The 110025-nt window shown below is 42.7% G+C and overlaps 5 protein-coding genes across 8 annotated transcripts in view; 3 read left to right on the top strand and 2 right to left on the bottom strand.

Moving 5' to 3' along the window:
• The first annotated feature begins 6485 nt into the window (after positions 1 to 6485).
• On the top strand, positions 6486 to 42999 carry prx (periaxin). 4 transcript variants are annotated; one of them, XM_079166148.1, is made up of 11 exons: positions 6486 to 6715; positions 16876 to 16931; positions 18435 to 18542; positions 21022 to 21147; positions 22097 to 22256; positions 24535 to 24728; positions 25101 to 25348; positions 25626 to 34963; positions 35066 to 35136; positions 35440 to 39487; positions 40733 to 42999. In XM_079166148.1, the coding sequence occupies exons 4-11, from the start codon at positions 21118 to 21120 to the stop codon at positions 41017 to 41019; spliced, it is 14376 nt and encodes a 4791-aa protein (XP_079022274.1). In that variant the 5' UTR covers positions 6486 to 6715; positions 16876 to 16931; positions 18435 to 18542; positions 21022 to 21117; the 3' UTR covers positions 41020 to 42999. The 4 variants fall into 4 exon arrangements, with proteins under 4 accessions (XP_079022274.1, XP_079022272.1, XP_079022273.1 ...); XM_079166146.1 differs by having other exon boundaries at positions 25626 to 32536; positions 32639 to 39487; XM_079166147.1 differs by having other exon boundaries at positions 25626 to 34231; positions 34334 to 39487.
• A 23121-nt stretch (positions 43000 to 66120) lies between these two features.
• On the top strand, positions 66121 to 75977 carry kcnk6 (potassium channel, subfamily K, member 6). The gene is made up of 3 exons (XM_079165677.1): positions 66121 to 66530; positions 69857 to 70249; positions 74858 to 75977. Exons 1-3 carry the CDS (start codon positions 66215 to 66217, stop codon positions 75106 to 75108), a joined length of 960 nt encoding a protein of 319 aa, XP_079021803.1. The 5' UTR covers positions 66121 to 66214; the 3' UTR covers positions 75109 to 75977.
• A 58-nt stretch (positions 75978 to 76035) lies between these two features.
• sertad3 (SERTA domain containing 3) lies at positions 76036 to 80687 on the bottom strand. Its single transcript, XM_079166198.1, is given in 3 exon segments — positions 76036 to 78144; positions 78147 to 78910; positions 80604 to 80687. Coding segments are annotated over 2 exon segments (891 nt in total). The 5' UTR covers positions 78904 to 78910; positions 80604 to 80687; the 3' UTR covers positions 76036 to 78010.
• A 2078-nt stretch (positions 80688 to 82765) lies between these two features.
• blvrb (biliverdin reductase B) lies at positions 82766 to 86180 on the bottom strand. The gene is made up of 5 exons (XM_079166759.1): positions 86022 to 86180; positions 84798 to 84959; positions 83793 to 83882; positions 83553 to 83684; positions 82766 to 83202 (listed from the first exon to the last, which is right to left on the bottom strand). The coding sequence occupies exons 1-5, from the start codon at positions 86113 to 86115 to the stop codon at positions 83048 to 83050; spliced, it is 633 nt and encodes a 210-aa protein (XP_079022885.1). The 5' UTR covers positions 86116 to 86180; the 3' UTR covers positions 82766 to 83047.
• Positions 86181 to 97475: 11295 nt separating this feature from the next.
• Positions 97476 to 110025, top strand: part of sptbn4b (spectrin, beta, non-erythrocytic 4b) — a gene marked incomplete at both ends in the record, with an annotated part of 61670 nt that continues 49120 nt past the window's right edge. Inside the window, 13 exons of the mRNA XM_079165666.1 lie at positions 97476 to 97620; positions 97731 to 97882; positions 98177 to 98350; positions 103867 to 103958; positions 104104 to 104184; positions 104280 to 104395; positions 104565 to 104677; positions 105263 to 105450; positions 105927 to 106044; positions 106302 to 106460; positions 107186 to 107488; positions 107746 to 107896; positions 108879 to 109015. Coding sequence (XP_079021792.1) covers positions 97476 to 97620; positions 97731 to 97882; positions 98177 to 98350; positions 103867 to 103958; positions 104104 to 104184; positions 104280 to 104395; positions 104565 to 104677; positions 105263 to 105450; positions 105927 to 106044; positions 106302 to 106460; positions 107186 to 107488; positions 107746 to 107896; positions 108879 to 109015 — 1929 coding nt within the window. The remainder of the gene's footprint in view (positions 97621 to 97730; positions 97883 to 98176; positions 98351 to 103866; positions 103959 to 104103; positions 104185 to 104279; positions 104396 to 104564; positions 104678 to 105262; positions 105451 to 105926; positions 106045 to 106301; positions 106461 to 107185; positions 107489 to 107745; positions 107897 to 108878; positions 109016 to 110025) is intronic.

Below are 110025 nucleotides of genomic sequence, written 5' to 3'. Positions count from 1 at the left end.
AATAGTACATAAGAGTGTATATTTTTGCCCCGGATTATTGAGGGGCAAGGGCTGTGTCACTTGGACATTGACTTTGCAACTCCCACCTTTAGATCCACTATCCAATAGATTTGATCAATTATCCAATGAGAATTGCACACCTGTTGCAGGTTGACTATATGTGTTTGCTTTTTGTCTTTGTCCTGCTGGACTCTGATGGAGACACAGCAATATTGAAATGTTTTATTTGAAGGCTGAAAATCAATCAGAGTGCTCCAGTCCCTTTTTTCCATTGTGGTCGGAGCTTGCTGTTCATGAGATTTGTTTAAAATGAGATTTGTTTAAAATGAATTGAAAAAAAAGCTCGCCTTAACCATCAAATTACATTTCTGATCATTCAGTGATGAAATGCCGTAAGCGGAGGTCGCGTTTCCCTCCATCCGAGGCGTGTTGGCTGTGGTTGTGTCTGACTGGTATCCAGTGTCCAGCCCCTCTAAGCCCAGTAACAAGGCCCTGCTGGGCCACAGCTAAAGCCTCCAGCACCGCAGACAATGGAGCGGGGCTTTACAGAGGGCTGGAGCAAACTGCTGACTGCCCACTAGTGCTAATACACCCCTATTCTGTCTTGCCTCGCTGCTGTCGCCTCTACCTCACACACACTCACACATACATACCCAATGTCTATCGCTAACTCTATGGTGGTGTGCAAAGAAAGTTCAGTGGTCCATATGTTGATGTGTACACACACTGATGAGATAGTCCCTCTCATCTTCTGTCTCTCTTTCTGTTGACCATCAGCCCCCTCTGTTGCTGTCCATCCCTCTTTCTCCCTCCATCCATCCCTCTCTTCCCCCAATCCTGGGACCCCTCCACCCTCTCTCTCTCTCTCTCCCTCTCTCTCTCCCTCTCTCTCTCCCTCTCTCTCTCTCTCTCGCTTTCTTTCTGTTTGTGATCCACCCTGACAGTGTAGCTCGGCCTCCCGCGGGTCAAACCGATCCCCAGATCGCCTCCGACGCCCACCTGCCTCCCCCAGCTCCGCCGCCCAGCTCTCCAAGCCCGTGTGCGGGCTGCTCCATCGGTGTGTTACCTCCGTTGGCTTCCTGCTGTGGACCATGTGTGAGTGTCTGCGTGGAATATTCAGAGTCACCTGGACGCCTTCCTCCAATGCAGGTCAGGATAAATAACTGTGGACACAAAAATTGGACGGGTATTGTCATAACTATGACAAAAAAACCTATTTCCTAACTGTCACATAGAAATATGATCGACTGTGATGACTGAGCTCTGAGAGATACTTTATTTAAGGTTAGGGAGTTCAAACAGTTTTGGGTTAGTTTTTAAAAAAGTGTCCATTTCTATCATGAGTTGAGAATCTTTTCTTTTCACACTTCCAGCTTAAAACTACTACCTTTGGGGTTTTTTTCTACTCTTGTCATCTTCATGTAATATGTTTGTGATGGGGAAGATGCAGTTCTCCTATTTTTATTTATTTTTGAATATGCTTACTTCACCACTCTGTACTCATCCTACGTGCATGTGTTGGGATGCTACACTGAATGCAATGTTTTTGCGATTGGTATAAGTGGACCAGGTCATTTTGTTGTCCTGGTCCATGTTCAGTATTTGCTGATACTGTGGCGAATATTTGTTCACATCTGTAACTCCTCGTGATGATAGATCATATGACGTCACGTGAGATCTAAATATGACGAGGTTTGTAATAGCTAACTGAGAGGTGTGGTGTCTTGTTAGCTATTAGCAGCTATGCTAGGTAGCCAGAGTCACTCGCAAACATCTTGTAATGTATATAAATCTAATATTCAGTGCTTTTTTTGTTAGTTTTTTTTTTGCTCTGGTGTCTATCTGAGAAATATTGGTCTAGAAGTTTTTGGATTTTGTTCGTCAGCTAGTTGCTGTGTCTGCTGTCTGTTGAGGGTACACTCAGTTCGTCAAAGGAGGTTTGGTGTTGATGGTTTTATGTGCTGCCAGGAAACCAAAATACTGAACTAAAAGGCTAAAAGTACCATTAAACAGCCATTTGAATCAATTTCAATATCCCTATAACTTTCCTGATCCCATTTTTTACTGTTAGTCAAAAGGAGATGAAGACTCTTGGCAGCACATTCAATCAGTTGATGATCCCATTTTTCTTCGGACAGCGTTTTCAGCTGTTTAATGGGAAATATCCATACTTTTTTCTCAATCAGCCTCCTCTTCTTATAGAAACCACAGCTTGGACACTTGAAGCTTGAGAGAAGACATGATCTCAATCAGCGCAGATAAGACAGTCCCACTGCATTTATATTTTGTAGAAATCGTACAATAAACCACAAATGCTGTAGCGTTTGGAGAAATGAATTCCTCGCGTTCATCTCTATTAATACCCAGAGGTCAGGTCAGCACACAGAAAGGTCGTTCAGTCGCATGTCAGGGCGAAGCCCAGGGAGGAAGTGAGCATTGTGTCACTGAAAACTGTTTAGTTTATCTTGTCGAGCTGAGGATTTTGAGCGATCTACTTCCTCTGTGTGTGTTGGTGTGTGTGTGTGTGTGTGTGTGTGTGTGTGTGTGTGTGTGTGTGTGTATGTGTGGGGGGGGGGGGCACCAGTTTGCTTGTTGGATGGTCGAACAGCTTTGGGAAAAAACCCTACTCAGCATGTTTCTATGGCCATATGTCCGACCATTTCTGAACCATTCTGAAACCAATGAGCTGACACTTACACCCACGTTACACTGTGACTGGTCCGCTGTGCGTATACGTGAGAAAGAAGCCAGGGTTTGGACCTCTTTTGAGCTTTCTTTGTTCGTTCTTTACTCAACCGTTTGTGGCACTTTTGGTGTAAACAACCACGTTTAAAATGTCACCTTTCTTCCAGGAGAAGCATAAATGTATACATACAAACATAATTATGGCTGCTTAAAGGCAAAAGCACAGGTTGTGTGTAGACTCTCAGACCCGGCATGTTTTTCAGTGTAACGCGCAACCTGCTCCAGTTTCTTGGCCCATTTAAGCGTCGACGAGGGCATAGCTGCGGTCTGGTGGGACCTCATGCCAACCGAGCTACCCATCCTCATCCCTCCATCACCACTCTACTCTTCCACAGTCCTCCTTTAGCTCCCCAAGTTTGTTTCTTCCCTGACTATCCTCGCTCCCGCCAATCACACACATTCAAAGACTCCTGTGAGTGTCTGCCGAGCTCCCATCCGATGTCATATGAGCACGTTGCTGCGGTTTTAACTTGACAGTGATACTTTTGGTTTTAATAAAAGAGCATGTAATCCATCAGTTCAGTTCCTTCACTGAGAGAGAAAAACAGATACCTCTCCCTCTCTCCATCTCTCTCACCCTCCAACCCTCCCCTGTCCGGCCCAGCCCTTGTTTCATGGTCCCAGGCCTCCCCCGTATCTAAATCCTGGCTTTGTGCGGGAGCTGGAGTGCAACAATGACCATGTTAGCTGACACAGTGCTAGCTGCCTGATCTGCGCTGACAGCATCCCCCCCCCCCATCACCCACACCATCACCCCCACCTGCCCCTGCACGGCTCTCTGGCAAGGGACACATCCATCGCTCTAATGTAGGGCTGTGGGCTGGGTACGTGTTGTACTAAGTCCATGGGGGGGGGGGGGGCCGTGACAGGAGCATTGGTCTGCAGTTGAATGTGCTTTCTAAAGCCCCGGTCTGAATAGAGGCTTAAAGGATCTGCACACCCATGCAGCTGTTTTCCTGTATTTTGGCTAATCAGAACTCTGCTCAGGTTGTAGTTCGGCAGAGTCGGCAGGAACATTTTTTGGCATTGTACATATCTGCAAACCCCGAATATGTTGGATTTTGCTGATTTTTGCTTTCGGTCAGAGCAAGTGACGTAGTAGGAGTGACCATTATTGAAGGTTATATGGTATAATGAATATAATGAAGAGTATAGCCATTGAGAGGGGTGGTGGATGGGTTAAACAATAACGGGACTTTCACCCAGGTGACCGCTGTTTGGGTCCCATGTGAAACCAAAACTCAGCATTGACTTTAGGCTTGTTACGTTAAGTTGTTACGTAGCGTTGCGTAAGAGTCTCTGCTCAGGGTGGTAGGTTAAATTACTCTAGCTTCTCATTATTAGTTAAGTGTTAGTTATTCTGACACAAACCATGATGTTTTGTTTAACCTTAACGAGCTTTGATGCCGAAACCCAAGGAATCGTTTCACAGCATTAACCACGTAGCATTGTGTGCTTCTGCAAACGTGATACAAAGCTGATGTGAAATGTTGACATTCAACGTATTCTGTGGTTTCAAAAAACGCAGTCTGGCAACTAAGTTGTGTAGTTTGGTGGAGCTATGATGGTGGGAATAATGCAAGTACGCCGGATTTATTAAACCAATAAAGAAGGACAAAGTTGGAGGCTGTCCAGCTCTATGATGTCAATCAAGTTGAGTTTGGGTTTGTACCAACGCACAGTCCAGAGAAGAGGTAGAGCGAAAGTAAAAACCCTTGTGACGGTGTATTATGGGTGTGTTCAAGTTCATTGTGAATCCATGAACTTGATTGAAAAGCTGACATTAGTGGTTCATATTGGTGACATCAGATTGCTTATTTTGTCTGACAACTCGTAGAAATTGAATGAGGAGCAAATCCAGCGTCAGCGCTCCTTTTAGAAGAGATTCAGTGGAACCAGCACGGGTGTGCAGACGCTTTAATGTTTTGGATTGACTTTTCTTTTAGTCCACTGACTTCAGTGATCAGTTGTCTTCCTTTCAGCACTTCAGACTTTACATCAGAATATGTTTTATTGTTTCATGCTGTATATTAATCATTTTATTCCGAGGTTTTGGCTGCCAGCCCCACTAACGTCTTCTTTAGAGTTTAATCTCAGTCGGTAGTCTAAATCAATAAATAATAAGACATTTTCACAGCTGTTAACAATCACTTATAGAATCTGCAGGCATCTATGCGTCATACAGTTTGGGATTACTTTACAGTGTCTTCCACTGGAGTGAACACCTCCTCGCTTCATTTCCCCTCAGTGAGTGTGAAATTGTGTCTTGCTTTGTGCGCGTTAGTGCCACCTTGATTTTTTTTCCACTGGGTGGCAGGTGCTGAGTATGAGCCTATAGACAGCATATGTGAGGTTAACGCCTGTGGGTCAAGCCCTCAGTGTCACCAGCATAAGTCCTGCTGAAGTGTCCTTGAAAGAGACACAGAACGACCACAAAGATGCAAAACAACTACAAAGAGACGCAAAATCATCACATTGTGCAGTCATTTTGAGTCTCTTCCATCCTGGGTGTCTAGCTCCTCAGTGGGAGGGGTGGGGGGGGGCTTTTACATGCCTCTGCTCAGAGAGGACTATGGCTTGCCAGCAGTTGGTTTACTACAAATCATCTGTAAGTACAGGGAGGGGAAGCAGACATAGACACACACACATATATACAGACAGATATGCACTGACATGTTGAAATGCAGACATGGAATATACAAAGACAAGCCGACAAACACGCACAAACACACAACAGCAGCCGCCGTTCCCCTGAAAGAAAGAGTCACACGTTTTCTCTAAAATGAGAAAATGAGATGCCTGCTGTTCCTATTTTAGGCCATTTGAGATCCCGACAACATCGCTTGTTGGAACGCTCATCCAGGCATCTGAAGAGCGTTGGGATTTTATTAGTCTTCTGGTTTATTTTGGCTTCCAGGTTTGAAGTTAGATCGCTCATCTGGGACGTTCAGATCCAAATCACCAACAGACAGCTTACTGGTGAGAAAGCCCCTGTGTCTACGTGTAGAGTAACAGAGTACAGCACATTTTTGGAAGCTGCCCTATTGGTCAACTTCGAGATTAAGTCACTTTGGCACTCATTCATGCAAACTCAGCATTATACAGTTGGATGGTAGATGAGGAGGAGCATTATCCTAAGTAGAAAGGCTGACCTTTGAGCTTTTTTAGCCTTATGTCTGCATTTGAAAGTGATTTATCATTATGTAAATATTGCTGCTGTAGCCAGGTCTATTTGTAAAACGTTCACTGCTATATCACTTTTAAATTCCTCCTGGAAACAGGGAGAGGAGTCCGTGTAGTTGATCTCTGATCTCTTGCAAAAGGAAAAAAAACACTTGGCCTCAGATCATTTAAAATCAATGTACCAATTTTGTTTTAGAGCTGCAAAGATATGCCATGAGACAGTTCAAGTCACCTACAAGCACAGCTCTATTATTAGTGCCAAAATTGTCAGATACGGAAAGTGATGGATTTCATAAAACCGTGTTTTTTGTTGAGGCATGCTGGGAGAGAAACAGTCTGTGGTCTCACCCCTCAGACAGAGAGTCTATGTCACAAACTTTGTTATCTTCTTCCCCCTCCCTCCTTTATCACAGGCGTGCAGCCCCGCCTCTCGCTGCCCTAATATGGGGGCATCTCTATTCACTTTTGGGCCAATCAGGCAGCTGGATGCGTCCCTCCTGGAGATGCCATGGGCTCGGGCCAGGCCTGAGGCTTCAGTGAGGGGAGCAACAGGGTGACTGGTGACAAGGGGCAAAGGCTTTAGATAGATCGAGGGGGGACAGATTAAAAAAATACCAAGAACAAGTGAAGCAGAGCAGCCGAGGAGAGACAGGAAGTGAACGTTAGGGAGAGGGAGTCTCAGGGAAGAGAAGAACAGAGAGAGAGAGTGGCTGAGATTTAAGCTCCGCAGGTGGAGGTCTGTCACCTTTGAACCGCTGGAGGAGGCACGCTGAGGCTGAGACTTAAGGTAGGCTGGATGGATGTGGTTTAACGAAGTCTAGGGCTCTGCGGTGTTGCTCTGTGCAGAGAGGGATGTCAAGTGATTGAAGTCACAGTCGAAAAGGGGTTCTGATGGCTCACTTTCTGGAGTAGCAGCAGTATTCATGCATCTTCAGCAGGCCATACCTTTGTTGCTCTTGGTCCTGTGCATTTACTTTTAAATCAGCCTGAGGAACCACCTTTTTTTTTTCAATAGTTGCTTCGACGTTGGGCAGCTCGGGGAGCTTTGCAGAATAGTTTATGTAGCAGCCTGCAGACTCCACATTGCTGACATTGGGAGAGCAAAACAATAGCGCGCTGTTTAAAACGCAAAGACACTTTTAGTGAGACAGCTGTCGCTTGTGTTTATTCCAACATGCCAGTTGCTGGTTACAAACACTTGAGTATTCACTGAGCTTCACGGGAACTATTTTCAGTGTGGCATGCCACTATGACTCAAAGTTTATATGAGTGTTTTGTAACGTGACCCGGGTCAAATAACACTTGAAAATTATTCGTAGCATTTACTTAAAACTTTAGGTATGCCAGGTGGGTGAGGCCCCCCCGACACTGGACAACACCACAAGTACCACGACGTTTAGAGAAAAGCACAAATTTCTCATGATAATAGCGTCCAAAAATAAGTTGAAGTGGCGGAGCTGACGGAGCCGCTTGTAGCAGTACGCGCTCATTTCAAATAACCCCTGTCTGAATGTTACACACCGGCGACAGCTGCAGTGTGATGGTCATAGGATCTGTTTGCCCCCCCACACTGCAGCTCCACCAGCCTGGTATGTATGTTGGCCCAAAGTGGGTGAGGTTCAAGCCAAAGCACATCCACTCTGTGAAGGAATACCACCATCAACATGAGTGGATCCGGGGTTACAGAATGCATGCACTGGGTCACATTTGGGCCACCGATACTGGTGCTTACATTATATCAAATGTATACCAAAGAGCTTCTACTTTCACAACACATTCTCACTCCCAGCTCGTCAAATACTGACGCTTGGCCGGCGTCCCTTGGCATCGGGGAGCGGCGCAGTAGGCACCCCTCTAGTACCCCTTCATTTTCAACATGTTAAAACAGCGTGTCAGTATACACTCGTGTCCTTTCAAAATAATCTTCCATCTCCACAGGAAGTTAGATTTAGGCAACAAAATCACTAAGTTAGATTCAGGACAAAAATAGCGTGGTTGAAGTTGACTTTAATTTAGCGGCTCACGTGAGTTACGACACTAACGACTCACGCGGCTAGTGACTCGGGTGACAAAATATCAACATTTTGCTTTTAGTTTCACACGGGACACGAACACTGCATTCCTAGGCGAAATTCCTACCCGCCCTGAGCAGACGCTCACACACTGTATACAACGTCACATGCTCTTACCATCCACTAATGCTGCGGGAGGGTTTACATTGGAGTTAGTTGATGGCGAGGGGCACCGACCAAAACGCCGGTATATGACGAGTTGGGAGTGAGAACCAAATATTCCCATTTAGCTCCTTAAAACAGATATCTCCATTAGTTTAGGAGAACAGGTTTGGATTGATACTGTTTTATGCTGAAGATGATTTATTGCTCTCAACTAATTGATTAGAGTCCAACTGTATCAGTATCATACTGAGCTTAAAACCCAATATTAATCATTATTTTTGCAATGTCAGCTACTGAAATTCCACTGAACGTGCCAGCTTTAGCACAGACAGTCAACAGGCAGCAGTGAGCTACGTGGTAAACAATTCATACGGTGACAAAATTACATAAATACTGTGAAGCTACTATACGGTTCTGAGGGCCGTCAGATTCCTCACTGTATTGCGATTCTTTTTATGATCTTTTGACACTTGATTGCTGTAATATTCTATTCAACGTAATAATTATTCCAGTTACCTGAATGTACATTTTACACAACGCAATTATAAGTACAGAAGTTTGGCTGCAGAATCTAGCTGTTGTTTTTATGTAATTCATTTTCTGTGGTTGTATGCTCTCAGCATATTAGACGCTTTAATAAGTTGTTGATGTCTCTCCATCATAGTAATGGTAGCTGCCAAACCGCTCTTTACTCCAGCTTGTCTAAATGGAGGCCAGTAACTGAACTCTCCTCTAATTCTGTCCATGCAGACTGTCACAAGGACCACAGGTCTGATGCTGCAAATAAAGTCATAGGTGTCAAACTCTTGTGGCATTTTGTTGTTGTGGACACTCTGATATAAGTATAAGTAGTATTTTGGGGTAACTTCTTGCAGGAAGATGTGTGGGAAACGCAAAAGCAGCAGGTATGATATGTGCGATGGGCTGAGAGTAGCTGGCGTCACAGCTGAAATGATGGACGATGATAGCAGTTTCCTGGCGACAGACTTTGGGTGGTGGTGGTTGCCGTTGTGGGTGTGGTTAATTTTAGACCAGGAAGTAGGGTGAAGAGTCGATTGGGCAGTTCAGGAGGGAGCTCTCGAGAGGAAACGGTGCTTGACGTCTGTACGAGGGTGAACTTCCCTCAGAGTACACAGAGAGAAGACGGGACGACTTTTCAGGAAGGAAGACTCGTGTAAACAAGTGGCTCGGGCGCAATAACAGTTAATATCTGAGATTTAATGAATTTGAATTTAATTTAATCCCAAACTGAGAAAAACAGTTCATAGTTGTGGCACATTTTTTTTATCCTCAAATGAACTTGTGATGTCTCTCACCATGTGCCGAGATATCTGTTGAGAAAATCTCTGTTTCCTGTTTGTGTGGAGACATTTCCTGTCCAGAGCCCCACGCCAGAGGGTGTGTCTGGTTTTGTCTGATGTCTCAAATTGCCAGGAGACATGCTGGGATCTATCACACTAATCTTGAACATTATGCTGTTTGGTGCTTTTATCTAAAGAGGCTCACAGAGCGCAGCCTAAATGTTGGTGTGTCAGTGTCCTGTTGTAGCCACTGAAGTCCACAGGCTTTCTCACTCCTCTCCTGCTGTAGTGGGGCAGCACACTTTGTCCATCGATAATATTGTATAATGTATAAATGGACTGTACTTGTATAGCGCTTTTCTAGTCTTCCGACCACTCAAAGCGCTTTAACACGACATGTCATCATTCACCCATTCACACCCATTCACTGATGGCAGGGGCTACCATGCAAGGTGCCACCTGCCCATCAGGACTAACTAACATTCACACACCAAAGGCACAGCTTGCGGGAGCAATTTGGGGTGAAGTGTGTTGCCCAAGGACACATTGACATGGACTAGCGAAGCCGGGGATCGAACCGCCCATCCTCTGATTGAAGGACGAACCTGCTCTACCACTGAGCCACAGTCATGTATACATTCATACGTATACATATATATGTATGATGATTTAACAAATAAAACCATAAAAATGCCACATCAATATATCATGTTTTACTAACATCTGATTGGTTGACAGTCTAGAACCTCGTTACAGATGAACATAAACATTTTGTTTTCGGTGGTCCTCCATTATGATACCACAGTTTTGTTACCACACCCGATCTCACTTGGTTAGATACAGCGTAACGCAAGTCTCCCTTTGTATAAAAGTGTTCATTTTCATTGGCAGACTTATTATTATTCGTTCCATCATGTAAACCCATCCATTAAAAATTCCAAGACATGATGTAACTGTTTTTACAGGCTGAGTAGCACTCCTCATGGCAAGTAAACTGACCTTCTCTGTATCTGTCTAAAGTTAAGCGAGTGGAGTGTCTCTCCAGAACAGATATGCCGTCCATGTTAGTTTGAATTATACACAGACCTCACTGTAAACACTCCAATACTGCAGTTACTAATAAATAAGTGAAATTCTTTTCACCTTCATTGTGTGTCGGGGGAGGTAGAAACCTCCCCAAATAACACCACAACTATCCCAATGTCTAATAGACAATAGTTGGTTAAATGGGAAAATTACTTTTTTGTAATTTGGGTGAACTGAACCTTTAACTGTGATCTATCTTTGATACTGCCAACATGTGCTTGATATTGAACATATTCATATGTTGGAGACGTGTTGACGTCATGGTGATGATTGGATGGTGCTTCATTTGTGTTGGCGAATAATTATAGAAAATCTATGAGAGAGAGGAAGTTATCCCGCTTGTACACATTCATTTCCAGCTAAAACATTTTTACAACCAAATAATTAGGCAATCTCCTTTCACTTTTCCGGCTTTTTTTTGTGTCACATGTTGCCTTTTTTCCTCTGCTGTCCCCACAATGTCCCATGACTCCCTTCCATTGACCTCATCCCATGTGTCCAATCATCTCTGTGCCCATGTTCCTAAAGCCTATTGCTTATTGGATGCTGCTCTTCAAATATCATTGTGATGACATCATTCTGCTCTTCATACAGGCAATACAAATTGTCACACATTTTCAATTGATCTTACCTTGTGGCTCCGTGCATGTGAATGCAGATACATATTGCATGTTGCCTTCTGGCAAACTCCATCCAATGCACAAGCCGATAAATCAATCTGTATACAGTTCTTTGAAAGTGTGGAACAGAAGAAACAATTCATTAATTTAAAAAGAAAATAAATCAATATACTGCCTCTGCTAAATTATCAGTGTTCCTGCTCTCAGAATAAACTAGCGATACTGATTTCTGAATAGCAGTGTGTTTTTGAAGAACAGATGTATTTTGTTGATGTATTTTCAGCCCGTCTGGTCTCTGGAATAGAAACAGTTTCCCTCCTCCGCTCTTGTGACTCTCCCAAAATTAGATCCAATACGGCTTGTGTTTTGTACTCAGGCTGCCACCAATTGTGAAAAAGTGTTGTGGTATTTCCTCTGTGTGTGTGTACTCTCGTGCGAGCACATGAGGAGAAAACCATTTTTTTTCCTATATCTGGCGTCTGCTGATAATTCAATCCACAAATAAATCACAAACTCACATCCCCAGCTGTCCTTCACTGTGTTACGTCAAAGAAATGTCCACTTTTTAAAGGGTAGATGTGTGGTTGTTTTCTTTGGGTGGACACCTGACGCTGGAGTCCTGCTATTTCCGATCCAACTATAACATCATTAACTTAATAGGATTAGAGCGAGAGGGTCAGTTTCACAGGGTTGCTGCTGTAAATAAGAGCAGGACAACAAAAAATATTCAGCTCACATCACACCGTCACTTTCCCGGACAGACGCTGTCAGCCGGGCTTTGCACTGTCCTCACCAGATAAACATTTGTTTTGGCTCTTTGATTGAACTACGCGTACGATTTCCTGACGGATGACTTCTTGCAGTTGTGCAAGTGATGTGGGAGTAGCTTACCGTCGTTGCCACCATAGAAACAGGGCACGGTCGTGTGGACCTTAAGCACACAAAGCTTTGGTGTCCGAAGGAATTATTTTCATGCTGGAACTTTGGAGAATGATCCAGTATTGACGCTCTTGTCTGATAGGGAGGGATGGACTCTCAAGTCCGGGATCTTGTTCCAGTTTCTGTTTCTTATACCAGCAACATTGCTTTCTTTCACAGTGAAATTGATCCTTCCTGAACCTTAACAAAAAGGTTGTCTAAGGAAGATAAGACAGTTTGTACATTTTTCTTTATATGGCCACATCACAAGATCTCTCCTCATCTCTGTTCTCTACTGACTCCTGAAACTCATCAGTAGCTGCAACCATCGGTCATGCAGAAAGAAATGTTTACATCACTGATTGCATTTAAGTCTAACATAAACAGTAAAAAGGATTTTTTTTTTTGTGAAAGTTTAAAGTTGTGTGAGAGTTAGTTAACGGATGTTTTGATATAGTTTCAGTGTTGTTAAAATTCATCGAGACTTTTCTCCTTTTCTTGACGCTTCATGCAAGAAAAACAACAGTTTCTTCACGAATTCAAGGTAAAACGGGGTGAGCAATTGATATGCAAATGCTCATTTTGGGGTGAGGTACTCCTTTAAGCTGTCTTTTCCGCTCTGTGACCTCACTAACAAGCCCGCCTGCATTATCAAATCTACTCACGACGACTTAATCCAGCTCCTGTTAGACAGACTGCAGAGGGTCTGACGGCACCGACAAGCTCTGCTCTCTGGTTTCTTCTCCGATCTTCAAATTCATTGTGAGAGCAGTCAGGCAGCAAGAACTGAGACTCTGGAGCTGAATGGTAGCTGCTTTGGATCATACAGTATAAGCGGGTTGCTCTGCATCTTATACAGTATTAAGAAACGTTTCATACCAATTGGACAGATGATTATTATTTAATTTATACAGAGAGGGTCGTGGTCAACTACAGGAATTACTGGGACTGGGATACATACGTATTTGCTATTTCAAATAAAGTTATAGGACCAGTTGAAGTTAGATAAAACCTGCAGTTCATTCCCACTCAGTATTACATTAGGACAGGACGGCTGTTGCGACCTCAACTGGCTGTGATGGAGAGTGATACAGAATCCCACTGTTACATATTCTGCTACATGTGGATCTGGGCAGTCATCAGGCGTGTGGAGGCCTGCAGGTGTGTGAGTCTGATCTATAATAAGACTGGGCTGCGAGGCATTTCAAATCTTCATCTCCTCCTCCCCTACCATTCCTCCATTCCTCCTCTCCGTTGAGGGAGTGCCACCTCAACCACCTGCTGCCGTCTGTCCGCCCGTCCCACAGAGCTGCAGTTTAAAGCTGCTGTGAGGTGCTCAAGTCTAACTCTAGCTGATAATCCTATTTTGACTTTAACTGAAATATTCCGTTTTTTTCAAGAGGACCTTTAGCATCGAGAACATTTCCATTTTGATAAAAAACTACTACTACTGATAACTAAAGATATTGCTTTTTGTGGATACAAAATGTACAGACAACGTTGTCGTCCATTACTGTCACTGTTGAGTTTACTGTAGGTTAATGAAACACAGCAGTGCTCATTTGCTCTGACCGCCACTTTGAGGACATTAGTGCGGCAGCGGTCACACCTGTTGTTGCAGCACTGATTCAATGCCAGTCACTCAGCACAAAAATAATGGCTGAAAGCCTGGATCTCAACAACACTGAACAACTCTGTCAGTATGTGACCCAAACTTTGCTTGTCAAACTAAATGTGTCCGAATATCTAAACTATGTATGATTTACTGTTGAATGATCTGCACAAAAATCTGAATTCTTTTTTTTTTTCCAATTTATCATATCATATAGCACACAGAACATTAAGTTGTACCATTTCTTATTTGTAGATTTTTATTTTGGGTGGGTAAAACATCTGGATATGCTCAGTGTCCAGAAGTAGATATTTAGATATTTAGATATTTTGCGACTTGGGCAGAAGACTGCGGCCTTTTGTGCTGTAACACGTGGCTAACGTTGTAAAACGTCGTTACACGTGCTTAACATGAAATGGTCGTGGTTAACATGAAACAGTTGTGATTAACACGTGATTTTCGTGACCCGTAACGTCGCGGTTAACGTTGAAGCATGTAAATAACGAGAAACAGTCGTGGTTCACGTTGTAAAACGTTGAATGGTTTCAGTGAAAGGGGCATGGCTGATGTAATGCACGGTTAATGTTGTGAAATGGTGGCAGTTAGGTCTAGGCAACAAAACCACTTGAGCATATTATAATGACACAGATTTGTTTGCATTGGAGTTAGTTGCAAGCTCAGCGTGTTTCATACAGACGTCTAAATGTACTTATATTGCGGTGTTCGGATGTTTCTGGGCGTCAACCTCTTTTAAAACGTAGCAACCAGGTGCCAGATAAGCACGCATCCAAGAGGAAGCTACAAAATGGCGGACACAGCACTGAAAAAACGCTAACACAGCGAGGCGAAACTCCAAGTGAACAGAGCCCTTTCCAAATCCACAGTGAATTTGTAGTATTGGCGAGCGCCGTAAACACTCGTTGAGTCGAGGAGGAGGGGCCGACTTTGAATGTTGTGTTTAGAAACCGCAACCGCCAAATCTTGCTCAGAGTTGGTGATCTACCAGGAGCTCAGAGAGGCTTTTGGTGTCTCCGTTCTCATCACTTAAGAGCGTATCACTCCATGTGCAAAGGGTCCATCTCTCCGAAACATTTTCTATTCCATGAACGCCCGTCTCCGCTCCTCTGTGACTGATACACTGACGGCGGGGCAGAAGGAATGTGTGTTATGTGTTCTTGTGACCTGTTGGACACCAGATACCTCCGACCCACCCGCACAGGCACGACATCCACGCTGACAATCCAGACGTCCGAACACACGGATGGGCTTTCTCCCAAATACACACACACAGCTCAGCTGAGGCATTTAAAAACAAAAGTGATCACATGAAGACATTCAGAAAACCCATCAGTTAAATCAATGGCTTCTTACATAACAAAGTCTTAAATGTACTCTCTACCAGCTGATGTGATTTAAACGCTTTTGTCATTGGAGCTGCGGACTCTGCTTAATCGGTTGCTGCTGGCATCTTGGCTGCTCTTATAGCTCGCATCGTCTCTCGGTGGTGACTGGTGGATAGATAGCCAGTCTGGCAACCTTGAATGTCTGAGTGGACATCAAAGCATCAGGAAGCTAGCCATGGAATCTGGTCATCGGTCTTGTCCTGGTCTGGACCGCTTTACTGTATTTGGCCGCAGCAATTAGCGAGCATCTTTTACACGGTGGTGCGCTGTATCTGTTGCGATTGACTTCCGTCAGTTTTAAGACATTATGGCAGCAGCCTTCTGGGTATCTGTCTTGGGTGGCTCTCTTTTAGTGAGACAGTGTACTATTTGTCTCCTGGCATCACTTTAATTAACATATTTAGTTCAGGACATGGTAAACTGGTTGCCGCCGCTGCTGCTGCTGCTGTTGTTGTTTTCAGTGGTTTCACTGGAATTTTCTTCTGGTTTCTGCTCTAAAGACCTAGCTCCTGCATATAAAACCAATCCTACTCTTACTGCTTCTTTTTCTTTTCTTCACTGTTTCATATAACGTTCTGTTTCCTGGGGGAGACAGTCAACTGGACTTTCAAATAGTAGTACTGCTAATAATGTTTATCTAAATTGAAATTCGTATAGTTACTTTTTTGGTTGTTTCAACAATGTACTGTCATGGATGTTTTGGGGCATTTTGAGTAGTCATGTCCTTTTTATTCATACAGCCTGCAATCACAACAGGGGGCTTTCCAATCTGTACACGACACTCTGTCATTTTCAACTCTTCGATAAGGACAAAATACCTCAACAAAAAACATTACCAGGGAAAACAATGGAAGAAACCTCAGGAAAAACAACTGAAGGGGGATTCCTCTCCAAGGACGGACAGACGTGCAGTAGATGCCGTGTGAACCATGAGTATCCCTGGTTTCCTAAAAGGGTTTGAGTGGAGTTTTTTGGAGACTTTGGATGGTTTGGGCTCGGGTAGCCGGTGCAGAGGCATGACCAAGACTGTGGAAAGAATCTAAAGACCGCCGTCCCGGGAGCTTCAGACTGACGACCCATGTCACGATAGCAGACGCTAAAAGTCCACATGCACCCGCCCGTCATGAACACACCTTTTTAGGAATGCTACTGGAGCTAATTTATTGTTAGATGATCCAGTCCTGTTTAGATGATGTCGTCCTGCGTTTACCGTCGACTCTATGTAGCAAATGTCCGTTGAAACAAAATGTATTGAAAGTGTGACCATTTCAGACTGACCCCAGAGTAAAATGTCCGCAGCAGTGGAGCACATCCACAATGTTATATTGATTTTATTTTTAATATTTTATTTAATTTGTTTTAAAAGTATAACAATCACTCTAAATGCTGAGATCCTCAGAGACATTTTTTCAAAGTTTCAGAAATAAGTGATTGAGATGAAGAATCATAGGCAACACAAGGGCAGACTAAAGAAAAGATGTAGAAGATATGAAAATCAACACACTGTAAGAAAACCATCATAGTATACAGTTAGAGCAACATGATCAACTATTCCTTTTTCTATACGCCTCATTTCTGTCTTTTTTTATTGAGCAGTTTGAGGTTATTGAACAAGTGTTTAATCGAATTGAATGAATTAATTGAATTGAGTCAAGTTAAATTCATTGAGCCAGTTCAGGAAATGGCTTTCATTACTATTTTTTATGACTCTCATACGCAATATGATGAGGGCCCTAATCATGTCCACTGACTCAAACTAGATAAGCACTAAGCTATTACCCAAAAGCAAAAACAGAACAAACAGAATTATTTTTGTTTTTTCTGTTTCAGACTCTGACAGAGACCAAGAGGACAGCCATGTTTTCAGCCAGACCAGAGATCAAGCCGTAAGTACACACAGACGTCCCTCTGCTCATGAAATACACAAACCAACCGCGCTACTGACAATGTTCTTTAGTGAGAGCCGTAACACTGTGTCAGTATTCACTGAGAAGGACATGATACATGTTTTATTTGTGTTCTCAATCCCTTTTTAAAAGCGCCATCTGTCCTTCACACAGTAGCAACACGCTACACTTCAGCTCTGAATGTGCGGACGACACTTTTAGCTCAGTGGAGCGATGCTTTCATGGGATTGCTGTTTGATGACTGAAATGAGCGTTGACAGACGTCGCCGTTTGTTTTTCTGCACAATAATTTACTTTACCGTGTTTGCTAATGTTTCAAATGTAGTGCATTATTACACTCGTTATACTTCATGAAGAGAGTTGTGGATTATTTCAATGTGAGCTTAACTCCATATACAGGGTGCTAAATCAGTCTAGCTTTAGGTTTAGTGTGTATGTGTGTGTTGGTATACAGGGAGTGTGTTTTTATTGATTTTCACACAGTAACTGTTACAGCCACTGTGCGTCAAAAAGGTTTAAGAATTAGATATTTGGTTGTCGATAATGAATCTTCATAAGTCTTTTTGAAAAGCATGAAAGGAATAATAATATCAGTTGTTCTTTTAAGGAGTTTAGCTCACAATCTGCTCCGGTAAACGTGTTGTTGGTGAGAGTCGGAGGTCATGGCGGCCAGACAACAGGTGAAGCACTAAGACAGGATGTTTTTACAAGATTAACCATGCGAGGGTTTAAGAAGCGTTAGAGGAAGGAGATGTGGGAGGCTGGGACATGACGTGTTTCCTCCAGAGAGGAGGTAAGAGGTAAAGAAAGAAGAAAACAAATACACACACACACAGTACAAATAAAAACTCACGATAATAATGATATTAACACTTCTGGAGGATCTATATTATTATATAGATTCAATGAAATAAAGGAGAGACATAATTACCCAAATGTCCCAAATCGTGAAGTAACTCAGAAAGATAAAAGGAATTCAGTCGTAAAGGAAGACCATCGATCATCTGCAGAGGATGACGATAAGTTGAACTTCCTCAGAGATAGAAAAAAAAAGGCGTATTGTTGCTGCCTCTGTGCTCTGACTGAAGTTTCATGACTACATCCTCAAGTTTTATTGGGTTGGTAGCGAAGCGTGTTCAGCATACAGAGTACCTCAGAGTACAACAGCTTGTATTTCCTTTTTTCAAGCTGCCTTAACCTCACATGCACACCGTGACTTATATTCAAACCTGGGGAGCCTGGAGCTCCACTTCTCTCCGGTTGCTCCACTGGAGCCGAGAATGTCAGCGGTTGCTGTAAAATAAATTCACGTTTGCAGGCCCCTGTGTGCTTTAGAGTCTCCCAGAAGCTGCGGTGCAAAGCTGGAGGCCCAGATGATCTTGTTAGTTAAAGTTAAAGGCCAAAACCTCACCGAAAAAAAACGTTGCTTCTTGAATGTTTCAAAGTGACTTAACGCCATCTTCTGCTGTGTGGGGTGTGCAGGTGAAAGACAAGAGGCGGTCGCCCCCCTCTAACAGATCCCCCTCCGCCCAACAACGCAACCCTCACCACAGCGGCTCCGCAGACGAACAGGAGAGCCCCGAGAGAGTGGTGAGACACACACACACACAATACATGAATTAAAAGACTGCTACACACACACACATACCAGGGAACCCATTCACACATGCATGCATCTGCAGGGATGTTAGTGTGCCCATAAGTGTGTGTAGAAATACGTCTCAGGAAGAAAAAGCAATGAAATGAAATTCCAGGTCACGTGGTGTTGAAGGATTTTCAAGTCTTGCAGTAGCTGGAAGGATTACTTGGTTGTGTAGGTTGAACATGCAGTACTATGGGGGCACGCCTGAAAGAACAATGTAGTTAAGTCGTAAAAAAAACTGTTGTCCCTTAAAAGGAATATTTGTCATTTGAGGAAATATGCTTATTTGAGGAAAGGCAATTGCACACCAAGTTTTTTTGTATGCGTTTTAAATGACAAAAATTGTTACACACAGAGTTCGATGTGTTTTATTGTTCTCTTTGTTGCGCAAATTCGCAAAATGATGGATAGCACTACTCCAGGGCTAACGAATGATTGACATTAGCGAGAAGCTATCATTTAGCTGACTATAGTGTAATCACTGCTGTCTAATATTTTGCACCTCCTGTGTTTTGTGACCAATTCCAAGTTGTTCTCCAATCCCCTGCCACTATCTTTCTTTAAATTCCACATCTATGCATTCTTTTATTTCTTCATTTCTTTATTTCTTTATTTCTTTATTTCTTTATTTCTTTATTGCTTCGTGCTTTGGTGTTTGCACGGACGGTGGCTCTGACTGGTCAAACAACCTTCTTTTGGCCGGTTAGCTTAGCTTAGCCTCTTCGCCAGCCTGACAACCTCACAACCAACACTCCAGGAAGCCACTGCTCCCGAACAAGAAATTCCCTGTAACATGTCAACATGCCTGTTTTCACATTTGTGTGCATATTAAACAAACATATGTCATGTTAACAGGTGAGCTTTAGACATGCTCGTAAGTGGAAATTGTTACCTTTTTCGACGGAGCTACGCTAGCTGTTCCCCCCCCCCCGGTTTCTAGTCTGAATGTGAAGCTAAGCTTACCGGCTTCTGGCTGTAGCTACATTTTTTAACAATACTACGAGGAACTTCCATGTTGCTTTGATTTTGATGGTCCCTGTGGATTGAAGCGGCCATTTTTTCAAATGCCAGATACCCTTTAGAAAACCTCTCATTCTGCTGCAGCAGGGGTCTGACAGTCTGCCCCACGCAGACCTGGTTCTGGATCTCCCCTGCCCCTGCCTTCCCTCCAGCGAGCCCAGTAATATGGGCGGAGCATCGAAACAGAGCTCTGCTCCTGACCGGAGGGGTAGCCACTGCTGCTGGGCGTGGAGCTCTCCATCTCCCACCAGAGCTCCGACTGCAGGTCGAAGGCAGCGGCAAAGTTGGATCTGGGTCTGTCTGCGGCGGGCTGGTCTCTGCCGGAGGCCCCGCTATAGTCTGAGCTGAAGGAGTTTCTACATGAACCTGCATTGGGACTGACATTGTGACCCCAGCCGCCACCAGGCAGACCCATACAAACCGGATCACAATAGTCCAGGCCCGATCTGCTGAGGTCATTGTCCAGCACATAAACAACCTTTCATTTCTCCGAGCTCAGCGACCCTTTCATGGTGCAGCAGGTGACCGCCAGCTGCTGGGACCAAAGTCAACAACAAAAAGCTTGTAAATGTGGCAGATCTGAAACCAGCTGCAGGTGTCGGTGTAAACACTCCGACCCACATTCATGGACTGAAAAGTAAAACGTTAGCACTTGTGAAGCAAAGCTGGTGTCCAACAGAAACATCAGTGTAGCTGACAGGCATGTTGAAACAACACACGCTGAGGGATGGAGGGAACATGAGCATTGTAAAACATCTACTAAACATTAATATAATTCCTGTTGAGATAATACACCACCCTTATTTTGTGACACTATTCATTATAGAGATGCATGAATGTATGAATGCCTGAACTTTCTGTAAAACAAATTTTACAGAAATACTACAAATTGTATTACATAACATTTGTTTAGTTGAAAGTTAATGGCTTTCAAATGTAACACCTCGCTGTAAACTCGATATTTTATGAAATTAAGGATGATAACAAACTTGCTAATTGGAGCTCAAAGTGCATTACAAAATAAAAACAACAGTTCAAATATTAAAATATATTGTAATATTACCGAAAAGGAAAGAACTTGAATAATAAACTGTAAAATTAAAAATTTAAGTTTGAACTTGAATAAAAAAAAAAAAGATCATTGTCAAAACCACTTTCACCATCTTCATTTTAATAATTGTAATCCTATAAGATTGACCAGCAGTGGATATATTAAAGAAATGAGGGTAGAGTTTTCAAGAGATTCAAGGTAAAAGCAATAAACCCAAATAATTATTGCTGATGACATTTAAACCTCACTTCTTCGACCATAGTTTGATTGTTTCCGTGTTGTTCTCTTGGCCTCTTGACATCCAGCCACACTGCACATCATCTCACCCCCGTCTGCGTTGTCTGCGTTGTGTGCAGGTGCAGAAGGAGAAGCTCCATGCAGAGCTGAAGCAGGTGCTGAGTCAGAAGAGAAGTCATCTGAGAGAGTCCACCTGCCAACTGGCCCAAGCAGAGATGGACTCAGAGCCCACAAACGAACAGACAGTAAGCAGCAGTCTGATAAACACTGTTCATATAAAGAATGAAATATTGATTACTTTAGTTTGTATGCGTGGTTGATCAGCAACTGGAGATCATGGCTTTAACTACCATAACTATTGTTAAAGGCGATGGAACGGCGATGCACACAAAGTCACTCCACTGCTTGATAAGGTTCACTGTTTCCTTTTATGGTTCGAGTTTATTCCTTCGCTCAGTCACTGGAAAAAGTGGATGTAATCCAAGAATAGAGTGACCTTTCCTCCGTGACAGCTTAATGGATCAAATGGATTCAGATGTAAAGTGTGAAGTGACAAATAACTCTACGGTATATTCAGCACTCACTCAAGTGAAACCAGATATAAAACACAGTTGAAGCCCTCGTGCATTTAAAACATTTTTTGTATTTACCCAGAACAGACAAAAGTGAAATGCAAGACAGAAGAGCATTCAATTTCTTATTTGTTGATGTTTTTATTTATTTATTTATTATTTTTATGCATCCACAGAATCACATGTTTTAAATTCTTCACTTATAATTCAGACAAATGGTGTAAATCTTCAGTGTTCCTGGTGATTTGGATCAGACACTTACTTTATGCTGCACAGGAATAAGAACAGTGAATTTATACTTAAAAAAAGAAACATCTGCTGCTAAGAAATGCTGACCGAGTTATCTAGTCACTCTAGAGTTTAGTTGATAAAGCCATTAAATTGAATACATAATACATTTTGGTCAGGTTATCCTGGTGAGTTGATGACATGACACTCTGCAAAATGTGGGAAATCAGGGCTTCATCTTCAAATATGAATCTAAAGTATTACTGCAACAACTACGGTAGTCTGAGATCTGTCTAACCACAGACAGACCAAAACAAAACGGAACTAAAAAGTTTGTCTTGGGCCTGATTTTGTTAAAAGTCGTGCCATTAAAAGTTGTATGCGTGTCTGTTAGTGTGTGGAGGAAGCCTCTCAATCCGTGGAAATCGTGGTGGAGACGGAGGCGGAGGCCGGAGCCAGCGGCTACAGTGTGACTGGTGGAGGACAGCGAGGGATCTTTGTGAAAGATGTCCTCCGAGACTCACCAGCCGCCAAGCATCTCAGTCTTCAGGAAGGTACCTGCTGTATTACTTATAGGAAACATACTCGGTGCTTCAATATGAAAACATGTACACTGCCAAGCGCTTTGGTGAGTGTGTGTCCATTTGCAAACCAAAACTGATCATCAATATAGTATTCTTGGATATTAAGAATGAAATATTTGGGAATAATAGTCATTAAGGGTGTGACAGACAGTCGCAAATCTTTGTGTTTAAACCGTCAACTCTGTGAATAACCTTGTTGATAAATCTAAAGAATTATAAGAAAAAGGAGAATTAATGTTTGTATGTGTGATTGTAGTCTCAAGCTGTGACGACTAGCAATATTTAGAAATGCATTTAATTTTGCGATTTTATCCGTTACATTTTATTCAGATTGCTTAAGTTTAGTGGCCATTTTTGTGTCATGTCAATTTCTGCTTTAGTTACTACCAATAAAGTGTCAGACTTTTTCATTAAATTCGGTCACATTTACTTTTGAAAGTAATACCGGAAGTATTGTCATATTATCACGTCTAATTTGACGCTTTTCTATGATGTAGTTCCCCAATCTGACCACTGGGGGGCAGCAAAGTTCAATACATGTGCATCGAATCATTTCAACCGACCGCTAGCATGATCTCCAGAGCAAAAAGCTTTCATTAAAACAACCTTTAAGTATTTTATTTTTCTAATAATGATGTTACTGTTGTTATTTGCTATAATCGCACAGTAAGCACTTTTGTGCTAGCAACGATTGAACGCAGTGTTGAAGTTCTTCATTGTGACCACCGGGGGGCAGTGAACATTAGCGGCACTGAACAGACAGACAGTAGCAAGTCAGTGTGTTTGGTGTTTACGCTTTTTTTAGACTATAATAAAGACTTCGAAGAGGGTGAAATAGAAAGGAAAATATGGGTGAGGAAAAAACACATACTACTTCTATTGTGTGGACAGCATTTCAACCATAGATGGTCCCCCTCAAGTACAAGTCAACACACCTGTATTTAATTGACAATGATTTAATATCACATTATCTTGTAATTAGTCATGGAGCCTGAATGAGTATTTCATATTAGACCTTTTATTTAAAAATGTCAGCTTTTCCTCATATTTCCTCATATTCTTATTTGAGATGTGCCATTGCCATACTTTTATAATATTTCTTAATGATTATATGAAATGTGCCCCATTGTTGTTAGATGATTTTTGTTTGCTGTTTTATGATTTTCTTTTTATGCTTTATTTGGGTGAATCTTTGTGGGTGTTACAAAGGCTTACCGTGTTCACATGATTTTAGTAAGATTATAGACTTATAGAAAGTATTCCTTTAACTGCAGAGACCCAGATGTGGTGCTATCACCTGATCCGGTCTTTCAGCCAAGAGGCCATTGTTCGTGACCGGTGTGAAACGAGAGGTCAACTTTGTAACTAGAACATTTTAACGTGAACGACGATCGTTTCCTAAAACAAAGTAGTTTTGTTACCTGAGGCTAACTAACTATTTCATGATCTTTATCTGAACCTAAGTGGTTTTGTTGCCTAAATCTAATTAAGTTGTTTCCTGTGAAGATGGGAGTTCATTTTGAAAAGATTGCTTGTAATGAGCGGATGATGCATGTTGCTGGACTTTTGTAGGAAATTGCACGAAAAATGAGGAGTGACATTTTCGTAAGATATGAGGATATGTTGCTAAGAATGACATATCGAATAATTACAAATACTGGTGTATGTTCACTTCCTTTCCTTGAACCTAAACCAGACCGTCTGGTAAATGTCAATCATGTGAATATGATATGAAAGAAGTCAAGATTGTTCAGCAGATATTCTTACTAAAGTAGTTATTTTAAAGATTTCTTGCATTCATTCTCCCTAAAGAGTAACAGCAGGCTCAAAAGCAGTGATCTGCTGTCCTCTCTGGTTTAAATTGTCAAGCCTGTTTTACCTCTGACAACACCCAGCATGTTAATCCACAAAATAACTAAAGCTATCAAAAACATGTAGTGGTGTAGAAAGTACAATATTTGCCTCTTAACTGTAGAAGTACAGTACTTGAATACAAGTAGTTACTTTCCACCACTGGTACTTGTTATTATAAATGTACTTCATTAGTGCAGTTTTTGGCTATTCTACTCACCGCTGGATGCAGGACACTACCGCACTACCATTCCTATATAATGCTAGTGTGTGTAGGATACCAAATATACATCAGATTGTTTAGAATTTCAATTTTTACCCCAACCCCCAGTTTCATAAATGACTTTGACAGGATTTAACACTGGACATAGTCATTGATAATGCTCTCTGTGTGAAGGTGACCAGCTGCTGAGTGCCAAGGTCTACTTCGACAACGTAAAGTATGAAGACGCTCTGAAAATCCTTCAGTGTGCGGAGCCGTATAAGGTCAGCTTCCAGCTGAGGAGGACCATCCCTGAAGCCGAGGTCTACGTGCGGCCACGAGTTCCCAGTGTGGAGATCAAAGGTCCCAAAGCCAAGCTGGCCAAAATGGTAATCAAATATATTCTGTATTTCTATGTGCTATGCAGTCTCTCAACTGAATTGTTTTGTTTTAGATCAAATTTAATTTTTATGTTTGTCATAATCAGACTTTGGTCATTACCTTACTAAAAGCCAAAATACTTTTACGGGGTTTTGTTGCACATTGCAAACAAAAATACTGAATTCCATTGCTTAGAAATAATATAAACATTTAGTCCAACAGGTCACAGCCTCAAATTGAATTTAAAACGTATTCGTAGTTTCCAAATACTTTCAGTTGTTCATTTGATCAAACTTCATAAAGACAGCATCTCAACAGATAGTACCATACTAAATGTTCAGGCCTTTGACTAACCCTCTTGTTATTCTTGTGTGTGTCAGAGTGTGAAGGGCAGCAAGCCGTTCAAGGTGAAGAAGAAGAGAGGTGGTCGTTTTGGTCTGAAGAGGCTGAAAGAGAAGCGCAGAGAGGAGCTGGTGATAGAGGGAACGCCCCCCAGGCTGGAGATGAGTGACGTAGACGTTGAGTTTTCTCTCCCCAAATTCAAACAGAGGAAGAGTGCGAAGGTTGAAGCAGAAGGAGTAGCAGCAGAAGATGCAGCCGCCTTGGGGAAGGCAAAGAGTAGGATCAGGTTGGCCTTGTTTGTGTCCTTTCTGTTTACTTTTCACGTTGAAATGTTCGCAATTACCTGCTGTGCTGACTGAGCAACATGTGAAGAGGTATGTTGAGGAACATTATAATGGTAAAGAATACAATACTTGTACTACCTGTATTTCAAAGGAATTATCTAAAAAGGTTTTTTTTTAAATATATATATAAAGAATTCTTTGCCAGGAATAATTGCTGTATCTATCTTATAATGTTTTTTTTCTTCATCTCTCCCTCCTTTTTTTACATGGTCCTCTCAGGTTTCCCCACATGAAAACAAAGGGTTACACTGGAGAAGACACAGGAGGAAAAGTGGACACAGGACGACTCGAGGGACAGGTGAATATCTCTCCACCTGAGATAACTGGAGCTAAAGTGAAAACAAAAGGAAAAGGACACAAGTTTGGAATCACGTTTCCTAAGACCAAACACACAAAGTCAGGCTCAGCGTTGGAAACTGGATCTGTAGAGCTGAGCCCTCCGGGTGTGAACACCCAGCTACCATCAATGGAGTTCAGTTTGTCTGGTGATAAAAACATGGACATGGAGAAGGGAGGGGTTAAGATTAATGCGCCTGATGTGGAGTTTGCACTCCCATCAGGAAAAGCTGAGGCATCTTTGCCCACTGTGAAAGGAAAGGCAGAAATCAAAGCTCCTAAAATCAACATCAAAGGAGGAACTGATGCAGTGGCAGCTGTGGGAAAAGTGGATGTAGAAATAGGCAAAGGAGATGCAAAGTTAAGAATGCCAAAGTTGAAACTGCCCAAAGTTAGACTCTCACGTCATTCGGATGAGATAGATGGTGACATCAAGGTAAAATCCAAAGGAATTAAACTGCCTCACGCTGACATAACGCCTCCAAAAGTAGCAATCAAAGGAGGTGGTGAGATTAATCTCCCTGAGGCAACTATCACCAAACCAAAGAAGGAAGTCGATCTCTCAGTAAAAGCTGCATCTATTCAAATGCCTTCTGTTGATATTTCTGTACCAAAAGTGACGGGAAAGTCTGACGTGGAACTCTCACTCCCAGAATTTAAAGGAGCTGGGAAGACAGCAATCAAAATGCCTGCCGTGGACATCTCTGTGCCTGATGTTGATTTGGAATTGGACACCAGACGCAGAATTCCTGATGAGGTGGAGGGCACTTTCAAAGGGCCCAAAATCTCCATGCCGAAGATTGATATCTCATTGCCAAATATTGGATCATCCAAAGTGGATATTGAAGGTCCAGAAGGTGGAGGGAAATTCAATCTACCTTCTGTAGACATCTCTCTCCCAAAGGTGAAACCAGAGGGTGGAGATGTGGATATGGATTACTATGTTGGTGGAGATGGGAAGTTCAAATTGCCTGAGTTTGACATATCTCTTCCAAAGATTAAGTCACCGGAAGGAAAAGTTAATATGAAAGGAGAAGGCTTCAAGTTACCCAAAGTAGACCTGACGCTTCCCAAAGGCAAAGCAGGAACACCTGATTTTGAAGGAGGACAATTTAAATTACCATCTTTTGACTATTCTCTCCCTAAAATGAAGATGAGTGAAATGGAGGTCGACATTGAAGGCCCTGGGGTGAAAGGTGGTAAATGTGAAATACCCACACTCAACATTTCTCTGCCCAAAGGCAAAATGCAAGGAGACTTTGAGGGACAAGGTGGCAAGTTTAAAATGCCTTCATATGATGTAACTCTTCCAAAAATGAAGTTGCCTGAGGGAGAGGTTGTTTTGGAGGGACCTGAACTCAAAGGTGGGAAGATCAAGATGCCTAATGCTGATATCTCTGTTCCCAGAGGAAACGTAGAGGGAGATTTGAACATTGATGGCAGTGAATTAAAAAGAAGCAAATTTAACATGCCCTCTTTAGACATTTCTCTCCCAAAAATGAAGCTACCTGAAGGAGATGTGAAGCTTTCAAATGTTGACTTTTCACTCCCCAAGGCGAACATAGAGGGCAACATGGAGCTGGAGGGCAGTGGTGGTAGCGGTGCCAGGTTCAAGATGCCAACTTTTGATGTATCACTACCAAAATTGAAGACGCCTGAGGGAAATATTGGCCTTGAGGGACCCTCAATTGATATCTCTCTTCCAAAGGGAAAAGTAGACGGTGACCTAGACACTAAAGGTAAAGGAGGGCATTTTCATATGCCCTCAATTGATGTTTCTCTGCCTAAAATGAAATCAAAACGAGGTGACATCAACATCGAGAGACCAGAAATCAAAGGTGGGGAAATTAAAATGCCGACTATTGACATCTCAACCCCTCAAGGAACATTAGAGGGTATCAGTTTCGAAGGTGAAGGGAAAGGAGGCAAATTCAACCTGCCATCTGTAGACATCGCCCTCCCTGCAGTAAAATTCCCTGAAGGAGATGTGAATTTTCAAGGGCCGAAAGTTAAAGGTTTGAAATTTGAAATGCCAAAAATCGACCTCTCACTTCCTAAAGGAAAAGCACAGGGAGACATTGATATTGACATTCACTCTGGAAAAGATGGGAATATTGAAATACCCTCGTATAATATTGAACTTCCTAAAGGAAAAGTCAAAGGTCCTGAATTTAAGGGAGGAAAAATCAACATGCCAGACATTGACCTGTCACTCCCCAAAGGAAAGGCTAACCTCAGTGTTGAGGGTCCGGAGGTAAAAGGAGTCAAATTCAAAATAGCGGGAGATGCTGACATTGACAGGTGTGGGGGTAAGGGGGGCAAGTTTCACATGCCCTCAGTTGATATCTCTCTTCCTAAAATCAAAGGAAAGGGATTTGATGTTGATATCCAAGCACCTGAAGTCAAAGGTGACATTTCACTCCCTAAAGGAAAAGTTGAGGGTGACCTTAATGTTGAGTGTCTTGAATTGAAGGGGAGCAAATTTAAAATGCCAAAATTTGATGTGTCTTTACCAAAAGTAAGTCTTCCAGAGGGTGATGTAAAAGTAAAAGGCCCTGATAACAAGGGAGGAAAAATCAACCTACCAGACATTGACCTGTCACTTCCCAAAGGAAAGGCTGACATTGACCTTAGTATTGAGGGTCCTGAAATAAAAGGAGGAAAATTCAACATGCCCAAATTTGATGTTTCACTTCCAAAGATGAACCTGCCAGAGGGCAATGTGGAAGTACCAACAGTTGATATTTCACTCCCAAAAGGAAAAGTAAAGGGAGACGTTGACATTGAGGGACATGTGGGTAAAGGAGGCAAGTTTCATATGCCCTCGGTTGATATCTCTCTACCTAAAATAAAAGCAAAAGGAGTTGATCTTGATATCGAAGGACCTGAACTTAAAGGTGGCATTTCACCCCCCAAAGGAAAAGTTGAAAGTGACCTCAATATTGAGGGTCTTGGGGTAAAGGCGGGTCAATTTAAAATGCCCAAATTCGATGTGTCTTTACCAAAAGTGAGTCTCCCAGAGGGTGATGTCAAAATAAAAGGCCCTGATAACAAGGGAGGAAAATTCAACATGCCAGACATTGATATTTCACTCCCCAAAGGAAAAACAGGAGTAGAAATTGACATTGAAGGGCATGCTGAAAAAGGAGGAAAATTCAACATGCCAAAATGTAACATTTCACTTCCAAAGATGAACCTGCCAGAAGGCAATGTCAAAGTGGAAGGACCACAGATGAAGGGAGGAGAGATTGCATTGCCAGCTATTGACATTTCCGTTCCAGTGGGAAAGGTGGAGGGAGATATCGATATTGAAGGACCTTCTGGAAAGGGAAAATTTGAAGTACCAAAAGTTGACATATCTGGTAAAAAAGGTAGTGGGCTCCAAATGCCAAGTCTTGACATTAATCTCCCCAGATTCGATCTTGACCTCAGCCTTCCCTCTGGGCTGAAAGACAAAAGTCTTAAAGTGGCCACCAGTGGTCCTGAAGCATCAGGAGATTTGAAGATTTCTGGTCTCAAAAGAGATATTAATCCAGCCAAGTTGAAAGTTAAAGATGCAGACATCTGGACAGGTGGTGTAGATGGTCCAGATGCATCCCTCAAACTTCCCTCTGTCAAACTACCGACAGTTGACATCTCAGCTCCAAAAGTGGATCTAGACTTTGGCCTCACCAAACCTAAAGCTGACGATGTGGAAGTGGAGCTTCTTAAAGCAGAGGGGGGCAGGCCTTCTTCAGGGGGCAGCTTTGATATACCTGATGTCTCTCTCAAAGTCCCCAGTTTCTCTCTTCCCAGGTTTGGTGGGAAGTCTAAGAGTGGTGGTTTGGCAATATCTGGCACCAAGGGAGATATTTCCCTCAGCCTGCCACATGTGGAAGGAGAGATTAGGGCACCATCAGTAGAGTTCGATGGGGATGGAAAAGTCAAAGTAAAAAAGACTAAAATCAAAATGCCCTCATTTGGTGTATCCAAAAAGCATGCAGATGTATCTGTGTCTTGTCCTGATGTGGATGTCAAAGCGAAAAAGGGGGAAATTGACATTTCTAAACCGGAAATCAGTGTTGAGAGCCCAGACAAAAAATCTAAATACAAAGTGAAATTCCCCAAGTTTAAAATATCATCACCAAAAGGTCAACTCTCAGAGGGTGAGGTTGATGCTAAACTGGGGGCAGAAGTGGAAGGGAAGGGTGGCTTTCATGCACCAGATGTCTCTATCAAACTACCGAAGTTCTCCATGTCAGGATTTGGCTCTAAAGAAAAAGATTTAGGTAAGCCAAGTGGTTGCCTTGAGTCTAAGACCAAGGTTAAGATGCCCTCTATTGAGCTGTCACTACCAGCAGCTAAAACATCAGAGACTGAGGTTCTTCTCCCCAAAGCAGAGGTTGATGTCTCAGAGGCCGATATCAGAAGTTATGAGGGAAACCTCAAAATTCCCAAGATGCCAACAATTGACGTTTCCATTCCCAAAATAGACCTGGATGTGTCCCTGCCAAGAGAAAAGCATGAGGCAAAGGTTGATGGACTAGGAGGCAAATTCATGATGCCAGACATAAAGATGCCTGATATTGACTTGTCCCTTCCTAGAGGAAAAACAGGTAACATTGAAGGTCACATATCTCTACCCAAAGGAGGTTTTGAAGGTCCAGATGTTGAAATAAAGGGCGGAACAGGAAAACAAATTGAAATGCCGCAAATGAAAATGCCCAACATCGGTATCTCTCTGCCTAAAGCAAACATCGAAGGTCCAGATGTTGAAATGGGGGAAGTCACTGGAGGGAAATTCAAAATGCCTCACATGAAAATGCCCAACATCGAAATCGCTCTGCCCAAAGGAAAGATCGAAGGTCAATATGTTGAAATGGAGGGAGGTACTGGAGGGAAATTCAAGATGCCGCATCTCAACATGCCCTCTGTTGATATTTCACTTCCAAAAGGAAAGATCGAAGGTCCAGATGTTAAAATGGAGGGAGGTACTGGAGGGAAATTCAAAATGCCTCACATGAAAATGCCCGACATCGACATCTCTCTTCCCAAAGGAAAGATCGAAGGTCCAGATGTTGAAATGGAGGGAGGTACTGGAGGGAAATTCAAAATGCCTCACATGAAAATGCCCAATATCGACATCTCTCTTCCCAAAGGAAAGATCGAAGGTCCAGATGTTGAAATGGAGGGAGGTACTGGAGGGAAATTCAAAATGCCTCACATGAAAATGCCCGACATCGACATCTCTCTGCCCAAAGGAAAGATCGAAGGTCCAGATGTTGAAATGGAGGGAGGTACTGGAGGGAAATTCAAAATGCCTCACATGAAAATGCCCAACATCGACATCTCTCTGCCCAAAGGAAAGATTGAAGGTCCTGAAATGGAGATCAAAGGAGAAGGTGGAAAATTCAGTATGCCAAATTTCAATATGCCCTCTGTTGATATTTCACTTCCAAAAGGAAAGATCAAAGGTCCAGATGTTGAAATGGAGGGAGGTACTGGAGGGAAATTCAAAATGCCTCATATGAAAATGCCCAACATCGACATCTCTCTACCCAAAGGAAAGATCGAAGGTCCAGATGTTGAAATGGAGGGAGGTACTGGAGGGAAAATCAAAATGCCTCATATGAAAATGCCGAACATCGATATCTCTCTACCCAAAGGAAAAATGGAAGTTCCAGATGTTGAAATGGAGGGAGGTACCGGAGGGAAATTCAAAATGCCTCACATGAAAATGCCCAACCTCGACATCTCTCTTCCAAAGGGAAAGGTTGAAGGTCCAGAAATGGAGATCAGAGGAGAAGGTGGAAAATTCAGTATGCCACATTTCAACATGCCTTCTGTTGATATTTCACTTCCCAAAGGAAAGATCGAAGGTCCAGATGTTGAAATGGAGGGAGGTACCGGAGGGAAATTCAAAATGCCTCATATGAAAATGCCCAACATCGACATCTCTCTTCCCAAAGGAAAGATCGAAGGTCCAGATGTTGAAATGGAGGGAGGTACTGGAGGGAAATTCAAAATGCCTCATATGAAAATGCCCAACATCGATATCTCTCTACCCAAAGGAAAAATGGAAGTTCCAGATGTTGAAATGGAGGGAGGTACCGGAGGGAAATTCAAAATGCCTCACATGAAAATGCCCAACCTCGACATCTCTCTTCCCAAGGGAAAGGTTGAAGGTCCAGAAATGGAGATCAGAGGAGAAGGTGGAAAATTCAGTATGCCACATTTCAACATGCCTTCTGTTGATATTTCACTTCCCAAAGGAAAGATCGAAGGTCCAGATGTTGAAATGGAGGGAGGTACCGGAGGGAAATTCAAAATGCCTCATATGAAAATGCCCAACCTCGACATCTCTCTACCCAAAGGAAAGATCGAAGGTCCAGATGTTGAAGTGGAGGGAGGTACTGGAGGGAAATTCAAAATGCCTCACATGAAAATGCCCAACATCGACATCTCTCTTCCCAAAGGAAAGATTGAAGGTCCAGATGTTGAAATGGAGGGAGGTACTGGAGGGAAATTCAAAATGCCTCACATGAAAATGCCCAACATCGACATCTCTCTGCCCAAAGGAAAGGTTGAAGGTCCAGAAATGGAGATCAAAGGAGAAGGTGGAAAATTCAATATGCCACATTTCAACATGCCTTCTGTTGATATTTCACTTCCCAAAGGAAAGATCGAAGGTCCAGATGTTGAAATGGAGGGAGGTACCGGAGGGAAATTCAAAATGCCTCATATGAAGATGCCCAACCTTGACATCTCTCTACCCAAAGGAAAGATTGAAGGTCCAGCTGTTGAAATGGAGGGAGGTTCTGGAGGGAAATTCAAAATGCCTCACATGAAAATGCCCAACGTCGACATCTCTCTGCCCAAAGGAAAGATCGAAGGTCCAGATGTTGAAATGGAGGGAGGTACTGGAGGGAAATTCAAAATGCCTCACATGAAAATGCCCAACATCGACATCTCTCTGCCCAAAGGAAAGGTTGAAGGTCCAGAAATGGAGATCAAAGGAGAAGGTGGAAAATTCAGTATGCCACATTTCAACATGCCTTCTGTTGATATTTCACTTCCCAAAGGAAAGATCGAAGGTCCAGACATTGAAATGGAGGGAGGTACCGCAGGAAAATTCAAAATGCCTCATATGAAAATGCCCAACCTCGACATCTCTCTTCCCAAAGGAAAGATTGAAGGTCGAGATGTTGAAATGGAGGGAGGTACCGGAGGGAAATTCAAAATGCCTCACATGAAAATGCCCAACATCGACATATCTCTTCCCAAGGGAAAGGTTGGAGGTCCAGAAATGGAGATCAAAGGAGAAGGTGGAAAATTCAGTATGCCACATTTCAACATGCCTTCTGTTGATATTTCACTTCCCAAAGGAAAGATCGAAGGTCCAGATGTTGAAATGGAGGGAGGTACTGGAGGGAAATTCAAAATGCCTCATGTGAAAATGCCCAACATCGACATCTCTCTTCCCAAAGGAAAGATCGAAGGTCCAGATGTTGAAATGGAGGGAGGTACTGGAGGGAAATTCAAAATGCCTCATATGAAAATGCCCAACATCGATATCTCTCTACCCAAAGGAAAAATGGAAGTTCCAGATGTTGAATTGGAGGGAGGTACCGGAGGGAAATTCAAAATGCCTCATCTGAAAATGCCCAACCTTGACATCTCTCTACCCAAAGGAAAGATTGAAGGTCCAGCTGTTGAAATGGAGGGAGGTACTGGAGGGAAATTCAAAATGCCTCACATGAAAATGCCCAAGGTCGACATCTCTCTGCCCAAAGGAAAGATCGAAGGTCCAGATGTTGAAATGGAGGGAGGTACTGGAGGGAAATTCAAAATGCCTCACATGAAAATGCCCAACCTCGACATCTCTCTGCCCAAAGGAAAGGTTGAAGGTCCAGAAATGGAGATCAAAGGAGAAGGTGGAAAATTCAGTATGCCACATTTCAACATGCCTTCTGTTGATATTTCACTTCCCAAAGGAAAGATCGAAGGTCCAGACATTGAAATGGAGGGAGGTACCGGAGGGAAATTCAAAATGCCTCACATGAAAATGCCCAACCTCGACATCTCTCTTCCCAAGGGAAAGGTTGAAGGTCCAGAAATGGAGATCAGAGGAGAAGGTGGAAAATTCAGTATGCCACATTTCAACATGCCTTCTGTTGATATTTCACTTCCCAAAGGAAAGATCGAAGGTCCAGATGTTGAAATGGAGGGAGGTACCGGAGGGAAATTCAAAATGCCTCATATGAAAATGCCCAACCTCGACATCTCTCTACCCAAAGGAAAGATCGAAGGTCCAGATGTTGAAGTGGAGGGAGGTACTGGAGGGAAATTCAAAATGCCTCACATGAAAGTGCCCAACATCGACATCTCTCTGCCCAAAGGAAAGGTTGAAGGTCCAGAAATGGAGATCAAAGGAGAAGGTGGAAAATTCAGTATGCCACATTTCAACATGCCTTCTGTTGATATTTCACTTCCCAAAGGAAAGATCGAAGGTCCAGACATTGAAATGGAGGGAGGTACTGGAGGAAAATTCAAAATGCCTCATATGAAAATGCCCAACCTCGACATCTCTCTTCCCAAAGGAAAGATTGAAGGTCCAGATGTTGAAATGGAGGGAGGTACCGGAGGGAAATTCAAAATGCCTCACATGAAAATGCCCAACCTCGACATCTCTCTTCCCAAGGGAAAGGTTGAAGGTCCAGAAATGGAGATCAGAGGAGAAGGTGGAAAATTCAGTATGCCACATTTCAACATGCCTTCTGTTGATATTTCACTTCCCAAAGGAAAGATCGAAGGTCCAGATGTTGAAATGGAGGGAGGTACCGGAGGGAAATTCAAAATGCCTCATATGAAAATGCCCAACCTCGACATCTCTCTACCCAAAGGAAAGATCGAAGGTCCAGATGTTGAAATGGAGGGAGGTACTGGAGGGAAATTCAAAATGCCTCACATGAAAATGCCCAACATCGACATCTCTCTTCCCAAAGGAAAGGTTGAAGGTCCAGAAATGGAGATCAAAGGAGAAGGTGGAAAATACAGTATGCCACATTTCAACATGCCTTCTGTTGATATTTCACTTCCCAAAGGAAAGATCGAAGGTCCAGATGTTAAAATGGAGGGAGGTACCGGAGGGAAATTCAAAATGCCTCATATGAAAATGCCCAACCTTGACATCTCTCTACCCAAAGGAAAGATTGAAGGTCCAGCTGTTGAAATGGAGGGAGGTACTGGAGGGAAATTCAAAATGCCTCACATGAAAATGCCCAACGTCGACATCTCTCTGCCCAAAGGAAAGATCGAAGGTCCAGATGTTGAAATGGAGGGAGGTACTGGAGGGAAATTCAAAATGCCTCACATGAAAATGCCCAACATCGACATCTCTCTGCCCAAAGGAAAGGTTGGAGGTCCAGAAATGGAGATCAGAGGAGAAGGTGGAAAATTCAGTATGCCACATTTCAACATGCCTTCTGTTGATATTTCACTTCCCAAAGGAAAGATCGAAGGTCCAGATGTTGAAATGGAGGGAGGTACCGGAGGGAAATTCAAAATGCCTCATATGAAAATGCCCAACCTCGACATCTCTCTACCCAAAGGAAAGATCGAAGGTCCAGATGTTGAAGTGGAGGGAGGTACTGGAGGGAAATTCAAAATGCCTCACATGAAAATGCCCAACATCGACATCTCTCTTCCCAAAGGAAAGGTTGAAGGTCCAGAAATGGAGATCAAAGGAGAAGGTGGAAAATACAGTATGCCACATTTCAACATGCCTTCTGTTGATATTTCACTTCCCAAAGGAAAGATCGAAGGTCCAGATGTTGAAATGGAGGGAGGTACCGGAGGGAAATTCAAAATGCCTCATATGAAAATGCCCAACCTCGACATCTCTCTACCCAAAGGAAAGATTGAAGGTCCAGCTGTTGAAATGGAGGGAGGTACTGGAGGGAAATTCAAAATGCCTCACATGAAAATGCCCAACGTCGACATCTCTCTGCCCAAAGGAAAGATCGAAGGTCCAGATGTTGAAATGGAGGGAGGTACTGGAGGGAAATTCAAAATGCCTCACATGAAAATGCCCAACATCGACATCTCTCTGCCCAAAGGAAAGGTTGGAGGTCCAGAAATGGAGATCAAAGGAGAAGGTGGAAAATTTAGTATGCCACATTTCAACATGCCTTCTCTTGATATTTCACTTCCCAAAGGAAAGATTGAAGGTCCAGACGTTGAAATGGAGGGAGGTACCGGAGGGAAATTCAAAATGCCTCATATGAAAATGCCCAACATCGACATCTCTCTTCCCAAAGGAAAGATTGAAGGTCCAGACGTTGAAATGGAGGGAGGTACCGGAGGGAAATTCAAAATTCCTCATATGAAAATGCCCAACCTCGACATCTCTCTTCCCAAGGGAAAGGTTGAAGGTCCAGAAATGGAGATCAAAGGAGAAGGTGGAAAATTCAGTATGCCACATATTAACATGCCTTCTGTTGATATTTCACTTCCCAAAGGAAAGATCGAAGGTCCAGATGTTGAAATGGAGGGAGGTACCGGAGGGAAATTCAAAATGCCTCATATAAAAATGCCCAACCTCGACATCTCTCTACCCAAAGGAAAGATCAAAGGTCCAGATGTTGAAGTGGAGGGAGGTACCGGAGGGAAATTAAAAATGCCTCATCTGAAAATGCCCAACCTTGACATCTCTCTACCCAAAGGAAAGATCGAAGGTCCAGATGTTGAAATGGAGGGAAGTACTGGAGGGAAATTCAAAATGCCTCACATGAAAATGCCCAACGTTGACATCTCTCTGCCCAAAGGAAAGATCGAAGGTCCAGATGTTGAAATGGAGGGAGGTACCGGAGGGAAATTCAAAATGCCTCACATGAAAATGCCCAACATCGACATATCTCTTCCCAAGGGAAAGGTTGAAGGTCCAGAAATGGAGATCAAAGGAGAAGGTGGAAAATTCAGTATGCCACATTTCAATTTGCCTTCTGTTGATATTTCACTTCCCAAAGGAAAGATCGAAGGTCCAGATGTTGAAATGGAGGGAGGTACCGGAGGGAAATTCAAAATGCCTCATATGAAAATGCCCAACCTCGACATCTCTCTACCCAAAGGAAAGATCGAAGGTCCAGATGTTGAAATGGAGGGAGGTACTGGAGGGAAATTCAAAATGCCTCACATGAAAATGCCCAACATCGACATATCTCTTCCCAAGGGAAAGGTTGAAGGTCCAGAAATGGAGATCAAAGGAGAAGGTGGAAAATTCAGTATGCCACATTTCAATTTGCCTTCTGTTGATATTTCACTTCCCAAAGGAAAGATCGAAGGTCCAGATGTTGAAATGGAGGGAGGTACTGGAGGGAAATTCAAAATGCCTCATATGAAAATGCCCAACATCGATATCTCTCTACCCAAAGGAAAGATTGAAGGTCCAGATGTCAAAATAGAGGGAGGTACCCGTGGAAAATTTGAAATGCCTCATATGAAAATGCCAGATGTGGACATCTCTTTGCCCAAAGGAAAGATTGAAGGTCCAGATTTTGAAATGGAGGGAGTTACTGGTGGAAAGGTCAAAATGCCTCATTGGAAAATGCCAGATTTTGACATCTCTCTGCCTACAGGAAAACTTAAGGGTCCAGATCTTGAAATAGAGGGAGGTGCAGGAGGAAACTTAAAAATGCCTCACATAAAAATGCCAGATGATGACATCTGTCTACCCAAAGGAAAATGTAGCAAAACTGAAGGAGCAAAGTTTGAAATTGAGGGATGCATATCTAAAATGCCACAGATTACAATGCCCTCACTAGACATTTCACTGCCAAAAGGAAAACCTGAAGGTACCAAAGTTGAACTGAAGGATGAAGGAGGAAAGTTCAAGATGCCAAAAGTGGACATATCTTTTCCGAAAGGAAAACCTTCAATTAAAGTTCCAGAGATAGACATTAAGGGAGATGGTGGACAGTTCAAGATGCCTAATGTTGACATATCTATCCCTAAAGGAAAAGCAAATATTGATATACTAGAAGAGAAAATGGAGGCAGAGGGAGGAACAATCAAATTGCCATATATCAAGATGCCAAAAGTTGATATTTCACTACCTAAAGGTAAAAGTAAAGATATTGAAGCACCTGCTATAGAAATGGAAGTCACAAGTGGAAAGTTCAAAGGTCCACATGTTAAACTTCCAAAGGGTGGTATATCACTGCAGAAGAGTAAATCAGGTGAAGCAGAGATCAACTTACCAACCATTGAGGCAGGAGGGAAAATAAAAGTGCCACAAGTCACATCACCAGATCTGGACATTGATTTGACACAAAGTATACCTAAACAAGACACAGGGGCACGTGGGGAAGCTGATCTGCATGTAGATGGAGAGCACAAAGGTCTGAAACTCAAGATGCCAACAATAGATATCAAAGGTCCAAAAGGAGACCTGGAGCTTGATATAGGACTTCATAGAGGAGAGGGCAAAAAGGACAGGAACAAATTTGAACTACCTGACTTGGATCTCAACACAGCGGGAACCAGCAGCAAAGTAAAGGGGCCAAAAGTCAAAGGAACAAAATTCAGGATTGGAATGCCAAAAAAGAAAACTGGCAGAGATGTAACAGCAGAAGCAAAAATGTGCAAAAAGTGTGGTGAGGAGGAGTTAGGTGGTCAGGTCAAACACAGATGCAAGGGTAAAGAAAGATTTGAGTATGAAGTTGAAGTTGAAACCCACAACGGACATAAGGAGAACAAAGATCGTATTAACATACCAGTGCCAGAGGTTACATTACCAAGTGTTAGCCTGAAAACCAAACAAGGTTCCGCTGACTTAGGAACAGAAGGAGAGAGTGGCCCCTTGTCATCCAAAGCAGAAATCAAAGTTCCCAGGATTCCAGACATAGAGTTTGATATAGGTACATTACAAGATGAAGATGAGGACAAAACAGAAAAGGGCAAGAAAATCAAAATCCCTAAATTTGGTGTTCCATTACCCTCCATCTCCTCTCCTGAGGGAAGAATGAATATATATGGGCAAGAAATCCAGTATGAGGGCCCTAAAATGCCCAAAGTAAAGAAAGCTGTCTTTGTCTTAGTAAATCCTTCACAGGCAGATGGTCCCGCTGCATGCACAGGCCGTCTAGAAGAGAAGACAACAGTTGAGGCTGAAAAAGAGGACGTCAAAGTGAAGATGCCCAAAATCAAAATGGAGCCGAGTTTTGACAAGTCCAAAGATAAATCAGCCGTATCATTTTCTCCTGGCAAATCAGCGTCGTTTGATGTCAGTCTAAAGGGCGAAGGTTCAAGTTCAAGTTTCAATGCTGAAAAAGATGCAAGTCCTCACAAGGGCTCTAATGACAATAAAGGGACATTCAGTGGCAAAATCAAACTTCCAAAGGTGGAGTTAACTTCTCCATATGGTAAGATGGCTACAGTGGGGGAGGACACAGAAATGAGGGTGAAACTGGAAAAGGATTCGTCGCCAGGAGAAATGGAAGACACTAAAGGACTTAAAGTAACATCAGGCAAGATGGCCTTTGCTGGTTGTAGTGAGGAGCTCTCGAAGGAAGTGGTATCATCTCATGCCAGAACAGATATGCTGGACAGGGACAGCTCAGAGTCCCCGGCTAGTTTTACCATGGAGTTCAGCTCAGCAAAGGTTAAGGCTTGGAGTGAGGTCGAGAGCCAAAGCAGGGAGTCTGAAGAAAGAGAGTCTTCCCCCTGGTTCAAGGTCCCTAAGTTCACCCTGAAGCCACACTCAACAGGTAAGAATAACGGAAACTACAAACTGACAAAACATTAAAAAAATTAGACATGGACTTTTACAAAAGGTTGATGCTGTCAAAGTCAAACATGTTTTATCACGTAGTGGTTAAAAAGGAGTCTTGAGACTTGATTACTTGCTTACAAAGAATATTTTGAAAAGTTATGTATTGAGGAGTATACAGTATAGACTACCCTTTTTGTATGATTCATTCAGTTTGTCTTTCAACACTTGAAGATTAACTGCACATTTAAGCCATAAACTAAATGATAGGACTGTAGATGTGATGAAACACATACATGATGATGTTAATATGGACATTTCTTACCAAATTTTTTAAAAAGTCATAGTGGAAAATGATTTAAAATGCCATCTACTGCTTTTAAATCAGCCCTATTATTATTATATAGATTAGAGTCGACTGTTTGGGAATAATCTATTTCATAAAATAAAAGAATGTGAAGGCCCTTTAATCAGACCCCCCTCTTCGCCTCTCCCCACAGCGTCTATCTTTGTTACTTTTTCCGTAGCCACTGTGGAGCAATACAATCACAGCACATCACAAACCTGTGTTCTCCTTTCTGTGTACTGGAAATTAAGCTATCAGCACATTACAAAATCTGGTGAATCAGTGTCTCATGACGGAATGACTCATTATCTGCGATACTAATGGGCTTTACTATGCTGTAACAAGAGTATGTATATTAAGTTGTTTAATTGTTCTCATTTTGTGACGAGCTAAATTCGGCTAAATAGGCTTAGACCTGGGGGTGAAGTTGCGCTTTAATCACCTGCTGACCAGTTGCATTATTGGAAGTCTAGGACTCACATTAAAGACTGTATATCTTAGCCTTTGTTGCATTGATTTGGGCCACTTTGTTTGTTTTCCTTGTCTTTTTCCCTGAACTTTAAAGTGCAGTATTGAACCAGAGACTGAATAATTGCAGATATCTATTATACTCGATACTGGCATCATTATGTTATTATATTATCATAGAGGTTAATACATTATGCACTGCATTATGCATCATACATATGTATAATGTAGTGCATATTTGTCCTCTTGCCTGTAATTTGTTTTGCTTGTGTTTATTCTATAAATGATTAATATATCATCTTCTGCTTTGTCTCTGCTACATAAGACTAAGTTTCTTTTCCCTCTTGATTTCTTCACCTATCCCCCTCTCTTCTCCTTGCTTCCTTTCTTCTACTTGCCTCTGCTTGTTTCCCTTTCATCCGCCTCAAGGCTTCCTCCAAATAACCCCAGAGGGTTCTCCTCAGGCCCAGCGGAAGGGTGAGGTGGGAGGTGAGGCCGACGTCTCGGGGTCTTTCTGCCTCCACACCTCAGGGCTCGACTCAACCACCCAGAAAATGTCAGAAGAGCACCAGGTCTCCTCCACCGAGGAGGGAACTCTTACCATGGTAACCAAGACCACCAGAATCACCCGGCACACGGTTACCACTGAAACGCAAGCAGGTGAATCTTCTGCAACCACGACAACAACTCACCAGGTGTCGGACTTCAAGTTCTGAGGATGCTGTAATGATATCTTAAATGTCTTGTGATTTTTTTTGTTTTTCCTTGGTAAGGTTGCAGTGTTCTTGTATGCTAAGCCTGCAACGTGGCAAACCTCGATGAAGTAAAAGTCTTTATTTTATATTTTAATAGGTGAGCTATGAATGTGATGAAAAACTATGAAATTTCATCAATCAGCAATATTGTCATTATTAGCAACAGAGTAATATATGCTTACTTTTTGCATTTTAAATGTGACATTTTTTTGTTCCTGTTCTTTGAGTTTAGTCCTAATTATTTATCAGACTTTGTTTGGTTTGAAAGTTTTCACTCTGAATGTAAACATGTCACATTGCTTTATTATTTATTGTTGTTTGTGTGTTCAAAATGCGCTGGAATGAGTCTTTTACTCACATCAGCATCATAGATTTCACAACAATTATTTCAAAATAATTCAATTGTAACCATTACAGAACAGGCCAGAGTAATATTAATGTAAATACAACTATGTCATTGCTTTTCTGAAGCAGTATCCCTTTGATCGGAAATGTAACTATTTTCATATTCACCAGTTGGGAGTAGAAATCATATTTTTTCTGATCCTATTTTATTTGTCTTGGAGGAAAGGTGTGAGCTTTTTGAGATTATAGGCTGTTCTCCTTTGCTGCCATAGTTTTGTATTTTAAGCATTTAGCTGGTGCTGTTACCCAGAGATAGTCACAGTGAGTGGGCAGGACACTCAGGACTCTTTTTCTGCTGTGGGGATCAAATCTGTGACCTTCTGGTTACAGGTTGCTCTTGGTCATTTACTGTAGGCCACCCTGCTGCTAGTTTCTTTTTTTTATATCGATGTTTTTACTGTACACTGCCAAAAAAGAAGCCACTATACTGTATATTTTATGATAGAGGCTTTTAGCTCCAAGATACACCTCCTGACTGATGCTGATTTCTTGAAACTCTGTGAACTGTTTTGAGTTTCAAAACATCGACAGCGGGCTGGGAGGGAATTTGGGGATTTAGAAGTGCTGTTGGGCACTTTAACACAATCGGTGAGAAGAGTTTTAAAAACTGTAAACCTTTTTCTCTTGACATTAAAAAAAAAGAACCCTCTAAAAAGGATGTTACTGTCAGGCTGCTACAATGACAGACTGGCTAAGGAATGGCGAGCCTTGATGTTTTACAAAAGCTAGCACGTAACAAAATATGTCCTCTAAAGACTGAAGCAAGGTGGTCATAGCAAGAGGACCAAGGCACTTGTCCCTTTTGATTAAAATGTCTTTAATAATCTGACATTCTTCTGTTTATTTTTTTATGCATATTATTGAATATATATTACACACTAACGTTGAATGTTAGAATGTCAGATTAATGAAAGCGTTTTATTATGGCCCTCTACCCATTCTTTTAGATCTTTATTTTATTGTCTCTACATTAAGAAATTTAAGTTTCTTTCTCAAATTCAATAACTACCACAACAAACAGCTATTGTTATGTTTCCAGCATTTGATAAAAACTCATTGTTTTAAAATTACTGATTGCATACACTGCTCATAGCCATTTACAGTTTCACAGGATGCAACCATCTGATTATTCAAAATAAGGATCTACTTTTCAAGTGCATGTAAAGCATTTAAGAATGAACACTTTGCTTACTTTACTTGGTTGGTAGATGGAATGAAATTGTGTGACAAAATGCACGAATCCGGACAAATTGCCTCCCACACTTTTTTTCATAAACAGCTTTCAACACCATGCCTGTATTTCCTGGTGACAAACAGATAATCGATTTTTAAAAAGCTGGGACGAGAGTAGTGACATGTCAAGGTAACACGCACTGAGTAGTATCTATGTGTATTGAGATTTTTACCTTTCTGGTTTAATCAAGTCTTCGAATTTCTTTTAGATTTTTAGGGTTTCAGTGCCAAGTGTTTTTGTCAAAGCTGCATTGGAGAGAATGTTGTTGAAGATGTTACATCAATAAAATGATATTCACACAAAAAATCATTTAAATGATTGTCTCCTGATGTTTTGACCTTCAGAGCTGCTGAATTTTTAGTTAGTTATGAAAGTGGACTCATTGGTGTTTTGTGAGGCTCTCATTCAGCCCGAATCATTCCTTCATCCATCTGATATCTACAGACCCACTGATCCTTTGCAGGGCGACAAGGGGCTGGAGGAAGTAGCTGCTCACATTGGGCGATAGGCAATGTATTAAAATCCCTTATGAGACGGTAAATACAAACTTTGCCTTAAACAGTATAAAATGGAACTTAGTATCTCATAGTTTTGATCATCTCATAATAACTAACTTGTATGACACCATTTTGATTTAGTAATTTAAGCTTTTGGTTAAGTAGGTCTACATTTTTAACATTCTCACTGTAATTGTGATTTATAATCTCATAAATTTGATTTAGTTATTCAAACTTTTGACTTGGCGAGCGAACATTAAAAGTGCAAATGTTCACTTACTATTTCATAATTTTGGCTTTGTAACTTCAATTTTCATAATCAACATAATACCATGTTACAATGAGTATTGTTTTGTTATTTTATTCATGATGCATAATGTTTCATCTTTGATTTTCTTTGCCTTCCATACCGTGGCCCCACTGGATGGAAACCCATTTTAAAGGCCGGTTTCTATACGACTCATCTTCTTTGAGCAGAGTAAACAACATCCTCATGTCCACCATGCAAATCAAACAATAATCTCATCATTAGATGAAACTTGGGCAGAAAGAGACACAACTTCAGAGTGAAAATGTAGCTAAATTAAAGAAAATACATTTCAGGCAACTATATTACACAAATCGTAATAACTGCTCGTTGTAATTATTATTTTGAAAAGTAACAGCTTCAACACACATCTAAATCCACCATTATTATACTTACTACTGTCATTATATGAACAATTTCTGTCACATGCATTGAATGTGTCATGTTGTTCATTCTGTACACATTACATCTATTGCACTTCTCTCCATCCCGATAGAGGGATCTCTCCTCTGTTGCACAGAGGGAGTTCTTCCTGTACCGATGTGAGGGTCCTGGGACAGAGGATGTCGCATACAGATTGTAAAGCCCTCTCAGGCAAATCTGTGATTTTGGGCTATACAAAATTAATTGAATTTAATTGAATATTACCTCAATTACTTGCCACATGGTGGCAATAGCATTTATTTTAAGGTCAGTGGGTTTAGCATTTCTAAAATGTGTTGATGTTGGTGCCCTCCAATGGTGGAATAAAAAAAGAAAAAGCGCTGCACGTCACCCAATAATAAAATGTGAAAACACACACATAAGCATTCTCATTCTCACCTGTAAAAATCATATAGAAAATACTGGAGTACCGTTCAATGTACTGTTAACTGCATGAGAACAGCCACAGCACAGCAAAACGATTTTATTCTCACCTTTAAATTCAATCCGTCACTTAGAAAAAAGAAGGCTAAATCAGTTTTCTGCAGCGGATTAGAGACACAAAAGCACATGTACGAGTCTTTTTGGAAAAAAAATCGGAGATGAGGGACTTTGGAAGACAAAGTGATAAACTATGTACCCCGGTGCATGACGTCTTCCCATTGTGTGTGCGTGCGTGTTTGTCTGTGGATGTGTGTTCTCAATCTACTTATCTTCTGCTGTGATGATGCTGTGCGACGTAGGCTGCAAGGGTGAGTGTATGCGAGGGGATAGTATGAGAAGTGAACAATGCCACAGAGAGGAGGGACGCATGCGACTGCAGCGTCACCAGCTATGTGTCTTACTGTTTTATATCTCACTACTGATGGAGCAGACTTTAAGGAGCATAAGGTGAGACGTTATCCTACAACTGAGGCTTGTCTTGTTTCATCTTTTCAGTAGGCCTGTCTCATCATCTCGTATCCCTTAAAGGCAGATTATGTACAACATTCAAAGTGGGCCCCTCCTCCAGCATTTGTTTTGCTGAAGAATAATTACCTTGCAATGGGCCTTAAGGAGAACAAATGAGAATAGGCAGATTTTTGTTATTTTGCATTTTTAGAATAAAGTCGAAATTTCAAGAATAAAGGTTGCACTTTCAGTTGTAGTGCCAGGCATATAAAAATAAAAATAAAAGATTTGTCTCATGTTTCCCCTGCCTGGCTCGAATAATGAACTGTTTGGATTAAGAAACTGTTGTTGGGGAACAGCTTTTAAAAATATTTTTAATCGTGGGAAAGACGCATTATCTTTTCAGTCAGATGTCAAATATTGCCAAATATAGCTGAGTCTGCCAATGTATTTTTCAGAGGAAGCTCTCTGACAGAAACGTAAATAACTATAGATGAATTCCTGCAGTATCTGAGTTTTGATTCTTAATTCCTCTCCTGTGGCATCAACAACCCCGCATACACTTCCGCTCTGTCACGTCAACCCTGCCTCTGTGCGGCACGAATCACCTCTCCTACCGATGAGTGGGCTGCAAGTCAAATTAGCTCTCCGTCATCCTGCTCGCTGAGCGCACCGGAGGCTACTGCGGTAAGATGCGGCGACGCACTATGCCCAGCCGCGGAGAATGAGATGATGCGCAATGGCCGAACGAGTGGGGAGGGAGGGCATAGACCGAAATAGGATTTCACTGTGGTGCTCGGTTCTAATTTAGACGATGGGGCAGAAGCGGATGCATGTTTGACTCATTTGTAGTGCTGAAGCGCCAGTGGTGCAGGCCGACTGGATGGATGTGGCGGCGCTGATCCCACCAAAGGATGCTCCACAGCCCCGAGGAGGGGTTGAATAGGATCTTTCTGTAAACAACAAGGAAGCAGGGACACATTAAGTAAAGGACACTTCATTCAAAGCCTGGACCCGAAACACCGAGGCATCGAGGGAGGTGAGAGACCTTTCCTCGGGCATCTCTTTCTTTCCGGACACGTTGGCTGGAGATACGGATTTTCCAGGTACGGTGTGTGTGGTTTTGACGTGGTTCATCTTCATCACAGTGGAACCCAGCCTGTCGAGGCTATTATGATATGCATGGTACAAACATTTTTATCAAATGAATTCTTTAAACTGTTTAGGCATGAGCTGTGGATTTATGGATTTTTGGACACCTGGGTTTCATTTTTAGTCTATGTGATGATTATGTACGGCTGATGCAACAACTGATCGAATTGGCACCACGATGGACATGATGTGAATGCACATTTTTTTAATGAAAAGAATAGGGCTTGATTGTGTATGAGTATAGTTTGTATTGAAGCCAATTAGATTCAGAAGTATGACCTTTGACAGACTCACACCCCCATGTACATGATAGCTGTAATCCAGTTAGCCTCCCCAAAGTGAATCACAATCACTTCTCTGTGTGGAATTAATTAAGTATGACAAATTAAACGTTTTTAATGTTTTCATTTACATGTTAATTACCTTGAATCTGCTTTAATTGCTTTCATATTAGTCAAAAAAGTAAAGCACACGTCACATTATTTCATCTATGTGTCTTTAATTTCCTTGTTTTGTCCCACTTCCCTGCAGGTTGTTTTATGACAGTTGAGACCGGCCAACTGGGAGGGCGCTGAAGCTCTGAAGGCGGTTTTCACTGAGCATCAATCTGGGAGAAAACAAACTTCTCATTATCCTCTCTGTCATCAGCGCTGACAGCTGGATGTCTGACCTGGGCGGGTTTTTTTCTTCGCCAGAAGACACTCAAGGAGCGTTAAAGGGAAAACAGAAGCACAGCTCCATCTCGCTGTCAGGAAAACAACTTTATTCTCCATACTCTCTTTTTCCTTTTTACTGTCCCAAAACTCAGATGTTGTCAGAATAAGCTGTTAGGCGATTAGCGAGAGAGTCAGCTTTCTCTTGCGTTGTCAAGTAAATGACTTAGTAAGAAATTCTCATGAGTATTTCAGCTATTTCATAACGCTTCGTGTATTTTTTCTAAACTATGATATTTGTACCTTTGAGCTGTCACTCTCTGGATCAAGAATAGACTCTTGATAGTGCCAGTGTTCTCTTTCACAAATGAGAACTCAACTTGAGCCGACAGGCTGAATTTTAATAAAGCATAAGCGAGGACTAACCGATAAAACATAGATGAGGCCAACAACGAGCAGCATGCTCCAGCAGAATAACAACAACAACTACCCCTGCCTGAATGTGTCAGGCTCCACCAGGGAGATGCTCCAGAAGTGCTCCCGAGCCTCTTTGCCCTTCCCCAGCCGAATGGAGCTGGGCCTGGGAGACCTGCCGCTGATCCGGGGCCTCCGAGCCTGGGCCCTGTGCTCCAAGAACCGCCGGAAGGCTGGTGGTCTGCTGGGTGAAGGACAAGCCCCCACAGCTCCTCCTGCAGGCCGTGGGGGTTCGACTTCCTGCCCCAGGCCTGCAGATGTGTACCTGAGTGGGGAGTGGGGTCGCATGGGGTACGGCCTTCCTTTGGGGCTGGATGCCAGGCAGGCTGGGATCGGATCTTTGGTAACAGTTGCCACTCTAAAGACCTCAGAGGGCAGCGGGAAGACACAGACCCAATGCCTCTTCCTCCGGACTGAGAAAGGGAGCTGTTTGTACTCCACGGCTAAGCCCAGTTCTGGTGTGACTATCGGTGCAGCCTCCAGCGTGGTTGGGGGATGGCTAAGAGGGAAGACAGGTGGAGGAGGCAGAGACATCCCAGCCGGGAGGAGAGACAATGGGTCGACTCCGCAGGCACACACCGGAGTAAACCGGGTTAGGGTGCGATCCGGCCGGAGATGGAGGAAGTCTGGTAATGCAGCAGCCCGGGAGAAAACCGACTCGAACAGAGAGAGGCAAGAGAGTAGCAGGGAGGATCCTGCTGGAGAAATCAATCTGGAAGAAAGGCAGGAAGAGCGAGACAAAGGGGGCCTGGCCGGTAAACAGTCTCCCAGACGGGAGAAAGAGGAAGCATGCAGAAGTCCTAGATGCTGCCACAGTGCTGCTCCCGAAACTTGTACTCAGTGTGGAAAGAGAGCACAGAGGAGGGAAAGCCAGGATGAACGCGATGGAGGGGAAAGTCCAAGAAGAGGCGCCTCAAACAGGCTGAACGGTGAGGCGAAAGGAATGAGGAAGGAGAAGCAAAAGAACGAGGAGGAGGAGGAGAAGGGAGGCATCTGCGGGTTAGAGTCATCCAACTCATTTTTGGCTGAAACAAACCCTGACCTAGAAGATAAAAACGTTCACCCAGAATCTCACAGCAGCTGTGATGTTAAAGAGATTAGAGAAGCCGAGAGCAACGTGGAGCCAAGGACACAAACCTCTCAAGGCGAAGATGATTATTCAGAGAGAGAGCAGGATACAAACTCTGAGGTTATAAAAATGCATACTGGAAATAATGATTTGGTTCAGAGCCACTCTAGACAGGTGACTGATGACATTATATCATTCCCCTATCATGTGGAGTCAGAACAAAAATCAGTGAAAGAGATGGAGAGCGTTGATCTTGAAGATGAGGAAGGGAGCATCATCAATCAAACTCCTGCTGAATCCTCGGTTGTATCTGTCTGGCATGAGGACATCTCTGTCTCCGCCTGCCCTGCCTCCATCAGCACTGCAGTCGCCCCTGAACCCTCCGCTCCTGTAGAGAGCAGCGCCTGCAATACAGACCCTGTGATTTGTGGTGTTCAGAGAGAGCAAGAGAACAGCAGAGAAGATCACCTCGAGGGCTGTCAACAAGGGGTAGCAGACCCAGGGATCACGGGTAAAGAAGAACGAGTTCTAAGCAGATTTGAGCAACAAGAACCAAACCGTTTGGCTGACGAGAACAACACTGTGAATGAGAGCACAAGCAGAAAAGCCCAGTCTTTCTTTCAAAATGTAGTTAACCACAGTCAGCCAGAGGAGAGAGAAGCCTCATCTTCGCCTCTCAGACACGGAGATCCTTCCATCTCTGACAAAGACACGAGGACCGAGACAGGAAACGTTTGCAACTATAGTACAACTGAGTTTAACAGAGCAGAGCGGAGGGATGAGCTGTCGGGGGAAAATAGAGAAGAGGAGTCACAGGAAGAGCATGTAGAGGGGAGAGTAAATCCTGAGGAAGGGGATGAAGCTGGGGCAATTTGGAGGAGGGAGAGCACTTGCAACATGCTGGACAATAGTGGTGGTAAAGGCGATGACGACATAGAACGACTCACTGCGGATGACACAAATGACAGTACCATACGGGACATTTATGATAAAGAAGCAACAAGAAACTTTGCACTAAAAGACAGCTGGAGGTCAGTGGAGTTTGTAGATGAATGCAGGGGAAGGAAGAGAGAGGTCGGAGACACTTGTGGACAAACAAGCATCACCCATGTTGAAGCGAATGGAAAGGAAAGCGCTAACGTCACTAATGTTGCCTGTGCTGATCCCTCCACCACTCTTGCACCCTCCCTGGCTAATCCTGCCCCCTCTTCGCCCCCCCTGGGATCCATGGCAACCGGCCTGCCCTGCCTGGAGGCGGTGGAGGAAGAGGAGGAGGAGAAGGAAGGGTTCGGAGTGCCCGCAGGAGACGGAAAAGGGGGCCAGGAAGGGAACGGGAGGTTTGGGAGACAACTGGAGGAGCAGAGCGAGGAGGAGAGGGGCTCCACTGTGGCCACTGAGGAGGGAAGGAACGAGGAGGAGGAGAAGGAGGAAGATGAGTTTGGAGTATTCATGCAGGCGGAGGGAGAGCCGGCCTGGAGCGAGGGATACACCATGTCTGCCTCAGTGCCTTGTGGGAGCAGAGAAAGTGTTGGTGAGTCTCACAATTGTTAGTTTGTCTCTTTCTATGTCTTCTGGCTGGCCTTCCCCTCTCTCCCTTTCCCTTTTAGTATCTCTCTCGCCGCTCTGGGAGCTTTAGTAACTCTGCCTTTCTGGTTTGACATAGACATGGGACAGAGGATCTTTTGGTTAAAGGCAACAACGCTGACGTTAAAAGGCTTCAGAAGTAAAGCAGAGTCTTTTTAAAGATGTCAGAAACATACAGATTTAGCGACAGCACTTTCAAACTGGCTAAGAGTATTAGTGCATTTTTAATCTTTTGTGCCATTTCAGGAATGCACACACACACACACACACACACACACACAGTTTTAAAGGGCCATACCAAATCACATGGACTCTATATGTCACAGTTAAACATTCTGCTGTGTAACCATGCTGTGTTAGAAATGTGAATGTATTTTTCTTCTTGTTACAGTATGAATTAGCAGCCACAGTATCATCATGCGGTTATCAAGGAGACTTTTTAATCCGATCCAAACTTAAACTGCTTTGCATTCATTAATGATGTAACACTGGCAAAAAACAGTACTGCTGACTCTGAAGAGTTATTTTGGACGCTTCTGGTTCTGGATGTAAATTTGTCATTAATTAATCCCATTGACAATGTTAAGTGACTCACAGTTGGAGCATGTAACTCTCCTGCTTAATTAAATCAACAAGCGATATTTGTTCGTTAGAGATAACATAAGAAGTTAACTACCACTCCCAAGGTGCATTTCAGCTAGCTTAAAATTCTGTTACGTGCGTGCTGAAAGCTAAAGATTAGGGTGTAACACAGTTCAGCAACAATTGTGCCGTGTTTTGTTCACAAATTCAAAGACCAAGCACTCGCTGCAGCTTTGATGTACCGTAGCCTGGCTTTTTCTCCACAACAATGGCAACCGTGGCTCATGGGTATTGGTGTATTTAGATCCATTCGCCATTGCCAAAATGATAAAGAAAACGTGATTTCCCAGAAACAAGGTTGAGATAAATACAACTGATGAGATGAATTAACAATGCAGAAAATCTAGAAATGGATGTTGTTGTGAAGGAGCTAAAAGTTGCAAACACACTGGTATTTAAAGCAAAACTACTAAATAATAAATGCACTAATAAATAAGTAAATAAATTATGTCAGTATCATCCACAGAGCTCTGAGCAAGAAATGTCAACTGAATGACTAAAATAATAATCTTACAAATTGAGTTGGCTCTTATGTAGTCAACACACATGCAGCTGGGTGTGTGACATCTTTGACTCTGTGTGCCTTTTTGTTTTTCTGTATTAATCAGTCCTTATGTTCCCTCATTATGCTTCCTTTAGCTAATTACCTAAGCCCAGTTTCCACTGCGGGGCCAAACAAGGCTAAGCCAGGGCTTACTCATTGTTTATTTGAGTTTATCTACCTAAAAACATTTCTGTGATTATTTTAACATATTGCTTAAAAAATAGCAGAATGTGCTATCTACATTGACAGAAAGAAAGGTTAAAGGAGCATTAGAGTGTTTTTCAACCCTTTACTCCCTTACTTTAAAGGGTCACTTCACCCAAGAATAACTCAAATGTATTTTTGATCCTTTAGTGGCCATGCAGATACTTTTTTGGTTTAATTTGTTTAAGTTTTTAGATAATCACATCCATCTGAATAATCCACAGAACACAATATCAACAGTAGATCCAAAGAAAATTGTCTGGTTTTAAATGTCTTTGTTTCAGTACAAAATATGCACCACAAAACATCATTCATCGCTGTATTGAGGATTGGCATTTAGGTGAACCAACTCTTAAACTGCTCTCACTTTATACAGTTTTGATGATCATTTTAAAATACATCAACCTATTTCATTAAATAAATATCAATTGACCCATTGCTAGGTCCCGCCCCTTGAACGCAGACTGGCCAATCATAGCGCAGCATCGGTCAGCTCTGACCAGGGTACGACAAAAAAACATAATTTTCTAATAATTGTAACAGTAAATAAAGACCTACATGTCTTTTCATTGTCCTTTGTCTCGATTGCCAGGTGATGTGGTGGTTCACTTTTACACTGTAATCTGTAGCTTTTGCTTCAATCTTTATCTTTTTGACATCCTGGATATATCCTTCAAAAGCACATTGTAGAGCCTTTTATCTGCTTCTCTCTGAAATTGCTTTTTTCGTTTTTCCAAAAATCTGATCATATTTCTTCAGGGAGTGCAGTTAGTGACAGCGTGGGCTCCATTGGCAGCTCTGACAAAGCTTTTCAAAGGGTCAATCGTCAGACTTTTAAAATGTCCTAAAAATCAAGTCTGCATTTGTATTTACTATAACTATAAAGTTACAGTATTGTGGCATGGCAGTTTAAGTTTAAGTGCTCATTTAACACTAATCAAACACCAATGTTGTTTAAGGCAGACTTGATATTCATTGTGATGGATTACACATTCAAGCAAAATTGAAAAAAGTCTGCCATACCATACAGAAATGAGAGCGAGGGAGAAAAATAAGCCAAAAATACATTTAAAAAAACAACACAATAGCACAGTTTGCAAAATGTTTATCTGTAAAGTAAAATATATGTGATGTGCAGTGAAGTGCCTGAACCAACCCATTCTCACTCCCAACCTGTCAGATATCGACCCGTGGTCAGTGACTCTCGGTGTCTGATACTGACGCACTGAGGCATCCTTTAACATTAGTTAACACCTGGCTTTCAAATAACCCACTCATGCAAATCCATCCTCGTCATTAGAGCAACTGACAAAGCATAAAGAGCGTAAAAGTCTGCTTTGGGAGAAGGTCAGGGTAGAAGGTTTGGTCAGACTGGTTGGGCCATGACATCCGCTGTTCGTGTCTTATGTGAAACCTCATCTTTTTTTTCCTTACTCGTGTTCTTATTTTAACCCAAACCACAATCTTTTCCTAAGCCTTCCCAAATGCATTTGTTGCCTGAACCTAACCAAGAAAACTTAAAAACTAAACCTACATTGAAAGTCTTTGAAAAGAGTCCGTATGCATGTAACAAGTAACAAGCAGAAACTGACACGCTGTCCCTAACACGTCAAAACTGATGCTGGAGGCATACCTAGAGCGTCATAGTTTCACTCATAGCGCCGCTCGCCAAGTTGCAGTATTTGATGAGTTGGGAATGAGAATGTGTTGCAACCATGCAGAACTACAGGTATGGCCCATGAGTAAGGTACTGACTATGGAACTAGAACATTATTTAATTGCATGAAACAGAAAATGAGTTGACCAATCTAATCTTGTGATAAACATGGAGAGTTGTTTTTTGTCCTGGTAAGCACCACTTGGCCCTGCCATGGAAATTAGACTCCAGTCTGTCCTGACCTGAATTCCTAACCAATCCCTCGTTCTCACTACATGGTATTAATCATTCAGAGTTGAGTTAAGGGAGGGAGGAGGCAGAAAACAGGACTTGGGACTCTAGGCTCCTGTTAGCCTGAGGCTATGGGGCAACGGGTGGAAGTGAAAGTCTCACAAAGGCGACTGAAGTGTCACATAGATAAATCATGCAATATATGAGCAATGAAGGATAAGATGGTGTGAAGGCAGCAGGCACAGATGACACGATGAAACACAAATATTCCCACACTTGTTTCCTCGCAACAAGATCATTAACGTTAACGAATAACTCGTCATGCACTGCGACTGAAAAAGAAATCCCAGGTTCGAGGGATGCTACGATCCCTACGATAACATTCCCTTCTGATACGTAGTCTTAGGGGTTTGGCCGATACAGATTCAATGCCGACTTCAAACGTGTGTTCCTGTGTGGAACTGATCTCTGATCTCTCAGGTGTAAAATAACATCAGACTGAAACTATACAGCACTCCGGAAGTATTGGTGGAGACTTTTATACCACATTCTTCTTAGGCTTGTGAAAAGGTAATTATATTCTTCTCTAAGATTTCTAAAAATGTGTTGGTACAGTTTTACAGGGACTGGACATTGTAACTGTGATTTTGCTGGGATAGTAGTAGAGGTATGACATCCGAAAATCTGTGTGAAACTTAAACTACGTGGTTAAATACCACTGGGGGTGTCTTTTGTCGTTTGCTTAAATTGCCCCTTTATTTGGTAATTCTAATGATTAATCTCATCTACAATGGCACGGACGGAGTTATGATTATAAATGCCAGTTGTTGCATATTGTTAGCCATCTGTTGCTAACTAACCCCTTCAATGCAATGTAGGTTTGGTTGGTCGTCCGTCCAGGTCATCAGAATGAGGGCGAAGTCGAATGGAAACACACCACAACACTACAGGGACGTCTACAGTCTAAAATTAACCGTGTTTGTGTCTAAAAACAGCACTTGGAAACCATGCCATCGCCGGGGAGTCCACCCCCTGGACACCAGGCTGGACGGACAGCTCGTTCCAACAATCAGACGACACCTGGACAGCCTTTTCTCAGGATTCGTCAGATGAAGGCCGAGATGTGGTGGGACAGTGGTGGCCGACCAGCGCTGTGGAAGGGAGCAGAGACAGCCTCTCGGCCAATCAGAATCTGGTAAAGTTGAACTTGTGTTCTCAGCCTCTTCAAAACGTCTTCCGTGAAACCATGAAGTAGAAATTCACCCTCATATCTTCTCTCTGGTTCAATTGCATCCATTTCTCTGATAATTCACTGACAAACTCTCTCTGATTAGTCCGTTTGAATCATCAGCATCGTGTCATTGTGGCCAACCTTTACTGGCTGTGACTGCCTGGTTTTGATTGCTGTATCATCGACATGTGATGTTGAGTGCAAGAGTTATTTATGTCGTTTTTGAGTACTCTATGGATTATATGGTGAAAACTGTGTGCACAGATAGAGTGTGCCGCATTGTACTTCTGCTAGCATCGTCTGTCAATGGAATCATATTGTGATGAAATCATATATTCAGATATCGTGATACACATGCATGGAATTTTCTATTCCATGCATTGTTCTAGTTTAGTAAAACCTACCTGCCTATTATACACATAATGCAACTCGACTGGCAATTGAGGATTCATGTGTTATGCTAGTAGCGGCTAATGTAGAGATGAGGAGCAAGCTACCGACGCCGACTCAAGAGACAAGTGAAAGTGAAATTGAAGGCCTGTAAAGACAATTTGGCACACTTTGATAAACCAAGCAACTGTGCACTCAGCCTACAAATCTTCAGTCTTTCCATTCCAGTCCCTTATTTTTGTCTGCTGTGTTCCTCATTTAGTAAGGCTGTGTATATTTGGCATAAAGTCTTCAAATTCCCTTAAGTCGTGGATCAACTTGAGCTCAACCTGCTTCATCTGCTGTCCTACCATTCCCCCAAATTCCTTGTAAAGTCCCCCAAAACAGGTGCTTGAGATTCCTGCCTTCAACCAAAGTTAAGTGTGTAAGCGCACAGTAGCTAGCGTTATTGATAGTTTGTGAACATGACTAGTAGGGTTGCACAATTAATCAAACATTTATCCATCATGATTTTGGATTCCAACGATTGAATGGACATGATCGACTGCAATATTGATGTTTAAAATGCTCCTGCTCATAGAAAACTCTGCTTCAAATCAAGTGCTTCCTAAACTAACAGCCAGCCACCGGAGACGATCGACATGTTTCGGCTTTTGGGGAGCTGTCATGCTGAATTTTGCGGCTGCAGCTCAGAATCGAAGAGTAATATAGCCAACTGTGTTGCTGTTGCCCATGTAGGGCAAAATGAAAAGGCACTGAATTCAGGTGAAGAAGAACTTTATTTTAGGTCTAAGATTAGTACATTAGCAGGAATGTTGCACAGTGCTCTGTTATTTTAAATGCACAAGTGCATCTAAAACATTTTTTCCCTAAAATCAATTGAGAATTCTGTTAAATAACTATCACTTTTGTCCAGAATCTAATTACTAGTTATTGGATCTGTGGTGTTACAGTGATTTGTGGTCAATCACTGGAAGAATATGTATCTCTCTGTGACGGATTCCTGTTGAATGTTGAGGCAAAAAGGGGATTTTAGAGAAGCTCTTGTTCTTTATAATTAAAAAGGGACAAAAAAACTGTTGAGTGTAGTAATCTTGTCGCCGGAACTCACCATCAACATCCCCAATGCTTCTTTCAAAGTAACGCTGATCTCTAAATCCTATCACTTTCCCAGATCTGAACCGACCTTTGGTTCAGTCTTTAAAATACTGATCTGGCAAATTGCTTATAATTTTGGCCTTTTGCTGGCCTTGTGTTGATAAAAAACATTCGCTTTCAGGATCATTTTCAGTCCGTTTTTTCTAACACATGAGTCAGACAAAAACAGTTTGCAATTATTGATGATGAGAGTCAGACAGAGAATCCAAGAGAGCCAGCGGTGCCTACACATCCCCAGGGCAGCCAATGTTGCAGGCAGATTGCTGGAAAAAAGTGTTGCAAAGTAAAATATTGCTTTAAGATTGCTTTAGTAAACAGATGTTTTGTCAGACACTACAGTTGTGCCATTCCACTGTATTTAATATACTGTAGCTTCGCCCCCTCAGTAAATATGACCCACAAATAACAGCTGGTTTTGGAGGTTTTTGAGGTTGATTTAATGCAGGTTGCTTTAAAATCTTTGTGCCACTGACAACATAACAACGTCCTCACTTGACTTCCAGCTGAGGGCTAAATGTGTTGACAGAGGCTGTCTGCTGGCGTCCAAGGCCCCCGAGGCCCTCAGAGTAAATCAGTGAAAACGATAAACACACAGTATATGGAATATATTTTCTGTTTATTAAATCCAGGCCGTTTTTATCAGGGCAGTTGTACCCCAAAGGACAGCTACACTGTATGTTAACCCAGATGTGTCTAAAATAAACTGGTCATGAATTATTTCAGTTAATTATTATTTATTCAGGCTGATTCAGGCGGCCACTTGAGGCCACTTCTTCGACATGTGTGGTTCTGATCGAAGCGTCCGTCGGCCTCAGCTGCACTTTGTATTTGGTGCTAAGTAGCTGCTTGTACGACCGTATCACCGGATCCAAACATTTAAAACAAATAGACCCAAAACCTTCCTGTTCAGAAGTAATTATGTTAATGTCAGTTTCCTGCACCATCACCATAGAAACACAGCTCGCCCTGACATACCCTCGGGGTTGGGTGGCTAAGTTTTCAAAAAACTTCATAATTTGATTTGCTCTCAGTGATTTATTTTCTTTAAAGATGGTTAAAAAAAAGAGTCTCCCAGCGCAGATGAAAAATGAGCTCAGCGGAAGGCTGCAGTGAAGGAAATATGGTTTCATGCCTTCTGCTTATAGTGCCATGCAGAGGCCTTTAAGAACTTCATATTTGTTGAACTGATGAGGGCTGCGGAACTCTCTGGAGTTGTAGGAACTGATGAAGTCTCTTTGTCTCCTCCCGTAGGAGTCTGTCTTTGCTGAAGCCTTCTCCTCGCTGCCTCGTTCGTCCTCAAGTGACCCCTGTGACCTCCATACTGTCCCCACACTGGCCCAGCTCCTCAGGGGCAGAGCCAGCCATGGCCAGGGGTAGGTGAACCATCTCGACTGATGTCCGCATGTCCGTTATCATCACTTTTGATTCACTGTATATCTATTGATCTGCCGCAGCGTTTAATGGCTGTGTTGGCACATTCCTCCTACTTGTAGTAGGATATTTCAGAGCCCTCAGAAAAAAAACTACATGACGTGCTCGTAATCAGCTTTAGGGAAATGACGTTGAGCATTCTTTCCTGTCAGAAGATCATATTTACTGCAAATCTGACAGGAAATGAATACAGCAACAGCACAGTTTTTTTTTTAGGATTTCATATCATTCTGCAGCTTCCCAGTGGTGTTCATTATGTATTCAAATCCGAACATTCAAATGTTGGGCCATGTCGGTATGCTATTTTCCATCATCACCTGACGAAGGTTTCTGCATAAAGACATTGCTACATATATCCTGATCAATATTCAGTGTGCATTACAGTAACTTTGCCTGTTTTTTAAAAAGGCATACATATAATCATATTGCCATACTTTCATTTTGATAACTTTTGGATACTTTTCAGGTAATAATTGCATTATTTATGTTTTTTAAAATTTGCCATGTCTCTTGATTTTACAGCCTTTAATTAATCTATTAAACTACCAAATTTCCATGTAATGCAAAAAAATTCAATAATTTTGTATTACACATTATTAATACAAGTGCAGTTGTTAAATGTTATTTAATGATAATAATGTGCATCATCAATATGCAACGTGTGCCAGTGATGCCTGTGTATCAGACACAACAAGTGTGAGACTTGTCGTCTCTGAGATGTCAGTCTACATAATAACGCGAATAAATGAAATAAATAATAAATAATTTCTCATTGCAAGTGTTGAACATTTCAGCAGGTGCATCAGCACTGTATACGTATTTGTGTTTCTTCTAAGTCAGAGTTGTACAGTGATGAACCAGGGCTTTTTGAAAGAAGTACATTTGAAACAAAAACCTCATTTGATGCTTTGTTGTAAATGTGTATTTATGTTGGAAACAAGGTGGTTGTGTGGAGTTATGTGGCAATGATGTTTTTTTTTTAAATGTAACAAATTGTGGCCACCATGTGGTTAAAGCGGTGAACTGCAAGGTGGAGGTACTGCAGACTCCATCTCTGAAAACAGTACATGGATATATATATATATATATATATTATATATATGTGATTGTGGACAGATTTTGTCACTGTCATAGCGTCACAACTGTGCAAGATGCAGTCACAAAACTTGTGACTTGGTGTGTAGTTGAGATTAAAACGAAGCCCAATTTTGAAAATGAAGTGTGGCCAAAGTAAGGTTGCCACGAAGTAAAGGGGGGGGGGCCACTAGACGGCCTCTGATTATCACATATTCACCAAGAAAACCCAGAGTATATCAAATAAAGTATTATAATAAAGTCCTGAACAATTTCCTCACGTACTGACCATTTCTCAGTGATCCAGCTTTAAAAACGTTCTCTGCAAATGAAGACTGTCTCTGGCCTTTCTACACACCTGTCTCACTGTGAGAGAGAAGAACAACATCCATTGAACCGTCGCTTCCTGTGCGTTGTTCTCGTTTGACCCTGCAGGCTGTTGGACGGTTTCCACGACTTGAACAAAATGATTTGCCAGAGATACAAGAGAGCGAACGGCGTGTCTCGTGACCTGCTGCTGAGGACTTTACACCTGGAGCCGCAGTGCGCTGTGAGTATCATTTAACACCATGGGAATGGCATTGTGGCCATATTTTGAGTTCACGTCACGCTGATGTGTTTCAGTGTTCAGCATTCTGTGAGAAATCAAATGTTACATTAAATGATATCTCTATCTCTACACACACACACACACACACACACGCATTTCTACGCGTAAACATTTCATGCAGAGGAATTAGCACAGAGTGCTTAGTGTTCCGTTTCCATTTGTTAAGCTTCAAGGTTGCTAAATAGAATTAGTCAGGACTGCCTTTACAGATCGTAAAATGACCTGATGGTGCCTTTTAACTGACGAAACCCGCAGCTCCATTCAAATGAGGTGACTGCTGTTATATGCAAAACACACTTCACACTTCACCGCGGCTGATTAACGAGTACACCAGTCAGGCTGGTCTCACAGTTGACCCAAACCATGTGAGGAAGCTACAGAGCACCAGATGTGTGATTCACTGATCCATCATCTTGTCCTTGGTGTAGCAGAGTAGGAAATACTACACCGATTCCAGTTTTCTGCCAAATGTATTTTATTGTTTTATCTGTTAATCTGGTCTTTTCTTGAGTTTTTCGTGAACTGTGTGTTGGTTAAACAGTTAGTTATGGATTGGATTTTGTCAACTTTATTATAATAATAATAATAAATGTGGAATATTGTACAAGTGGATTACAACAGAGCCCACTAGAGCTTGACAGGGAAATGGTTTTATTTGTGAAATTGCACCATGATTTTTCATTTTCATTTAAATATGATTTACTCGTGATTAAATGTCTTCCTGTAAATATACACAATGATATATTTTGTCATTTGAATAAATGTTCTACTCCTAGTTGTACTTTGAAATTAGAGGTCCACTGTTTTGCATTTCAGGGAATCTATCAGTAGAAATGGAATATAATATTCACAAGTATGTTTTCTATTGATGTGTTTTTCGTTAACATAGAATATCTACATAAGGAGCAGGTCGTCTTCACAGAGTCCTCCATGTTGCACCACCATATCGCTACAGTACAAAAACATTTTCTGTTGACCGACAATTCGATTAATGAATCACTTCAGCACTTTTATCGAGTGGTTTACTGAGTGGTGTTGCTGATGTTTAGCAAGTGTTCAGTTGGTCTAATAATGCATCGTTGTTTTCTTATCTTTGCAGGAAAGCAGACCTGCACCCTCGACAGCCAATCGCCGCCTCTCCCCCGGCCTCCCCTCGGCCAATCGGCACGCTCAGAACGCTGCCGCTAAGCGACGGCTGTCCTACGACTACAACAGAAACGTCCCGGAGTAACTTGTGCAGGCTCAGCTCTGGTTGGACTGTGATTCATCCACGTTTGCCTGAAGAACTGCAGGGTTTTAACCCCGTCATGGCGGCACAGACACAACAGGCTTCTGTGGATTGACAACATGTGTACTATCTGCTAGTCAAATACTGACTGACCCTTTGACTCTTTGCACTCTCCCTGGTTATTTAAACCTGAGCCGGTGAGTAGATGCAACCTGGATGAAAACTGAACGACGGTTGTGTTTCAGAAGTGGTCTCCTCCATTTCCTGTTGATGTATTCTGGTGGAGTGTTTCCATTATGTGCCACCTTGTTCACCACCACCACCACCACCACCACCCTCCTATTTTCATGTTCCTTGTCGAGCCTGATAACAGCAGGTTGTCAAAAGATTAGGTACTCGAGGAAGAGTCAAGAACACCATAATTTATTATCATTTATTATCTGAATTTGTACCTTATTAGATATATGTTCTCCGTGTCAGAGCTGCTGTTTTTGGCAGAAGTTGTCTCATTGTTTGCGCGAGTGCAGTGCCCATCGGCGGCGTCCCAGTTCAGAGTGGGCTGATTGCTTTGGCTCCAGATCCCGGAAGTGCTGCGAGGAAGTGAAGAAGAGCATGGTTGTAATGTTAGTATATCCAGCATCCTGCAGCATAAGTGACCTGCGGTCAGCGTGCCGCGGCCCCCGTACAGCCTCGCTGTGGGCGACATGCTAGCGTCCGCAGAGCCCTGAAGCTCCGCCCCCCCCCCGCTGCTACAGAGCACCAAGGCTAATTTATTCAAAGTTTTTTTATATTTTAAAGATCCTGGTGTCCAATTTGCACCAAGGTCAACAAAACACTCTGTGGGGACCCCAGCTAAACCCCCACCACGTGTGAAGTAGATGAGAGAAGGGGTTCTCAAGACATGCAAAGGACACACAGACACACAGACAGACAGACAGAGACTTCTTGCTTCAGAGTCGGATTCAATGGGTTGAGCCAAACAAAAACAATGACTTGCCAAGAATGAATGATAAAAATAAAATGTCTTACATTCAGAATATTGGATGGTGAGCATGGTTTGCTAACTAGCTTATCTGTGTTGTATAGGCAAACATTTCGTCCCCGCTTCTCCTTCTCTTTTCTTTTGCCTTTTGCAAAATATGTTTCTTATCCAGAATATGAATTTTCTCTTTGGCTCCACCAAACAGATGTTTAACTCAACTCAGTGAGATTTCTTCTTCTGGAGCAGCTCTGCCTTCTCTGAGCGATTCTTCCAAGTCTGATATATCGGGGCTTTCTGGGAAAACCACATTTTCAGTTGTACTTTCAGATACAGAGACTCAAATCTTCTGCCTGCCTCCTAGAAATAGTTTTTATTTTTGTCTTATTTTTGCTTCCACTCTAACACAGTGGCTCATGACTGCCGGAACTCTTTATTCAAACACGTTGTAACATCTGAACTCCCGACAGAAACCTGCTGTACGGACGCCGACATATCTCTACAAATAATGTCAGCTGCATGTCAAAGCTCATTTCACCTCCCCTCTTGTTTTTCAATGATAAAAGGAACACGGATCATGTGAATGCTGAAGATGGATCAGAATGGGATGAGTCTTACACTTTTTTTTCCTTTTATATTTTGCAGAGCGATGCATGTGCTTTCATTGTGTATTTGTCACAGAATAGCCGATGACGGAAATGAGTCCTAAAAAAAAAATGAAACAAGTTTGTCTTCCAGTTAGTGCCAACAGGAACACCGATGAAAGTGCCAATGTTTACGAGGAGCGAAGCTCGACAGGTTCAGAAGGAAACGTTCCCTCTTGTTTCTCAGACACGCTGAAGTGGACTCAAACTCTACATTTCGGCTCGTGATGTTTCTATTTTTCCTTTCTGTGCGGCTTCCCTCTCTTTTCAGTACACTCACAGTTGAGTCCACTTCACGGACAAAACTTGAATCTAGCTGCCAATCGAAACAATGTTGTTTGTTTTTTATGAGAATATTGTTCACATTATGACCGTGTCAATGATGCGCTGTACAATTTTAATTTAGACATACTATCACATATTGTCAACTTAGAAGGTTTATTTCACTCTGTTGTATATTTCACTTCATGATGATTCAGAAACAACCGTGTGTGTGTGTGTGTGTGTGTGTGCCATTTGTACAAACTACAAATTGCTAAAAAAGAACAAGATGAATATTTTCTGATCTGTTCAAACGAGGAAGGAGGAGTTGTCGCCTTGGTAACCGATGTAATAAAACGATACTGTGTGATGGCTGGCCGCTTCCTGGTGACATTCAGAAGAATACATATATATATATATATATACATAAGGATGGTTTGTGCAAGAATTAGAAGTCAGACTCATGTGCGAAGAGTTACGGGCATTTCAAATTCATCCCAATGCTGTCATCAAATTCTTCTGCAGGATTAGAGACTTGAACGCTGCCTTGAAACATGCATAAAGCAGGCGCCTCCTTTTTGGGGAAACAGTCGTGGCGAAATAGTGCGACACATCAATTAAGTTATCCCATTCATGATGAAGAAGAGGAGGAGTTCAAAAACATACTATTTTGTGTAAACTAGAGAAACCTCCTGGTCACAAGCCTCACCTTTTAGCCGGTAGGCAAACCAGCCCCGTCTCCCCCTGACTGTGAATACACAGAGGCAAACAAACAGATTAAATAGCACACATGCTGAGGTCTCTGACTCCACCGTGTTGATCAGAACAACACGTTATGTAACTTGTTGAGATGCATGTATACATGTATTAAGGTCTGTGCAGACATTTTTATTGAACTTGATGCTGATACCAATATGTTGGACAACACAGAAGTGATGGACAAACACAAACACACACACACACACACGCTGGTGAGATCAGTGAAGCAGCTCTGTGGTCCAGAGAGAGTTAAGCACTTTATTTGCTGAGTCACAGCAGCAGCCTGCCGGCTGCAGCGTGACACACAGCTTTGTACTGCGTGGTAGAACGCAGGCCTGTGTGCAGCAGACCGGCCCGGCCTCAGCGTTTACTCTGCACTGACTCTTTCTGTTTTTTTGACCGGGAGTTTAAGTTTAACTTTCATTAAGCTCGACTAAAAGGAGTGTTTCGACATTTTCTAGTCAGGCACATGACCCTTGTGTAACCACAACATGTTGTTTTGATACATTATATAATGTTTGAATGAGCAACCGAATCCCACTCTGAGCATAGTGCCTTCCTCATGATGAATGTCAAGAGTATGTCATTTTCTACATTTTACTATATGATTGATTTTTCCTATTTGGAGGAAACACATAACAAGCAGTTTCCACACTGAAAGAAGCAGGGCAGAGATCCAAACCCAGGAGCTCCCTCTGAAACAGCTGATGTCAAAGCCTGGCCCGTACAAACATATTCATACTGGAGCTGCCCATACTTAACATTTTGTTCTTAACATCCATAAATGTTGCAATTTTCATAGTGTATTTTTCAACAGCTCTGCGTTTGTGCTACACAACAACATTAACGGCCCGTTGAAAATCATTTCGGCCATGACGGACATCATGGGAGCTCTGCACTGACCCAGGCTGACCAGGGCTCCTTAAGGTCAATTTGAGGCTCAGTGAATGAAACTCTGGCACACACTGGGACTTAACTTAGAAAAACAATGTTGAACAATCAAATGATTCAGCAGGTTTTACCGACCGCCATAAGCGCAGATATACACAAACTTCCCAAATACACACCTATCTGCAACTCAAACAAAGATAGAGGCCCGAAGTCACACATCTCCTTTCTTGTTTTGGATGATGGCCGAGAAAATAAGAGCCTCATTAAAACATGAAAATAATGTAAAATGAGATTTGTATTTTGGTAAATTAACCCGACATAACCTGCTAATGGACATAAGATAAGTAAGGAAATGTGTCTCTTCCTGGTTATCTTTGGCCAAAAGAAGAAAAAGCAAGATCCTCATAATTTGGGGGAATATTGTGAAATCTTGATCAGTTGAAAGATGAGATGAGGTGAGACTCTGCAGGCATAAATGTTGTTTTTCATGGACTGGTCAATTCTGAGATTTGGGGCTCATTTGCTTCCATAACATGTCGTCTTTCACTCTGGTGGAAAGAAAATATCTAAAATTCACATTTAGGTGTTTATTTCCCTGCTTTGTCTATTTGCACCTGTAGTTATTTTCATAAATTTACCAAAAGTTTCCTTATGATCATGCATAATAATAATAATTTACATATTTAAATATTAATTTCAGAAAACTTGTAATACAAAAAAGTACCTGTCTTAATGTAATTAATCAATTAGGGAAGTTTCATGGTGAAAAGGTTGTTTTTTTCATCCTATTCAACTGGAATGTCTGGCAAAATGTATGTAATTTTACAAAACATATCTTTAAATGCTGTTTTCTCTCAATTCGTTTTTTCTCAGACTCTGATCCAGAAATCTCCACTTCAGTAGCTCTTACATACACCACACTTTTGTGTTACAATCCCATCTGTATTCTGAAGGTTTTCACAGAGGGGTTTTCTTCATATATCATTCATAGCCTGACTTAGAACATATTTTATCAAAAATGTATTGAACTTCAAGACCACTGTAGGCTGTAGTTTGTGCTTGTTGTCAAGTTGTAGTGCATTATACTGAGGTGCTTCTAATGTCGTGTCCACTCTATTTATATAGGGTAGACTGAGTATATGAAACAACTCAGTATAACACAATAACAGTTCAACATCACTATCCTCCAAAATAATAATAAAGTTGAATCAACATCACTTGGAAACTGCAATATGCTATCTTGGTGGACCCAATAAACTAATTTAGCCTGAACAAGTGTGTGAATATCCAGGCCTTCATTCCATCTAGTTTGAGAAGTATTTTTTTTAGATACCTCAAACGTTTTCATCATCAATTCTTTGTGGGTAACACAAAGCCATGTGTGTCAGAACTTCGTCATCTGATTTACCCACCAAGTGTTCTATTAAAAGATCCTCCTCCTTTTCTCAGGCAGACCACCGGGCAGTGGATGGCGACCTCTCGTCTCCTTTCCTTTCCACCGAATCATCCTGTGAAGGAAACAAAACATTACTCCATAAGGATGCGTTTTTATGCCTCCGTGCTGACGACAAATGGAGAGCTTTTGTCTTATACTACGTATGCAGACAGCGACGGCAAACTAAACTGACTAACTAACTAAAACCTTTCAAACTGCAATGTTGTCATAATCTGACAGGATGTCTTTTTTTTAAAATAAAACAGATTACAAACTACTTTGAGATTTGTATGTATGTATGTAATCTAAATGTTAGTAAAATTGTTGTCTCAACCTGTTATTGCCTGATGACAATATAAGTCTTCTAAACAACACAAGTCTGAGGTAAAACATGTCGAACTGAATACAATATCCCAGTATATTTCTATATGTAATGTGATTAAAATGTACTTATTATTGCCCAATTGTTAGGTGAACGCATGCATATTTAATCAAAATTAATATAGTTAATTAAGACAATGTGGTTATTTTTCATTTTGACCAACTTCTTAAAAACAAGTACATAACAAACGTCCTTTTTTATGTTGAAAAAACGTATTTATTTTAAGCCTTATCCACTAACCCCACATGTTGCCCCATTCACCTGTAGCGTCTCCCCTTAAAGGATAAGGATAAGGATGCTTATTGTCATTGTAAAAACATACAACGAAATTAAGTTGGCGACTCATCAGTCAGTACAGCAGCAAGTAGAAGGTAAGTTTTGTCAAACAACTTGCAACTTTATTAAAGTTTCGCTTGGCTGTATTATGATTGAGAACGTAGTGACAGTGTGATGATGCCTGCTCTTAGCAGACTTTTTTTTAGGATGCAGGACTTCCAGGACTCTGAGCTGACCACACCCCTGCTGTGTCTCCGGTGGGAGGAGGATGCGTTAAACAGGAGGGGTTCAAGTGTAATTGGGACAGCCCCCAACAAAAAAGATCAGTTCCCACACAGAAAGGAAAGAAAGGAGAGGAGAGCAGTCACCGAGACGGAGAGGGAAGCCCCGGTGAGCAGCGCTCCACGCATGTTAATCCCGGAGTCAAAACAAAACCAGCCATGCATTCCGTAGGCAGGTCGTGGCTGCTGATTACCGGCTTCGTGCTGTTCTATATCATCTACCTGCTCTTCGGAGCGCTCGTTTTCTCCAGCGTCGAGCGGCCGGTGGAGGACAAGATGCGCGAGGACGTGGAAGCCCTGAAGCACGAGTTCCTGAACCAGAGCTGCGTCAACGCCGCGTCGCTCGAGCGCTTTCTGCTCAAAGTGCTGACGGCCAACAAGTACGGCGTCTCCGTCCTCAAGAACTCCTCCGCCTCCTCGAACTGGGACCTGGCGTCCTCCATGTTCTTCGCCAACACTCTGGTCACCACCGTCGGTGAGTTGTTCGGAGAAAAACTACAGAGAAACCCCCCAAAAAGTTTGTTTTTCCAGCGAGAAAAGTCATCCGGTGGCGTTTTTATCCGCGAAACTAATGAGTAAATGACTTAAATGAAGATGTTCCAATATAATATAACGCATTATAGTGACGCAATGACGTACAATCTGAACAAAACACCAGTCCAAACAGCGACTTTTATTTATTTGGGAGATAAAACACCGCAAAAGTCGAATTCTGGTGATAACGTTTTAATTTCCTTTGCCACGTGTCATGGATGTGACAGACAAGTTGTAGCTGAGGGACTTTCTAAGATCAAAACACGAACGGGTACTTCAGAAACCCCCCTCAACCCGAGGGGAAATAGGTTTCCTCTTTACTCGTACATGAAGACACCATTTACTGTTCAATCAAACGTGGAAAACTCAACTTATTTCTCCTGATCAGAGGAAATGTTCAGATTGTATTGTGGAATTTATAGGAGGTCAGCTGATTATATCTCCCCTTGACAGTTAACCAGAGTACTGCAGGGTCTGATTATATTCAATGTGACACATTGGTCTGAACATTCCACCATCTATGGACGCCTGACCTTGGCTTCAGAGGAAGTAAAGGGTGCAGCTGGGCTGTCACACATTGAAAGGTGTTTATGGGCTCAGCCGGGGTCAAATATCGCCGGTGTCCCTGAACTAGTCCTGCAAGGCCACCTACTAATACTGCCACATCATCTTCATCAGTAATCAGTTTGTTGGTTGAGCTCCAGACCTGAGAAGAAGAAAGAAAGTGACATGCTATACAAGATCACATGAAAGCCTGAAGCAGTTTAATCAGTTACTCAAGCAATACACCAAAAATCTAGAAATGAATGTCCTGTGATACTGAGCCCAAGAAATGTCTCTATAAATCCCATCTCATCTCATTGTTTAGTATGTAAAGCTATGAAACTGGTAGAAGAGCTGTCCGCACACTTTAATTTTGTACAGTTATAAAATGTCTGCCTGTGGCTTTCTGAAGTCTGAGACAATAAACCCGAAGATGTCGGCGGGTTTTTTTTTTTCTCGGCTCAGGCTCAGAGGCTTCGAATTTGTGACGCGACAGCCGTCTTTACAAGCAGGGGACTGGAGTGTGAAAGTTGTGGGTGTTTATTCAGGCAAAGCGAGCGTAGTGAAAGATGATATCAAGTTGCACCATGGGAAATGTTCTCTCAAGACGCCTAACATTATGAAAGTCCCATACTAAGTCGCGGGAGTCCCCTTTTGTGTTGCTATTATGTAGTTGACTTCATTAGTACGTAACATAGTGCCACTTTAAAAACCAACCCGTCATGGAATCTGTTGTCTTTGGCGTCCCAACCTTAACGCGTATTCATAATGTTTGCCTGAGACAACCACTGTCTGCAGTCATCCCACTGAAGGCCTGAGGCTCCAGTGGGATGGTCCAAAGATGACACGTTTATTCATTTTGAAAGAATTGCTTGTTATCTGTTTTGGAGTCTTTTGGAATTTATTATATTGAACAGGACTTTCATTGTCTCAAGTTTACGTTTCCAAATATTATCCATACAACATAGGTTCTCCCATTCTGTAACCCTGATTAAGTTTGAGTCTTAAAACAACACCGTGCTTCACATTTCACTACACACAGTGACTTGTGGGAAACGCCCAGGGCAGCAACAGAGGTACTAACTTTACATTCTCCTTGCAGAATTTCCCAGCTGGTCTAATTATTCAGCTGATGTTCTGACAAAAAAAACAACTAGTTTTTTTTGGCCTTCATTTGTCGTCTTAAATGTCAGAATGAACCGGTGTCTTGTGACCTTTTTATTCAACGCGTTTCCTGTTGAAACAGGATGTTGGGGCAAAACATGGTGACTCAGGGAAGGACTGCCAGTGCAGCGTGTTTTCTTTTTCTTCATGTCATAACATTTTCTGTGGAAAGCCTTTTGATGCAAAATTCGTCTGGTAGAGTGGGAACAATAATTCAGTAAAATAATTAGATATATTACCTAGAATTTACAAGGTACATGAAAAAAGTAGAGTAAGAGTAAAAAAACAAACTTATTTCTGAAGTTATTTAATAGACAGAATTGATATGGCTTTAGAAATGATTGGTATTGGACTTTGTTTGTCTTCAATGCTGTGTCATTATAATGGTCAGCATTCAGAGCCCGGTGAGACATGACTTGCGGTTTGCCTGTGAAGTATCGACCTGCGCTGCCAGCGTCAAAGCCACCTGAAGTCTGCAGCATCGTTGTAGAAACGCCACACAGAGAAGCTGGAGCCGTTTTATTGCAAGCTTCTGTGCTATTTAGGCAAAGTACTATGAAAACACTCCGTCACATTCCCAGGCACGCTGACGCTCACATGGGGACATGCAAACTCATGCATGAAGCAGAACAGAAATGACCTTTGTGTTCAGGGGAAATTAGTTTGCTCTATGTGATGCATGAATTTCTTTCACAATGCTGCATGTGTTTCCTTCTGTGACACTTCCTTAATTGTCATGTTAAACATGTTGATGTTTGGTATGGTTGTCAAGAGAAAGAACAGTCAGATGATCGCACAGGTTGTAAAACAAACCACAAGTTTATTATCTGAACCTCTCTTTTTAAAACCAGAAGTGAACTGTGAAGTGTGTGTGTGCTCTGTTCACCACTACAATAGGTACAGTAAGGGGGAACCAGAAGGTTCTGCTTAATCAGTTTATGGAAGTTTAATGTGGACGGACTGGGAAGTCGTTTCAACGTTTAATTGTTTGGTGAAACTGTGAGTTTGTGTACAGTCTGTCTGATCGTCTCAGGGGTGGGACACCAAACGACTACAAAGAGGCATTACAAAATCACTACAGCGAGACACAGAACGGCTACCATTCACTGTGAAAAAACACTTGCTCGCGGGCAGGTGAAAGCTTTGCGAGCAGAGGCGCAGCGATAGAAGTCGCTCCCCAGGTGACGCTCCTCAGGCTCAAAGCAGGATTTTCTCCTCGCAGGCTGCAATTCTGCTCGCGTGAGCAGCGATATTCTGCACAGAGTGATGGGAATGCGTGCGCACGGATCTCCTTCGTGCTTGCGGATCTTGACAGTGATTTGCCTTCATAATCATCAAATATAATTTGTTGGTCAAATAATGTATTTACACTGCGTTTTAAAGAAGTTCCTGTTTATTTGGTTTGTGAGTTGGAGGCCTCTGAAATGGTTGCTTTAAGCTGACTGCTCTCCACACATCAAGACTGAACTTTACGTACTTAAATGTAAGTGGAGTCTTTTTAAAAGTCTAATCGCACCCACTGTGAGCTAACATCCTCCAACATGTCCTCCCATTCTCCAGGTTACGGTCACACCACTCCTCTGTCTGACACCGGAAAGGCCTTCTCCATCCTCTACGCCCTGATAGGAGTCCCCTTCACCATGCTGGTGCTCACCGCCTGCGTCCAGAGGATCATGCACCCTCTGGTCCTCGCCCCCGTCGGCCTCCTGCAGCGCTGCGGCGTGCAGCCTCGGCCGGCCACCGTCGTCCACTTCGTGCTGCTGCTGGTCCTGGTGGTGCTGTGCTTCTTCTTGGTGCCGGCGGCCATCTTCAGCACGTTGGAGCCGTCCTGGTCCTTCTTGGACGGCTTCTACTTCTGTTTCATCTCGCTGTGCACCATCGGACTGGGCGACTTTGTTCCGGGGACACAGCCCCGGCAGAAGTACAGGTCGCTGTACCAGGTCTCCGTCATGGGTGAGCGCTGTTGTTAAGTCCCTCGTATAGATCCCAAAAGCTGATGTCCAGTCACCCCTCTGGTGTAGCCAAACTTGACCTATTATGACTAAATAGAATAACGTCAGACTAAAGCATCCACACTGTTGGAGTCTAGAGTCAAGTTTGTCCTTTTTTAAAGTTTAGATGGAGACTAAATATTTCACACTGTACCCTCATACTACCGGAGTCTGTTTACTTGTGTCAAGTGTGCCTTTATTCGCATCTTCGCCGGCATGTTTTCGGGTTGACCGTCTGTCCATCCCATTCTCTTGAACACAATATCTCAAATTCGGCCCACCTGGACTCAAAGATGAACTAATTAGATTTTGGTGGTCAAAGGTCACTGTGACCTCACAAAACACGTACAAACTTAACACAACTCAAGTATTCATATGCTAATTATGACAATGTCACACAAATGTCCCTCATAGGATAATATGATGAAGTGATGACATTTTGGACAAATATTGACGGTGATCACAACTCCACTGGTTGGCGGAAGCACACAGCTGTGAGATGGTGATTCTAGTTATGTATTTTAATCTCGTTTCCAAAAAACTGCTGCCAGTTTTTTCTCATCACACTGGGGTCCAGTGGGTTGTCCTTCAACCATAAGATCGGCGGTTTGATCCCCGGCTCCTCCGGTCCATTTTGAGAACGCTTCACCCCAAAAACTGCTCCTGTAGGCTATGTATGCCGTGTATGAATGGGCGAATGACATGCAGTGTAAAAGCGCTTTTAAGTCCATTTAGCATCACGAATGTAATGATGTTCTGCTTCAGTTCCATTGCTTGGTTTGTTTGCTCACATTTGCTTCTGTTGAACAGTCGCGGTGCCAAGCTCACGCACTTCCTCTTATTAAGGCTCCGTCATCTTCAGTACATGTTTGATAAGAAGGTGTTGTCTCATCAAGATCCGGCACACGATGACTCACAGACCAGCGCAGAGTTTACTGAGCAAACAAGTTTCAAATGCCCTTACGTCTCAGGTAATGCAGATGAATTAGTACTCTCACATGAAGTTTAACAAAGACGTGTGGAAACGTACTGACAAATGCCAGACGTGGCTCACTGTCACTGCCCTCCCAGCTGTGACACAGCACACACTTGGTTGTCACTTGGTAGCCGTTAAAGCAGATCTACTCCGCAGCTGTGGATCGTCTTATTGATCACAGGGTTGTGAGTTTGAAACCTTGTGTCGACGTGCCTCGCGTGTCGGCTTCGCCGTGATTTTATGCTGAAGAGAATTATTCAATACATTTATCAGGGCCACAACAATGTGCACAATGTGGGGGAGTGTAAATCTCATCAGCTAAGCAAACACCCAGCAGCTAACTTGATCTTACCTGTTCTGTTTCTACTCTCTACAAACATCCCAACATCATTTAAAAGCCAGTTTTCAACAGAGTCCTCGTGATATTTTCAAATGTCTCCCCCGTTATTGTTGTTTCACTTCAATGACTTGCGGGTGCGTTCAAATGAGAACTAACAGGGGCCTCATTGGGTCCTGTGAGGGTCACACAGAGCTGCTACATGCCTGCAGAGCTGTCGATGAGAGCGGGTCTGACCCGGCAGCGTGGTGGCCTCCAGAGACACAGAGCCAGAGGTGACAGTCTCATCTCTGTGCTGCAAAGATTTCCTCCTCGTCTTCCTCTTTTGGAGAGAAAAGATGAGGCAGCATTTTCTTTTGTTCAGCAAGGAAAGCAGATCTTTTCCAAACAGAATGAACGTGACAGGAAGGACATTGAAGGGGTGACGACATATTTCCTCTCTGAGGGGAGAAGCTGACCTTGCCCTGCAGTGTTCATTCTCACCTCCGATGTGAGAAGTAGCACCTCTCGCTGCTTCTCTTTTCTCGGTAGAGGGGTCGAGAAGAGTGGCTTCCTCAGAAGTGAAACTGCTCTCAGGCTCGTCTGTTAGCTGCCTGGAAAATGTAAGTAGACTCTTCTGTGTGGATCAGTGTCAGTCCAACCGACTCTGTGGAGAGTTTTAATGGAACTGAAATGATCTCAAAAGCGTTTTTATGGTCAAATAAGGCGACGGCCATGATAAACATGACCTGGTTATCATTAGCATGGTCAATGTGGTCATTTTAGCACGCTGATAGCATTTAGCTCAGAGCCTCACAGAGCTGCTATTGAGGCTGTAGACTCTTTAGTCTTGTTAGCGAAACAGTTCAGTGCTATTTATAGCGAGTGCAATCCCCATATCAGAAGCTGGGTTTGTCATGAGTGTGAGTCATCGTTCCACTCTTTTAACCAGCGATTCTTGATGTTACTTCACCTCATTTCATCCCCCCCCCCCCCCCCCCCCCCCCCCACCCCACACTGCACAGCCACATCCAGACATGCAAAGTGAGGTTATAAACTATTAGCAGATTGTTTTTTTAAGGAGCAAGCAATGGAATGAGTGTCCGGATGAAAGGCTTGGACAGGAAAACATTCAGCGTGGAAAACCACTTGTGCGCATTCCCAATGACCCGATTGAGATGTTCTCTGTAGACGTTGTTCTTGAGAAAACGTTCTACTGGATCCCAGTGGTTCCTTTGTTTCTCCTTTTTAGATTGAGCCCTCGCCGTCACATGATGGCTGGTTGTTGTTATTCAGCCTCTGTGCCGGGTGTTTGCTCTGTAATTGAATCGGGGTTGGAATGACCTTTTTTGTCCCAAAGTAGCCACGCTGTTGTTTTTCTCCTCTGTGGTTCCAGTCAGAGAGCTCCACAGGGAATACCCGGGGCAAACACATTCAGGACAACCTATTGAGATGAATGCGGCCTTTTGTAGTGATTTGACTAACGAAACAAAACTCCACCCTAAAATACCGTCTTACTGGGAAACAGTTAGTTTCTGTGTTGATTTAGGACATGAACATTTAGTGTGACTGAGCATCTTTCAGCTGATTAATACTTTTGCCTTAGAGTGGGGGGGGTTTCTATGTTGGGTTTAATGGTCAGAGGGACCCAGGTGGACACACAGGAAGTTACTGTTTTTCTTTTCCTCCTCTGTCCTCGGTTAATCCCTTCTCTTGAGTTTGGAAGGAGGCCGGCAGTTCACACGGAGCGGCCGTGTTGTTTCCTCGTCCCGCAGGCTGCGTTATATAATAATGCTGTAGGTCGAGTCGCATTAACCCACGAGGTCCCTTGCAGGTTTCTGAGGGAGGACTAGAGAGCGACCGCAACATGTGGCCTGACGTCTCTTATACATGAAGGATTCACTTATTATGAGCAGCCATCACTTTGTCAGAGGAGGCAGTGGAGGTCTCGAATCTTTCATCGTCAGCGTTGAGACTCCCTCAGCGTGTTATTGACCGCACAAAGGTACTTTTCCACGATAGCAATTCTCAGTATTGCTGAAGAGCAAATATTTTGAGGCGGTAGTTTGGACAGTCAAAGTCCTTTAGCCCATCATGTTCTTGTTCTTTTCACCACGATGATTGCTTCACAGGTGGAAAATAATACAAGAGCAGTATAAGATGAGAGGCTGGCAGGTTTCATACTGTCTGATTCATTAAAAGAGATAATACGGTGCTATTATCTGTGCTTCTTGAAGTCCTAACTGTAGACCGAAGCTAATACCATATTTTCCTGTGACTTCCCCCGCACAGCTTACTGTACACTTCCCACAGCACACTGTGAAGTTGTTGGGCTGAGGGCTCTGCAATCCGATACGGGTTTTTTCCTGAAGAGTTGTGCATACTGCTGTAGTGAGAGACCTTTGTCCGGGACCTGAACCCTGTGGGTATGTGGGGCAGTTCTAGTGCATAGCGTGTGACCGTAGAGGACCGCGTCGGAGAATCGGAGCGGGAATAACAAACGTAGAGCAGATTTTGTCCTCAGCTTTGCCTCCCACTCGAGGACACTGTTTTGTCCTCCTCTTGGGTGAGACTGGATTTCCTGAAATAGATTTCTGTCCACGGCCAAGTTCCCGTGTGAGACTTTGACAGTAATTCCTCGGCTCCTAACTGGCCGCATTTACCGAGTTTCGTAGTCATGGGACACTGGCACAGTGTGACGTGGTAGTTTCCTGGTAGTCTGACTTTTCTCTGATTGTCCCAATAAAACAAACATTTATAAAGAATATCATTTTATATTTGATTTGCTTCACAACAGTGTGGTGGTGCCCTGAAGCCTGCCCTGATCTACGTTGTACACACAATGGCACATGCTGCTTATACCTTCAAACAACAGCTCTGTGGAAAATACCACATGCACACATTACGCAACGTAAACCAATTTAGACTAAATAAACACATTTATCACGTGGAGTCCACCTGGTAAAGCTCTCTGACAACATTACAAGCTGCAAAAAGATGATTGAATTAAAGTTTGTCACAGATCTGTTTGTTTATCAGCTGTTAGAGATTCAACGTCATACGTGCACTCCATTTGATAGTCTAGTAATGATGTAACTTGACCCCACGCTATCTATATCGGTCCTCTGGGTAGAATAGGGCCAGATCAGGGTAGGTTAGGATCAGATATTTCTGAAATAATGAAATTCAGCTTCAGGTTAAGACTTTCTTTGGCAAAAAATGTCATCTTCTGTTGAATGAATGACCTCCTGTGACCGCCTGTCTCTCTGCCCCCTCAGTCTACCTGTTCGTGGGCCTGATGATGATGTTCCTCGTGCTGCGCACCATCCACAAAATGGCCGACCTGCACGGCCTGACCACCTTCCTGCAGCTGCCGCGCTGCGAGGATTCCGAACTGGACGAAGACCGGAAGCCCATCGTGGAGGACGGGCCCGAGGCTCAGACGCCCCCTTTCCTGACGGAGAAAGAGGCCAACAAGCCCCTGGAGCCGGGATCACAGCCCTCGTACAACACCATCAACACCAGCTGAGCTGTGGTGGTGGTGGTGGTGGGGGGGGGGGGGTGTAGTAGAAGCAGCTCTACCTCTGACATCCAGACCGGTGGGCTGAATCTGAATTCTTGTCTTTATTTGTTCATTTTGTCTTCTTCAGAAAAACCACCCAGGTCCTACTTTTTATATTTCACGTCTGCACATCACGGGCAACGCACCTCCACACTATGGACCAGACTCGTATGTAGAGCCACGGTTGGCCTTCAACACTTAAATGCACCTTCAGAAGCATGAATGATCACAACTGCAGTGACATGACACAAGAACCTGTAAAACCTTTCGATGGCGGCGTCTGAGAGGTGGAGGTATGTGGACCTCCGCTGAGCATTTTAAACACGGGTGATGTTAACTGGAACGTGTCTGATGGGATTTCCTGTGCTGGGTCAGCCCTGAAGACTACAGAAACCACAGACCAGCACTGGGTTTGCCTCAGGACACAGGGACATGGGCTGCTCTCCTTTTACGGTGCTGCCCCCTGGTGTTACTACATGTTACTACACCTCCAGAAGAGGGTTCAAAGGGTTGGAACAGAGGGATGGAGGAAGAGACAAAACATTTGAATGACTGTTACAAGGGTTTCATTGCGGTGAGTGAGGAAGTGATTCATTTCAATGGAAAAAGCTCTTGTTACTTGTCAAGCACGGCATGTTATGTGTGATTTAGAGACCGTGAACACTTGAAATGCACTTTAACGTTCACATCAGTTTTTCTTTTACCATCTTAAGTTGTAGGTGAATGAGTCGGCTTATTATATCCAGATACTGTAAACAGAAGTTGTGTATTTGTAGTTTAGTCCTAACATGTTTTCGTGGTTGGTTAACTGTAAATTAAAATAACTTTTCCCTGGATTATTATTATTATGTCGTCATGTTTGTTCTCGTAAGCATGGCAATGTTGCTTGTGTGTTGTGATGTTGATATCTGCCTCAAAGAGTCTGAGAGCATGGACGTCCCAAATTAGAACGTCTGAAGTGTTTCACACGGTAGCAGGTCGGCCTGAACCCTCTCTGGTTGCGTAATGCTCTTTCACGTTCATGGTTCTCTCGATGCACGACTGCTGCTTTTCTTCTGGGTCATAAATGAACGAGCATTGGATAACTGAGTTTATTTATGGGCAGTAAGCATCATTTTCCCCCATCCATTTCCAAAACAGTCATGTATTGGCTGTAAAATGTACTTTGAGTTTATAATGAAAAACATATTTAAACGTGACTTCATTTTCACATTTTATTAAGAAACATCAGTATAAATAAAGACATTTGCCTTTGTTACAAAAAAGTCTAAATACAGTGTCCAGGCATTCTGCCCTCAAACAACCATTCAAATAAAAGTAAATAAAATAACTGCATGACAGTACATTAGTATACCATTAGAGAATTGTCAAACATGGTATGACATTGGCATATTTTTGTTAAGATGTATTCATAAATATAGTGAGACTGCAGTCCAGCTATTCACAAAGGACCGGTGCATAGAAAGCAACTCTGCTCCACAGACGTCAGAACAAAAACCTGACAAACCGGCATCGCGTGCTTCTGTTGCACATGTCAGCAGTGTTGTTTCAATGCTGGACCAACATGTATAGCTGGTTACGTTACAGTTTCCTTAAGTGTTTCTTCTTTTAAACAAACGGTAACAGGACACGTAACAGGACTCCACTTTATGGGTTCGGAAGGAATCATTTGAGCAGCGATATTACCACTGCTTAACAAATAAAAGACTAACAACGCAAGCCAGACAAGAAATGCATATTAACAAAAGTGCAATAATTCCAAAACCAGACATTACATGCAGACCTACTGATGAGTGAGCAGCTGCTCACAGCACCATGCGGACGCTAAGCGCCCACCAGGACTGATCACAAACATCACATCTGTACAGCAGAAGCTGTCGCGTAGTGACTCTTAGCTAATGTACAGTGACTCTGTACTATCGCGTTAAATACCCACGAGGACGTGTTGTCTACAATCTCAGTACTGTTAACGCTCTTAACGCATTGCAGAACAGCTGTTTCCTGAACTACAGCTGCACTCTGAGGGAAACATTTCGGACTAAACTCATTTTAGTTTCACTCTTTTCGGCCTTCAGACGGGACGTGGCTTCACCTGGTTGAGTGGCATTAAGAGTTGTGTGCTATTTAATAGTATTTAATATTAATACAGGATACATTAATGACATGTCATTTTACTGTACCTCAAACTACTAGTTACTGATTTATAAGTAATGATAAACTGATGGACGAAATTTGAAGAAAATAGCGGTTCTTGTGGATTTTTTTTTCTCCAGACTAAAAGCACTTTGTGCTCCTGCCGTTTGAAATCCTGACCCGATCTCTCAACACCTGATGCCATGTTCTAACTCGCTGATAAATATGAGGTTAAAAGATTTCTTCACAGAAGTTTGACCTATAATATTAGTCTTTCAAACACCAGTCTAATCACATTCTCTCAGAACTCACATTAACATTTTACACTTGTTTGCAGTGATGTATCGCCCAACTTTCAGTTTTACTTCATGGATCGACTTCCATACATAACTGGCTGATTTGTTTCTTACTCCAGATAAACTGGGATGTTCAATGTGAACGCAGGATTACTTGCAGCTGTGGTGCCTTTGACGCATTTCAGGGCCACGCTGCTGCTGCTGATGCAAATTCCTCTCCGGAGAGATTAACATCTCATGAATCCTGTTTTCTAATCACACCTCCCTTCCCTTGTTCCAATTAGCTGAGTCACACTCGAAACTGTAGTAAAATGCTTCTCAACGGTTCATTATGCTCTGACTCATTGCCATTAAAAAAAAAAAGAAACGGCCTTATCTGGTTTACTACATAGTTTTCACAGTGGCGTGACCTCCATTTTTGCTGGAGAAACACAAACTCTTCACGTGGCACAAAAAGCCCCGCGTCCTCGATTCTGACTAGAGATTGAAGGCGAAGAAGCGGACGAGGAAGACAATGGGCTGAACGAGGAGAACGAAGGCAGACACTTCAGATCCTGGTTGAAGCGATGTGAGGAGAGGAGGAGGAGAAAGCGGGCAGATACTGGTAAAAGTCCTCCCCGGCCTGGTATCCACCCCCACTGCCTCTGAGCCCGAGCACACCCATGTCCCTCTCCAGCAGGGATGTGTCTATATCCTGGAACAGATCGCTAGACTCTACCTGCTGCTCCCAGCTTCCCGAATAACCTCTGACTCCCTGTTTCACCCACGCCACGCCTCCATCGCAGGGGCCCGACAGGTTCTCCAAGGACCTGAGAGGCGTCCGCGGAGCTGCCTGCGGGCTCCCGTCGATGATGGAGTCCAGCGCAGTGAGGATGGAGGAGATGGCGGCCGAGAGGGAGTAATCGGAATCCGTGGACATCGATCCCCAGTCCTCATCTTCGTCTCTAACGGACAGAGGGACATTTGATGCACCCGAGTGGCAGCTGACAAGAGCCGAGTGGCTGTCGGAAAACGTCAGCGCAGAGTGATGTCTTGCTGCCGCGCCTCCGGTGAAAATACCCTCCTGGAGGGCAGATGGAGAGCCGCAAAGCGGTGGTGACACCTCCATGTCTACAGAGGGCGCCACACAATCCTCCAGGCTCATCAGCCGCAGCGTGTTGGCTATGAGGACTGACCTCCGCAGGCTGGGTTCAGGCAGCACCTGGCCACACTGGTACTTATTCAGGGAGACCGAGAAGACGAACTGCCGCTGGCTCTCCCAGACGGGGCTGCTCCGGTCGGAGACCTCCACGTCCTCCGGGGGGTGTTTGCGCTTCTGCCCTTTAATGATCATCTTTGAACTGAGGAGGAAGCAGTAAACCGTTAGGTTGACTTGTATTGCTGCTTTAAAATCATCTCTAGTTAACATTTTTAAAAAATACTACAGGAGAATGGATAGATATCGAAATGCTCATGAGAGAAGAAACACATCATTTAGATAAAGTCTGCGCTGAATCATAAAATAATCAATAGTAAATGAATCAATAGAAATATAATCTATTAAAACATTACACATCACTTTGGCTCTGACAGCCTGAGATAAACATTTGTCATATTATTCTCTTATGGCCTCTAATCAGTAATAAATATATAATTTAAAAGTAGCAGCCATGGACTGAGTCAGTAGATAGAGATACTCTAACAGTTCACATGTTAAAGTTAAATACATTAAAATACAACCGTATTAAATAAAGAAACAATCACCGGTGTGTTTAAATGGTTTTACTGCTTTTTTGGTGTTTTTTCAAATCTGGCAGTGACCTGGCAAAAAACTATTTAACTGATTGTTTAGTTTGAATTAACGCATAGGGCTGAAAACACGACATCAAATAACCATGAAATTGTTAATATAGTTCATTCAGCGTTGCTTTCTGTGAAAACTAACGCTAACTAGCTCAGTCACGCAGTCAGCAGTTAGCGTTAGCTAAACGTAGATGTGTGGTGGGGGTTGTGACGTTAGGAGGGAAACGGAGACCTCGACAGATAATAACGTTATAACGTTAGCATATAATAACACGCAACGTACTGGACTGACTGGAATCATCTCGATTAAAGACACGGAAACGATTAACGTTAAAACACGAACGTGTTCAACTTTAAACACATAAAGTTAGACTTCTTCAAGAACAGACCTGTTGAATGTCTTCCCGTCTCTGCTCGGTAACGTCTAGTTAACGTTAGTCGACACCGTTATTGGTGGTTGCCTCCTCTTCCAACTAAATAGTGAACATTTAACGTTTAACTCTAATTCCGACGATTAAAAATAGATTTAAACCTTTCTCTTTTAAACTCTACAGCTGCTCGAGCGGACCTCCTCGGTCTCCTCCTCGGTCTTCTCTCCCGCCCGTGATTTGAGTTTCCTCCAAAAGGTTTACAGTTGGGGGCTGAATGTATCGAAAGGCATTATGGGTAGTGAAGTTTATGTACGTTACACAATCTGGATAATATGATGTTACAAATCACACTTTTAACTATATATACACATGTATATATATGGCAAATATAATAATGAAATCATGATTCGTATATGTAAACCTGTACATTCGTTCCCGTCCTTATTATTTTCCACAGACCGGATTGTCAAACTTGATATTATGTAATTTGCATCGTTCTAATTCCTGAAGCATTACATCACCGAGAGAGGAGGGATCCTCATCTGCATATTGCTTTTAAATACGAAGTACGGAAATGTGAGTGTAAAACATTAGTAATTACCAAATTCTGGTTCCGGTCAGTATGTCTTATTTCATGTTTACATTACTGTAAGAAAATGTGAAATTTCTGAGAGGATATTAGGCTACTAGACTAATATTAAATCAAACCAATCACGTTTTCACTGACGTCTCCAAACACACATAACGACATAGCAAAATCAGTCAAAAGGTCTCGATCCTGCACATGGAATGATACACGTCCACGTGGATATTGGTTTTAAACTGTCGGTGATAAAAGTCGCAGCTGTCCGAGTCTCATTTCAGAGACCGAGTCATTTACCTGAGAGAGCAGCGGTCGTCAGGGAGGAACTCGGTCAGTGGACGAAACTTCTGCTGAGATAAACTAGCGACATGTCAAAGTTGAAGAACCAGTGAGTCAACTTTAAAACCAGCAGCTCCTCCTCTGCCTGCGTATTGGACGGCAGAGAAAAACATGTCGCCACAACTTCCGGTACTCTGTCAAAATAAAGGTCAACAAACATCTGCCGCAACTTTTTTGAAATAATATAATATAACATTATAATTATATTATGATATACTATAATACATTGAATGTAATAAAGCATATAATTTAATGTGCTATTAACACATTATTAATATAATTATTATATGAATCACAATATATTATATTGTATCATATAACATGGAGTGTTGCTCCAACACACACCCAGTCCTGACATGTTTAATATGGAGAAATACTCTTGAATGCTTGAAACCATATAAGTGTCCAATATGCTGTATTACACTATAATGTTGTAATATATTATTATTAGTACCTTATACTATATCTTATATCCCATACTATATAGGCTACAATAATGTAATATATCATAGTATGTTAAGTTAATATGTTATGCTGTCTTACTACATCATATACTATATATTATTTCTATTATGTTGCTATATTAATACAGATGACACTAAGTGTCAATATTTAATCACATTATGGTGTACGCTGTTTACATAAACAGACTTACTTTGTGTCTTTGTCTTTTATTGCTCTTATATACTTTCTACCTTTAAGTTTTTTCTTATTCGGATCATCTATACCTCTTATTATCTGTTTGTTTTTACTTTGCTATTTATACTTATATCTGTCTTTGTGCTGCTGCAACAACTGAATTTCTCCTCTGGGGATCAATGAAGCCACATTTTATCTTGTGGTCTTAATACAAAAAGTACAATTGCCTCCTTTAATTACATCTACGTCTCCCTCGTTCAAAAGTCCAGAATATTTGAAAATACAAATATTTAGTAGTATATTTACACACAAGATGTCCCCGACTTTAACGTTAAGTCCATTCTTAGTGTATTAGTGTTTAAGTTTCCACATCACACTTGTGTAAATTGCATGTTGGACTAGCTGCGATGTCATAAATCCTTTGAGTGCTTGCATATTTTAAACTCTGACTTAAGTTGATCAAAGACAAAAATTAGAAAACAGTCATCTGGTGTCAAACTCTGTTTACCAGGGCGTAGCTGTATTTAACTGATATACCGAGCAATCATATATGTTAAAGTGGTGGCAACCTGTAATAGGATACATCCTGACATGATCTCTATCCTATAAAAAAAAAATCCTGGTTTTATTTTGAAGGACAAAATGGCCTTTTCCCGGTATTATGCTACCTGCCCCTGGCCCACTTGACAGCGGGAGTTGCACAACAGCTACACGTCATGTGAAACGCGTGCCACTCATCTGACTGCCCGGCTGTCCAGGAAGGACAGACTCACATGACGTGAACTTCAGCAGACAGAGAGAGAAAGAGAGAGACTAGACGAATGGTTCAAGTTTTCATCAACACATTTATGCCAAAAGACACATTACTCAACAAAGACATATTTATTAACACTGATTCAACCCAGTTAGATAAATGTACAGTTTGTACAGCTACAGCACAAACTGTCATCTATATATAGATTTACATCTATGGACATGTATGCCTCCAATAGTATTTCATTGTTAGCTGGAAAACAAATGAAAGGTACTCCTATTAATAGAACTGCTGTCTTTCATTCTAGAATAACCTTTCATCACAGAGAGATTCTTTTTAAAATAAGTGCTCATTTAAGTAAAAGGTGAGACTTATGGTGTTGCAACGCTTGCTATTCTGGCTCAATCTGAGGAATTTAAGATGTTCACTCACTTGTAAGGTCCTTTACTCTGAAATGCTTCCTGTCAGGATGCCTGTTCGGCCCCTTTCACAGGGATCCAATCTACCTCTGGCAGAGCTACTTTATACCTGTATCTTTTAACCAATATTAACGATTCGGTACTTTGAGTAGGATATATCCTATAATCTACTCTGTTACTCATATCCTCTTGTAGTTTTTACAAAGCGTAATGTAAATGATGTAGATGATATAATACTAATACACGGTGTATTACTACTATTCCTGTTTTGTCGCTCCGCTCATTCACACGTCACTTTACTCTTTCAGCACGTTTTGCACAATAAAGTCTTTTATTTTTTGAACAGCTATTAAAAAAAAAAAAGTACATCAGAGCGGCGACAGGAGGCATCACATGATCAAATGTTCAATGATGGGAATACGAAAAGACAAGAAAAGCCGTGAAGCAATGTTAAGAGCTAAAGCCGAAGCAGCAGTGTATCCTCGGTGCGGCTGATGATAAAATTCTCAGCATAAACATGGATTTTCTCCTCAGAATGCGGATCTGGAAGAGATCTAAATCCCCTTCCCCGTCCGGATGATTCAGCAGGATTATTTATACTCTCCCCACACTCCGACGGCCTTGCCGTCCCACTCTGAGGTGGACAGACACTTGACGAAGAAGTGTCCCAGGTCGTGTTTAGAGATGGCTCTTCCCTTTAGCATGCCCTCCGCCACCATGTAGTTCTCAGTCAGAGGGAGGTCGTCTGGAGGGAGCGAGACAGAAACAAAAACGTATTAAAACAATGATGCTCTCTTTCTCTGCAGTCTCAGAGTTTACAATTATGCCGTGCACAAAGAATTAATGAAAAAGGTTTGAAGGTTTGAATTGTTTAACTGTGCTTTGGAGCAAATTCATGCAAAGTAATGTCTCGAGTCATTCCTTTTTAATTATTATTAAATTAAATGCAATTGTGTGTAGAACTTCAAAAATTTTTTTTTTTTAAATCCATTATTCTCAAATGAATTGAATCAGATTGGCTGACTGCAGCACTTTGACGGCGGCAACAAGTTTTAAAAGTTCTCTTCCACTCTTTACTTTCTACTTCCTACTGACCAGCAATGTGAGGGGGCATGGCGGCCACGTAGTCCAGCCCCGATGATTTCAGCACCTCGTGCATCCGCTCATGGTCCTCCGTCACAGGAAGCATAGGGGGCGGGACTTTGGAGCGGTCCCACAGCAGAAAGGCTGGGAGGGATGAGGACAAGACGCTGTTACAAACACACTTATTCCAAATTGTCTTAAACCGTCCTGCTCATCTGAAGTTCATCACTTTCTGTAAACAGTGAGTCGTACCCGACATGCAGCCGACCACTTTGCAGATCCCACGAGCCTTCATGGCTTCAATGATGTTCTTCGTGCCTTCGGACATCATGGTGGTCGGGCCTGGCGAGCACAGGTCAGATCACAGGTCAGATCACAGGTCAGATCACAGGTCAGATCACAGGTCAGATCACAGGTCAGATCACAGGTCAGATCACAGACTCGTACTGACTTAGAGAGTCACTGAATATTCAAAAACGTGTACTTGAGTATAGTTTGAGACGCTGGCATTCTTCCACATATTTGCTCCACTGGATGTCAGAGAGCTATTCTAATTAATACACAGTGAAGCGCAAACATGGAAACACAAGATTAAAGGCTTCAAATGTGTTCATGTTTAGTAAATGGATCAGAGCAACACTAAAAGACATAGTACAAGGTAATGAATCAATAATGAACTCTAGTAGCAGATTCTGCATTCATATGACAGCCGATGGGTTGCAAGAGTGTCAATAATGTAAAAGTGAATGGAGGTGTTCTGTTATTTAAATTTGAATGCAGGACTTTTACTGTAAATTGAGCATTTGCTATTATTGTTTTCCTACTTTTGATTAATAAGCTCCACCTTTTTTAATAAACAGTATGTTTCAGAGTGTACTGATCACTGCTACAATGACATAGGGCTATGTGTTGTAAAACTCGTATGGCGACCTCTAGTGAATATGTTCCACTATTACACCACTCAAAACTACAATCCTTGTGTAAGGTGAACATTGTCAGTTGTGTAAGGATCAACGTGAGAAGACAGGTGTGAACATGTGAGAAGAGCCCCAAGCGACAGTAAGACACCTGATGCAAATCAAGCATACAAACTATATTGTACTTCAGATTAAAGCTTACTCTCAGAATAAAACAAACAAATTGAAACAATCGGTTTGTCTTTGCCTGGACAAGACATGTATTCTCTTATGTTGTGAAGATTACAGTTTATGTTCTTACAACATAAACTGTAAGAAAGTTGATGTTGTGGTGACTTACTCAGGTTGTTCCTGGTGCCCAGGATGATGACAGCAGCGTCCTGGCCCTCCATGGTCTTCTTCACGTCCTCTTTGTTGAGCACATCTCCCACCACCACTCTGGCGGCCTTGTGGTCGGCGGGCAGCTTGGCAGGGTCACGCAGCAGCACCGTCACGTTGTATCCTGATGGAGGAGACATGGGAATCAAACACACCAACATCATCGCCCGGGATGTTCTGAAACATCTAATAACTGTCCTGCAAACACTACATGTTTTTATGACTGGTAGCCTGATGCCGGTTAAAGGTTTCTGTGGTTATGTTTAATTAAATTCATATGATTTCTCCTTTATGTCTCGCAGGATCTCATGACTACTTCATCAAGCTCATGAAAGCGTGTCAGGAGAAGTGGACCAACGACAATCACGACCATGGAGGAGCAGCTGATCAGCTCACACTGAAGCAGTCACTTTCAGCTGATTGGTTGTTGTGCAGTGACTGTCGCTGTGTGTTGTAATCATAGAAAGTGTGAAGCTCCTGTAACAAGTTCACCCACTGCATGAAGGAGATCCCACCCTCTCTGTACAGGCGAGATAGTGAACAGCTTCCACTATCAGCTCTCTGTGACTCAGCAATATATGCTGCTGACCGTGTAACGTCGAACATGACTCGAGGGTTTTTTTCCCCCTTTTGCTCCATGGTGAGGAGGGAGAACGGGAAGGGAAATGCTGCTAAATGAAATGACATTATCATGTCATGTGACATACTGGGAGTGTGTCTGTAGTTTATGTTTTTCTAAATCTTTTAGGGAATCCCAATAATGAAGCGAAGAACAGCAGAGTTTCATTCTAGCTCCCAATGTGCGTTTAGAAATAAAGAATACGTTCAAGTTTACAAATAGGTTAACCTCTTAAAACATGTTAATGGTTTTAAATCAGATTGCATTTATCAGCGATCTTTAAAAGTGTGCCTTTAAGTTTTAGTTTTTAGATTTAGTAGACACATTCAAAAATCACCATAGTTTGGACCAAATACATTGATATGGATCCATGTAACAATAGTCCGACTGTAACGGAAGTGTAAAGTTACTAAAGGGAACCTATTGTGACTAATCAAGAGCCGCTGAAACACAATCTGTTGTATTCTGATCTATTGTATTCTGATCTATCATATTCTAATCTATTGTATTCTGATCTATCATATTCTGATCTATTGTATTCTGTTTTATTCTATTCTCACTCCTCACCTGCAGCCACCGCGAGCGGGAGGGTCGCCAGCCCGGTCATTCCCGTGGCACCAAATATCGCGACGTTTTTGATGGAGTCCGACATCATTTGCATCAAGCGAGTTCCACAACACAACACAACAACAACTTGACCGGTTCAAACTGACTCCGATGTGGACTTTACTTACAATTTAAGAAAATCCCCCATCAGACATGCGTAGACCCCGCCTCTCTTATGTGACAGACGAGAGGCGCTTCCGCTACTCAGACTCCTCCCACTCCACGGTTCCAAGCTCATTACAGCTGATTCATATTGAAGCAAACAACAACCAACCAGAGATTGCAGTATTCAGTGACGTGAGAACCGCAAGAAGAAGTTACGATCATTAGATGTCTTGAATAGTAGGAACAAATGTGTATGTTTAGGCCTATATCTCATGAATAATCCATAAGTCACTCACGCACAGCTAAATACATTGGTGTAATTATGATATATTTAATTACTTTACAATTAAATGCAGCACAACAATTACTTTCTCCTGGCCTGAGTTGCCCAAAAGATGCACCTGAGAAAAATGTTATTCGCTTTGGACATTCGTCAGCGTTTAATTTGCGTCTGACTAGCAGTTGAATCAAAGTGATTGCAGACACAGTTAAATTATTAAAACAATATCTTTTTTCTTTTTTTAAAGCTTTTAAACCGCGTCTACCGCTGTAACATTACGTTAAAGCACGGCCTCTTGTGGCTTCTTGCTCAAATTAGACACTGACAGTCTCCCTCTCTCTCTCTCTCTCTCTCTCTCTCTCTCTCTCTCCCCCCCCCCCCCCCCCCCCCCCCCCCCCCCCCCCATCTCCCTCTCTCTCTCTGCTCGCCGCACTAATGCTGATATTTCTCTCCAGCATCACCAGCGGAGAGGAAGAGGAGGAGGAGGAGGGAGAGGTTGTGTCAGGTGGAAACGTGGACCTCTATGGATATCATCATCACCCTCCACCGGCTCGCATCCTCAGCACCGACAGCATCTCCCGGTCCGCGGTCACCGCTGCAGGCACACAGCGCCCTTTTTATGCGCCAAGGCATTGCATCTCCACGGTGGAGCCTCTGCCGGCTGCTTGCTTCAGTAATTGCCCGAAACAAGCCGCTTCTTCCTTGTAATAATACGGACTAATCGAGGGAAGACCCTGCCGGAATAAAAGCGGAGCGTCAGATTCCTCCATTGATAAACCGCTCTCCTCATCGATTCAGCCAAACGGCCGTCTTGGGTATAAGAGGCGGACCAAACCGATCCAAAAAGACTGACGCTGAAGCTGAAGGTAAGGCCGATAGAAGGACGAGAGGATGATTCCTTTCTCCACGGGATGTCGTTTTATTCAATCATTCCCTGTGTGAGAGCAAGGAGTCGAGGTGCACGGTGGTTGTGGGGGGTTTTTTTCTTCCTTTTTTTTTGTTGCAGGGACGCCGGCCTGCAGTTTGGGTGCAGGGTACCGCAGTGAGGTTACATGTCTTTCTTTCAACTACATGTGTTACATGATGCATTGCCTGGAAAAGTTACGGTGCCTCTCTGCCAGAGCTGCTTGTCTGTCATTTGAAAGGATAAATGGGTCAAGAAGAAGCCGAAAAGCGGCCTAGTGCATGGGCTTTGTAATGTTGTTGCACGTTTACACCGGATCAGTTTAGATCGATGTGCATTATAACCGATCACTTTAAATTGTAGATGGTAATGTTGGGTTCTGTAGCATTTTGGCAAACTGTACTCACAATGCAAATTGCAACTTAAAAGCGACAAATGTCCACAGTAATCATATATAGCCTACCCCTGCAGGAAAGTATAGTGTCTCATGGTGTGACCTGACATTTCTGCCAGTTGTGGTGTCAGCTATTCCCCTAATTTAGCTGTTATATATATGTATATATATATATACATATATATACATATATTGGGGGATGAATTGATTCAGATCATTCTTATGCTTTTAGTGAGACTAGGCCAACAGCAGCAGCATAGCTCGCTGTAGCAACACAAGAAGAAGCAGATGCGCTGTAGCCTGTCCACACTTAACGTGGTGAGTGTTGATCACATCTGCAGCGAAATGTGACCACTACCTCGGGTGTGCGTTGAGACGATCGGTGGCTGTTTGTTTATGGTGCTCGCTATCTGTGGCAAACATCTATGCTGGCTAAGTGAGGGAGCTAATGCAGAGGTGTGCAGGCAGGTGTGGGTCAGCTGGCTATAGCTTTGGTTTGTTGGTGCAAGGTGTGTGTGTGTGTGTGTGTGTGTGTGTGTGTGTGTGTGTGTGTGTGTGTGTGTGTGTGTGTGCGTGTGTGTGTGTGTGCGTGTGTGTGTGTGTAAGGATGGTGGTGTTGGAGGGAGGGTTAATAGCAAAGAAAAGATTAAAACAGGCAAATGTTTCAATTTAAAGGCAGTCCCAATGAGCTGTAGTCATTCATTTAATACAGTCATCTTATTAGATATGATAGCAAACCACCAGCTGTCCTGCTGGTAACTTTAGTGACATTAATAGAGACAGTTTGATCCCCTCACTCTGATAGTCTCCTGTTCTTATAGTAGTCTTTGGTACATAATACATAATAGAAAAGTGCTTTTTGACCTTATTGTATTATGTGGAAGTTAAAATCCTGTGGTGTCAATGTTTAACTTGTGTAATACACTTACAGATGGTTTGCAGTGTGTCTGTGGTGCTCACCAGTTTTCCATATAGTACATTTAGTACACTTTATGGTATTACATCTACCTCTACTATTGATATAATACCAAAATAATCTGATATCCACATTGACCCCGTGTCCATAACAGTGTTATGAATCCCTTCATATTGCTACTGTATCATATGTTACTACATCTGGATCTAGTGCTTAGAATCAAAAATGTGTGTGTGTGTGTGTGTGTGTGTGTGTGTGTGTGTGTGTGTGTGTGTGTGTGTGTGTGTGTGTGTGTGTGTGTGTGTGTATATATATATGTATATGGCACAGCTCTATTACGGGATGGAGTTCTTTTTGACACCCTTCTTGTCGTCACCGTGTGGTGTCGGGATGATAGACAGCCTCTCTGAGACACTGAAGCCCTCTGCTGCTGCTCCGTTGTTCATCGGACCACAAGGTGACAGTTTTGTGAGTGAGACTTGAGGTCTTTCTCGCTGACTCAGGACTGGGCGTCGGCTGCTGCTCGCTCTCTCTCTCTCACAGATGTTGTTTCACTTTGCTGAGGTGAAGTGACTCAGTGCTGTGTGTATAGTGCGTATCGCATGACGTCACGATGGAGCACCCGGTGCATTTGTGTGAAAGAGAGAGAGAGGGAGAGAGAGAGGGAGGGAGCGAGAGAGAGAGAGAGCCTTCATCCCTGGAAGAACAATCTAGGTTTCAGATGTTTTTGCAAAGTGAGATCATTCTGGAACAAGTTGTGGATAAGGTTAGGTTTGGGTCGGAATAACTTCACCACTGCTCTGATGAAATACAGCAGAGCAGAGAACCTATAAATAAATAGTCAGAGCAGTAACATAGAGGCACAGCACAACTCTAAACAACCGTGTCATCCATCATGCTAGGTGGGTTTATACAAGTATATCAACATACACACGGCGTAGTAACACCCTCCCTTAATAAGTACTATTCTCTACACCAAAACCTGTCGGTTTTCGGTAAAAGTATCCCAGAGAGAAAGAAACTACATTACATATTTAAGATGCCATCTACATCACAGTGTTTTGCTGCACAGGATTCACTTGTTGTGGCCTGTTGTTTTATGTATATGATCATCAGGCCATGTTTTATAAGCATATGACATGTTGTATTCTGTTTGTCAATGCATTTAAATCTGGAGAATGAGGAGGTTTCGTTAACTTTCCCCAGACCCTCCAAACTGAATATAATTGATGGCCGATCTTTACATCAATCAATAGAAATCCTCCCATATGTCAATGGGCAGATGACATATCAGCCTCATAGCAGAGGTCAGCCTAAATGTCCCCCAGATGTTGGGATGTGCATTTCACGATATTGATGAGGACCGCCATGTGTGTGTGTGTGTGTGTGTGTGTGTGTGTGTGTGGTAAAAAGGGTCTGGTCCCCATTAAGCCTTTAGAGACACAGAGCTGCTGCCTCTGACTGATTAACACTGGCAGCTGTCTCTCTGTCTCTCTCTCTCTCTCTCTCTCTCTCTTCATCTTCCGGGTGATATGCCCCACCGGCTCTTTCTTGCTCTTTCGATTTCTGTCCTTTTCCCTGATTCTCACTATTTCACCTCTCCTCTTCCACGTCAGCCTTTCTGGTTCTCTGTAACATCTCTCTTCTATAAAATCACTCCCTCTTGATTATGACCGCCTCTCTCACTCAAATCTAACTTGTTCTGACGGTCAGAAAGTATTCATGGGAAGGAAAAAAAAAAGTAATATTGCCAGCTTAATCAATCAACTTACTTTTTAGGCTAGGTGTCTGCTACACAGCTGTCATCATTATGTCCACTAGGCCCATACAGATACCCTCACCAACTAGTGCTCGCTTGCAGTCTAAATGAATCAGTCTCATCAATCTGTTTCAGTCTCAAGTTGGTGTTCGGTCAGTCGGTGTCATCCAGTATTGTAGAATCCACCCTGATAATTGTTGGGGCGAAGGAAGACGTGACCTCTGGAGTAGGGAGGCAGGACCGGAACCAAGTTACTGGGAAAGGGTCTGATGAGGGGTTCCTAAAGAGGGGATCTGGGCCCACCTAGTTGTTTGCTGTTTGGTAGTGCTCCACCTGACACGATGGGACCTCTGAAATGAAAAACTATGCAAATTCTAAATAATATAATTCAAAAGAAGCCAACAAGCTCCTTTTTTTCAGCACCATCCGGCACTGTAAGCCGCTCCGGACCGGCAGCTTTGAACTCGCTATAGTGTTGGCGACCGAGCTGCCTCACTGCAGCATTCACGGGTTAGGTGCTTGTTTCAAGGGCGCCTGACGTTTGGCATCTCGTGTACATGGAAAGAGTATTGTCCCTCTGTAATAATGGGCGGCACCGTGCCAAATGCTTATAACCCAAAACACTAGTTGTGTCGGCCAGAGACGGGACCGGAGGTTAGGGACACAGGGACGAGTGGGAATGGAGGGACAGGACGGGTGAAAAGGTGTGGAGGATAATAAAAAGAGAGCGCAGTGCAGGATGGGGGCGACGCTTTCATTACACCATTGGTGTAATGGTGATTTATTGTGGTTACCAACGTCGACGGCATAGCTGGGGAGAGAGGGCAATAATAACACTGAGTGGTTTGGAGGAGAAAGCATAACAACTGACAGTTCATACACACACACACACACAGGTTATATACACATAATATACAGACTGAGCAGTAAATCAATAGAAAATGTATCAGTAATCATTTTGAGAATTAATTATTGTCCTTTATCAATATGGTCAACTATTTATTATGTGTGTAGACTCAACAGTCAATTATTTAAGTGAAAAAAAACTAATTGAGAGATTATGGCAATCATTAGTTTCATCCCTGTAAAAGCTCTCTGTGTGATCATCTCACTGTTAATAACATGAATCAGAATACACAGTGATGTACGAGAGAAGGCTGAAGTGTATTCAAACAGCGTACAACTATGTCACTACAACTGACAGGCAAGAAAGAGCAGCTGAGGGGCAAAGATGGCCACTCTGAATATAGAACATTTCTTTTTAGATGCTGTCCTATGAACCGTGCTGAGGTTCGGGTTCGGGTCGGTCCACCAGAATAAAAACAGGGATGCCTCAGACGATCTACATCGTGAAGAGCGAGGGACGAGAAGACGTCTCTGGTGCTCGTTATTGTTTTTACTTCGATGTCGATCAAACGTCGTGGGAGGGACATGACAACTCCACTATCCTCCTCCTCATCTGTTTCACGGCTGCAACCAACAGTTATTCATGAATTATTTTCTCGGGTAATGAAATAGAAGTTTTCTTTTTGTTGGAAAATAAAAATAAAAAGTTGCAGTTTTTGTCTGATGAATAGACCAAAACCCAAATATGTAAACGCCAGCAAATCCTGACATTTGAGAACGGAGGATGTTTACAATTTATGCTTAAAAATGGTCGCTGATTAGTTTTGTTGATCCAGTAAATGATGAATCGACACATCTATTCAGCCCTATACTCTGTTTTCTCCTCACAAACATAAGGCCCATTCTGCACCAAATGATTTATTTTCAGTAAAAAAGATATTTTCATCATTGTCATATTTTGTGTAGGTAAAAAGGCAGGTGTTTGACTTCAATGTATGTGTGTGATTTTTCCACTGAGGTTTTACAGTGAATGTGGGATCACACACACACACACACACACACACACACACACACACACACACACACACAGCGGTGATTCCTCCTCTTTCTTCCAGCTCCATGGAGAGATCAGAGAGGCTGCTGCTGTTGAAACATTTGATCCTTCAGTGTTGGAACAGTAGACTCTGTGTCCCGGACACACTTCAACATATGAACCCCGTTACCCTGTGGAGTCCATCAGAACCAGAACCCGATCCCTTTCCAGTCTGGGAAAGCACAAAAAGATCCAGAAACATCTTTTATCTGATCCTGTGTTCGTGGTATCGTTTCCCTTACTTTTCTGCTCCAGATTTAGTGTTCAATTCGTCCGAGTTTACACAATATCAATGCAACAAAATTGATGGATCTCAGCCGTTTTAACCAGCGCAGAGAATTTGCTCCATCACTTGCGTTTTAGTGCAGCTTTGTGCTTTTAGGTGTTGATGACTGATCAACTCTACATACCGGGCTGGCTGCGAGAGCAGCAGCATTACTCAGCACTTTGTTTTTGACGCTGCAGTCAGGTCGGATAACACTGTGTGTTTACAGTCTGTTTTTGCAATCTTCATGGAAGGGAATCTGCCTACAGTGTGTTTGTGTGTGAGGATAAATGAGGAAACACAACTCAAGAGGCGCACTTTACCGATTTCTACACAGGAAGCTCAGTTTACTCGTGACGAGGAATAAGAGTTCTGGAGGCAGCCGGTCTGAAAGAAGAACCCTTGTGAAGTTATCGGGTTTGTCTTAGTTTGGGATGTGCAGGATCCATTCTGGCCAGGACGTCTCAGACTCCGCTCTTTCGAATTTTTACCATTTCTTTCGAAAATGTGTGTGTGATTGTCGCTCTTGCCTGGAGGCGGCTGATTCCTCAACAGCTGAGTCCGATTATTAGAATAACAGTGATAACACACACACACACACACACACACACACACACACACACACACACACACACACACAAATATAAATCAGAGCAGTGTGACTCTGATTGATTGGGAGACACCAGGTGGTTGAGGTTAGGCGAGCATCACGGCAAGGAGAACAGAGGACACACACACACACACACACACACACACACATATAGTATGTTGACTGTAATGAGATTAAGGCAGTCTGATGTAGACTTGCTGTTGTGGTAAAGTCCTCTGTCCACTGATGGGTTTTGATTTAATTTGTTGATGTTATGATGAGACCATAATGTTTCTTATAATGATTTATCATGATATTACAAACGTCTTATGATGGCTGTTCTTATACTGTCGGCTTCTACCACGAGTCTCTCTTTCTGCGTCATAGCAATACGGTTGTTTGCATTTTACAGTCTGGTGACAGCTGAGACAGCAATATTTTCATGGATTTTTAAATATTTGGAACAACATGGTTAAAAAAAATCCAGCTAGCTTCCAGATTAGTAGGACTGTCATGAAAACTGCAGAGAAATGATTGCCATGAACAATATTATTGTCATTTTAAAACCATTTTATGCCACTGGTATTATGATAATATAATAACATACGATGCAAGTACACCCTTTGAAAGGGCAATGAACTGTTCATTCTTAAGAATATTCAAACAATGAAATTGGAATGTGGAAAAAAATGTAAAATATTTTGAAATCAATAAGACAATGAAATGAAGCCACAAAACCAAAACAATAAATGAGATGGACTCTCAATGTGCAATGTCTTATAATGTCTGTTTATTCTGGCATCACATTAAATGGTGGTGACATTCTTATGTGAACAAACACGCATGTAAACACACAAGGCAATATGGAGGTCAGCAGAAATGATCAAAGTCATATCCTTATACGGTACGATAAGTCCTACAACACAACTATGGTGACAGGCCTGCTGATTGTCTGTTTTATTCTCCACGTGCTCCCACCTCTCCGTAGCTGCGGTATGCATCTATATGAACCTTTGCTAGCTTCATGCTTAGTAGATAGATGTCAGTAAGAGGGCTGAATATCAGTCAGTTCAGTCGGCAGTGGACTGTGTGCAACCTACCTTGATTTGTCTCTCCCCCTCTGAAAGGTAATGCTGGTATGTGTGAAACATGTACAAAGATTGAGGGAGGTTGAACATGGGGCTAGCTCAGTTGCAACATCGGAGACCATACCATCGACTGCCACTCGTCTGAGGCAAAATACACCAAATATATGATATAGAGGATGCATTAGCAGCAATATATACAACAAAAAAAGCCAAACAAACACCGGCTTTTAAATATTTCCCTTTTCGGCTCCTGGACAATTCGATAAATATGTTTTACTATTTTTCTGACCGCGTCCTTTACTGAACGACGCAGTGAGAACAGCACCTTTTTTTCACAGCTATAAACAAGCTGTCGTTTTCATTAGATTGATGCAGCTGACCTATAAATCAACTCCTTTTTCCCGTAGGTTTCACTTCTGCGGGGTTCAGTCCTCTTATCTGCTTCATCACCAGAGATACACACACACGGCGCTGTGATGCTTTTGCTGCTATTCTCTGCGGGGCGGACGGCTAAGTGCATGTGCACAGCTACCCCTCCGCTCTCTGTCTTGCGGGGCACCGCTGACATTTACTCGATATGGCTATACGTTGTTTTCCAGTGGGTTTAGGTACGGTGACAGCGGCGAGGACTTTTGTTGCAGTGGCGAGGGAGAGGCCAGAAAAAGGGGGTGAGGGATGAGGGGAGAGAAGAAGATCTTACAGCAAAAAAGGGTTGAGTCAGGAAACGACAGAGGAACCCCTAATGAATCAATCAGTCATTAATCATAAACATCCATAGATATAGTTTTTATTCATGCAAAACTGCAATGTAAGCACACAACATGCATACGCGCATGTATTCCCCTCAGCAGCCTTGGAGAAGAGCAGCAAATGTTGTATCTTGTGTCTTGTGGGCACGTGTGCTCTTTCCCAGGAGAAACCAATGCATATATTTACGTGTGTCACACAAAGAGGAACGGGGGAGGACCAGGTTCAAACTAATGTAAGAGTGTAACCTTCACCGTACGTGGCTATTTTTAGGATTCGACGTAAACTCATTGTGGCTTGAAAAGTGGTCTTTGAAATTGTTGTCCCTGTTAGAGAGCAGTGTCTGCAGTCAGCTTGAAATGCGCGTGTGTGTGTGTGTGTGTGTTACAGTGGATTCTTATACTGATGAGCTTTTACAGTGGGTGAAAAAAAAAGGGTCAAAACGTCCTCAGTCTTTCCTGCCGGCCGTCTTTATGTTAATGTTTCAAGCACTGGGATATTACTTCCCAAAACATGCCTGCATAACTTTAAAAAGAACTCTGCAGATTGCGGTATAAACTGCTTTTTTAGTTTTTGACGACACACACTGACAGATTATATATATGCAGATTTTCTTTTTAAAAGGAGATCAGTGAAATATCATGAAGAAAGCAAACTGTCTGCATAAGAGCGAGAACGTGTCCTTTCCCAGAGTTTGCTGATCTTTATGTCTTATTGTTTACATATTCACACAGGATCTTATCTTTACCCCCATGGCGTCATAACTATAGCTGCTGAGAGCTGCTTTTAGTCAGGATCAAATGAAATTCATTTATAGAATGAATAGATAGATTAATCAATATGAAATATTGCCTTGCTACATATATTTTAAATAGCATCAAATACATAACTTTAGGAGTTTTTATGAGTCCTAAAGTTAGGGCTGAGATTCCCCTTGTTTTAGTGTTCTTCTCATCAGTTACTGTCGGAGGGACTTTTAGCTTTAGGACGTGTTGTAACTACGTTCCCATGGGAACATCCAGCGCTTTTTTGTTAAGATTGGATGGAAGTCTGTTATTGATGTAAAATGAGACTGAAACTAATAAATATCTGAAAGTTGAACTGATTCTTTCCGTTATCACTTTGACGTCTTGAACATTTCCATTTCTTACCTTAAGTTTTGAAGCTATTTTTACCCTCCGGGTGTCAGCTGTCAGAGAGACGAGCCAGATCATCTTTACTCTCTGTCTGCACCTTCAGAGGGATTTTATTTTAAGCGAATCTTTTGTAGAAAATACTCTGATGCCAAGGACAGGTGCTGCATCTTTCATGAATGGGAAGGAAAATGTTTTTCATGGACTCTACATGGATAGTAGTTGCTGTGAGCCGTGTCATTTGTGCATTTTGAATTAAGTTGGGAATATTGCAGCGACTATTATTTTTATCATATTTTTCCCCGTGAGAATCTGAATTTGTTTGGGTGAACCTGTGTGGCTCAATAAAGGTCAAACGGTGTCAGTCAGAGTTTAATAATGAAGTGTGAGCTGCCTCTCCACACCACCTTTCTTGCTTCCCTTTGCATGCATGAGTGTGTGTGTGTGTGTGTGTGTGTGTGTGTGTGTGTGTGTGTGTGTGTGTGTGTGTGTGTGTCTGTACAGCACATGTGTTAATATCTTAACATGAGGACAAAGACATTCCTAGTTGACTAACACTTCTATAATTTTGTCGACAAAGAGATCAGTAGATTTTAATGGACAGATCTGTATAACTGAGTTTCTCTCTGAGGAATAACACAAAAGCACCACTTTTACATTTACCAGATATATGTTCATCAGTTTCTTGGAAATAACTCATTCAGCATAAAAACAACTAAAGAACTCTTATTCGACGAAGACCAAAGCAACCATGAAGTAGACTAATCGACTAAGAGAGGGCATCCCTACTTTACATACGTTGAAATGAGTGCACACGTGTGTATTATGTGTCAAAAAACAGCATTTTAACCATTTTAAACAAAACTGTCTCTTGAGAATAAGCACCACTACTTTGACTGATAGTAACATTAGGGCGGCAATTTATGATTATTTTCATCATCAAGTAATCTTATTTTCTTGATTCATTCATTAATCATTTAATATATAAATTGTTCAATTGGTGGTTGGAATTTCCCAGAGTTGAAGGTGAAGTCTTCAAATGTCTTATTTTATCTGACCAACCAAAACCCAGAGATGAGATATTCACATTTGAGAAGCTGAAACTAGAGAATGTTTTTCCTTTTTGCTGATTTAAAAAAAAGACATAGAGTTGTCAATACATTTTTTTACTGATCAACTAATTGATTGATTTACTAATGTTCAGCTCTAAAGGTGTACTTTGGGGCAAGTATGACTGACATCATGTGTTTCCCTGTATCTGTCTGTGTGTGTGTGTGTTGCAGGGCGTCGGGCGCGATGGCTAATGCCTCCCCAGACCTGGACAACGCGGAAGCCCAGCGCCAGCTCAACAACAACAACCGACCAAGCAGCTCAGGATTCTGGGAGACGGAGTGCACCAGCTCCAAGCTGTTCGAGTGCTCCCGCATCAGAGCCCTGGCAGGTCAGAGGTCACGCACACACACACAGCTAATATTATTTAGGTGAATATTTGACTCATCCTAACATTGTTCCTCCCTTTGATGTGACGCTGATTCATTCGTTTTCCCTCAGACGAGCGAGATGCAGTGCAGAAGAAGACTTTTACCAAGTGGGTTAACTCCCATCTGGCACGAGTGTCCTGTCGAATAGCGGACCTCTACAACGACCTGAGGGATGGATACATGCTCACCAGACTGCTGGAGGTCCTCAGTGGAGAGCTGCTGGTGGGAACACACACACACACATGCACATAACGGCAGATTACAAGCGGCTCGGTATCTGTTTGGTAGTCTCTCTTCATTGATCTGTCACAGTGAAGTGTTAACTGTTAAAGGTGCTGTGTGCGGCCTCTCTGAACAAATAAATGAAACGTGTTACCGAGCTACCTCACTAGCTTGTTTCGGAACATTTCATTCTTTCCGCTGTTTCCAAAAACCCTCAAAGCTTCAGCTCTCAAGTACAATCCAAACTGATGGCTGCGTAAGTCTTTGAGCAAATCCCTGTGATTCCCCCCCCAGCCAAGGCCTACACGGGGTCGCATGCGGATCCACTGCCTGGAGAACGTGGACAAAGCCCTGCAGTTCCTTAAAGAACAGAGGGTTCACCTGGAAAATGTGGGTTCCCACGACATCGTGGATGGCAACCACCGTCTCACCCTGGGCCTTATGTGGACCATCATCCTACGCTTCCAGGTAAACACAAACCCATATACAGCACCCGTGTACTGTCAGGATTCAGTACCGCTTCATCACAGCTCGTGATGTAGTGGTTAGGTTTGAGAGACTTCTTATGGCCATGAGAAAAACACCATTTGGGTTTTCTCTGATTTCTGAAGTGTTATATATGACCTTTGGTACCAGTTTTCAATATAAACAGAGAGGAAGCTCTGATTTTAGTAACTGTTCAAATACAATTTCTCGCTGGTTGATTTGGCAAAACCCAATGTTCAGTTGAAAGGATAGAAAACACTTCTTGAGAAAAACGACAGAATATCAGCTGGTGCATCTGTTTACAGTGCAATCAAATAAACTCAGGCTGTTGTAGTTTGTCAGACATTATTGCAACCGTGGTTGGACTTCATGCTGTGCTCGGGTCAAGTGGTTTTTCACACTAACTTGTCAAGTTGGTCACCTTGCTGAGGAGTCATAGAGGCGAGCAGCCTTTTACCTCACAGCTCGCTGTGGCTGGTCTTTGTTGTTGTATTACTCCCTGAAACCTTTATAACTGATCCTTAGTCCAGAAAAAAGAAGCTGGAACTGAGCACGTCTTGTCTAGACGATCACAGTCCTCTGTGTCTTGTGACCGCTTCACCACCAAAGCCAGGCCAATGTGAAGCAGCGGCAGGAAGAAACGTTCAGTTCGGTTTTCATTTAATCACTGAGTCCCTCGTGTGTGCGAAAGCTATTTGAATCCATCTTTGGAATAGTGGACTCTGCCACTATCAAAATACAGAGAGGTAATCATAGAATGTAGTTACATTAAATGGCTATTGCTGAGAGAAATCAGCAGGGTTTGATTTCATGAAAATCTTCAAGATTTTGTTCAATTGAAGCCTGAAAGTGGTCTGATATCAGCAGCGTCACATGGACGCTGTGACTGAATCCTCCCGTGGGATACTGAGGCTTTAAAGGGAGCTCCTCCATAAGTGCTCTGTGATGCTGGCGCACGTTCCAGTGCTACCCACTGGAGCACAAGGATGCTGTCATCAGCAGTGGCTTCATTTAGGACGAGCTGCCAGCGGTTCTGTTTTGGGAGGGGGGGGGGGGGGGGGGGGGGGGGGTCACAACTGCCGCATCATCAGTGTGCGACAGCGGTGTTTAGTGGATAAAGCCTGAATGTCACTCAGGGCTTAGAGGCCTCGAAGGTACCAGTCGCCTTCCAGTCTGCTCTTCAACAAGGACACACACACACACACACTACATCACATCTTAACTTGACATGCACATTGTATCACACACACACACACACACACACAGGTTTCCAGGCCTTAGCAGCAGTGATACAGGATCAGTTCCTGCCATGTAAGTACAGCAGAAGTCTGTTTTTTACACTTCAGCACTATAGCGTGGCTTTGGCACAAAATGCTTGTTTAGCATTATTCAGACCCTCCTGTAACATTCATGGTGCAGGAGCCGCCGAGCAGCCGTCTCCTGGGACTCAGTATTGTCATGCTAGGCCCGGCGACCGACCACAAAGCACATTTAACAGCACCGCCAGCAGACTGTCTTAGTGTGTTCAGTGATCCTCTTCAAGTCGGGCTGGCGAGGCGTAGACGACGGATGTTCTGTGTGTGCAATATGAGCGGACTTGTAATTTCAGTGTAAACGTTGAGATGAATGTTGTATGACGTTCACTGTTTAAGCCGAGTTCCTTGATTTGCATTATTGATATGGAAGTGTGCATGTCGGATCACAAAACCTTTGTCCTTGATAACAAGATTTTCTCAAACAGCATTGTACAAAGTCAAGTTTCAGTGTTTAATCTGAATGACACGTTGGGTCATTAGTTAAAGGTCCACTCCATCGTCGTTCTTTTCCGTTTTTTCCAAATGGGAAAGAAATCAAAATCAAATGTCAGTGTACGCTTTATTTAGAATATTTTCTCCTCTTTACCGTGCCGTCACATAGCCCTTTCTAACAGGGAACTGAAGCCGTTATATTGCTCTCTTAAAAGCCACAACCCTCCTTCCACAAAAACACAAGTGTGACCTCCCAGAACACGATAGTTGCTGATCTACGGCTGCCTCGATCGTGTTAGTTTGTTTGTGTTATTGTGTAGCTTTCAGATACGAACTGAACACCAGTCGATGGTTTTTACTGGTTATGAAAGCAGTCTCAATGTTATACTGATGCCTCTATATGACTTGCATAAGTAAAAGAGACCATCAGCAAGAAGATTGGCTGTTTCTATATAGTTATTCGGGTCGGATTCCACACTGAAAATCATGAAATCACGCAGGTTCAACAGAAACTCCTTCAGCTCAGACTCTAGCAGGACCTACAGCAACGACCAGCCCACCGCGGACAGACCAAGATCTCACTTTACTGCAGCGTTCAACCAGCTCTGGCGGGATGGGGAGAGGCCAGGACCAGAGCTCCGCCTCCCCTCGCTCTGCCTCCCCTCGCTCTGCCTCCCCTCGCTCTGCCTCCCCTCCGCTGCAGGTCTCCACTGGGAGCCAGCACCGACACCACGCTGCTGGAGACCCAAGCCGCATTGCTGGGTCCGCTGGAGATAAGGGAGGCAAAAGAGAACCAGAACCAGGACTGAGAGGGCAGGCCCTTTCAGACCCCTGCTGCAGTAAAATGAGAGGTTTCCTAAAAGAAATCTGGTGCTCGGAAACACTTCCTCAGAGACAGCCAAAATCAACACAAAATGAAAGTTCATTGTAGTAGTTTTAAAGTAGAAATCAGGTTCTTCAGTTGCCATGCAGTTGCTTTACTGCTGTCCGTTTGGCTCATTTAGGTTACTGTAATTCTTACTGTTTATTATCATATCAGCCTTTAAACACCTGCCATTATTCAAAGTTTCTACAAATAACTTTCATTTTGTGTTGATTTTAGCGGTCCCTGTGGATGAAAGTGTTCGTGTTTCCGAGCACCAGAGTCACTTCAGCAAACCTCTCATTTTACTGCAGCAGGGTCTATTAATAATAATAATAATACATTTTATTTATAGAACGCTTTTCAAAATTCTCAAAGACACGTTACAAACATTGAAATCAGTGTACCCCGCTCAGTCCTGGTTCTCCCATGCCTCCTTTCCCTCCAGCGGGCCCAGCAACACGGCCTGGGTCTCCAGCAGTGTGGCGTCGGCGTTGTTGGACCGGCAGAGCAGCGCGGCGAAGCTCTGCTCCCGGCCGGAGGAGGAGAAGCTGCTGCCGGGTGCTGAGCTCTCCTCCTCCCGCTGGCGCGCCGACTGCAGGTCGAAGGCGGAAGCGAAGCCGGATCTGGTCTGTTCGCGGTGGGCTAGTTGATGCTGCAGTCTGAGCTGAAGACGTTTCTGTTGAACCTGCATGATTTCATTTTATTTTGCGCCAACCGGTGACGGGCATTTAGAATGTTTATATAGAAATAATATAAAGAAATCAAAATGAAAAAGAAAATACACATAATAGCAAGGGAGCATGTTGAAAGATTCAATATTGGGGTTTGAACAGAACATTAAAATAATTATCACTGAATGAAATAATGACAAAAACTAAGCTGCACAGCACACAAAGAACGTTAAGCACATTTATTTGGGTACCAAATCAACATATTTGGTCATGTGAAGAATAAACAGGAAACTAAAAGCTCAATTGTTTTGGTCACGTTTAAATAACCTTACTTTTGTCTCATAGTAAAAAAAACAGTTGATCACATTTATTTCATACTAAGACAATGTGCTGAATTAGTGTTCTCATTCTGTTTACAGTGTGGGACACCTGGCTGATATGGTACACATTGAATTTTAAAGTACATTTTGTTGTCTGTGGTTTTTGTAGTTTGCTCGTGATCCAGGCCTGGGATTTGTACCGTTATGTACAATTGTTTTATTTTTTTCTCCATAACTGTGATACTAACAGAATCTGTGACTTGATTCAAAATCTGAAGGCGTGTTTATAAGGTCAATAGCTGCATTTAACCGCAACATTTAAGTGCTAAGTATAATGTCAGTAGGGTGGAGAATTGTCCAAGGTCGTCCGAGAGGCTCCCAGTTATCTTGCACTTTGTCTCTCCTCATCTCCACCCTTTTTTCCCCTTTCCTCCCTTCCTCTGTGGCGACAGTGAGAGTTTGCTTTGTCCAGTCAGCAGGTAGGGCCGAACCACTGCAGTAACTGCACGCAGGCAGAAAGAGTGAGCGAGACAGAAAGAGAGAGAGAGAGAGAGAGAGAGAGAGAGAGAGAGAGAGAGAGAGAGAGAGAGAGAGAGAGGGGAAAGAAGGGAGAGGATTGACAGGCAAAGGAAGAGGTAATCCTAACGTATTTACAGAACCATTCACAAATAATAACAGGCTGTTATTATTTGCAGTGACTTCAATTAAAGTGTTGTATATGTTTGGCCGAATGTCCTTGTGTTGCAGTGTGTGTGTGTGTGTGTGTGTGTGTGTGAGAGCGCGTTTGCTTACCTAACACACTGCCGGCTCACTTGCTGTTTACAATGAGACACATAGATGCAGCTTTACTGTATATTTGACCGGCTATATAGATTCAGATTCAAACTGAATGCATATACTAATTTAATCTTCGTGAAATGGTTCATATGTCGATGTTGTGTTATTGGTGAGATGTCCTCTGGGTTTATCTGGCACAAGTCGACAGCAAAGAAAGAAACTCATTTGATATCAGGATGCACTGATCCAACTCGTTCAGTCCTGACAGCTGATAGCTATACCCGGGCTTAATTCAAATGTAAAATTCCAGTATATAATGGTTTCACATTGTGATATTGTCTCAGGATAAAGAGACGGATAAATGATTTTAGCATAATCCCAAAACCTCACCTGGTCTCTATTTGTGTTCACGTGTAGTGTTCATCTTGTTGCAGGTGTGTTCATGCATGGGCATTGAGTTTGTGTGTGTGTGTGTGTGTTATACGTAAGGCTGCGTGCGTGCAGTGTTGACACGGGTAGCAGCTGATTCCAGGGTGTCACGTCCCCAATTACCTTCGATCATGTCACTGTGACGCTATTGGCTGAATGGCTGTCACTGTCACCTTCCATCAGCCACCTCATGCCCTGAGATCAGCTCTTACTGCTCTTGTCTGTTTTTACTGATCAGCCTCTCTCACTGTGTGCGTTCCTTCAAGGTTTTAGGAATACCGTTTCAGGAATACTGCTCTTGACAGAGTCTGAGTTGCCGCCCTGATCTCAGTTTTTTATTTATTACATTTTTTTTACAAGTGATTCAAATAGGGCTGGTGTTGCTCTCGTGGCTCCTGAGCCAATCAGAGCCTTTGTGGGCAGGACTCAAGCTGGTGACAACCTTTGTCGCAGTTAGACAAATCTTAGCAATGGTTGCTTTACTTCAATTGAGTCAAGGATCTTAGCACCGCTTGTGGTCTATTTTTGAAGCTGCATAGTTATTGCCGTATACAACAGAAACCAAAAAAAAGATCTGACTCAGTCTTCAGTAACGAACAGGTAAAATACTGAAAAAGAAAGCAGGGTCAGTGCCAGGAGGTCTCGTCCACGATCACTGAACTGTTTGCTTCGCTGTGTTCTTGTTCAGATCCAGGTGATCAAAATAGAGACGGAGGACAACAGAGAAACTCGCTCTGCCAAGGACGCCCTGCTGCTCTGGTGCCAGATGAAGACCGCAGGGTGAGCAGGAGAATAAAGAAACACTCGAGACTGGAAGCTGCAACTGTGAATTTCATGACCGCTTATGTACACGTGCCAAGTCGGTATGTTAGCGTTTCTCGGTTTCCATTTCAAAGTTGTGAGAAAGGGATTTCTCCGTGTTTAGGTACCCTGAGGTCAACATCCAGAACTTCACCACCTGCTGGAGAGACGGCCTCGCCTTCAACGCCCTCATACACAGACACAGGTAGCTGCTTTTTTTGGGGGTTTTTTCTAGCATGTCTCCATGATTAGTGTCATATAAACATGACAAGTTCTGTTTCATCATCTTGTGCCCTCCAGGTCCGACCTGATAGAGTTCCACAAGCTGACGCGGTCCAATGCAACCCACAACCTCCAGCAAGCCTTCAACATCGCCGAGCAGCACCTGGGCCTCACCAAACTCCTGGACCCCGAGGGTGAGAATGCTCAACTGGTTTTGTCATCAGTCAGACACAAATCACGTACAGCAATATCCCAAAATAGGGGCATGAAAGTATTTCTTTTTTTTACTCACTGAGATAAATAGTCAGCGTGTGCTTCCACCTAAAGTCAAGCAGACCATAACTCCTCTGCTCTCCGTCTCAGATGTGAACACGGAGAACCCAGACGAAAAGTCCATCATCACGTATGTGGTCTCCTACTACCACTACTTCTCCAAGATGAAGGCTCTTATTGTGGAGGGCAAGAGGGTCGGCAAGGTAACAAGTCGCACACATGTGGAGATACACACACACACACATATAGACATTCAATATAAGGTGAAGGGCCAACAGTGTTTGTTAGTTAATTCTCAATTAACAAATCATCAAAATGTGCAGGGGCTTAAAGTTAACACATGTAAATTTTTCTTATCAAAATGTCTTAAAACGACCAGATCTATGTTATTTTATTTTTTTATTCTGTACCTATATCTATACACCTATATCATCTCAAATGTTTCAACAGTTATATTTGTTTTGGAGAGGATGAGGATTCATCTCTCGGTAAAAATAATAATCCTGAACGATGAACACTGAAGGAATCCTAAACAGGAGAAGATAACTGCAACGGTGGTGAAGACAACAACTCCCATGATCCCACGCTCCTTCATGATGTTACCACACCCCGTCTATTGTTATTGTTTTGATTGAAGGACGAGAAACCCTTTGTGGTAGAACATTACATGTCGTTCGTTTAAGAGAGAGAGAAATATACAAACAAACTCTCGTTTTTTTTTAACTCTGACTCCCTATTCTTCGTCTCTGAATGTGCCCCCCCCCCCCCCCCCCGTCTGTCTGACTCAGGTCCTAGAGAACTGCGTTGAGGCGGAGAAGATCGTCAACCGCTACGAGGCTCTGGCTTCCGACCTGCTGGACTGGATAGAAAAGACCATCGCGGTCATCAGCAACCAGAAGTTTGCCAACTCTCTGACCGGAGTTCAGCAGCAGCTACAGGCCTTCACCACCTACTGCACCATCGAGAAGCCCATCAAGTACGTTTTTGTAGATTTCTAAGATGGCATCTTGATATTTAAGTGACTTTTTACATAGCACGCCTACTCACGCATGTTACATTCATGCATTCATGCATTTTGCTGTAGAGTAGGTAGTCATTAACACGCTGCTTGTAAATACAACTGGCAATGTGGTGTCCTACTCTGATTGCAGCTCCAAACGCATTTAAATGAATCTGTAAGTCGATACATTGAAAATGTACCGACTACATCACCTTGAACTTGGAATTACAATGGACAATTCTCACTGTTGTGTTTTCTGACAAATAATAGGCGAAACAATCGATTTATTAAGAAATAATCAGCAGATAGGTGACATATTTGACAAGAGCCCTTAATACCTTTCCATCGACCTCAATCTTTTGTGTTTTTCTCGACCAGAGTCGACTGTCGAAAGAGAAGACGGCGTATTGTGAACCTGGATCGCTGACTGTAGTTTTCTGTTTCTCGCTCAGGTTTCAGGAGAAGGGGAATCTCGAGGTCCTTCTGTTCACCATCCAAAGCAAGCTCAGAGCCAACAACCAGAAACCCTACGTGCCTCATGATGGGAAGCTCATCTCAGACATCAACAAGGTCATATACATCCTCATATACATCCACCAGCTGTGCTGGTTTTCTAAAATACACAGCATTTCAGCTTTTACTGAACAGCTGATACAAGTTATTGATTCCTTTAAACAGTTGAGAGAAAACCTGCAGTCAAACTTAGTGTCCAAAGTTTTCATACATTCTTACATTGGCCTGTTTAACCAGTTATATTTTACATTAGCTTTATTTTTCTAGGATATTACCACTATTTAACTGTTTTTTTTTGTAATTTTACTGTCCAGGCCTGGGAGAGGCTAGAGAAGGCGGAACACGAGAGGGGCGTGTCTCTGCGCAAGGAGCTGATTCGTCAGGAGAAGCTGGAGCTGCTGGCTCAGTGCTTTGACCACAAAACCACGATGAGACAAGCCTGGCTCAATGAGAACCAGAGACTCGTATCGCAGGTAGGGACCTCATGCAGCGGCCTCTTCCTGTGAAGACTCAATGATCAATACGCTAAAGGGTTTGACTGCATCGGGGGAAAAGATGAGCTTTCTAAATTATATTTAATCTATTATGCCCACTGTTTTCCCCTTTTGCATGGATGCAAAGTCAAATATTGCAGGTGATTAGTGACATAATAATAAATAACAGATCCATTTTAAACTCTACGTGTGAACTGCATAGTTCCTCTTATTGTCCCCTCACTTGGACGTCTGAGCTCCACTGTGCAGAAGGATTTACATGAAGAGTTTGACGCTCTGCTTCAGAGGCTTTTTTATTATACTCAGTACTCAGAGTGCCTTGGAAGACATCTTTAAAGTTTAACTTCGGAAATGAAAACAACATTTGCATATTAATGTGATCTGGATGTTTTACTGAGATTAGAATTAAAATGTGCATGATATAACTTATCATGGACTTATTATAGCAGTCTAAATTACATAGCAGGCCTGCAACAGAGAATATTGTTCCATTCAGATGAATTCCTATAAAATCAACCTGTGTTTTAATACATGTGAAGTCCGGGACTACTGTGTGCAAGTTAAGGTTCTGATTCAGTGGTTATTCTTCATTAGATTAGTCTTCCTTCACTTTCTCTTTTCACTTCCACCCCCTTTGTCTCCCCACTTTCTTTGAGCGTCTCACACACCGTTTTCTTTCGATTTGTTCTTCTCGTCGCCTACAGGACAATTTTGGCTACGACCTACCAGCAGTCGAGGCGGCCATGAAGAAACACGAGGCCATCGAGGCGGACATCGCCTCGTATGAAGAGCGAATCGGCGTGGTGGTGGAACTCGGGGCGGAGATAGAGGCAGAAGGATACTACGACATCCGGCGTATCCTGGCCCGGAAGGAGAACATCCTGGGCCAGTGGAGTCTGCTGAAGGAGCTGGTGGCTGGGAGGAGGACCCGGCTGGAGAAGAACCTGGCCCTGCAGAAGACGTTCCAGGACATGGTCTACATGATCGACTGGATGGAGGACACACAGGTAATGCAGGCTGTGTGAGAGAGAGAGAGAGAGAGAATGAGAAAGACACTCCATTAGATTCAGTAGTTGGACAAAGAAAGAAATCGTGGACATGAAGAATGACAGAGCTGTTTATGATTTATCAAGAGAAATTAAGACATAATATAGTAATATAGTAGGACAGAATAGGGGGGGGGGGGAGTCAAAATGAAACTAGTAACAAATGAAGACATCCTGATGTATTATAACATCACACATGTTCCCTGTCGTCGTCTCAGGTCCAGCTTCTGTCCAAGGACTTTGGGAAGCATCTCCTGGAGGTGGACGACCTGCTGCAGAAACACAGTCTGCAGGAAGCCGACATTGCAGTGCAGGCCGAGCGGGTCGAGACGCTCAACACCGCCGCACTCAAATTCACCACTATAGAAGGTATATACACACACACACACACACACACACACACACATCTGTCTCCAGCTTCATATGAAAGTAAAAGTCTGAGCAAAGTTTCAGGGTCTTTCGTTACTATTGCCTGTGATGAGAGCTGGCATGAATAGAAATGCAGTTTTTAATTGATCTGGTTCGAATCAACTTCAGGGAACGATCTGAGGAGAGTCGCGTTGTACTGAGAGTTCCGGTTTGTAAACAGTGTCATAAGTATACAAGCATTTGACTTAGGGCCGCCTCCATCGACTGATTCTCTATTGATTTACCTATTGATTTGTCTAAACAATCATTTTAATAATTAATATTTGAATTAATTTAAGTTTATTTTATTTTGTAGGCTGTGTCATTTTATAATGCTGAACACTTTCTACAGTAGCAGGCAGATGAATATACGTAGCAGCTCCAAGGACAAAAGGTTTTTAGAATATTGATGTCGATGCATTTTCAGCGTTGACGTCATCGGTTCGGCCGTCTTATCGCGGCAGACCTAATTTGACTGCAGGATGCAGGATACTAATTGAATTGAAAAGGTTTTTGTAGTTTTTTTTTTAATTTATGTTTATTTAATGTGTTTTAATAGGCCGATAATCAGAACGTTTAGAAAAGCAGTTATTAGATTTGATGCACATTTTGGTACAAAGGCCTTATGTATTGATAAGAGCTACAGCATGTTGCACAATAACTAGAGATGCACCGTTACTTGTACTGATGCTGATATCGGTCCGATACTGACTCACTTAGCTGTATCGGGTATGAGTGACAATATGCAGATCTGGTATCGAATGCCATTATTTTGGAATAAAAAAAATGTCAGTGTATTTATATCTATGTATTTATTAGTTACATTTAGTTTTACAAAGTTAGGAAAGCAATATTTAAGAGAGAACACGACTGTAATGAAGGAAGTCACGTATCCATTTTGGGATTTTCACGGTCATTAACTCTCATTTCATTGTTTCCCCAGGTTACCAACCGTGCGACCCACAGGTGATCTGTAACCGTGTCAACCACGTCTCTACCTGTCTGGAGGAGCTGAAACAACTGGCAGCTAAGAGGCGCGATGAGCTGGAGGAGTCGAGACAACTGTGGGCCTTCTTTCAGGTAGAGCGGGGCGACGGGATAATGTCGCGTTGATTGCTCTGAGCAACTTAAGGGGCCCAGTGAACCCCGTCTGAAGTTGTTGGATGCTTCAAACGGTTGTGGAAAACTGAACTCTTTCATGCTATCATTCTTTCCACCAAAATGTCTGTATATTTTCCGTGTGCACAAACGAGTGCAACACCACGAATGCCCTCCAGTAGAGACTGAAAATGTGCACCGTTATCCCCGTATGCAAACAATCTCTCTGAATGTGACTGCACAACACTCCACCTTCAAGTGTAAAACAACTAAAGACGTTAGAAGGGGGCGTCGGTCTTTGTGTTTGGACTTCCAAATGAATTCATCTTCATCAAATCAAACCTGCTTCAAAGTTTCCTTTGCATTGTTTTTGAGGGGAATCCTACTCACTCTACCTTTAATTTATTATAACTTTAGTTAACAATATTTTCATACCTGTGGCTGGCTAATTAGTGGAGAAATCAAACTAAATATCTACTGAAGTAATAATAACTACGCTGTGGTTTTGGCTCCTTTTGCACAAGAACAACATATTGTGCAGTGCAGTGAGGACCTTTGTGTGTGTGTTACAGCATATCTATGCTACAGTGTTAAGGAATAACACAGCTGTCTCTCTTGTAGACCGGGAGAGAAGGTACACATTATAATGCCATTAGTTATTCTGAACTAATGTGTGGAGTGTGTGTCTAAGCTGTCCGTCACTCACACAGTCACTCACACAGAGGTGATGAACGAGTTATTAGTGTTAGTGAGTCAGCTTTCAGAACGAACTATGAAAGTAATGAGCGTATAATGAGAATAGCAGATTTCTTTGTCCAAAGAGTCATTGGTTCACACTGTTGAATCACTAATTACATCACATTACTGATTCATTTGGCTGATTCCCCTTCTGCTTTTTTTGGGAGGCTCTCAGAATCAGCCTGGGATCAGTGTTAGACGACTTTAGGCTCTACAGGGAGGACGGATCCTTTACATAGTTGTTCCTTATCTGT

The sequence above is a fragment of the Pholis gunnellus genome (assembly GCF_910591455.1).
Source record: "Pholis gunnellus genome assembly, chromosome: 9".
Taxonomy (NCBI): domain Eukaryota; kingdom Metazoa; phylum Chordata; class Actinopteri; order Perciformes; family Pholidae; genus Pholis; species Pholis gunnellus.
The sequence above is the reverse complement of the archived record's forward strand: the minus strand, read 5'-3'. Positions and strand labels throughout refer to the sequence as shown.

Bases quoted from the DNA above. Each gene is read 5' to 3' on its own strand.
- prx (XM_079166145.1), top strand. From the start codon at position 21,118: ATGGACTCAGAGCCCACAAACGAACAGACA. The intron at 24,729-25,100 runs GTAATCAAATAT...TGTGTGTGTCAG, and splicing joins AAGCCAAGCTGGCCAAAATG to AGTGTGAAGGGCAGCAAGCC. The intron at 25,349-25,625 runs GTTGGCCTTGTT...TGGTCCTCTCAG, and splicing joins AAGGCAAAGAGTAGGATCAG to GTTTCCCCACATGAAAACAA.
- kcnk6 (XM_079165677.1), top strand. From the start codon at position 66,215: ATGCATTCCGTAGGCAGGTCGTGGCTGCTGATTACCGGCTTCGTGCTG. The intron at 66,531-69,856 runs GTGAGTTGTTCG...CCCATTCTCCAG, and splicing joins CACTCTGGTCACCACCGTCG to GTTACGGTCACACCACTCCT. The intron at 70,250-74,857 runs GTGAGCGCTGTT...CTGCCCCCTCAG, and splicing joins GTACCAGGTCTCCGTCATGG to TCTACCTGTTCGTGGGCCTG.
- blvrb (XM_079166759.1), bottom strand. From the start codon at position 86,115: ATGCAAATGATGTCGGACTCCATCAAAAACGTCGCGATATTTGGTGCC. The intron at 84,960-86,021 runs GTGAGGAGTGAG...CTCCTCCATCAG, and splicing joins CCCGCTCGCGGTGGCTGCAG to GATACAACGTGACGGTGCTG. The intron at 83,203-83,552 runs GTCAGTAGGAAG...CGCTCCCTCCAG, and splicing joins CATGCCCCCTCACATTGCTG to ACGACCTCCCTCTGACTGAG.